General features: G+C 46.3%; 1 protein-coding gene across 1 annotated transcript; it reads right to left on the bottom strand.

The window, feature by feature from the left end:
- Positions 1-59,522: 59,522 nt before the first annotated feature.
- Positions 59,523-142,550, bottom strand: ROM1 (retinal outer segment membrane protein 1). The gene is made up of 3 exons (XM_085628001.1): positions 141,659-142,550; positions 75,057-75,303; positions 59,523-60,185 (listed from the first exon to the last, which is right to left on the bottom strand). Exons 1-3 carry the CDS (start codon positions 142,237-142,239, stop codon positions 59,967-59,969), a joined length of 1,047 nt encoding a protein of 348 aa, XP_085484127.1. The 5' UTR covers positions 142,240-142,550; the 3' UTR covers positions 59,523-59,966.
- Positions 142,551-144,179: the final 1,629 nt, after the last annotated feature.

The following is a 144,179-nucleotide window of genomic DNA, read 5'->3' as shown; positions in this document are numbered from 1 at the left end:
GTTTCTCCCCAATTCCTGTCCCCTTTTCTTTCCTGTAGTCGGTGGTCCAGTTGTACTGTAAGATCAATCATTTCTTCACAGGTCTGAGGTAACTGCACCACCTGCGAAAGGACATCCTTTAATTCTCCCCGTAACCCCTGGTAAAAAAGAGTGGTTCGTTTTTCCTGGGGCCAGTCTGTTTCCACTACAAGACGGTTGAACATTGTAATGTAAGTCAATAAGTCCTGGGAACCTTGTCTAAGGGTGATTAGTTCACGATCCAAGGTCATCATATGGGATTTTCGATCAAACAATTTTCTCATTTCCAAACAGAAGTCTGTGAATCTATGCAAAACGAGGTCATTTCGTTCCATCAACGGTATGGTCCAACTAGCTGCATTCCCTCCCATGTACGACATCATAAAAGCTGTCTTTGCCGCTTCATCCTGAAAAACTGCAGGTTTACACAAGAAATGCAGTCGGCATTGATTAAGGAAGGTTTCGAATTTCTTTGGATCTCCATAGAAACGTTCTGGAGGTGCTAAAGGTATTCCCGTGTTTTGTATGACATGGATGGTGGGAGCGGAGTCAGCTGAAGGTGGGGGTACAGGACTGGTTGCAAAGAAACCTCTCCCTTGTGTGGTGACTGGAGTGGGAGCATGTACGGTATGCACCGGAGGGGGTAATGTTCCTTCCCTAATATAAGAACCTGACCCTTTACCTTTTCTTGATAGGCCGGCTACCTCTCTACGTAATGTGCCCATCTCTTTCTTAAGTTCTTGATTTTCCAAACAAAAGGTTTGTACCTCCTGCTGCAGAGCCGATAGGCTCTCCAACAGTGCGGTCAACACCACATTGGTGTCCATCGTCCAGGCCGGGCGTCCAACTTGGGCTTGACAATCTGTCAGGTTGTCAGTAGCACAAGAAACGGAAAAACGCCACTAACCTCTTCGTAGCGGCCAGCAGGAACGATGGCTTGTAGAGTAGCCTCCCTCCTTCCCTGAGCACTATCCCCCACAATGTAAGAATACAACACTATGGAAGGGAGCACACCGGGGAAAAGGGAAGGGGATAAAATAATAAAGATTTGCTGTGGGGATAACTCTTGCCTCCTAGGTCTGGTCGAGGTCTTAGAACATCTTTCTCCCTTTTGCTAGCACTGTATAGATACAAAGAGAGAGACCGATATGAGAGGCAGCACAGAGAAATATACGCACAAAACAACATCAAGTTTTTTAGCACTGTGTCACACACTCACAATGAGCCCAGCAGCAATCCTCCAGAAACAGTCGAGATACACGACCTTCAGGACCCAACAATAAAGTTCCAGGTTCCTGTGTGCACCAATAGTGCACAGGCAACAAGCAATGTCACTTTCAAAACAAATGGGAGCCCTTCACCGCTGTTGAACTCACAGCCTGTGAACCAGGTATCAGAGTGCCCTGGTTACTGTAATAGTCTCAGCAAAAAGGAAACAAACACTAATGTCCAAATGCGGTTCCTTGAAAACGCGGTGTTTAAACCATAAATACGAGTACGCTGAGAACGGTTCCAGCATTCGTGAACCATGCGTCAAAAGTGAACAGTTCGTTTGAGAGGAGAGCGCTCCTCCGCGTCTCTCTCTACGTACTACCTGAATGCTCCCGCGCCAGGAGTTCAGCTTCGCAAATTGAAGTTTTAGAATGAGCACACAAGTGCTCCGACGGTCTCCAGGAATCCTCGGGGAAAGCAGCGTCTCAGATACGCCGCACACGATGGTCCTCCAGCGGGGAATACCTTCCGCTCATACGATCTCACCAAGATTGTCAAGCACCTACTTCCAGTAGAGGCGGTGCTTATATTGAGAGGGGCGATTACTGGAAACAACGGTTCCGTTTTCCTCTACTGTGCCCCATCGCCTTCTGGGACAGATAGTGCGGAAGGCTCTTGTAACAGGCAAACCGGTGTCCACGCATACAGGGAAAGAATGTGTGGCGCGTGTGTGCCCTATCTGCCCTCCCTTCATGTCTTTGAAGTGTAATCGCGACACAGGCCCACTTGGAGAAAGTGTTGACGTTTCGACCCTGGTGCATCAAGGGTAAGTTACATCCTCTGCAGACGGGTCTTCCTCAGGACAAGGGGAGGGGAACAACCTACAAATCGGTGTAGTCAGGATACAGCCCCCGTGTGGGGGTCCGCACCATAATTGCGGCGTAGCGTAAACTTAATCTTGTTAAGGATGTGGCTGCCAAAAAAGAATCAATCCAGGGTGAGTTAATCTCCCAAACGATCTTGTAATGCAGAATTATATACAGCCTAGGGGATCCATGCCGTACTCCTCGAGTCCCTGACTACACCGATTTGTATGTTGTACCCCTCCCCTTGTCCCGAGGAAGACCCCTTCCCCCCACTTTTTCACTCTCCCGTGGAGCAACCGTCTCATCTCAATATTGAATATGGTGATCTGTTTACTTAAATGTGTTTGGAAATAAAACAGTCACTGTTGCAGCGATAATGGATGCCATTGTTTGTCTTTTGAGGATGCGCTTATTATGAACCTGACTTGCATTTATGACTTTACGCTAATAATATGCATATCAAATGTGTTTCTCAAACTAATAATGCTTTCACAACTAGACTGTAATAGAAATAAGTCTAGGACCAACTGTTTTCTGTATCGAACAATACCCAGGTCCGTGGATGTTTTGGGTCACCCCATTATATTGTAATGGGTATACCCCAATAAGGGACATACTCTGCACTACTTAATGTCTTGGGTCATCTATGAATTTAACAGGTGATGCCTCCTTACCTCTATTCTAAACTTGTCAACAACTTTTAACACTTGGATCATGGATACAATTGGACAGCTGGAGACGGGTCCAGATTCACAGACAAAAATCAGAAATTTACTCCCGTAGGTTCCTGACTAGGTTTAGAGTAAATACCTGACTTCTATGGAATTCACAAAGGAATCCTGCAGTATGCCTGGAAGGCTGTGACATTCACAGGTTGCTAGGAATATTCCTGGATTTCTTTTATGTATTTCTAGATAAGTCCATGGAAAATCGTTTTTGCCTGGGTGGATGGGCCTTGTGTAACACAGTAGTTAGTTCAATTGCATTTAAAACCGTGTTTGTTTTTTCTTCACTTGGAAATAATTTTTTCCTATGGAGAAACCCCTTTTGAGACACCATTTTCGGGTGTTCACTCCCCATTGCCACCCTGGAAATCAGTCTGCTACTTACCTTGACAGGAGTAAATATCTGATCATGTTCGAATGAAGATCTGTCATGGAATTTTTTTTAAATACCCACAAACACAAAACGTGTTGGCTATGCTCACACTTTCCCTGGAGTTCCAGCCCTGGATTTCCCCTGTCATCTCTGGGGACTTTGCACTTGTAAATCAATACAATACATTTGTGCCCCTAAATTGACCTCAGGTGCCGTATGCAGATGGATTTAAGAATTGGGGCTGATGCTGATACAATGGCAGACAACCCAGGGAAGTGTATTTTATTTATTTATACAGGATTTATTAAATCTCTGACACCAAGGTTACCTCAGAGTTCAAGGATGTCCACTGGAAAGGCACCGTCTTAATGTCTGACTATGTACAAATGTATGAAGACAGAGAGAATATGTAACTGTTGTGACATTCTAAGAGTGGACAAATACTGGACCGTTCTGAACTCCAAGTAGGCGGTTGATGTACGAGGGCTTGGTGTATAGCAGTAGGCAACAAAGACATCAGTCCCAAAAGGGACAAATAAGACATCGGGAATAACATGCATACAAGGACCCAGCAAGCCCAATCCACCATGGAAAGTTTTAATACAACATGGGTCACGAGAATGAGATGATAGAATTCATGTTCTACCGCTGTTGATAGAACTGATAATGTTGGGAGTGACATTCTTGGACTTCAAGACTTTCAGAAGGACTCTGATATTCTAAACGCAGGGGGGAAAAGACCAAATATTAATCAATTGCTATAACGCTAGAAGATACATTTGTACTAATGAGTTAAAGGGGACCAAGGATGCGGAAGAGGAAAGGACCTCTGTGGAAAGGTGAAGGCGTCAGCTACTTTGTAGATACAGGATGGAGCCCTAGAAAAGCCCACAGGATCATGGAGAACTATGTTAAAAATCTGTTCCACTAGGTTCATATGTCCAAATTAAAAAGGACTGGTTTAGTGTATCATTCCTCAGTGTAAGAAAACAACGCATGCCCATCTGTTAGTTTCTAGTCCTTGCTGACAATACATTCTATAATTGGCACACTGTCCCTTTAGTGGAAATATCAAGTGTTTAAGAAAGCTGAAAAAACTACTAAACTTTTTGCATGATTTGGGATTTAACACAACTCCGACACCTTTCAGTTAAAGAAAAGCGGCTTGGTTCATAAGCCTTTTTTGCCGCCAATGCTATTGATTCAAGTGCCTTTTCTGCCGGTTGCTATGGACAACAACGACCCCCTTGTTTTGACCGAGCCATTGGTATTATTTAATACTCGTAGTCTATGATGTTCATTAGCCAGAGAATTTCCATTTACAACTCACAAGCAAAAATGAATCTTATTTACTAGCTCCTTATTGATTAAGGTTGGCCTTCTGAAAACAATAAAAATCAGGACAGACCAAGGAACTCACTTCACTTCTCATTTATAGTAACAGGTTTGTTCTGTCTTTGGGGTCAAACATCTCACAACATCTGATCGAGATGTACAATTAAACTAATAAATATTCTTAGGTAATCCGTTGGGCCCCAAGGAAAGGATTGGGTACAAGCACTAACATTGATCATATTTGTAGTGCAGGGCACACCAGTCTTTGACTGGATTCACTCATTCTCATCTCTGATTTGATAGACAGCAAAAACCTTTTTCGATATGCTTCATGAGCAATAGGAGGAACACTATATGTTATTGTTACAGAATTGCTTACTGGGCCTCGGAAAAATAAGCCCTGATGATGTTGAAAATGTCCAATAGCAGAAAGAATGAAAGTAAGAAAAATACCATACTCCAGGCAAGGAACTAGATCTGAACTACTAGCATTGATGATGGAATGCAGATTCTTTGCATAATGGCATAGGGTGGTTGGGCTATACCTGGTGGAGATTTATTTTCCAGAAGAGAGCTGTTTGCATCAGGGTTACTCCCAAACTCTGCCATAGTAATCCTTTATCTGTATAACATCTTTGTGTGGTAAGCATAATAGCACTACCAGGAACCACTGGCATGTCATAATCCAGTACCCCTTTAATATGATTCAGAATTTCTTTTGTAACGGTGTCGTGTGCAAACCATTCTCAAAAAATCAGTAGTATTAAGACTTTGTTTTGTGTGCATCTACAGCACTTATCTGGAACAGTTGGACACATCCAGTGCAATTTCTCTGGTGTCCTATACCAGTGATACTGGATTCTGTAAGTTGATTTTCTGTATGGTGGTACTTTTGTGAACTCTAGGTATAACCCTCTATCTTTCCCTTTGTTTATTCGTAATATCTCTGCTCAGCATTTGAGCCCAAGGATTTTGGTAAACCTCCCCCATCCCCCCCCCATGTATTTGCCTCGGTCTTGTCTGTTAGAATCTTATATATGCCTGGTTTCAAACCTCTTCTTCCCAGTTGAGAGCTTGCCAATCTTTCCCTTTGGATCACGCTTCTTATTCTTCCAGGTTTGATTTGTGGATGCAAGAGCCAATGCCCTAATTGAGGACGTTGGAGTCTACCTTTCTCGGATATACCAAATTATTTTTTACATTGCTGAATTGACTTTCCTTCACCTCTCTTAAACCTATCCAATAGTGTGCAACACTCCCCCTTCTTCCATCGCTTACTAGTTTTTGAGCCATTTGCAGATGTAAACGAGGGATTGTCATGTATCAGTGTATTAGAGGATGGGAATGATGTTATTTGCCTCCCCTAAGCCTCCAATTACGTTTTCACTGGAGTGGCCATGTTGGAAACCGGGCAACCGGGTTAGCGGTCACCAGGTTCCCAGCACGGTGGTAGCTTGGCTCGAGCGGTTGGGGGTCAGGCACCGTGTTAAGCGTACGTCACACCCTCACAATAACCATGCGTTCATCCGTTCCAAAAACGACACTACACCGTAAAAATTATGGAAGAAAAGAAGAAAATATATATGTCTTTATCTTATTTTCTCTTAGTTGCAGGCTTCACATCATAAATACAATACAATAGGATTTTCCTTTAAAAGAGCAGGTCAAATAAACAATACTACTTCGAAGTTTCAACAAATAGGTTCAGATCATAATTAAGCAAGGAATAAATAGAGGTGCAATAAATACAGATGGCAAATAAATACAGTCAGACAATAAATACAGTGCAGGAATAAATTAGTGAAAGACAATAAGTAAAGCACCTTCAATAATTAAGGTAAAGCAATCAATGACAATTACAGATCAGATCACTTTCATGAGGTAACTTGGTCTTACTTTGCCCATACACAGCTTGTGGTCATTTGGGTGGCATGGGGGTGTCCCACCTAGATTGGTCAAGGCTGGGGCTTAAGCTGAGGCAGAACGAGGGTAACCTAAAGATCTGGCCCTCCAAACTACACAGCCCCTCACGGAGGTCACTGCACCAGTCTCAGTTCACCCCTGGCACTCCCAGGCTGGTCCTAACACCCCTCTAGCCCCTAGGATGGTCTTTAGGGCTCCACGGGGCCTTAGACGCCCCCTCTACCACTTACTGTCCCTTCCACGACTATCGGCTCCGCTTGGCGCCGTGTCGACGCCGTGAGGCGGCTCCGGATCGATGTCGCTGGGCGGCCTCGGCTCGATGTCGCCTTCCGGCGTCGCAGGGACACGGTCTCCCCGCTTCTGGGTGTCTCCGGAGTGCGATCTCCACTCCCGACCTCCGGCGCGCTTCACCTCAGTTTCCGGCGACTCCGGAGGGCGGACTTCACTCCCCCGTCGACGCCTCACCTTGACCTTAGGTGACTTCCTACTCGACCTCCGGTGCCTCTCCACGACCTCCGTCGGCGCCCTCTCTCGACCTCTGACGGCTCCGGGTACAACGCCTGCTTTCTGTCAGCGCCGCTTCTCTACCTCAGGCTCCAGGTCTCCAGGCTTCTCGACGTCAGGACTCCAGGAGGACACCGCCGAACAGGTCAGGAGCTTGCTGTTCTTCCTCTTTAAGGCCTGTTTCAAATGTTCAGATCCTTAAGATGGTTCTTCTGGTCTTGGTCCCACACAGGGCTTTAGGCTGGGCTTGGTCAGTAGGGACTAGCATCAAGGGTGGGTTTCTGGACCCCACTCCAAGCACTGGTTTCCACCCCTGCTGCCTTACTCCGACCTCCTTCTATCTCTGGTCCTCTCTCCTCTCCAGTCAGATGCCAACTGCCCCTCTGAGATGGCCTCCCAACATTCTAAAACTGCCTCCCACTATCACAGGATTCTAGAATGTTCCAGAAGGTTCTAGAAACCTCCAGTGAGTTCTGGTTATGTCACAGGTGACAATGGGTGGCCACCATTTTGTGTCTCAGGCCCTCAGACAGAAGTTCCAGGGGTAGGGAAAATGGCTCCCTGACCCTGCATCAACACTAACAAGTCTGGTGGTTCCCAAAAAAGGAAAAATTATAACAGGGTTTGAGGCAGAAGTGGGACAAAATAAATAATGATGAGGAGGGACCACCCAAAGGGCTGACAGGTCTAACACGCGTCCCCCCCAGCTGAAAGTGGGGAGAGCTACCCAACCCCTTGGGAGTTCTCATCACTAAGGCGGAAATACCTTGAGAGACCGTCTGCATTGGCGTGGTCCACTCCAGGCCGATGTTCCACCTGAAAGTCCATTCCCTGTAGGGAGATAGACCACCTTAGCAACTTGGGATTCTCCCCCTTCATCTGCATCAGCCACCGAGGGGGTCTGTGATCGGTCTGAACTAGGAAGTGCGAGCCAAACAGGTATGGCCGCAACTTCTTCAGAGCTCATACCACTGCAAAGGCTTCACGCTCTATTGCACTCCACTTCTGTTCCCTGGGAAGTAGTCTCCGGGATAGGAAGACCACGGGTTGATCCAGACCCTCTTCATTGAGTTGCGATAACACTGCCCCAATGCCATGTTCCGATGCATCCGTCTGGACAATGAACTCCTTGGAAAAGTCTGGGGCCCTTAAGACCGGGGTCTCGCACATGGCTTGCTTCAGTTTCACAAAGGCCTGCTGACAAGCCTCCGTCCAGACTACCCGTCGAGGTTGCTTCTTGGACGTAAGCTCCGTGAGGGGGGCCACAATGGTATCATACCCCTTCACGAAGCGGCGGTAATATCCAGTGAGGCCCAGAAAAGCTCGGACCTCAGTCTGAGTCTTGGGGGGTTCCCAGGCCATGATGGCCTCGATTTTCGCCTGGAGGGGTTGCACCGCTCCCCTACCCACCAAGTGTCCAAGGTACACTACCGACCCCTGCCCGATCTGGCATTTACTGGCCTTAATTGTTAAACCAGCTTGCTTCAGGGCCTGGAGAACAGCTTGCAGGTGACGCAAGTGATCCTCCCAGCTGTTACTGAAGACGGCAATGTCGTCCAGATAAGCAGCAGAGAAACTCTCCATTCCAGCGAGGATCTGGTTCACCAGACGCTGAAACATGGCAGGTGCGTTCTTGAGCCCAAAGGGCATCACGCAGAACTGGTAGTGGCCCTTGGGCGTGGAGAAGGCTGACCTTTCCTTTGCTCCATCAGTCAGAGAGATCTGCCAGTACCCGGAAGTAAGGTCAAAGGTACTCAGATATTGGGCAGCTCCCAGCCGGTCAATCAGTTCATCCGCCCTCGGAATCGGATGAGCATCAGTCTTAGTTACTAAGTTCAGTCCCCGGTAGTCCACACAGAACCTCAGTTCCGGTTGGGCACCCGGTGGTGCAGCTTTTGGTACTAATACCACCGGACTGGACCAGGGGCTGCTGGAAGGTTCAATCACTCCTAGCTCCAGCATCTTAGTGACTTCACTGTGAATGCTGGCCTTCACCTTGTCTGTCATCCGGTAGATCTTTGACTTCACAGGTGGGCTGTCTCCTGTGTCCACGTCATGGACGCACAGGTGAGTCCTACCCGGAACAAGGGAGAACAACGAAGAGTACTGCCCCAGGACCTGGCGGCAGTCCTCCTGCTGTTCAGGAGTTAGGGATGGGGAGAGAATCACTCCTTCCACCAACCCATCCTTCTCTTGAGACGCAAATAAATCGGGGAGAGGCTCGCTTTCAACGTCCTCTGCTCCGTCAGTCACCATCATCAATATGACTTCGGGCCTCTCATGGTGGGGTTTGAGGCGGTTGGCATGCAGCACCCGTAGGGGCTGGCGAGGGGTCTTAAGATCCACCAAATAGGTAGCCTTACCCTTCTTCTCCAACACCTCAAAGGGTCCTGACCAGCGATCCTGGAGGGCGCTAAGCTCTCCTGGTTCGATCACCCACACCTTCTGGCCAGGCTCCGATTCAACCGGATGAGCATTGTGGTCGTACCACGCCTTCATCACTGCTTGGCTGGCTTCCAAGTTGTCAGAAGCTTGCTTCCACAACTTAGCCATTTGGCTCCGGAAGGCCAGCATGTAGCTCACCACGTCCTGGGGAAGCTTTCTGGGAGTTCTTTCCCATCCGTCTCTCACCAGGCCGAGAGGTCCACGCACAGGGTGCCCATACAAAAGCTCGAAGGGGCTGAAGCCCACTCCCTTCTGTGGCACTTCCCTGTAAGAAAACAATAGACAGGGTAGGAGGACGTACCATTTCCTCCGCAGGCTTTCAGGCAGACTTTTGATCATGCCTTTCAAGGTTTTATTGAACCTCTCCACCAGACCATTGGTCTGGGGGTGGTAAGGAGTGGTGAACCGGTAGGTCACTCCACACTCCTTCCACATGGCCCGCATGTATGCTGACATGAAGTTGGTCCCCCTGTCAGACACAACTTCCTTGGGAAAACCCACTCGGGTAAAGATTCCCATCAGGGCCCTAGCCACAACAGGTGCAGTAATGGTCCTCAGAGGTATAGCCTCTGGGTACCGTGTGGCATGATCCACCAGGACCAGGATAAACCTGTGACCAGCTGTAGTAGGCGGATCTAACGGACCCACAATGTCAATGCCCATCCTTTCAAAGGGGGTGCTAACGACAGGAAGTGGTTCCAGGGGAGCTTTCAGCTTCACCCCTGTTTTCCCACTGGCTTGACAAGACACACACGTCCGGCAGTAGGTGTCGGACGACACTTTCATTTGAGGCCAATAAAAGTGTGGGACAAGCCGGGCAAAGGTCTTGTCTTACCCCAGGTGTCCTGCCAAGGGGATCTCATGAGCCAATTCCAGGAGAAAGGCTCGGTAACGTTGAGGGACAACCAAGGCCCGTGACGATCCGTGCATGGGTGCCTTGGGTTCACTGTAGAGGAGGCCATCCTCCCAGTAAATGTTGTAGTTCCCCTCAACGTTCCCTGCTGCCTGGGCTTCGGCCTGTTGCCTCAGTCCCTCAAGGGTAGGACACTCCCTCTGGCCCTTGCAGAATTCCTCCCTGGTCGGCCCTCCCTCCACGTGCCACTCGGCCGGGATGGGTAGGTTCTCCAGTTCGGTAACATCCCCCTCCGCGGACTCCTGGTCCACCACCTCCTGTGGCCTATCCGTCACACGGGGCGCGGATGCCGAGGCAGGCTCCTCCTGTCCTCGTTTCTTCCCTTGGTCGGCAGCCGGCTGTGCCTTTGTTCCAGGCTCCAGCCTAAACGAACTCCCCCTCCGGGTAGTCGCAGACCCTGTGCTGACACAGGCCCAGTCAGGTGTACCCAGCATCTCAGCATGAGTCCGGTATTCCACCTCCTTCCAAGCATTATGCTCCATGTCATTCCCCAGCAGACAATCGACTGGCACGGCAGGGCTTACGGCAACTCGAAGCAAACCTGCAACCCCTTCCCATTCAAATAGAACCTCGGCCACCGGATAGTGGCCCATTCTGCCGTCAGCCATCGCGGCAGGGTGGAGTACATTGAGAATCACCTGCTCTGGAGACACCAGTTGGCTACGTACCATAGTCATACTGGCTCCTGTGTCTCTCAGAGCCTCCCCTCTTTGGCCGTTGATGGTGACCCACTGCCCATACTTTGTGGTATTTGCGGGCACCTGGATCTTAGGAACCATCTCCTGTTCTCCCAGGGACACTAAAGTGACACCCGCCCACTCCCTTCCCTTATCTAAAGGCATCTCCTCCCCGAGCACTACACTAGCTACTCCAGGGGCCTTTCCTCCGATGGGAGGGGATGGTCTTTTCGGGCACTTCACATCTCCCTTATAGTGTCCGACACCACCGCACTCGAAGCAATGGACAACCCTTGGCTGCTGACTCTGGCCAGGATTAGGGTTTCTAGGTGGGTTAGCCCTAGGGGTGAATCCCGTTCCCTTCCCTTGGAAACTATTTTGGGGGCCTTTAGAGAACTCCGTTTTCTTTTCCCCTCCCTCTTTCTTCTGGGGGGCACCCTGTCCGGTCTTTTGAGAGTCCCCTCCAGTCCCCCTTGTGGACACCCGGGTACTAGCCCAAATGTCCGCCTCCTCAGCAAGCTTCCGGGGATTGGTCAGCTTGCTATCCACCAGGTGTTGACGCAGTTCGGGGAAACATTTTTCGAGCAGGTGTTCCTTCAACATCAAATCAAACAACCCCTCGTAGTCCCTCACCTCGCTGCCCTGTATCCAACCCTCTAATGCCTTCTTTGCATAGTCCAGGAAATCCACCCAATTCTGTGTGCCCAGTTTGTGGCTACCCCGGAACTTCTGTCTGTACTTCTCGGGTGTTAGTCCAAACTTCCTCACGAGCGCCACTTTCATGGTGGGGTAGTGGGTCTGCTCATCCTGCTCCAGGGCCAATAATGTATCCCTGCCAGCTGGAGGCATGTATTTATACAATCCCCCTCTCCAATATTTCTCTGGAACCTCATGGGCTCTTAAAGAGACCTCATAGGCCGCTAGCCACTTGGCGATGTCATCTCCCGCACTATAGCTGGCTACTATGTCTTTTGGCAGATAGGGTTTGGGTTCCCTGGTGATTTCTCTGTCTTCGCTGCCACCATTAGGAACAGTGTGTGCCCCGACCCGTAGGATCTGGAGATCTATCTCCCTGAGCCTCAACTCGTGAGCCATCCTCTGTTCCTCCTTTTCTTTCTCCAGCTTCGCCAACTCCCATGTGAGCTGTCTTTTCTCCCTCCGGTCAGTTAATTCTGCTTCTGATAAGCCGCTGCTAGAGACACTGCTGCCCTTCCTTGAAAGTGTTCTGGGCCCCGCTAATAGGTTCCCCACCTCAGGTTGGTACAAACCAGCCCCCTCGCTGTCAGTCTCTCCATCCCTGTCCTCCTTCTCAACCTTACTTTCTCGTCGTGCCTCCCCCCAGGCCCTCAAGCTGGTCTGGAGCTCACCCTTCTTTGCACCTTGGGGACAATACACCCCCTCTCGCTGACAAAACTCTCTGAGTTGGGCCACAGAGTAAGTTTCCACATCCTCCAACACAAACTCCATTTTGCCCACTCAGGATAGAAGACAGTTGCTTACAGAAGCTATGCAGGGGGGGTACCTTTTGTAATACCTCCTCCCACCACCAGAAGTAAATTTGGAAAATACAAAACTCAAAATTAGGAAGTCCGCTTGGAGAAAACTCCCGGTGTAGGCCTATGGACTACCCAAAGTTATTGTCGAGTAGACGCAAGCACAGCTCTATCCCACCGCTGAACACCAATTTTATGTTGGAAACCGGGCAACCGGGTTAGCGGTCACCAGGTTCCCAGCACGGTGGTAGCTTGGCTCGAGCGGTTGGGGGTCAGGCACCGTGTTAAGCATACGTCACACCCTCACAATAACCATGCGTTCATCCGTTCCAAAAACGACACTACACCGTAAAAATTATGGAAGAAAAGAAGAAAATATATATGTCTTTATCTTATTTTCTCTTAGTTGCAGGCTTCACATCATAAATACAATACAATAGGATTTTCCTTTAAAAGAGCAGGTCAAATAAACAATACTACTTCGAAGTTTCAACAAATAGGTTCAGATCATAATTAAGCAAGGAATAAATAGAGGTGCAATAAATACAGATGGCAAATAAATACAGTCAGACAATAAATACAGTGCAGGAATAAATTAGTGAAAGACAATAAGTAAAGCACCTTCAATAATTAAGGTAAAGCAATCAATGACAATTACAGATCCGATCACTTTCATGAGGTAACTTGGTCTTACTTTGCCCATACACAGCTTGTGGTCATTTGGGTGGCATGGGGGTGTCCCACCTAGATTGGTCAAGGCTGGGGCTTAAGCTGATGCAGAACGAGGGTAACCTAAAGATCTGGCCCTCCAAACTACACAGCCCCTCACGGAGGTCACTGCACCAGTCTCAGTTCACCCCTGGCACTCCCAGGCTGGTCCTAACACCCCTCTAGCCCCTAGGATGGTCTTTAGGGCTCCACGGGGCCTTAGACGCCCCCTCTACCACTTACTGTCCCTTCCACGACTATCGGCTCCGCTTGGCGCCGTGTCGACGCCGTGAGGCGGCTCCGGATCGATGTCGCTGGGCGGCCTCGGCTCGATGTCGCCTTTCGGCGTCGCAGGGACACGGTCTCCCCGCTTCCGGGTGTCTCCGGAGTGCGATCTCCACTCCCGACCTCCGGCGCGCTTCACCTCAGTTTCCGGCGACTCCGGAGGGCTGACTTCACTCCCCCGTCGACGCCTCACCTCGACCTCAGGTGACTTCCTACTCGACCTCCGGTGCCTCTCCACGACCTCCGTCGGCGCCCTCTCTCGACCTCTGACGGCTCCGGGTACAACGTCTGCTTTCTGTCAGCGCCGCTTCTCTACCTCAGGCCCCAGGTCTCCAGGCTTCTCGACGTCAGGACTCCAGGAGGACACCGCCGAACAGGTCAGGAGCTTGCTGTTCTTCCTCTTTAAGGCCTGTTCCAAATGTTCAGATCCTTAAGATGGTTCTTCTGGTCTTGGTCCCACACAGGGCTTTAGGCTGGGCTTGGTCAGTAGGGACTAGCATCAAGGGTGGGTTTCTGGACCCCACTCCAAGCACTGGTTTCCAACCCTGCTGCCTTACTCCGACCTCCTTCTATCTCTGGTCCTCTCTCCTCTCCAGTCAGATGCCAACTGCCCCTCTGAGATGGCCTCCCAACATTCTAAAACTGCCTCCCACTATCACAGGATTCTAGAATGTTCCAGAAGGTTCTAGAAACCTCCAGTGAGTTCTGGTTATGTCACAGGTGACAATGGGTGGCCACCATTTTGTGTCTCAGGCCCTCAGACAGAAGTTCCAGGGGTAGGGAAAATGGCTCCCTGACCCTGCATCAACACTAACAAGTCTGGTGGTTCCCAAAAAAGGAAAAATTATAACAGGGTTTGAGGCAGAAGTGGGACAAAATAAATAATGATGAGGAGGGACCACCCAAAGGGCTGACAGGTCTAACAGGCCAAATATGCATTGTTGGGGTCTTTGGGATCTGTGTAGCCAAGGAAGGTCCCAAACTGATATCCCAACTATTGCTCTCTTTATTTTTTCTTGGTTTTCTTGCGGAGGGCAACTCTGTGATTATCCTGAGATGTGCTTCTTTATAGTAGGCTAGTACATCAGGGCATGTGTCATCCTTTTTCCTGTTGGGGCTTCAGTATTTTCACATTTGTCAAAGGTTTCTTTCTCACTGATATAAAAAATATTAAATCTTTTTGGGAGGCCTCTATTTCATCTTCTAAGATCGTTACCAGAAGAATCAGGAAATGGTGCAAGGGCGAGGCAGTACACTAATTTTTATAGAGTGAAGTCTGACTAGCCAAGAGATATATAATGAATTCCATCTAGCCAGGTCCCTCTTAATGTATCTCTCAAGTTGTGTCCAACTAGCTTTGCACTTTGCTCCCTAAGCTGTAGGTTAAATATATAGCCCTAGATATTTAATTGAGGTTGATGCCCATCTAAATGGGCACCTGGGTTTGATTTGTTCCACTACGATTTCTATAAAGCACACGTTATTTACCTTTGGTAACAATCTTTCCGGTGCATACTCTTATCTAACAACAGATGTATCTTCTTGAAAATATTCCCTAGGTGTCTGATTGGCTCTGTAAACTGAAAAGCAGTACTCCTGCATCCCAGTAGGTGGCGTTGTGTGGCTCCGGAAGTGACGAGTGGAGCCACATATAAGCACCACTCATGCATGCTGATGATGTCTCTTGCTTTCCTAGGCTTGTCCGGGCTCTCAGACGTAGAGCCGATTATCAAATTGGCATGACCAGCATGCAAATCTCTAGATTAGGACCTTTTTATATTGAAGAGTCCAGTTCACAATATCACGAGGTGGGAGGGTCAGTGATGATTCTGTGGTTGGACTGTATACCCATCAGAAAGAGCATTCCAGAAGGTACCAAACTTGTTATTCTGATGGATACTTGAAACCACAGATTTCTCACCTTGTGAACATATATATTAGCAGTACTTCCCAAGGTGGTAGTTCTGTGGACTGGCACAAACTAAAAAATCCTGCAGGACTGAGCGGGCAGAATGCCCATCTCTATGGACCTGACTGTCGAGGCAGTTATGCTTTGTGAGCATATGAACTGATGCCAACAGAGCTGCCTGAGCAATATCTAGGACAGGCAATCCACACGCCAACGCAGTAGTAGAAGCTTTGGCAAAATGCCCTTTAGGCCTTCTGGAGGCTGCTTTTTCACCAGTGAGTAGCAGATCTTAATGCAGAGAACAATCCATCAAGAGACAGTCTCTTTCTGCACCACTTTACCATAGAGAACCCCACAAAGAGCTGTTCGTCCACCCGAGGCTGCGTGAAGCAATCAATGTAAAAGTTCTGTGCTGTCTTGGAATTCAAGAGATGGAGTCGCTCTTCCTGTTCACAGGGCTTAGCTGGAGTAAAGAATGCTGGTAGGGTGATAGCCTGCCCAACATGAAAAGGTATTACTACATTCTGCAGAAAGGCAGCCTGGGTCCTCAACACCAGCTTGTTTGGAGAAATCGTCCTGTAGGACTGAGAGAGCCTGTAGCTCTCTTAACATGCGAGTTGATGTCATTGCAATAAAAAAAACACTTGCAGGGTCAAAAGACATAACAGACAACTGTGCATTGGCTCCAAAGAAACACATATTAAAAAAGTAAGAACCAGATTCAAACCCCACTGTGGCATCACAAAGAGATTCAGTGGAAAGAAGTGTTGCAAACCTTTTATGAATCTCATCACAACAAGTGATTTAAACAAGGAAGGCTGGCCCGCCAACCTAATAAAAGCCATGAAATCAGTCACCCGGTGCTGGTCTGTGGCCACAAGCGACCTGCCTATTAACTGGGAGTCCCGTACATGGGTTTGCGCCAAAGGCTTTGTTAAAGGTCAGGTGGGGCTTGGTAGTTGCCTGTCCAGGCTGGAGAACCTTCTGCAGTACATTGGTCGTTCCTTTCAAGATAGGGAGTTCATGATAGAGAGGTGCAGCCCTTCGCATGACAACAGTGAAGGAAAACCTTTCCTCTGTAGCAGGACCTGGGGGAGAGACAAGTCCAGTCTGTTGGGGTGTGTCCAGGCCACTGGTGTCCTGAAGTTCCTCATACCAATTGTCCTCATCATAGTGTAAGACATATACTGTATGTATTGAATACTGTATATATACAGAAATGTATTGTCCCCATCTCTTATTCAAGATATGAATTGCAAGTATGTTATTTTTAATTTTCATAAATCTATGTGTATAGTGTAATTGATAAGCAAAGTAAATAAATTTGATTTCTAGAAAAATTCTTAAAACACAGAACAACCCCAAACTGCTCAGTGGTATGGACCAATCAATTGCTCTCAAGGATAATTTTCAGTGATCCATTGGTTGCCATTTTGTGCTTGCTTGCAAGCTTGCACGTCTTGTATTTTAAAACATCAACTCCCAGAAGATATGGATATGTTCATTTCGCCACCATTGTACTTGAAGTGAAATCAAGTGAAAGCTGGTACTTTGCTGCATGTAATTAAGTTCATATCATTGCTAAAGTAGCAATAGTTCATGCATGTTTCTGGGTCAGTACTGAAAACCATTCTCATTCATCATTTCTTTTAGGTGAAAATGTAGCATTCCTTTTGTCTATTGGGTACTCAACAAGCTGAGTGGGTATTAATATAATTACACCCATAATTAATATTAGAGGCAATCCAGAGAAAGACGTGGAGATAAAAAAAATCCAAAAGCTCTTGCCACTCATCCTAAAGTATAACAAAATGCATTCAGTAACCGTCTACTAGCTAACTTTTAATGCTCAACTATTCCTGTTGGTGTTAGACAGGTGTAAAACAGTGCCTAACGTTTTATTAAATTAAGTGGGTAGGTTGTTTGCAACAATTGTGCCACTCACGTTGCACTCTTTTTTCCCAAGATGGCCGACCGGTGAGGAGCTCCGGCCGGGAACTCCCGGCCAGACATCGCCTTTTTTGCTTGAATCCCCAGATTTCTACCGTCCTCCTGGGAACTTTCTTGCTCATCTGGGGTCTTGTATGTCTGTGGTCCTTGGTGTTCTGGTCTCCCGCTTCTGGTCTCGAGATTCGTGGATAAAGGCGGGATTGATGCTTTCTCCCGTTGAGACCGAGCAAGCATGGCCGATGCCCGGTGAAGCCGCCCAGTTAGCTATAGGGGAGATTGGTTACTGTTTCTCACCGTGGCCGTCACCTACCCAGCTCGGGCACAGCTCTCCTCGTATCTCCGCTGCTTGTCTTCTTTCTCCCCAGCCTTTCTTTGGAGTCTCGGATGACCTGCGTCCAGCGGAGCCTATCTCAGCGTTGCTGATGCCTCGTTGATTTCTCCTGATCACTGTCGATGAGCTGGGCTGAGGTTCTCCCCTCCTGGCTGTCCCCCTGCCTCCGGGTTCGACTGCTGCTGCTTTTCCCTACTGCCAGCCCTCCAGCTTCGCCTCCCGTGAGAAGACTGGGACACGTGATGTCTTGTTTATTTCCAATGTTTGGGGGTGTAGCGGCGGTGAGAATTGTGGCACTGCGATGCTTTGAGCTCTGTCATCTTCCGTCCGAGCCTAGGAGGCGTGCCCTCCAGGTCCACGCTGCTGCCTCCCTTTCGCTGGATTGCTGCCCTGGTGCCCTAGCAGTCTTCTCTTGACCTGCGGCAAATGGATCAGTCACTGCTGCCCCCCCTGCCCAGAACTTGTGCACGCGTTCGGCCCTTTTTGTGTTTGGGATACCGCCAGCCCTCCTCCCTCCTTTGATGCTCTGGCTGCCTCCCCCTCTATTCAGCTCTCTTGGTGTTTGCACTCAGCTCCCTTGGTTTTTGGACTTGGATTCATGTGTGCTCCGCCATTTTAGGATTGTCTTTTATTGGGATACATGACCTGGATCCGTCATCTTGGCGACCTTTGTCCATTCCTCCTCCCGGCTGGCCTCCATCTGGGAAACCTTCCAACGTCTTTCGAAGGTTGCCCAGTGCTGTCCCTCTTTGGAGGATGAAAACCTTTGACGCTAGACCATTCACCCTTATCCTAGGTTCTGGGGCTTTTAACTGACGATCATACATCCCTTAATCTTTGCCTACTTAGCAGTCCTATTCAGGACTTCCTCTATGTACCTTCAGAAAACCCTGTCCAAAACCTTCTTCGTAACACAGCTTAACAGAATCGCTGGAGTTTGCTTACATATCACTTTTTAAATCAGTTGGACTATCCCTCTCACGTTATCACCCCCTTCCTATCTCTGACAAATCCCATCCTGTCTACCTTAGTCAGGCATCTTCATTTAGTATACCTATCGGCCTGTAGGCCAAGCACTCTTCTGGGTCATTCCCTAATTTATGGATTAAAGAGTGTGAGAGAAAACACAAAAACTTGAGATGGAAAATAGAAGTCTAATATTTGCTTAATGCTAAAATAGTCAGTAAGCATTCAAAATAAGCAAGTCAATAGGCATTTTAACGGACCGGAACTTCGCCCTTGATCAGTTGGAGCATGTAGTTTTAAAATCCATATATTTTGGTGCTACATTTATGCACTTTTTTCAATGCAAGTAAATGGAAGCGAGAACACATGATTAAGTCGAAACCTACAAATAAGTACTACTGAGCTGGCACCAAGCAATTCTCCTTAGGAGCATGTGAGAAGACCTGGATGGAAAAGAAAAAGTATAACTACCAGGAGATGACTCCACGGCTTTCTGAAATTCTTGCATTGATGTGCCAACATCAGAACGAAGCTACCCTTTACAAGACTGGTTTTGCTGAATTGTGCAGTTCACAACATGAAATAGCATCATATAGAAGCATTTAAAATGCATGTAAGTGTGCAACTGTACTAAGGTTTTAGTGGTCTTCTAGCAGATACAAAAACAACAATTGATTAATAAAGTACAGCGGCACACATTGAGGCACAAATGGGTATTTTCATAGTATAATGTAAGCATTGAGGCCCACATGTGATTGAATTTAAATTTGAAATTTTTGAATTTTACATTTATTACTCGATTAATAAAAATCTTTGCAATCCAACATACATAAGATAATAAAATGTGCTCAAAACGACCAATCAGACAAAAGATAAAATCAACGCACATATATAAAAATGTAAAGAAATATTTCAGCTATGACTCAGGCTTATTCAAATGCGCTAATCTCTTAAAGTGCCAGTGCTCATGTGCAGATAATTAGAAAAGCAAATGTAACCAGGGAAGAGCAAAAACTATAAAACGTATAGTAAGCGCTGAGAAAGAGCAATACCAATATGGCAGGCTGTTATTCGGCTTTAACGTTAAAACATTGGATAAAATTCACGAAGGAGGAGTGGCCCGCGTATAAAATGGTGCATTTCGACCTTTGTTCTCGTGTTTGAAAATATTAACAAAAACATAAGCAGCCTGATGTTCCGGACCATATTTTGCGGTGTTCAAGCTGCTATATGGCCTGTCTACAGGACCGTACGTTCAGACGGTTGAACTGCTGGCGAAGCAGCTGTCTGCGGGGTTCAAGCAATACAGCACACACACATTCAACATGTAATATGGATTTCCGCTCCTTGCTACAGAGTCTGCATTTCGTCTCAGGAGGATGGATTTGCCACTTTGGTAGATGGTCCAGTGTTGGGAGGACCCCAAATCGATAAGCCGGTAGTCTAATTTGATATGCCTTTGATATTTTCCATCCAGTTGCGGCTGCTTCCCCGGGGAATTGTAGGATGATAAAACCATCCAGGCATGGGACCACTGATACAGAGCTTCTTTATCAGGAAGTCTGTCCAGAGCTCGGGCGTTGGCATTCACCACTTTCTTAAACTCATTTTAACTTACCCCTAGACTTCACGCCTCACAGATTTGTCCATATATCGAGCATGAGTAACTTTGCCTCCGGCGATCTTTAACTCATTCCATATTATGCTGTTGAGCGTGTCCTGAGGTACTGATCTAATCTTATTGCATAACTTGATGAATGCACTTTGCCTGGACTCAAGTTGCAGAGGAGGTCCAAAGTCCAGGTGAACTTGGGCAGACAAAGCTGAGTTTGGAAGGCGGAAGATTCCTTTATAGATTTTTTACCAAAAGTGCATTTAACAGTTTGGCATAATTTCCCAACAACATTTGTGAATGAATTTAATTTTATCAAGCTTACCTTTCTCGAACGGAAGCAAAATCCCTACAACAACTCAATAGCATATACACAAATCACTTCAGTTTTAAATTATTCATTATCATATTCATCATCCTTAACTGCATTAAACAAATAAGCAGGGGCAATGCCTTTATTACTGCAAGCATGTAGGATGATGCACAAAATGAATGTAACCAGCACATATAAAGTTATTATGACAAGAATATCTTAACTACTATTTCAAAGATCTTCATTCCCCAATTCCAGAATATCCCCAACACCCAAGACCAGATGGCAATCAAATTAACATCAAACCATTTGAATCTTGTGTAATTTCTTTACCCTTTCTTCAATGTGGTCTATCTGCTTGTGTATGCTAAGGGAGCTGCGTACACCACTCAAATCCTAAAATCGCACTGGTCCTCACTTTGGCTGCTAAGAGTGAACCTAGGGTCGTTCTATTCTACAAGAGCATGGTCTTCTGAACATCTAACTGCTCTGCTATTAACACTAGGGAAATGGCAGTGGTGTTGACTACTTCTAGCAATATCTGAACATTGCGTCTAGTCTTTTGGATGGCCTGATGTACACTATAGCTGGGAAAAAGAATGGAAACGAGTCTGGTTATTTCGGAAATCTCACTCCCGACGTTGTTGGAGAGGGTGAATTGCAGATTGTCTGATAGTTGGGTTAGCGTGGTAGCCAGAGTAATAGACCCCAGCCACTCTTCAAGCAATCAGGGATAAGCTTTCGGTCCACATATGAAATGAGCATATATCCCTATTGATGTTGACGCTTGTGAAACACCATACCAGTCGGAACACAGTGTTTGTAAGAGGTGAGTCAAAAAGTATAGTCTCTACAACATTGTCAAACTCACTTTGGTCCACAAAGGTACCCTGGCTGTTTGATTTGTGGTGCTCACAAACCAACCCCCTTTCTTACAAGGCAAGATGAGTAACATCAGGTCTGTAATGACCAAGGGGATTGTTATTTGTTTCGAGACCTTGGAAAGAACGAGGGAGGTGCCAGGATATTCAGGCAGTCTATGTCCATGATAGACAGATCAAAACAGGCTTTTGTTTGCTGAAGCACTCCTAATGCATACTTTGAGTCTGTGTACATGGTTACAGTCTTTTTCCTGGCCTTGATAAAGGCACCAGTGAGTTTGATTGATTTTTCTTCCTATTACTCATGTACTGTCTAATCCCGAGTTATGTGGTTTTCAGCAATCAAGGAGACACCCATGGATGATCTGTGTCGGATATCTGTGGTTTGAGGGACCTTTGAGCAGAGAAGGGCAGGTCCGTGCTGCAAACCCATCATTTTCAACATCTTTGAATACATGGACTGATTGGAAGGCTTCCTTCTGCTCCCCAATGGTAGAGCCTGCCGCTCGGTATTGTTGGTTAGGATATAGAAACAATGAGGTCATCCAGCATTGAAGAAATGTTCAATCCTCTGCTTCTTTCAAAGGAAAATACGCACACTTCTTCTGTCCCTTTGCCCTCATTCACAAGGTGAGCAACAATTTTCCCAAGTGGTCCCTGTGTTATGTTGCACAGTTTTTGTATAGTACAGCATTCACCAATTACCCTAGCAAAACTTTAGGTTCTTGGACAGATAGCTGCTTACAATTGTGAGTTGGCCATAGGAGGGTCTTTGTGTAGAGGATCTGGGTCAAACAACCTTTCTTGGCCCTTGTAAATGTGGTGGAAGTGGTCTGTAGGGTAAGTGTTTTCCATACTGTGTTGTGTCGTTGGGAGGAGAAGGAAAAACAGATTTTGTTCTCCTAGTTGGCCACCATCCTTGCAGAAGGAACTGGCTAGGACTGCTCCATGCCTCTCAAAAATAATTGTTGATGCTGGTGCCCGCAAATCTACCTTACTATCACTAGGCTCCCTGGCATGTGTAGACTCTGTTGTGTCTCACAGAGCTTGTATGAGAAGTTGATAGTCATACAAGCATCTGGGGGAAGTATCAACCAAATAAACAATATTAAAGCAAGTATGTTGCTTATGTTACCCTCTGTAAGGGACCAATCTTGCAGTCCAGGCTGAACTGTTTGCAGCGAAGCAGAACCAAGACTGATTTGCATATAGCTGGCCTCTGTTAGAGAGGCACAGTGGGTTAGAAACAATTGGCTGGAACGTGGCTGGAGCTATCACCAGTGGGTGAGATAAATGCAACCATTCCTTCCATCACTTTCTTGGTTGTTGCAGAAGACACTGGTTGTGTGACAAGTATACCCGAAAGTGGGTCCTGTGCTCACTGTGAAACAGGCCTCAAGCCATACCACATTGAAAAAGTTTAGGTAGGATGAAATCGATTTGGGGTAATTTGTGTTCCCATCTGGAGGGGCCGTAGGCTGTCAGTTCAGACTGGTTTGTTCCTGTTGATGCAGGACCAAGACAGATTTGAATATGGCTGATCTCTAAGTGGTGGTAGAGTGAGTGAAAAACAACAGGCTGACATGTGGGCCGAGCAATCACGATTGGCTGAGATTAATTAAAGCATACCTTCAATCATGTTGTTGTTTATCATGGTATTTCCAAGCATCCATCTCTACCAAAAGGGACATTCTCTTGTTCACACTTGAAACTTTTTGCCTCTTCTCCTACTTCAGTCGAGGCGTCTTTTCACTGAGGCTTTCCCAGTTAAGGGCAGAACTGGGGAAAGGCATCATCTGTTAGGATCTGATAGAACCAGGAAGGGCCTTAAGCCAGAAATATTCATGTGTCCAGCTCTACCTCACTACCAATCCCAACAATCGCACTGACACCGAGACCACACAAACCATTTCATCACGTCCTCCCATCACGCAGATCCAGTCTTTTATGCATCCCACTATCCCCTCACATGTACCCTCAAACCATCAAACACACACTTTCACACATGTTAATAAACACAACCTCTCCAGTACACCATGCTCCCGACACTGCAGACCTGATCATCTATCATAACCTTTATGCACATTCATCCTAGAAACATGGGTGACCACCACTTTCCTTTACATCTAAGACACCCCTATTACCACAGGCTACATCATCCAGCACACATATCGTGCACATAAGAAGTCTACAACATCCAACAGGCAGACCATTAACATAAGGGATGCCTTGCCATCATTGGTACGTCCTCTTGGTCCTGCCACGTAGGAAAGCTACATTCAACTCCATGGAGCTTCTCGCATGTCGCTACCTGCTCTCAACAACTCAGTTCAGATCTATAAGTCTCCCCAACAAACCTTTCTAGATGAATTCTCTAACCTCCTTACGGTCATCCAAACATGCTCCCACCAGCCTCCCAGACAACTCAAGCATGAAAAAACACAAGACACCAATCTCAACCACATTGACATACTACTGTGGGACCAGCTGTGGCCACACCCAACATATGCCTCTGCTCCCAGACAGCATAGGTAAGGTACCATTTCGAGAGGGAAAGAAACAGGTGGTGATCCATGAACACCTCCAGACATTACCTGCCAGAGACGCAGGTCATTTCTTTGGTTCCCCTCACACTTTCCCCACAGGGAGCATGCACCAAAAATCTGTATCAGTGTTACACAGGCTTTATAGAAGACAAGCTGGTGAAGAATATATGCAAAAGCAAAATAGCAAATATAAAAAGAATAGTGGTAACTAAAAACAAAAAAAAGTAGATAGTGTGAGAATAGGCACCATGTTATTTGTATGATAACCTTCCTACTTTGCTAATTAGAATTAGCACTGAAAAGTCTCCCATCGAGAGGAGCACTAGCCATCGTTATCGCGTACCATTTCTCGTGGCCTCAAGACCAGGCTTAGTCTTTGACAAAGAGTTTGTTCTCCACCAGTGTTCTTGGTGGTGGAGTAACAAGTTCCCTGGAATTTGGCACGCGCCTCTCAACTGTAGAGAGAGGAAGATGCGGCATTTGTAATATTTTCCAGGGCTATCGCGAGAAAGTGTTCTTGCTATCTGGATACAGTGTGAGAAAAATCTCATGAGAATTCTTACCTATAATTGGTCGTATATAATTCCACTAGACCCAAGCTAAAACTCTACATGACACATGAACATAGAAAGTAAAATCGTCCTTCACTGGTTCTCCTACCTAACCAACCAACACCACTTCATTCAGAGGCACTTCCGGTCTCTGTGGAGTTTTCCCCATCATCTTCAAACTCAACTTCTACATGAAGGACTCCACAAATCAAGAGTCAAAGGTTAGCAATACACTGACATACAACTATGTTTGATTCAATAATCAAACACATTCTGACTCTCATCCAGACATGGATGTTCAGTACCTAACTAAAGCTCAACCACAACAATACAGAATTCCTGCTAAATAGCAAAAATTAAAGGCAATAACTAGTCAAAATCTAGTAAAATCTAGTCAAAATCGGATTTAACGACATGAACCTGAATAGATTCAAACCTGAATTTTCACCAAAAATCAAGTCCTCTGGATTCACCCTGGACTCTGACCTCACCATCAAAGAACACATCACCAAGAAAACCACGACTCTATTAAAAACATTTAAACAGTTCCACCAAGAAAGTACCTTCAGAACTGCTGTTCAAGTCTTCTTAATTTCGATTCTGAGTAATTGCAATGCACTTCTCCATGGCCTTCAAAACTCAACACTAGCACCTGCTTTATGGACATCCAACATTCTGCAGCATGCCACATTAAATGCCTGAAGGAATAGGAATACATCACCTACGCGCACCATCTTTAAAACCAGTGGCATCCATAGACTCTGGAGGCAGGAGTGTGGGGGCTGCTGCAGCACCCTCAAAATAACCATGCTGGGGTTCAAACTTAAATGCCTGTAAAGTGACTGTGCAAATATTTCAAAATGTACCAGCAGTTAGGAAAGCACAAATGAAGCAGCACCTTATAAAATACTAAAGTGTGATGCAACCAAAGATTTGAATAGGATCAAGGAAAATCAAGACACAACTTGTTGAGACACAAATAATAAATATTAATTGAAATCCTATTGCCACACAGTATTGTTTGAGCACTGTATATTGTTTATCAGTAAAACTGCATGTCTGTGCAGATTTAGTGGACATTTCAATGGACTGTGTGCTCCAAAATGCACCACTGGCTACATAATACACCCCTGCCACTCTGCTGAATTGGTGTGGCTCATTTGCAACACCACTTCTTTGTGTAATGCCTGGATTTTTCACAATCCCTAGGACTTCAAGGACATGGCATTGAAGGCAGCACCTCAAAACAAATTGTTCAAGCACCACTGACGGCATATCTACAAAGCTATCACAACTGGTACCCCAGTGTGTCTGGTTGACAAGCTCACCACCCCAGCTGGCTTTAGGCACAGCCACAGTAAGGGCACCATTAGAATGGAGGCTAAGAAGTGCAAAAAAAGCAACAGGCCTTCTCCATCTTAGCACTCAGGATCAGGACTAACATCCTTACATCCATCAGGATTGGTGGAAACTTCTTCCAACTAAGGAAAATGTTGAAAACACACCTTTTTGTTATGGTTCTGTATGTCACAATGTCATATCTGTGTATTACAGCTCTCGGAACCTAGCTAGCTACCGTTCCAATCATTCGCTGTACAAGCAGGGGATTAGCATTCATCCTTAGTTGTGTCATTTGGCTGGTCCACTTCCTGTACCAGGAGAAGACAACAGATGTTCAAGAGACCTACCATGTTAAGGCAGTTACCATCCCTGGATCTACAATTCATCGGTCCCAAGTATTAGATAGACGTAGGAGATTCCTTGTCTTTAGACCATGTGGAATGCATTCTATTACACCTGAGCACTCTCCGTACCAAGCAGCCACCATCAACAAAGAGCTGGATGCAGATGCAGGGAGATCTGGTGAGCTCGTGGATTATTGGGGGCTCACTCGGTTCTCCTCTTCTGAGGGAATTCTTACAAGTTTTCTTTTCTGTCTTCTTCTGTGCGGCTCCACGGTGTGTGACCATAGGCTTGACTCAGCCTGGGTTTGATTTCTAAGCATATGTTTCTGTGTTGGGATCTGGTGTTCCACCAGTACAAAATCTGGATTCCTGTGTCATGGTAAATTTCACTGGAGTTGCCGTGTTCGTTGGTGCCAGGACATACAGAAGGGAGGTTTCTGCTGCAGGCACAGGAGTTGATGGTGTTGACGATCGAAGCTGCAAGATAGGGCTGAAAAGTTGGGATTGCTGACTGTCTAGGGTCTTTGGAGGGGGAGGAAGCTCTGCAGTCACCTATTGGGAAGAACTGTTGACAATCTGGTTGACCCTCAAGTGTTTTGTGTGGGGCAATGGTCCTGCAGATAAATACCACTAAGAATTTTGTGAACCGCAAAGGGGGTAAGAGGTGCTTAGGGTTAGCAGAGGTTGCTTTCAGGGCTCTGCTGTGTGTGAGCGAGCATTGCTATCTATTGTGACCATCCATATCAAGGATAACTTCAGATAAGTGTTCCCCTCTCTCCACGAGTTCTGCCATTCAGGTCAAATTTTGGAGAGATTTGGTACACATTTGACACTGATGTGATAGATCCGTTTGTGAGCATACTCAATACATTGCTTCCAGTGTTCTGCTCAAAATACGAAAGTGCATGGGATTGGGGCCGGATGCTGTGACATATCGTGGCTTGCTGTTTGCTTTTCTCCCATTGCTAGTTATTCCCAGGGGGATGGTGTGTCTTCTGCAGGAGAGGTTGGTGCTCTAATGTACACTCCTTATTGGCCCACGAAGTCCTGGTCCACAGTTCTCTGGCAACTGGTGACTGCTCAGGAGAGGGTCCTTCTTGTGCTTCTGTCTGCTCTCCTGGCACCCCATTGTCTCTGCCCTGTCTCTCCAGAGAATATGCCTCTCAGGGTTGTAGATGAATGTGCTGTGATTGAGGTACCATTTATTCTCCCCCCACACCCTCCCCTTTTCTGTGGTGCTTCTTCTCACTATCTCCCACTTCTTCCCCCCACTTCTTCTCCGTGTCGCTTCTTCCCCTCTCACCCCTGTACAGCATCTCAGAGAGTCGTCATAGATCTCCTCAATTTTCAACTCTGGAATAACCTCCAACAGTCTGTTCTGTAATGTAGCTTGAATGAAAGCGAGTTCTGGGAAAACCTCCCAAAAACGATGTCTTAAACGTATCCAAGTAAACGGAGAACAAAGAGGGTTAAATGCCTCCTACGATTCTGTCCTAAATTAGGAAATGGTGCTTGTACGTGATGATCCGTGTACGGAAAGCAGTGCCGGTTCTCCCTCCGCCGCTCCACTGCACTCCACGCGATGTCACTTCAATCCACAGTGCCACTCCACTCCAATCTGCGCCACACAATGCCACTCCATGCTATACAATGTCACTCCAATCCACACCACAAAATGCGACTCCATTCCATGCCACACAATGCCACTCCACTCAGTACCACTTCACTCTTCACTCCATGCCACTCCAATCTGTGCCACACAATGCCACCCCAGTTTGTGCCACACAATGCCATTCTACTCCCCTCCACACAATTCCACACCATGCCACACAATACCACTCCACGTCGCACAATGCCTCTTCATGCCACTTCAATCCACGTCAAGCAATGCCACTCCACTCCATTTCACACAACGCCACTCCACTCAGTACAATGCCACTTCACTTCATGCCACTCCACTTCACTTCACACAGTGCCACTCTACTCTACACAATGGCATTCCACTCGAATCCGTGCCATACAGTGCCACTCCACTCAGCACAGTTCCACTCTACTCGACACCACATGATGCCACTCCATACTACACAATGTCACGCCACTCCACAACACACAGTGTCACAAGGCACACAATGCCACTCCCCTCCACCCAGACAATGCCACCCCACTCCATGCCACACAATTTCACTCCACTACAAACCATGCCATACAATTCCCTTCCACTCCATGTCACACTACCCCCTATTCTACAATTCCACACCACACAATTCGACTCCATCACACAATTCCACTCTACTCCACTCAACAGAATTCCATTCCACACAATTCGACTCCACGCCACACAATTCCATTCCACGTCATACAATTCCATGCCACACAATTACACCCCACTCCACTCCACAGTTTCACCACACATCACTCCACTCAACTCAATTCTACACCACTCCACACATTTCCACACAAAACAATTCAATTTCACGCCACACAATCCTACTCCACTAAACACAATTCCATGCCACTCCACGCAGTTCCACTCCACTGCAATCCACACCACACAATTCCACTCCACACCACACATATCCACTCCACTCCACATAATTCTACTTCACTCCATGCCAAACATGTCACACAGTTCCACTCCACACCACACAATTTCATGCCACACATTTCCACTCTATTCCACGCCATACACTTCAACTCCATTCCATGTTGCACAATTCCACATCATGCCACACAATTCCACCCCACTTCACGCCACTCCACTCTACATAATTCCATTGCAAACATTTCCACTCCATTCAACACAATTCCACTCCATACTCCTCCACAAAATTCTACACCACACCATACCACTCAGCTCCAAGCCACACAATTCTACTCCATGCCACACAATTCCACTCCACGCTTCTCCATACAGTTCCATTATATGCCACACAATTCCACTCAAATCCATATAATTCCACTACACTGTACTCCATGCCACACAATTCCGCTCCATGACACACAATTTTACTTCACTTAACTCCAAGCCAAACAATTGCACTTTACACCGCACAACTGCACATCACACAATTCAACGCTACACACTACCCAATTCAATTTCACTCCATGGCACACAATTCCACTCCACTCCACACAATTCCACTCCACAACAAAAAATTCCATTCCACTCCATACAATTCCACCTAAGGCCATGCTACACAATTCCACTCTACTTCATGCCACACAATGTCACTCTACTCCACTCCACTATATTCCACACCACACAGTACCATGCAATTCCAAGCCATACAATGCCACTACATGCCACTCCAATCCACTCTACTCAGTGACACAAAATTCCAGTCCATACCACAAAATTCCACATAGCACAATTCCACTCCACTCTACTCAAATCCACTCAACACCACTCCAAATAATTATACTCTATGCAATGCCACACAATTTTACTCCACTTCACACAGTTCCACTCCACTGCACACAATTCCACTACACGCCATACAATTCCTCTTGATTCCATGCCACACAAGTCTACTCCACTCCACACAAAGCCACACAATTCTACGCCACACAATTCCATACCACTCTACACAATTGTAATCCACTTTATACCATACAATTCCATGTCGCTCCAGTTCACAACACATAATCCACTCCACCCCACACAACTCCACTCTACTCCACACAATTCTCCTCTACTCCACACAGTTCTACTCCACTATACACCACACAATACCACTCCACTTCACACAATGCTTCTCCACTCCAGGACACACAAAGTCACTCTACTCTGTGCCACTGTAAGACCTGGGGTCTCCAGGCCCTAAGGGGGTAACGTGACACGAGCGGCTGGGCACCCAAAGGCTTGTGTGTAAAGCGACCATACAACACGCACATCCACTGAAGCAAGGAACGCACACAATAAGGGACGCCCCACTGTAGAGATTTAAGCAAATAACTCAAGTTTATCCAAGCAGTTCAAGATAAATGCAGTTCATGAGATAACAATGCAATTCATAAGATATAAATGCACTTCATGAGATATAAATGCAGTTCATGAGATATAAATGCAGTTACTGAGATGACAATGGCAAGCTTCACTTATATTAGCATTGGGTTCGCTAGCACCATATTCACCAGCCTGATATTCACCAGTAGGATATTCACCAGTAGGTTTCCTGCAGGCTCTAGGCCACCCTTGTATATCTTACTCCCCGTGGTAGGGTTTGGGGATTGGAGCGCCACTCCTGGGGGTGTGCAGGGACCCAGGGTAGACCTCGCGGGCCTACCGCTACCTTGGTTACCTGTAGCGCCTCAGTGGCGATCACCGCGCTCTACGCGCTAAGCGGGCTTTGTACACCTCGGGACCAATCTGACGAACACCTTCAGAGCAGAGCATTAGAACATAGCGCCACTCGTAACCAGCACGCAGTCCATACTTCAGCACTGAGCATTAGAACATAACGCTACTCGTAATCAGTACGCAGTGAATACTTCAGCACTGAGCATTAGAACATAACGCTACTCGTAATCAGTAAGCAGTGAATACTTCAGCACTGAGCATTAGAACATAACGCTACTCGTAATCAATAGCAACGAACACTTCAGAATGGAGCATTTAGAACAGAGCGCTCCTCGTAATCAATAGCAACGAACACTTCAGAACGGAGCATTTAGAACAGAGCGCTACTCGTAATCAGTAGCAATGAACACTTCAGACCGGAGCAGTTCACGGAGCACAACGAGTTGTACGGAGCGAGCCTCTCGCACTCCGGTGCAGTTCGTGAGACACAAAGGTTCCGAATAGTCAGTGGGGAACAAGGGGCGAATCCCTCGGAGGGGTCTCTCTGTCGGGGTGACCAGGGGACTCCCACGGAGAGGGAACCTGGGCTCAGGGTGCGGTGTGGCTCCCAGCCTGTAGGGGGCGCACCGGGGTCAGTCCCAAGCCTCCGGGCTTACCTTGCTCGACGTCGGGAGGCGTCCACACCGGCTCCGAAGTCCGCAGGCGATCCTGTTGCGACGGGGGCCGGCCACGGCCTCACGCACCTTCACCACAGCTGCGACGGCAGCGACGGGGCCCCGGGCTTCTCCTCGGGCCTCGCGACGATGAGGGGCACTCTTCCGGCCTCCGGGCCGCAGCGGTGAGCGCGCTTCAGCCTCCACGCCACGGGGGGGCTCAAATTAAGCTGGGGAGCTCCGCACTCAACGGAGCACGCTGCCGGGGATCCCAGGCCAGGTCAGGGAGCGCAGGGGTCACAGCGCTAAGACCTGGTTGATCCTCAGCGATATCACAATTGGTTAGGCATATAGTCTCAAGGTTCAGTCTGGACACGCAGTCTCAGCATTCAGTTCTTGCAATCAGTTGCTCTAGAAAGTCTTGATGGCGCAGATGTATCTGGCGCCCTTAAAGGGGTTCTGTTACAGGGGGGTAGGGAGTGAGTTGGCGACTAGGTCCTTCCTAGTCAGGCTGGGCAGAGGTTCCCTGGGTCCTCCTACTGCTGGGCAAGATCAGTGGGCTTTACAGGATCCCTCACTCACTTAAGAGACAGCACCTAAATCCTGTCACTCTCAGAGGCATAAGTTCCTGGCTAGGCCCTACCGCCTACACTCCTGCGTGGATTCTCCAGCTCTGCTTTACCCCACTGGCCAACTGACTAGAAAAAGTTCCCTCCCTCACTTATGTATCCCTAGGACAGGTGACCTCTAGCCAAGGCGGCAAAAGTAAACCCACCCCTCCCTTCTAGAAGGTTCCAGCACATTCCAGGAGCTTCCCCATTCTACCTATGGGACAAAAAAGGCGGGCTGGTGTCGCAACATTGTTGTGGGGTTCCAGCCAGCTCCTGGCAGCTAGGGTGCTACTATGAAAGACCACTCTGCAGTAGCAGGGGTCTGTGGCAGCCATCTTGGGAGAAGGGAGCACCTGCACCTTAACACTGGTTGGCAATGAAAAGGCGCCCGGAGACCTAAGTCCAACATCAAAATTAGGGTGGAAAAAATGAGGCACGATCAAAAATAGATGGGGAGACCACCCTAGGGCTGACAGGTCCAACAGCCACACAATGCCAATCCACTACACACAGTGCCACTTCACTGTACACCACACAATGCCACTCCACTCTACACAATGTCATTCCACTACAATCAGTACCACTCTATGCCATTTCATGCCATACAAAGCCACTCAAGTCTATGCCACACAGTGCCACTCCACACTACTTTCCTTCACTTCACTCAATTATGATTGTATTTATATAGTGCTTATTAAGCCTGACGAAGTGCCACTCCACTCAAAGCCACTCCACTTGACACCACACAATGCTATTCCACACAATGCAATTCCACAACACACTTTCTGTGGTATCAGGCCACATTCAAATTAGAGGGGTCTCACAATTTCCCCCTTCTGCAGTGGCCCTAAAATTTCTTAGTTTAACCATGGCCCTTATTATTCATTATCCATTCCATGCTTTACAAATGCAATAAGAAAATAGCAGTGCATTCCGTTGTGAGTAACAAGGTGGGATGGATACCATTTCCTTGCAACTTGCATTGTGTGCATTTGCTTTTTCAAAGTCAGCTGCACTGCCTTTACGAATGCATAGTACCTATTTCAATCTGAATCACGGTGTTGTCTCTCTCTACTAAATCTTTCTCCTTCTTCACCCAACCAACTTGGAGTACCACAAGGCTCAACCCTATCCCCTACGCTATTCAACCTATATGTCGAACCACTAACCGAGCTACTACAGCAAGCAAATATCTCCTACCACATGTACGTGGACGACACTCAACTTTACATCAAGATCTCTTCCATCGAAGAGATAAAGATGATGAATCAAGCTCTCGAAAAGACGGTCCACTGGCTAATGACTAACTTCCTCAAGCTAAACTCGCAAAAAAAATTAATTTCTGTTAATCTCCCCCTCTAAAAACTCTCTGGAGATACAGGAATGGACCAAGATGATCACTGCTCTGAAATGCACGCCGACTCTGGTGGACTACACAAAATTGCTTGGAATTACACTGGATAAGAACCTTAAAATGCAAGCGCACATCAACCTGTTAGCTAAAAATGCCAGCTTTCATCTCAGCTATCGAAGAAAAATGAAACCATTCATCGAGATCCTTGACCTCAAAACTGCAGTTCAGGCTTTAGTTATTTCAAGGTTGGAGTACGGATGTACTACCCTCTCGGGGCTTCCCAAAATCTCAACAGCCCCTTTGAAAGCCTGTTTCAATGCAGCAGCAAGACTCCTAACAGCATCTAGGAAATTTGACCACATATCGCCACACCTGAAGGCGCTCAACTGGCTACCCTATGAAGCTAGAATCCAACTAAAGATGGCTTGCATCACTCATAAAGCTCTACACCACAATATCCCCCAGTACCTATTCCAAAAAAGTACCTTATCGGGAGGAAACAGACATTCTAGGAATGCCGACAATCTACTCAAGAAAAAAACGTCTGACAGAGCATTTACCGGAGCGGCACCAAAAATATAGAACTCGCTACCTCCGCACATCAGAAAATCTCCTCTACACCACTATTCAAAAAGGAAGCAAAATCATTCCTGATGAGCAAATTCCTCCCTTAATTTCGCAAGGCACTGATCCAATCTACGACTTTGAACTTGTTTCCTCAAACCCCTTAATTACACCTTCGCCTCTATGACTGACGCGCACTCGAACTTGTTCCTAATGCTACGTGCTCTTTGCCGCTACCTACCTAACCTTGTTAAGAAATATTTTGATACTTTGTTTTGATCTTTTGTTTTGCAAAATGTTCTTTACTTACTTCTGCTTTCCTTGTAAAGCGCTCTGATATCCTACCTTGGGTCTTGTTCGCGCTATAGAGAACTCTAAAAAATAAATTTAAATAAATAAATAAATAAACAATGTAACTCTACCCCCATACAATACCACCCCACTCCACACAATGTGCCTCACTCTACTCCTCAGTGCCACTCCACTCCAGGCCACACAATGCCACTTTGCACCACACAATGCCACTCCGCACCACACAATGTCACTCCATTTCATGCCACACAATGCCACTCCACGCCACACAGTGCCTCTCCACTCCAACAAAGCCAATACATTTCACATAGACAAGACCTATTGGGGTTACCAATGTTTGCTAAAGCATGGGGAGATCAAGTCATTTGCCGAAAATTATAGTATATTGAGCCAATGCCAGGACTCGAACCCGGCACCCCAGTTCCAAAATCGGTAGCTTTGGTTGCCACACCCTCTCCTCACATTTGGTGATTCTAGGGTGAAAGGTACTCTAGCCTAGGTCTATGAGGGTACTGGCAGGACTTTGCAGTATCAGATTTAGGGCAGCTCCACAAACGGCATAGCTACATCTTGGACAGAAGCTAAAGATATATTCATGTGTGGACATTAGTCAGGCATCAACAGGGCCCTCTCCTACTACTGTTGTGTTCCACTTCAGGTTGGATATAGGAGCATATGATCATTTGCACCCTGCCAAGGGTTTCAGCGGTATGGTCTGTTGTTTTCATTATAGTTGCAGGGTTGAAGCAGTGTCTTCAATGTCTGTGCCACTTTGCAGAAAGCTGCCTTTACCACTTGGGTATGTCCTCACATGAAAGGGAGGGGATCAAGAAGGAGTAATGCCTAGAGTACTTACTGGTAATCCCATTACTCACAATCCCTATTTCTCTTCCCAGGCCTTAGTTACTCTCTCCTTTCTTGGTCAGCATCTTTAGCTGTGGGCTATAGTAGGTGTGACCAGGGGAACTGTTGAGCAGTGTGCCTATTCTAGAGCCTACTGAGAGTGTGAAAGTAAAAAAAAAAAAAAACAGAGACCGAGCCTCCTCACAGAAAAGGCCTGGAACACTAAAGGGGAATCAGAGTAAGGGGAGCCCAGTAAATAATGTAGACAGTACCCCTCCCAAAGGTTTTCATTGCAGTGACTGTATACTGACAAATATAGGAATACTCCTGAGGCATGCTCCCCTTCATTCTCATAGTGCTCATATTTCCTGGGTCCTAAGTCCATCATGTACATGTATGTTGCGAGATTTCCATGTCCCTCAAGATTTCAAACTGGGCTCAGCGCCACAATGAATGTCAGGCTCTGGTATGGAGCAAAGAAATATTCAGCGCCATCATAGACAAGTGTTATCTACGCACACCTCATATAACTGAGAGTTCAAGTCCATTTCTTGCAGTAGAGGCAGATACCAATATGGGGGGGAAAGTAAACCAACAGTTCATCCCTCTGAGATCCATGTCCATGCCCTTAGGACTCTGAAAGGCCCTTATGACGACTAGGGGAAGATTGGGGCGGGATTGATTGTAAATGGTGTGTGAACAAATAATAGATCACCTCTCAAACTGCCAATAGTATGAGCAGATTTCCTGCCAAGACCATTGTTCAAAACCCAGGTAGCATTCAGATGGGAGGAGGCGGGGTTACCACTTGCTGTTCTGACTGCTGCCTCCTCTTTGTTCTAGACAAGTTCTTCTAATAAGGGTATGGTGGGGGGAGGGGCAATACCCACACTGAAATAGGGAAGAAAGAGGAGGGAGAAGAACCAGTGGTATCACTGGCTGTCCTGACTGCTGCCTTCTCTCTTATCCAAATCAGAGACCAATAACAGGATGATGAATAAGACCAGTGGAACATGTGAAAGGAAAAGATGGTACCTACGAGAAAGGACCTCTGTGATATACAGGCTGTAGGGTATTAGGTAATACCCACACATACCATCGTTTGCACTTTAACAAAGAAGCTGTCTTGAATGATCTAAGGTTTTGAAGCATCCTCCTCTCAAAGCTCCTCAGAAATGTTACTGTTTTTTTCAAAGGTGTGCCGGGACACGTTATTATCTTTCTTCTTGACCGCTTAGGAAAGTTTCCCTGTCTGGACTTTGAATACAGGGCAAGATGAAAGAATAGACAGGCCAGAAAAAAGTTGTAATAAGTTGCGTCACAAAATCTCTAGTTGCAGAATGGCCCGCTCAATAAATATTAAATCGACTGGTTGCTATTTGTCACCCCTTTGATTGGCTATAAAATCAAGGATGGTGGCTGGCAGAGACCTTCACACCACCGTCTCTATGGTTGCATTCCCAAACATGAAACCTTTTTTTTTAAAGCAGCCCATGTGCCTCAAAGGAACCAGTGCTGCTTTAAAGAGCAGTCTCCATTTGTCAACACATCAAGGAGGAGCAATCAGTGGTCCCCTGAGGCTTCCTGGTGAGAAATCTTCCCCTCATCATATCTGCCACACCCTTTTCTGAGGAGTTGGTAATATTTCAGTGGTTTGCAATACATCTCATTGTGAATTGCAAATAGAAGGAAACCCTCCTTTCACATGCTCTCCTGTATGTTATTCACAATCAGTTGCTAAACCCATATTGTAATTCTGGAAGGCTTGAACGAAATGGAAAATGGGTTAAATACATGGCAAAACACTAATTTGAATTTCTAAATAACAATGTTTGTGACATCTGGCCTCCAGTGGTGTTAAACTGGTGATATGAACACTGCTTACATAATCGTTGTAGCATGCGGCTACATCATTTCCAAGGCAGCAGCTCACTGAGCCGGACAAGAAATACTTTAAATATTGAAAGCTAGTGGGAGGGCAAGAGGGCGGGCTGAATCTAACATCTAGTGCAAGTTTACCATTTATAGCTGCCTCTGGCACCTTGTTCTCTAGGTTTCTGTTATGGACGCAGAGCAATGAACTGGGGGCTTCTGGAAATAGAAGTGCTGTTGTAAAACTTTCTGGTAGGGTTACTCAAGTACCAAGGATGGGAGAAGGGGGTGAAAGAGGGAAGGAAAGATAGAGTGTTGCAAAGTCTTCCTGTGCCCTGGGCACCCCAATTATTTGCTTACTGGTACTGGTGGTAACTGACTCGGACTGTCCCTGGGCTCTGCCTAACCAGGCCCAGGGCCAGTGATATGGAGAAAATACACACATACATTAGGGTACACTATGTGTTAGGGTACCCTATGATTGGCATGACTTACCCTATAAGGAGTAGTTTCTTACCTGTAAATCCAGTTCTGTAGTAGGGGTATCTCTGTTATAGTCATAATCTATGAATAGTCCCGCCCATGTGCGGGGACCCCGGAGCAATCAAAATATCTCTTAAGCTGTCCTGCATTTGCAAACCTGCAAAGACACTTAAGAGACAGACAAAATAATACAGCCTAATAACAATATGGCTGCACTGGCCAGCACTTCATCTGAAGTGAACACAAAAGCCAAAATAAAGTTTAAATGTCATTTTTATTCACATCTGACATGTTCCTTTATTGTATCACACTCCCTTCACCAAAATCCCTTTAAACAATAGAGAGGAAGGGGTGGACAGACAAGCTCTATAGGCTGTCATTATGTGTCTGCTAAAAGGATACCGTGCCTTTAAGGAACTCCCCAGAGACCCCCGGTATCCCAGGATGCACAGCCAAAGCAAGTTACTTTCAGTTCTTTTTGAAGGTGTATAACAACAGGCCTGATACTGTCAGTTTACTCCACCGGGGAGGAGGGTCACTATAACAGAGATACCCCTACTACAGAACTGGAGTTACAGGTAAGAAACTACTCCTTCTGTAGTAGGGGATCTCTGTGTATAGTCATAATCTATGAATAGAATGGCAAGCCCATCCCAACCAATAAACAGAGCTGAATACAGGACACAATCCATCTGGAGATGGACTGTTTCGAGGTAGCTAGACCACTTCTTACCGAACCATAATTTACAAACAGTTGATCCGACCTGCGGATGTCTTTTGTCTTATCTAGATAGAATTTCAACACTCTGCGCACATCTAGTGAATGCAGAGACCTCTCCGCCGGAGAGGAGGGATGCTGAAAAAATGTAGGCAAAGTTATCATTTGATTTACATGGAAATCAGATATCACTTTAGGTAAAAACTTAGGATGAGTACGCATTACCACTTTAGAAGCATGGAATACAGTATACGGCTCTTGACAACACAGAGCCTGAATCTCACTTACTCTCCTGGCCGATGTAATGGCCACAAGGAAGGCAGCCTTCCAGGACAAATGCTGCAAAGAAGCCTTATGAATAGGCTCAAAAGGCTCCCTCATTAATCTGGACAACACCACGTTCAATTCCCATTGTGGAGAAGGTCATCTAACAGGGGGAAACACCTTACGCAAACCCTCCAAAAAATCTTTAATCACAGGGATTTGAAAAAATGAGGTTTGGGAAGGGCCCTTTCTATACGCAGTCAAAGCTGCGAGATGAACTTTAATAGACTGAAAGTTAAGCCCAGATTGAGCTAACTGCAGCAGATAAGGCAGAATAACATCTTCTTTACAGGATGTAGGGTCAATGTCCTTTGCCGTGCACCATAAGCAGAATCTCTTCCACTTATAGGCGTAAGAAGTCCTCGTAGACGGTCTCTTCGCCTCTTTCAAGATCTCCATACAGTCCTGAGGTAGGTTCAAGTGTCCATACTGTACTAGCTCAGGAGCCATGCTGCCAAACTCAAGGACGAGAGATTGGGGTGAACCATCTGTCCTCCGAATTTCGTGAGAAGGTCCGGCCGACACGGCATGCGCCGGTGTGGTAGAACAGACTGGTGAAGAAGGTCGGTGAACCACCATTGCCTCGGCCACTCCGGAGCAATCAGGATCATCCTGGCTCTGGATTGCGACAGCTTGATCAGCACCGCCGGAATCAGGGGAATGGGCGGAAAGGCGTAGAGAAAGCTGTTCGACCAGCTGATCCATAGTGCATTCCCCAGCGTCCCTGGTTGGTAGTACCTGGACGCGAAGTCGCGGCATTTGCTGTTTTCTGCCGTAGCGAACAGATCGATATCCGGAGTGCCCCACTCTGCGAAGACGTCTCTTAGCACGTCGTCGTTTAGCACCCACTCGTGATTTTCTTGAACGAGCCTGCTGAGCGCATCGGCTTGGGCATTCTGCACTCCCGGCAGATGGGTTGCCGTGATCGTTAGGTTCCTGGCCACCAGCCAATTCCAGATTGTCAGTGTCTCCCGAGACAGCGTGCGTGAACGGGACCCCCCCTGCTTGTTGAGGTAATACATGGTAGTAGTATTGTCCGTCTGAACTAGCAGGGAGTTCGTCTTGAAGGAGGGATGGAACGCCTTCAGGGCCAAGTGTACTGCTCTGAGTTCCAAAAAGTTGATGTGGTAAGTCATCTCCGTCTGTGACCATATCCCCTGAATCTGAAGAGGGCCCGAATGCGCTCCCCAGCCCTGGAGAGACGCATCGGTCACTATGGTCTGGACCGGAATATCCTTGTGAAAGGGAGTCCCCTTGCAGACATTCTCTGAGGAGCACCACCATTTCAGAGACTGTAGAGCGTGTTGGGACAGATGAATCTTGTCCTCCCAACGCCCCCGCCTCTGGTCCCATTGATCCTCCAGACATTCCTGCAGAGGCCTCATATGCAGACGTGCATTGGGGGTGAGAAAGATGCATGAAGCCATCGACCCCAGTAAAGAGGACACCGTCCTCACTGCAGGAGAGTGGGCTGAGAGGAGGTGCAGGGCCTTCCAACGGATAGATAAGCGTCTCTCCTCCGAAGGACACACGCGTGCGTTCAAAGTATTGACTGAGGCCCCCAAGTACTGGAGACACTGCACAGGGATCGGCACTGACTTCGTCATGTTGATGTGCAGTCCCAGGCGATGAAGCAAGGCAGCTGTCCTGTTGAAATGACACTGGGCTTCCTGGTACGTGGAAGCTTTGATCAGCCAATCGTCCATGTATGGATACACAAACACTTTGTTCTTCCGCAAGTGTGATGCCACCAATGCCATGCACTTGGAGAACGTCCTTGGTGCAGACTTCAGACCAAACGGGAGTACTGTATACTGGTAATGGTTGTTGCCTACCAGAAACCTCAGGAACTTGCGATGCTTTTGTGCGATCGGCACATGAAAGTAAGCGTCCTGCAGATCTATGGCGCACAGCCAGTCTCCTCGATGCAACTGAGGGTAAATCTGATGCAGGGACAACATACGGAACTTTTCTCTGCGGATCCACTTGTTTGCTTGACGCAGATCTAGAATAGGCCTGAACTCGTTCTTGTCCTTTTTTCTGACGAGAAAGAACCTTGAGTAAAGACCTCTTCCTTTTTGCCTCAAAGGAACAGTCTCTATCGCCTTCTTTTTTAACAGAATGTCCGCCTCCCACTGGAGCTCTCGCACCATGTAGGGAGAGCGCACTGGTGGGATCTGTGGAGGCGGGCTGGTGAAACGAAGACTGTACCCATTGCAAACAATATTCAGCACCCACTTGTCCTGAGTTATTGTTCTCCACTCTGCCAGGTAGTATTGAATACTTCCCCCCACCGGAGCGGGTAACGGATGAGGGGGAAGTGACCTTTCAGGGCTTCGACCCGGCCGGGCCTTTGTTCCCCGACGAGGATTGATGCTGTCCTCTGCCCCTCTGGCGCTTTTGAAAGGACTGCCTCTGGAACTGTTGTTGTTGCTGGTGTTGTTGTTGACCAGACTGACGCCCTTGGCCGCGTTGTTTAGAATAACGCCTGCCATAGGAACGGAATGATCTCTTCTGTTCCTTGGGTTTTTCCAACCCTACGGCCTTCAGGGTTTCTGCTTCGGCCTTCATGCGGGCCATTTCGTCATCCGCATGAGACCCGAACAACGTCGTGCCAGAGAAAGGTAAGTTAGCAATCTTTTGCTGCGCTTCAGGCTTTAGAGAGGTAAGTCTCAGCCAGGAATGTCTCCTCATGTGTACTCCATGACAGTACCCATGGGCCGCCAGCAATGACACATCCCCCGCTGCACTGATGATCTGGTTGGAGACCATCATGCCCTCATTCAACACCTCCTGGAAGTCTTCCCGTTTATCCCTAGGCAGGGAGTCAGCAAACTGTTACAGGGAGTCCCATAATGATCGGTCATAGCGACCCAGCAGAGCGGAGGCGCTAGCAGCCTTCATAGTCGTGGCCGACGTAGAGCACATCCTCCTCCCCAAGGAGTCCATCTTGCGACTCTCCTTATCCGGAGGAGCTGTTGAAGAGGGCGTCGTGGAATGTTGTTTCCTAGCCGCAACCACAATGACAGAGTCCGGGGTAGGGTCCACCCTGAGGAACGCCGGGTCCGAATCAGGGGCCCTGTACTTCTTCTGCAACCTTGAGGGAGCAGACTTCACCATGGCCGGTGTCAAGAAGACCTCCATGGCTGGTTCCTCCAGACCAGGAACCAAAGGGAGGAGGGGGCGTGATAGATGCGCCTTGTGTAATGTCTCGAATATCACAGAGGTAGGGGGAACTGGTACTGTCACTGAGATTCCCAATTTTGCCGCCCCTCTCATCAGTACATCTTGGAAAGTGGCAATATCATCCACTGGCGAGATTCTAGTAGGCGGTGTTTCCGATAACGTGGGAGAAAGCCGTCCAGTGCCAGAAGAGTCCGTATACCTCGTGCCTCTGGATCGAGATCTATACCTCCGTCGTCCATGCCTTGTGTGAGTGGACGATCTGTGTCTGCTCCGTGACCTCCGGCGAGATCTAGAGCGTGATCTCAGTCTGCGTGGGGTCTTAGGAGCCACTGGTAGCCGAGGAGAAGGCGAGAGCTGTGGCACCGGAGGCGGTGGTAGCGGAGGTGGCGTAGGTTGCTTAGGAGGCGCCACTGGGGGCCGGGGGTCAGGTGGAGGAGGAGGAGGAGGAGGAGGAGGCGTAGGAGGCTTCTGAAGCCGCGGCTGAGGGAGAGGTTGCGGTTCAGGCTGAGGTTGCGGCCGTGGTAGAGGCAGTGGCAGGAGGTCCATTGGAGACTCTCTCCGTCCATCACCCCTTGCAGGAGAACCCGGACTAGCTCTGTCCGGACTTCCGTCCACCTTTCTCTTCTTTGCGGGTCTACCCCGTGAAGAGGCTGAAGTGAAAGAGGGAGAGCGTCCTCCTCTCCAAGATCCACGACTGGATATCGTAATCACTGAAGAAGCGTTACCAGGTGTTCTCGTCCTCGATGTCGAACTATGCGTCGACCTCGTACGGCTTCTCCTCGTCGTTGAACGCAAACGGCGTCCCCTCGACGTCGAACGGCGTCCCCTGTCTTTCCTCGACGTCGAGCGCCTTCGTCTCGACGGCGAGCCTCTCGACGTCGACGGTGAGCGATGTCGCCTCGACGGCGATCTCCTTCACGGCGACGGCGATCTCCTTCGCCTCGACGGCGATCTCCTTCGTCTCGACGGCCTTCGCCAGTGTCTCGGCGTCGATGTCGTCGACGTCGATCTAGGAGTCGACGGCGAAGGAGACGAGCGGGGTCGCCTCGACGGCGAGCGGTGTGTCGACGTCGACTGTGAAGTCTTCGACGGCGACCTAGTCCTAGGTCTCGCCGGCCCCTCTCTCGACGTCGAACGTTGAGGACGCCAGATCCAGAGCCCTGGATCGACGGCGAACACACCGGTGCTGTACCTCTCGCCATCGACGTCGTCGTCCTCGACGTCGAACGGGATCTTACAGCCGGTAGGCGTCGTTTCTGCTCCTGTTTCTGCCCGGAGGTCCCTCCAGTGGCTGAAGCATGGGCAGAGGATGGGGAAGGAGATCCTCCATGCCCAGAAGTCCCACCTGTTCTCTGCTTCTCCTGTCCCTGAAGGCGAATCTTCTCTCTGTCCCTCAGGGTCCTCTTGGAGAAGGTCTTGCAGATGTCACATGTAGCAGGGACATGTGAAGATGATAAGCAGAGAATACAGACATCATGTGGGTCCGTCTTGGCCATTTTCCTCCCACACTCAGGGCATTTATCAAATAAAGCCATGTTATTAAAATAGAGTGGGTCAAACTGCACCAAACTACAGGATGCAGCAGAGAAAGGCTCTAGACGTCAAATGAACAAACTTTTATCTTCAAAAAACCAATTTTAGTCCAAAAAATCCACCCAAAAGGGTAGAGCTCAATGCTTCCGGGTCCTGCTAGCAGGAGCCGGAAAAAAGAACTGAAAATAACTTGCTTTGGCTGTGCATCCTGGGATACCGGGGGTCTCTGGAGAGTTCCTTAAAGGCACGGTATCCTTTTAGCAGACACATAATGACAGCCTATAGGGCTTGTCTGTCCACCCCTTCCTCTCTATTGTTTAAAGGGATTTTGGTGAAGGGAGTGTGATACAATAAAGGAACATGTCAGATGTGAATAAAAATGACATTTAAACTTTATTTTGGCTTTTGTGTTCACTTCAGATGAAGTGCTGGCCAGTGCAGCCATATTGTTATTAGGCTGTATTATTTTGTCTGTCTCTTAAGTGTCTTTGCAGGTTTGCAAATGCAGGACAGCTTAAGAGATATTTTGATTGCTCCGGGGTCCCCGCACATGGGCGAGACTATTCATAGATTATGACTATACACAGAGATCCCCTACTACAGAAGTACCTAGTACTTAATAGGCCAGGGGGGATTAAAACTACCTTTGAGTCCCTAGTATATAATAGGGCATCACAGTTTAGAGGCCAGCAGCCCTTTATGCACGTTCATGTGTGCACTGCTGAGAGACTAAGGTAATCTAAAATTAGCCCTGTTGTGATAAAGAGGCCTTGGGGGCTTGTGGCAGGAGCCCCGGGAGCACCGAGAAAATCTGCTTTATGGCCGCGTCATCTGTTGTGGGACCAGTACTTCTGGTGCAAAGGGGAGGATCGGCGTTATGATCTCTGGAGGCAGCAGCACCTGGGAACACACCGGCGCAAGGAGGAGAACGCACGGAATCAGAGGAGAACGAGGCAGCGGATGTCGCTGCGCAGGACGAGGCAGCGGATGTCGCTGCGCAGGACGAGGCAGCGGATGCCGCAGAGGAGAACGGGAGTGGAGAGTGAGCAGCCAGATGAAAGGACCTCGGCCCCAGAAGGGACGCGCCGATCGAAGCAGGGAAAGAACGAGTGGAGGATGGGAGCCAGGACAGCCAATGGGAAGGCGTGCCGGATGAGGCAGCCGTGGCTGAAAGAGCCACGGCTTCAGGCAAGTGCTGCTGACTTCTGTGGGGTGGGTGAGCAGCTGGGTTTGGGATCATGGGTACAGTACGGGCTTAATAGGGTGTAATATGGTGTAAGGTAGACGTCCTGGGAGTAGGACGCGTTATTGCTCGGACACCTTGTCTCCACGCCTTTTTCCTCAACACCAAAGAGCACACCTCTGCAAATGGAGACATAGAGGATAATATAATACCTGTTGAATCCACCACTTCCTATTCCTTCATGAGTGTGCATGATAATCACGGTGATGGTGAAGGGTACATGCATCAGTCGAAGGGCGTAGATATGAACGCCTGTGGCTTTGTTTCCCTGAGGACCTCCTGGATTCAGAGGAACCACTCCGGGAGTGAAGGAACTACGGAGAGAAGGTAGGGAGGACGTACAGAAAGCAAAGAAGCAGAGAACTGGTTTACACTTAGTCAGGACTTATTGGAAGGTGTCGCTTCATGCTTACACAATAAATAGCATATCAAACAGAAAACCTCCTGGTCTGCGGTCTCCTCCTGTGTTGCAGGACTGCTTTTAAATGTAAATTCTACCCAAACTCGATGCTGGTGGTGGGGCCACTTAAAAATGGATAAACTCCATTACTTGGGCAGATTAGGTACTGCCAGGGTCTTCCATAGGTGTCCCAGGGGTGGGGTGGGGGGGCCAAGTACTTATAAGGAGGACCCTTCTAAAGGAATATGCTACTTACCAGTATGCATCTGTTCTTGGCATGTAGAGCTGCAGAGTTGTACACTTAGCATAGATCGCCATCTGGTGTTGGGCCCGGATGTTTGCAGTTTGTTTTTCTTCTTGGACAGTCTTTGGAAGTCACGAGTTTGGTGACTCCTCCTTCGGTCCGTACTGCGCATGGGCTTCGGCTCCATCCTCAGATTGTTTTTCGCCAACAGGGAAATGATGGAGCTTAGTAATAACAGTGAGAAACCCATGTGTGTTGTATCTAAATAAGATGTACTGGAACGGATACAGGTAGCCGGGGAGGCGGGTGGGCGTGTACAACTCTGCAGCTCTACATGCCAAGAACAGATGCATACTGGTAAGTAGCATATTCCGTTCGAGGCATATGAGCTGCAGATTGTACACTTAGCATAGATTATATAGCAGTACCCAACCTTAGCGGCGACCACCGGTATCCGTTGCAGTGGTTTGAAAAAGTGTCTTTAGTACAGCCTGGCCCACTCTAGCTTGCTGCTTGGAATGCACATCTACACAGTAATGTTTTGTGAAGGTGTGCGGTGTAGACCATGTGGCTGCCTTGCAGATGTCATCTAAGGGTATATTCCCTAGAAAAGCCATAGAAGCCCCTAACTTTCTTGTAGAATGGGCTTTAGGAGGAACAGATAATGTTCTTTTTGCCTTTTGATAGCAAATCTGTATGCATTTTACAATCCACCTAGCTATCCCTGATTTAGAAATGGGGTTGCCTTTATGTGGTGGAGAGAAGGAAACGAACAATTGTTTAGTCTTCCTGAAGGGTTGCGTTCTTTGTATGTAGTATAGCAAGGCCCTTTTTACATCGAGTGTGTGTAAGGCCCTTTCTGCAACAGATTGAGGTTGCGAGAAGAAGACAGGTAATTCCACCGATTGATTGAGATGGAAGGGGGAAATGACCTTGGGTTGGAACTTCGGATTTGTGCGAAGTATGACCTTGCTGTGATGTATTTGTATGAAGGGTTCCTGTATAGTGAACGCTTGAATTTCACCAACCCTTCTAAGGGAAGTGATAGCTACGAGAAAAGCTGTTTTCCAGGTGAGAAACTGTAGCTCGCATTTATGCATTGGTTCGAAGGGCGGACCCATTAGTCGTGTAAGAACTAAATTTAGATTCCATACAGGGGAAGGTGGTGCCCTGGGAGGAATTACTCGTTTAAGGCCTTCCATGAAGGCTTTAATAGCGGGCACTCTGAAGAGTGATAAATGCTGTCTGTTTTGTAGATAAGCAGCGATCGCTGCTAGGTGTAGGCGTATGGATGAATATGCCAGGTTACACCTGTGAAGATGGAGCAGATAGCATATGATGTGCTGTATGGATGCATCTAAAGGGTTGATTGTATTGTTACGGCAGTAAATTACAAATCTTTTCCACTTTGCGGCATAGCATGCTCTAGTGGTAGGACGTCTGGCTTCCATGATGATGTTCATGCAATCAGGGGGAAGGTTAAGGTATCCAAATTCTAAGATTTCAGGAGCCAGATCGCCAGGTTGAGCTGAGCTGGGTCCGGGTGCCTGATTTCTCCATGGTTCTGGGTTAGGAGGCATGGGGATAGGTGCAGTTTTTGATGTGGTACCACTGACAGTTGTAGTAGCGTGGTGTACCACGGCTGCCTGGCCCATGTCGGAGCTACTAGAATGAGTGTGAGGGAGTGTTGTTGTAGCTTCCTTACCACTAATGGAATTAGTGGGAGAGGTGGAAAGGCGTATGCAAATCTGCCTGACCAGTTCATCCATATCGCTTTGCCCTTGGACAATGGGTGTGGGTATCTGGCGGCGAAGTTTGGGCATTTTTTGTTTTCGTGGGTGGCGAAGAGGTCTATCTGAGGATGCCCCCACTGTTGGAAGAATGGCTGAAGAACTTGTGGATGCAGTTCCCATTCGTGTAGTTGTTGCGTTTGTCTGCTGAGCAGATCTGCCATGGTGTTTTGTACGCCTGGAACGTGCTGTGCCAGGAGAAAGATGTTTTGGGGAATTGCCCATCTCCATATGCTCTGGGCTAAGCGGGAGAGCTGGGGAGAGTGTGTCCCCCCCTGTTTTTGGATATAATACATTGCAGTCATGTTGTCTGTGCGAATGAGGACTGCTTTGCCCGAAATCTGTTTTTGGAAGGATTTTAGGGCTAGAAAGATCGCCAAGAGCTCCAGATGGTTGATGTGGAGCGATTTTTGCTGTGGCGTCCATAGACCTTGCATTGTGAGGTGTAGGAGGTGCGCTCCCCAGCCGGAGAGCGATGCGTCCGCTGTTAGAGTCACCTGAGGAACTGGGTCCAGGAACGGCCGCCCTTTGGAAAGGTTTGTGGTGTTCCACCACTGCAGAGAGTGATGTGTGCGGCTGTCCACCAACACCAGATCCGTCAGCTGACCCTGGGCCTGGTTCCACTGTTGTGCTAGGCACTCTTGAAGTGGACGCATGTGGAGTCTTGCATGGGGCACTATAAAGATGCAAGACGCCATCATTCCTATGAGCTTCATGAACACTCTTGCTGGAAGAGAGTGTTGGGGAAGGAATGTTTTGCGTAAGGCTTGAATGCTTGTGATTCTGGCTGAGTTTGGATAGGCAATACCTTTGGAGGTGTCTATAGTGGCCCCGAGATATTGCTTTGTGTGAGATGGTATGAGGTGGGACTTTTGGTAGTTCACCGTGAAGCCTAGCTGGTGGAGCAGTTGGATGGTGCTGTTTGTATGCTGCACGCATTGGTGGTAGGACGCGGCTTTTATCAGCCAGTCGTCTAAGTAAGGGAAGACGTGAATGTGTTGACGTCTGAGGTGTGCTGCTACTACCGCTAGGCATTTGGTAAACACCCGTGGTGCGGTGGTGACCCCGAAGGGGAGAACCGTGAATTGGTAATGTTGCCCGTCCACCACGAACCTGAGGTATTTCCTGTGAGAGGGGTGTATTGGAATGTGAAAGTATGCGTCTTTCAGATCCAAGGTTGTGAGAAAGTCTCCCTGACAGAGGAGCGGGAGGACTTGTTGTAGGGTGACCATGTGGAAATGGTCTGAATGTATGTAGGCATTTAGAGGCCGGAGGTCCAGAATGGGCCTGAGGGTCCCGTCTTTCTTTGGTATTAAGAAATATAGGGAGTAAATCCCTAGATTTTGCTGATTGATGGGGACCTGCTCTATAGCGTGTTTTTGGAGGAGGGAGAGTACCTCCTGTTTGAGCAGTGTGGAATGTTCTTGAGACATTGGACGGTGCCTTGGTGGGATATTGGGTGGGGTAGATGTTAGCTCGAGACAGTACCCTGACCGAATGATTTGGGTCACCCATTTGTCCGATGTTATGGACTCCCATGCGTGGATAAAGTTTTGTAGTCTGCCCCCGACCGGAGTGGAATGGTCTGGGGGGAGCGGAGGGAAGTCATTGTGTGGGCGGGGTGGCAGAACGGGTGGTGTTAGTTTTGCCCCTGCCCTTATTGTTGTTGCCTCTGTAACCACCCCTTTGGTTGCCCTTTGAAAAGGTATTTTGAGGAGGGGACTTGTAGGAGGTAGAGGTGCTATCGGTGGAGAAGCCTCTGCCTGTGCCACGAAAGGAGGATCGTCGAAAGGAACGTTTAGAGGCTTGTGTTTGGAGTGCCCCCATAGACTTTGCTGTGTCTGTGTCCTTTTTCATCTTTTCCAACGCTTCGTCTACCTTGGGCCCAAAGAGAGTTTGTTGGTCAAAGGGGTGATTGAGTATGGACGCCTGGACTTCAGGCTTAAACCCTGAGATCCTGAGCCAGGCATGGCGACGACGCAGGACACTGGTATTTATGGCTCTAGAAGCAGTGTCGGCTGCATCGAGGGCACACTTAATGGAGGTGTTTGTAATTAGTTTACCCTCCTGTATTAGCTCATGAGCCCTACGCTTGTGTTTCTCGGGAAGGTGCTGCATAAGAGCCTCAAGTTCGTCGTAGTGTGCTCTGTCATATCGCGCAAGTAGCGCTTGTGTGTTTGCAATGCGCCACATGTTTGCAGCTTGAGAGGCGGTGCGTTTGCCAGACGCGTCTAGGAGTTTGGATTCCTTGTCTGGCGGTGGGGCTTCTCCTGAGGACTGGGAGTTAGCCCGCTTTCTAGCTGTAGAGACAACTAGGGAATCTAAGGGAGCAGGGCCCTTAATGTATGCAGGGTCTGTGGGTGCCGCCTTGTACTTTTTCTCTATTCTAGGGTTTAGTACCCTGGCTCTGACAAGGTCTTTGAACACCTCTGCGGCATGCTTGGTGACACCCTTAAGCATGGGTAAAATAGATGTGGATTTGTCCTGTATGTCAAATGTATCCAGTAAGAAGTCGTCTTCCACTGGTTCAGTGTGCATGTCCACCCCATGGTAGTGTGCTGCTCTCTGCACTAAATGATGAAACCCTAAGGAGTCCTCTGGAGGAGACGGCCTGGATGGGTATAGGTCGTCCTGAGGTATATCGGGTACATCAGGGTTATTGTAATCCTCCCATGGGTCTGGGGTCCCCGGTGGAGTGGGATCCATTGGAGCGTCCGCCGGGTAATTGTCCGGGTCCCCGTCATCCGGATCTGGGGACGGGGTCGGAGAGTAATGAGGTAAAGGTGGCGGAGACCTGGGAGGGGGAGGGGGTGGAGGAGGTGGAGGAGGTAGGGGAGGCGGTAGTGGGGAGGGCACTCTGAGGGGAGAAGTAGCAGAGTCCTTCCGTTTGGGCGGTGGAGGAGGAGCCGGAGTATCAAGGCGTCTTTTCTTGATAATTAAAGTCAATAGCCCAGTCTTTGGATCTTTGGACAGAGTCTTTTGTAAAGGGTCTGGTGTAAACAGAGCCAATGGTGCCAAATCGTCCGTCGGCACTGGTGATTTCGGAACCGAGGGCTTCGATGGTTTCTGTGCGCCATGCTTTTTTGGGGCCTCCGGTTTTTTCGGCGTCGAAAGAGTTTTCGGCGCCGGAGCGTCGGTGCCGACAGATTTGTGTTTGTGTTTGGTCGGCACCGAGAGTCCAGGCTTCGGCACCGGTGGCTTCGGAGTCGAGCTGGATATTAATTTCTTCGGTGCCGGATGCTGTTTTTCGGCACCGGGCGTCGGCTGGCTCGATGCCGAGCTGCCGTGAGACTTTGGAGGCTTCGACACCGGGCCCGAAGGTGGGGTGATAGAAGCTTTGGTCTTGGTTTTGCCCAGGCCGGCAGGCGAGGGAGTAACCTGAGTCTCTTTGGTTTTGGGCGCGGGGGTGGGAGGGGGCACAGTACTCACGACCCGCTGCGCCGGTGTGATGTCCTCCACGTCGGAGTCGTCGGCCTCGGAAGCGCTGACGACGTCTTCCTCCTGTTGGGTGTGTATTTGCCCCGAAGCTTCGGCGCCGTCTCCGAAGATGTCCGGTGGAGCTGCAGACGATGAGTGCGCCATGGTGCGTCGAGCTTTTCGATCCCGGATGGTTTTCTTCGATCGAAAAGACTTACAGGCGGGGCAGTCTCTGGCCTCGTGTTCTGGAGAGAGGCAAAGATTACACACCTGATGGAGGTCGGTGTGGGGAAATTTAGACCCACATTTTGGGCACTTTTTGAACGGAGTCCTTTCCATCGGCCGGGACCGGAGTCGAGGAGGGCCCGAAGGCCGGTGCCGATGTACGGGATGGAGAAAGTGCCGCTTCGAGAAATGAAGATGATGATGAAGAAACTCGAAGAAACGAGGATTTTCCGTCGAGGCTGGAACCGTAGAAGTTCGAAGCCGGAGCACGAAGTATCACATCCGAGCCCGATGGCGGAAAAATACAATCTGAGGATGGAGCCGAAGCCCATGCGCAGTACGGACCGAAGGAGGAGTCACCAAACTCGTGACTTCCAAAGACTGTCCAAGAAGAAAAACAAACTGCAAACATCCGGGCCCAACACCAGATGGCGATCTATGCTAAGTGTACAATCTGCAGCTCATATGCCTCGAACATATGTTTTATATTCCCTGGGGATAGAGAAATTGCACATTTCACTTACCTTATTGTAGTAAAGTGCTTCCCAAAATCGACTTTTGCGCTAGGGGCACTGTGGGGTGAGGATCCACATTATGTTTGCATATTCAGAACCCCTAAAGTCTCCCCTAGGTGTCCCAGGGGTGGGGGTCATGTAGCTATATGCAGGGTCCTTATAAAATATGTTTTATATGCCCTGGCGGTGGAGGAATTGGACATTTCATTTTCCCAATTGTAGATCCCCAGTCACACAGGTTACCATTGCAATAATTTATGAACTCGTAACTAACGCTAGGGATTACCGAAAAATATCATTCAAGGACTTAGGAGAATGGTATTGGGAGATGGCACACTTTGGAGGAAGTGGTCATGCTCTGGAGTGTTGCCCTGCACCTTATTGGAGTGCCCTCCTGCTTGACCCCAGAGAACACTGAATAAGTATCTGAGAGGGGCAGAGCCTCTCAGCTCTGCTGCTTAAAACTAAGAGCAGAAGAAAGATTGGCAAGCTGGAAACTTGATTTGCACCATCAGGCCCTGCATTCTGACTGACTGCGCCTGCTGCATTATCTGGAACTACAGTCCTTTGGATGTACTTTGCTTCAAGAGGAATACAAGTGGGCTCCCTGCAAGCTACAGGTTAACAGAGCTCACCTGTGTCAACTCCATCAAGAGCCCCCCCGCCCCCGATTTGAGTGCTTCCAATGGACATTTAAGAGTTATGACCAGGTGCATTGTGGGAATTGTGGTCTCAAACTTTCAAGGACCATCTTGGAGCTTCCATGCACATGGACTGTGTTTTGGACCCTCAGGAGGAACTTTCAGGAAGAAGTTTCAGAAGTTTGGAAAAGTTTGGAGTAACTTTGGGGTAAAAACGACTTTGGTGACTTTGTGCTAGAAAAGGCTTATTCTTAAAAAATTCATATCTCCGGTTCCCTACATTGGATTTTTGTTGTTCTGGTGTCATTTTAAAGATAAAAATATTTCCTATGTTTATAAATTGGTGTTGGATTTATATTGTGTGTTATGTCTTCATTGTTTAATGAAATTGTGTTTTTAAATGCTTTACATATCTGCCTCCTAAGTTAAGCCTGCCTGCTCGCAGCCAAGCTACCCAGGGTTGAGCATGGGAATAATTTAGAGAGACCTGTGCTGAGCCCTAGACCGGGTTAGTGGCCTTTTGTCAGTGGTAGATGCATATTTACCACTACTAATAACCCTCTTTCCAACATTTGGTGTTCAGCGGCGTGGATGAGGACTTGTGTTTATAAGTGCACTTTTCAGTTAAGTGAATAAAGATTTAAAAAATCGTCTAAATTGTCTTAGAACAAAGTTTTTGATTTTTGAAATTTGGACTTAACTGATTTTTAATCCACAGTTTTGATTTTTCTAAAGTTGTTCTAAGTCTGACTGATTTTTGTGGCGACCCAAAACTAGGGATACCATTTAGCTGGATCTGGCTAAAATGACTAAACTCAGAGTGGCTGAGCTTAGGGTTTTGTGTAATGGCTAGGGGGTTACCTGCTGCACACAAGATTAGGAAGGCAGAGTTGGTTAGGTCCCTGAAGGCCTGGGCCAGGCCAGCCTCAGATAATAAAAGGCGGGGGGAAGCTGACCCCTCCAATGACACCCAGGAGGAGGGCGAGGATGATGCCTCCGCCATTGTTTCCAGTTTTAGCTATGTAATTCCAGATGGTGGAAGGAGGGCAGGGTCCCCTACTCAGGAACCACAGCTGTCCCTTGCAGAGAGGCAGCTTGAGGAGCTTTGGAGGAGAGTAAACTAGAACCAGCTGAGGAACAGTGGGAGGAGGAAAAGGCAAGAAGAAGTGGTGGCAGTGAAAATGATGAAGAGGTTCAGATGTCCAGGGGTGGTGGGTTTGACCACAAGCTTCCCAAGGGTATCGTACCCAGGTACACAGAGGGGGACGACATTAATAAATGGCTGACTACATTTGAAATAGCCCTTGAGATGTGGGGGTCTGCCCCAAGTGCTGGGCTTCATTCTTGTGGGAAATGATTCCAGTACCTAGAAGGGATAGGTTCCTGACCCTGCAGGGGAGGAGGCGAAGTCCTATACTCACATGAGGCAATGTTTAGTTGAGAAATTTGGTTTTAACCCCAGAGCAGTACAGTGGGAAGTTCAGAGGCACCCATAAGATAAACTCCGAGTCATGGGTAGACTTTTTAGTCACCTCACAGAAGGCACTAGAAGGCTGGGTTGTTAGTAGAAAAGTAGACACATATGAGGGATTGTATAATTTGTTTTTGGGAGAACACGTTTTGACTCATTGTGGTGAAGAGAAGTTATGCCCGTACCTAGTGGACTCAAAGCTGTCTAGTCCTAGGGACCTAGTCAGGGCAGCAGACGAGTTGGTGAGAACCCGGGTTTCCACTCAGCACCAGGGGGGTGACCAGAAGCAAGGAGGACAGGTCAGTCCCCAGGGGAAAGCTCAGGGAAAAGATGGTCAAAAACAGAAGGAGTCTTCCAAAGACCCACAAAAACCTGAACAAAGAGGGAGGGGGCCTGGGATAACCCAAATTCAGGGGAGGGGTATCAGGGAAAGAATGGTAGGTTATTTGATCCCTGAAAGGTGGGAAAGTGCTTTGACTGTATTAAGCCACGGCACAAGAAGGGAGCTGCAGTCTGCACAAAGAAGCCCACCACTAGTGGGCCGTCTACAGGGATTTCTAGTGTAAGTGTGGGGGTGGAGAGTGCCCCAGAGAGGGGTAGGGAAGTAGTATAGGCAACCTTAGTGTCCCTGGGTGGGGTGAATATTTCAACCCTGGATTCCTTACCTCCAAACATGGATAAGTAAGGCAGAGGCCTCAAGTTAATGGGACTGTGATTCAGGCTCTAAGAGACACATGGGCTAGTGTGACTATGGTCCTAGATGCCCTGGTGCCTCAAGAGAGATTGCTATCTAGCAAGATTCACCAGGTGACCTATGCAGACAGCAGTACCAAACTCCATCCTATCGTTATGGTAGATTTGGAATGGGGAGGTGTGACAGGCCCTATGGTAGTAGCTGTGTCTCCTCTACTCCCAGTCCAGTGTTTACTGGACAATGATTTTGAAGCATCTAAGTGGTTTGAAGAGGAGAGTGGGCTCCATATGAGAATACCGGAGCTCCCTGAGTGGGTATGGGCTGTGACCAGGTCACAGACTATCCAGAAGGGAAATGGGGGATGCTTGGACTCTGGAACAAGGGGCCAAGCATCCCAGTACAGGGGCACTGGGCCCGGTGAGCCAATCCAGGGAACTCCAGAGGTACAGGAGGAACTGACCTCGAAGGAAGGGATTCCATATCAGTCAGATCTGTCAGACTTGGCAGAACTGACAGGCGCAGGTGAACCCTTCATAGAGGAGTTCTGTCAGGGACAGAGATACTGTCCCACTTTTGAGAGCTTGAGGCAGATTGCCTCTAACCAAGAGGAAGGGGATGGAAGTTGATTTCACAGAATCTACTGGGAAGGTGGACTGCTTTATACTGAGGCCAGAAACCTCAAGGAAGGGGCCCCCAGGAGGTTAATGGCGCCCCAAAAGTACAGACAGTTCATCCTGACCTTATGATATAATATCTCATTGGCAGGACATTTGGGACAGACTAAGACTTGGAACCGGTTGGTGAACCATTTCTATGGCCCCATATGTCTGAAAAGGTTTTGCAGCTCTTGCGTCACCTGTTAGGCCAGTGACAAGGCAGGGGGCAAGTCAAAGGCTCCCTTGATACCACTGCCAATGGTTGGGACTCCCTTTGAAAGAGTGGACATGGACATTGTAGGTCCCCTGGACCCACCTATTGCATCAGAGAGTAGGTAGAAGAGGTACCCTGAGGCAATACCTCTCAGACAATAGCTGCTCCTGCGGTGGCTAGAGCACTGCTTGGTGTGTTCACCAGTGTGGGATTTCCAAAAGAGGTTGTTTCAGAATGGGGGACAAACTTCCTGTCCAGCTATCTGAGAGTGATGTGAGATGAATGTGGTGTTAACTACAAGTTTGTCCCCCCCATATCACCCCCAGACTAATGATCTGGTGGAGAGGTTCAACAAGACCCTCAAGGGCATGATCAATGGGTTGTCTAACAAACTCAGGAGGAGACTGGATGTTCTCCTTCCATGCCAACTGTTTGCCTACAGGTAGGTTCCCCAAAAAGGGGTTGTTTCCAGTCCCCTTGAGTTGTTGTTTGGACACCCTGTGAGAGGGCCATTGTGCCTGCTTAGAGAGTCTTTGGAAAAACCTCTAAAAGAAGCAAAGGACAATGTACTTGAATATGTGCTAGGCCTAAGATCAAGAATGGCAGAGTACATGTACAAGGCAGGAAGCAAACTGGAGCCTAGCCAGGACTTCATGAAGCACTGGTATGATCAGAAGGTTACTACGCCTGAGTATACTCCAGGACAGTTGGTGTGGGTGTTGCAGCCTGTGGCAACCAGGGCCCTCCATGACAAGTGGAGTGGGCTCTATCCAATCATTGAAAAGAACGGTGAGGTTACCTATATACCATACCAGTCCTGTATGCGAATAGATTGAAACCCCACCATGACATGGTCAACATGAACATGTTACTGGTCACAGATGAGGGAGTGGAGGAAGAGACTGAACCAGTGCCCGACCTCCTCTCTAACAATGTGCAAAATGGGTCAGTGGAGGGAGTGGTATTTTCTCCCACATTGACAGACCAGCAGCACAGAGACTGCAAGCAGGTGCTGGAGCAGTTTGCTGGCCTGTTCTCTTTGACCCCAGGTATCACTGAGCGGTAAGTGCACCACACTGGTGATAGTCCACCAGTCAAAAATAAACTGTACAGGTTGTCTGACCACGTCAGAGCCAACATTAAGGCTGAGGTAATCAGGCTCACCTTCGGACTCTTGTGCTGCTAGACTATTGGCATCAGCTGCTGACATTATCAATCCTGAAGTTAATCAGATTATTAATCTCTTTGCGTGACGCCCTTGTGCCGGAAGCCTGGAAGCAGGCGAAAATCCTTCCCCTTTTAAAGAAGCCTTCACTGGAACCTTCGACTCCTGGTAACTACCGTCCTATCTCGCTTTTGCCTAGTCTGGCAAAGGTGTGTGAAGGGGGTTATTAGACAGCTTACTGAGCATGTTGAGGGTGCGGGTCTACTGCACCCTGCTCAGTCAGGATTTCGTGCTTCGTATAGCAAGGAGTCTGCTTTGGTGGAGGTCTCTGAGGCTATCAGGGAGTGTTTGGATGCCGGCGGGAGGGCAGCTTTGGTTATGCTGGACCTCTCGGCGGCATTCGATACGGTACCCCACTCCTTGCTTCTTGCTCGTCTCTCGGAGATTGGCATGGCATGAGGACCTGAGCCTGGGGCTGGCTCAGGTCCTTCCTGGATGGCCGGACGCAGCAGGTCTGGCTACCACCGTGCGCTTCCGCACCTCAGCCAGTGGCCACTGGTGTCCCGCAGGGGTCGTCCCTTAGCCCCCTTTTGTTTAACATCTATGTTACTCTGCTGGTATATTTAGCGGTGGGGCTAGGGGCTAAGGTGATCGCCTACACGGATGACACCCAGCTTCTGTTTTCTTGGCGAAGGGATGATGCTTTGGTCTCCTCTGCTCAACAGTGTCTAGCCTCCGTCTTCCACTGGCTGGCTCATGCACAGCTTAAGTGTAATGAGGAGAAATCCGAGATCCTGTTGTATGGCAAATTCCCCGCCAACTTCAGAGAGACGTTGTGGCCTCCAGGGTTCCCCTTGCCATATTTGAAGGGGAATTCGGCTAAGAATCTGGGGGTGTGGTTCGAGGAGAATTTAACTTTCTCGACCCAAGTCAAGAAGCTGGCGGGGACTTGCTTCGGCATCTTAAAAACTTTGAGGAAGTTTCTCCCCTTTCTCCCAAAATCTGCGAAGGAAACTGTCATCCGCGGTTTGATCCTCTCTCGCCTAGACTACACAAATGCACTGTATGCTGGCTTGCCGGGTTATCTCTTGAATAAGCTCCAGGTAGTACAGAATTCGGCTGCCAGGCACTTGTTGGACCTCTACGGCAGAAGCAGTGTGCGTCTTCATCTGCGATCCTTGCACTGGCTTCCTGTTGAGGTTCGGGTAAAATTCAAGATTTTGACTATTGCCCTCAGTGCCCTCCATGGCCTGGGGCTCGTCTATTTACAGAAGAGGTTTTCGTTCTATGCCCCTGCGAGACTACTGCGGTCCTCTTCACAACTGTTGGCTCAGATTCCCTGGTTCACTCGCCAAAGGCTGGAGGGGTGCTCACTTGCCCGGAAAGCTGCAATGGCGTGGAACGCCCTGCTGTTGGCCTTACGCAGCATTTATGATTCTTTGACTTTTAAGAAAAAGTTAAAAACCTTCCTTTTTTAGCTTTGTCCCTTGACCTCTCAATGCTCGCGCCGGGACACTCTTCGGAATACATAACAGGTAGCTAAAATACTGGAGTTGGGCGTAATTGAGCCTTCTGAGAGTCCACGGGCAAGCCAAGTGGTGCTGGTGCTCAAACCTAATCCCCAAGGGGGACCGAAGGAGTTAAGCTTCTGTGTGGACTACAGAGGACTTCATGCAGTCACAAAGACTGATGCTGACCCAATACCTAGATACGAAGAGCTAACTGACCCGTTAGGAGCTGCTAAGTACCTGAGTACATTTGATTTGACTTCAGGTTACTGGCAGAGTTCTGTGGTGTACCTGGACCACCTGGTAGATGGAGGCCATGTACAGCCTCGCCAGGCCAAAATTCAAGTTATTTTGGATTGGACAGCTCCTGTTACCAAGACCCAGGTCAGGGCATTCCTTGGACTGACTGGGTACTAGAGAAGGTTTGTTCAGAATCATGGGACTATTGTGGGTCGCATGACAGAACTGACTTCTAAGAAGAGGCCCAAGAAAGTGGATTGGAGCCCAGAGTGCCAGAAGGCTTCGGACACAGTGAAAGATGCTATGTGTTCAGCACCAGAGTTACTGGCCCCTGACTAAACATAGGAATGTGTGGTTCAGACAGATGCTTAACAACAAGGGATTGGGGAAGTGTTGTCACAGGTGAATGAGGAGTGCCTTGATCAGCCAGCTACCTTAATTAGCAGGCAACTTCTTCTAAGAGAGCAGAGGTGGAGTGCCATTGAGAGAGAGGCGTTTGCTGTGGTTTGGTCCCTGAAAAAGCTGAGACCATATTTGTTTGGGACTCACTTTTGTGTTCAAACTGACCACAGGCCTCTCAGGTGGATCATGCAGATGAGAGGGGAGAATCCCAAGCTGTTGAGGTGGTCCATTTCTCTACAGGGAATTGACTTTACAGCGGAACCCAGACCTGAGGTTGCTCATGCCAATGCAGATGGACTTTCCAGGTTTTTCCACTTAACTGATGAGGACTGCCAGGGTGTAGGTTAGTAACCCATCACCTTCTGTTTGGGCGGGGGGTCTATGTTGCAAAGTCATCCTGTCCCTCATTTTGTGCTGACTTGTACAGGTGGTAACTGACTCTGACTGTCCCTGGGATCTACCTTACCAGGCCTAGGGCCAGCGCTTTGGTGAAAACACACACACACATATCAAGGTACATTATGTCATAGGTTACTCCTATGATTGGCATTACCTACCCTATAAGTCCCTAGTACATAATAGGGCAGGGGGATTAAAACTACATTTAACTACCTAGTATATAATGTGTGCACTGCTGAGAGCCTGCGGTAATTTTAAAGGCAGCCCTGTGTTGCAGGACTGCTTTTAAATGTAAATTGTGCCCAAACCCGACTTTGGTGGTAGGGAACTTAAAAATTGATAATCTACAATATTGTGGCGTATGTCACAGGGGTGGGGGTCTTATAAAGGACTCTTATAAAAGAGTTTTTATATGACCTGGAGATAGAGAAATGGCACATTTCACTTCTCTCGTTGTAGTAAAGTGCTACCTAAAATCGGCTTTTGTGCTAGGAGCACTCTGCAGTGAGGATCCACATTATATTTGCATATTCAGAACCTACTATCTGGAACTACAGCCCTTTGGACTAACCTTGCTTCAAGAGGAATAAAGAGTGGGCTCCCTGCAAGCTACAGTTTAACAGAGCTCACCTGCGTCAACTCCACCAAGAGTCCCCTGCCTATAGTGCATCCAGTGGACTTTTAAAGGTTTTGCCCAGGTGCATTGTGGGAGTTGTGGTCCCAAACTTTCAAGGGCCATCTTGGAGCTTCCAGACCCTTGGATGGTGTTTTAGACCCTTTGGACACTCAAGAGGAACTTCAGAAAGAAGTTCCAGAAGTTTGGAAAAATTTGGAGCAACTTTGGGAAAAACTCCATAACGTGACTAAGTGCTAGAAAGTGTTTATTCGTTAAAATTCATATCTAAGGTTCCCTACATTGGATTGTTGTCGTTTTGTGTGGCATTTTAAAGATAGAAATAGTTCCTAGTTTTATAAATTGGTGTCGGATTTTTATTGTGTGTTGTGTCTAAAATGTTTACTAAATTGATGTTTTTAAATTCTTTACATATCTATCTCCTAAGTTAAGCCTGCCTGCTCACAGCCAAGCTACCCAGGGTTGAGCATGGGAATAATTTATTGCGACTTGTACTGAGCCCTAGATTGGGTTATTGGCCATTTTTGCCAGTGGAAAATGCATATTTACCACTACTAATGAGAGAGAGAGAGAGAGAGAGAGAGAGAGAGAGAGAGAGAGCTTTTCTGCTCTAATAGTGACATCTGGTGGCATGAGCTAGGAGTGCTGCTGAAGCAGCACAAGTAGAGAAAGAAACAAAGCTGATTGATCGGCGATTGCCAGGTATAATCTGTTTATTGGGCTCTTAATCAATCATAAATAACACCCTCTGAATTCTACCATCTGACAACTATATAAATTACAAAGCTGAAGCCCACCTCCCGCACACCTTAGCCCCACTCCAAAAGTGCGAGTGCTTGCTGTCCTGCCCTGCCGGGCTCCACCATGTGCAGTGTCTGGAGGAGGTAGATATAAGTATATGAGCGCATTTAGATCTTTAGCAGGGGCTGCGTGCAGGTAATTGAGACATCTGTAATTTGAGGGAAGAAAAGTCCATCTGAGTGCTTGGTCTGCCTCTCCTGCCATAGTGGGTGCCTCTCTCATGGCACTCCTACTACACACAGCAAAGGAAGTGACCCCTAAAGCCACACGCTGAGCGTTCAGCAAAGCTGGAAGTGATGTGTCTAGGGTGAATTCTGCTGTTGTCTGACAGGGTTAGCTGGCCGGGGATGGGGTGCCTCCTTCGCCGCCGTCCGCTTCCGTCTCCACCTGGTTGGTTTTGAAGAAGTTCTTGGTCTTCTCCATAGTGCACCTGAAGGTCTCCTTCAGCCCCTTCTCCAGGAGGTATCCCTCGGTGTCGCTCTCCATAGTCTCAGGGCTCGTAACGCCTTCCATGGCTGTGTAAAGGTACCGCAGACCCACCAGCACCGAGGCCTGTAAAGGGCGAACACAGGGGAGGAAGGTCACTTCATTGGTCTTTATGATTTTTGGAAATGATTTAAACAAATATAAAAAGAAACAAAAGGAATTAAGAATACATAATGGAAATTAAAATACAAATATTTACTTAAAGACAATAAAAATGCATTTTGTGAACGTTTTTAAAGATATAGCCAAATCAAATGCACAACTAGATTCTATATCGTTGACAAAAACATCATCTGAACTTAATGTTGTGCCCTAAATTTCATTCTCTAAAATATCACTCACTGGGTGTAGATTTTCTATTACCGAATCCAATTACATTATTTAGGACTCCATAGTTCTGTAAGCAGTCTATATGCCCTGAGATAATCTGGAGCCATTACGCACCATGGACCACAGTAAAGACAATTATGGCTATATATAAAACCATTTCGTTTTCTATCATAAAACAGCCAGGGACTAACAAACTTGGATGTTTAAAAGATCAAAAACAAATTAGGGGGGGCTTGGCTTGGAAGCCAAACATGGTAGACGTGCCTTAGAGTAGCTCCGTCCGCCTAAGCCATATTTCTCCAGAATCCGCAAGTTATCCTGAACCCCAACGTGGAATCCGGCTCCGCAGCATCGGGAGCCACCGGGGTCGAAATCCTGTGCCGCAACCGTACCCCGGGGCAGATACACGGCGGAGTGAACTAGGCCTGGAGGTGTGGCCTTCGATCGGCTGATGCTGCTGGGTGTTGAACAGGACCCTGGGGTGACACGCCAAGGGCGGCGCCGGCCTGGGACTTCGCAGTGAGAAAGGCACTGTTAAGATAACAAGTTGCTCTTGCTCCTTTAAGAGCAACTTGTTATTCACGAGCGCATACTTGTTTACCTCGAGCGTCTCCCCGCGCTCTGTTATTGTTTGATGTGCCCTTTCATTCTGCTGTTCTCGTCGTGGCTGCCTGTAACTGCTTACTCAGGCAGTTACGACGAGAGCATTGGAGTGACCGGTTGTGGGCTTCTTTTATCCACACTTAAAGCTCAAAATAAACACTTATAACATAAGTGCAACGTTTCTGGATCTGGACGATGGATTTTTGTGCAGCCCACCGTTCGGAATCAACATTTCAAGAAGTTCTAAAGCAGAAAAGTTACCTTTTTCTGTTCTGCGACGCAGGCTTCCTTCCTCGGTCTGATGAGGACGCGCCTTCAAGCATTTGAGGATTTGTCACTTCCCCTTTGACGTCGTGACGCTCTACGTGTTGATGACTAGAGGGGTTTTGTTAACCCTTTCATCAAATTTGAGCTTAGGCGCACTCCGTATCTCTGACATCAACGGACTTGGTTGCCTAGCAACATTGTTTGGAAACGTCGTTTCTCCGTTTCTGGCCTCATTTGAAGAGGGTTTTCATCGCGCTTTCAACGCGAGGACAGTTTTAAAAGCGGTAAGACTTGCCTGTACTTCGGTGACAGGCACACCATTTATTTATTTATTTTATTTACATTATTTCATGAACAATATATCAAACAAGCAAGAAATGTATGTTTAATTCCATTTGACTCTACATTTCACCATTTGCCTGTATTTTCAGTGACAGGCACACTTAAAAAAGACTTATTTTACACATTTTTAAATTAATTTTATCAACATGGCAACAAGTAATCATCTTTTGACTATATCTGACTTCCTGCCTTCACCAGGTAAACCAGCTATTCCTTGGAAGTATTGGCTTAATTTATTTCAAAACTATTTGGTAGCAAACAATGCAAATGAATTTGATGCAAAAAGGAAGTTTGCACTGTTGTATGGTCATCTGGGGTTTGAAGGACAAAATGTCTTTAATAATCTACCACAGATTCAACCCCCAGCAGGAGGTCAAGAAGGATGGAACATTTATTCTGAAGGTTTAGCGAGACTCACAAGGAAATTCGCAGATGAACCTAGTATACTTTTGAAACGTTTTAATTTCATGAAAAGGAAACAACACATAGATGAATCTGTGGAAGATTACATTTCAGTTTTGAGACATTTGGCATCTACATGCAAATTTGGGGCTGTATTAGACACATGTTTAAGGGATCAATTTGTTTATCATTGTTCATCTAAAAAAAATCAGGAAAGATTGTTAGGGTGTACTTTCCTACGCAATTCATTATCCACATAGGAAACATGCCTAAAGTATTGTAAAGCTACGATCAGGTCAAGGGAGTGTACCCGGGGTGGCATTTGGGTGTTCCACTGCAATCACCTATAGGTTCTGATGCACATCCCTACCTACTAAGATTTGTAGAAGGGGACTTGAATCAAAACATTACACCTCCTCGAAGCAGGCATAACAGTGGGACAAGGTTTACAACTCTCCACACTTTTCCAAATTAGGGGGATATATACAAGAAAATGTCAGAGCGCGGTGTAACGCCAAATTTAGCTACACTGTTCCCACATTTGCAAAATGCAGCTATGTGCCATATTTACTGAAATACAGTGCACACCTGGGTTTACCCTAGCGCTAAAAAAGCTGCCTAGCGCAGGCAGGCTTGCGCCATGTTGCAAGGGTGCCTGTGCTGCATGGCCGATTGTTTATGTGCAGGAAGGGACATCTTCCTGCACATAAACAATCTTTAAAGGCAATTTTCTGTTTCTATGTGTGCTGCAGAATGCAGCACAGATCGAAAGAGCAAAATACGAGGAGAAAATATTAATTTCTCCTTGTATCACCATCCTAAGACCAGGTTTTAAATGACCTTGGTTTTTGCCACTGTCTAGTAAATATGGGATTTGGAGCCATGCCACCGGAGCTCCGGTGGCGTTAGGGGCTTGTAAATATACCCCTCGGCAATGTGCTTCACTGTACAGCACACATATAAAGTGGGGAAAATATTAAAGCATAGATTTTGCACTAGAAGCATACTCTTCAACTACAAAACATTTTCTTGATAATGCACACACCCTGGCACTGTGGTGCAAGGATGTGTGCATTAGTGTATAGCAGCCTAAAGTGTGCCAGTGCTGGGAGAGAAAACACAGTGCCATATCTTACTAGATATCGCACTGTTTCTCTCTTCCTGTGACGCTGTGCAGTAATGCCCCATGTTCTCTTCATGGCCCTTTATTCAAAAAGCTGTCCAAGAACCTCAGATTCCTCTCCATTCAGCCGCTCTTTCAGGCACATTAAGTTATGTGATTGAGGAAGCAACAAGAGTGGTGGACCACATTAAAGAAAACCTACAAAAATCCTTGGAGTACTGCACTGATATTTTTTTCTAAAGCAAGAACTAACAAGAACAGTTTGTTGAAGGTTTAGACATGATGAGTCAGGGGTTGTTTGCCATTATTTCCTCTACCATGATTTCAGAAGCCATTATTTTGGAGTTTTAATTTGAAAATACCATAGTTTCGGACTAATTTGTTATGTACCATAATTTCACATGCCATTACTATTTTATTATTGAACAATTTTTTATGTTAATCCCTTCCCCTTAAAATCTCTTAATCCTAAACGTACATTTACACCACAATCCTAAAAAACCCTCTTCGCCCAATAGAGACACACCAACCCGCATTTTCTTCTGCATTTCGAATGTATTTTTTTTGTGGGTACCACTGTACTTCTGTGGAGTCCACCGTGCAAGCTTCCTCTCCATGGTACTGCGGTACTGTGCAGACTTCCTTGCGTGACCTTGCACCGTACAGCAGTACCAATGAATGGAAACTTGTACAGCGGCTTCCACAGAAATACAGTGGTATCTCACAGAAGAGCCGAGATGGGTCTTGCAGGCTTATCAAGTTAGAACAAAACCAAGGGGTGCAGTTCCTCTGGGAGGGAGGGGGGGAGAGCGATTAGTCTCTATATAATGCCCTCACACACCTAGCAAGGTGTCATGCTTCATCATAGGGCTGTGCTCCTCGTCGGGCCGGCGCTGCAATGCCCGACGGGCTCCCGCGAAGGGGCTCTTTATCGGAGATCTTTTTAAGAGACAGCCGTATGGGTGCGTGGGGGTCAGTGCAACAAGTGTAGTGAGTGGTGGTGTAGTGAGTTAAAATAGGTATGGTATTACCAGGCAATGTGTCAATTTATTCTGATGGTATACCAGCCTAAGTAAAAAATATATATAAGTGATCCCAAAGGGATTATGATGATCCCTAGGGAACTCAAACGGTCAACATGTTTCTTGCTCTATGCCCAAAAGGGTCGGTGGCAATTCATCAGGACCATTGTGAGAAAGTGCTCAAAGAAAAATGTGGAAACTCTACTACATAATTCGTGATGCAGAAATTGTCAATACATCACCATGCAATCCAATGGGGTCCCTAAAGGAAGTGGACCCGTTGTTGCAGTACCCCTAATTGGGAAATAACTTTCCGTACGGGTTCGCCTGGCGGCCAGGGAGCGCCTGTCAAAGTGTCGGCGCGTTCGCTGCCGGATACCTACTGCGGCTCAGGCTTCCGTGGAGTCCACCGTGCAAGCTTCCTCTCCATGGTACTGCGGTACTGTGCAGACTTCCTTGCGTGACCTTGCACCGTACAGCAGTACCAATGAATGGAAACTTGTACAGCGGCTTCCACAGAAATACAGTGGTATCTCACAGAAGAGCCGAGATGGGTCTTGCAGGCTTATCAAGTTACCCATGGATTGAAAAACAATTTTTAGCCTGTGAGTCAGGGTGTCTCTGGGACAGGACCTGTGGACCAAGTACCAGAATCCTGTAATGGTAGCTGCAACCTTTTTTATCAGAATTGTGTCCAGCCAATTAGATTGCTTGTTACTGCGGTACCTGCAGGCAAAAAGATGTTCTTTGCATCTCCACCCAGTCCCATGGATGACAAACCCGCATTTTCTTATCCTTTTCTTAATTTTTTTCCCCAGGTATCTTCAAAAATGAGCATCCAAGATTCCACTCCATGGTACTGTGCAGGCTTCCTCAGGGAACCTTGCACAGTAAACCGTCACCACTGGGTGGAAGCTTACACAGCAGATCCTGCAGAAGTAACATGGTATCTCACAGGAGGGTTGGGCTGGGTCCTACGGTAGTATCAAGGACCAAGTTCCCGGAGTCCTGTAATGATGGCTACAACAGTTTCTCCAGAGTTGCAGCCAGCCAATCGGATTGCTCAGTACTGTGATACCTACACCGGTATTGTGGTTCCAAAACGGTCGACGGGGGAACAAATCTCCCTTGGCCAATCAGAAGGCCCTACTGTAGGAAAGTAGGATCTGCTTTCATGGTCACCCCCACTTTTTGCTGGTGTCATTATGTTTTACTGACTAGTCTGACTGGGATACTGCTAATCAGGACCACAGTCTCTGTGCTTCTTCCCTAAATTGGACATGGTGAGTACTTGGGTACATTCCAGATTGGCTACTGGTGTACCCTGATAAGTCCCTAGTATATGGTACTAAGGTACCCAGGGCACAGATACACCAGAGGTCTCCAGCATATATTATGCCATCCATGAGAGACCACTCAAATTGTGAGTACAGGTCTGCCATTACAGCCTGTGTAAGCTGGTGCTAGCACCACTTATGACAGATAAAGTTTCCTTATACCTGAGGTCACTACACCTAAAACCTATGGGACCCCTAAGGCAGGCCTTTCAATCCTGAAGGCAGGGTGCTCGGTTCTAGATGTGAGGGTGCCCCTGCATGAGCAGGACACCCCTACAACCTTCAGAGTCCATTCATCAGCGATTAAGATACATACAGTGGCCATGCGTCATTACGCGATGACCATCTCTAAACAGGCTGTAACGAACCCTGTCGTGTTTGGTATCAAACATGTTGGAATCATACCGCCACAACGTAAATGGTATGGGAGGTAGGATTCCATGCACTGTAAAGCTCCTGCGGGAGGCCCTCAGTGCACCCGGTACCAGTCTTCTAGACCCGGGCAGCAAATTATGGATGCTGCCGACCAGAGACACGATTCTGCCCTCCTGCTGCTGAGCCAAGCTCACGCAGAGGAAGGCAGGACAATAGGTATCCTGTCACAGGGAGGTGTGACCACCTCCCAGCCTGGACTTAGTGCATTTGGACAGGGTGGGGGCGCTTGCCAGCGCCACTCAGACTGCTTGAAGGGCACATTTGGTGCCCTCCTTGCATACTCCAGTCCAAACCACTTCAGGGAGCCGTTGGCTCCCACTTTGGGGTGAAACTGGACCAAGGACATTGGAGTATCCTCCCCACTGTCCAGCCCCTCCTCTGAAGGGACCCCTGAATTGTTCCAACCCTTTCCTTAGGGCACTTGATGGGCTTACATGTGGGTGGGTTACTAGCTTCATCGTGGGACAAGATTCAGATCACATACCACTTCAACTGTCTGGGCACTCTGGACCTCGCTGGACTTCATATTAGGAACTGAGACTGCAACTGGGAAGACTCCTGCTGCGTCTGGTCCTGTCGTCCTGCAAGTCTGCAGCAACATCTGTACCTGTGCTTCATACAGGTTCTTCACAGGGCATGCGGATATCCAAGACACCCGAAGGAATCTCCCTTGAAGTGAAGGAGTCACTCCCCTGAATCTGCAGGCATCGCAGCGCAGCTGAAAGGTCTCCTGATCCTGAGCTCCCAAGGACTGCAACAGGCTCAGCAATACAGGTGGTAGCTCTGCAACTCCCTCGAGGCCTGCACTATCTTCCTACTGAGTTTGAGGCCAGTATCCCTCGTCGGAACAGTTGGAACAGAACCCCTGTGCATCGGGTTGACTTGCCGTTCCCAAGGCATGTTGACTCTATCCTCCAGAGACCTTCGGGCTCCAAGAAGCTCCAACGTCAAGCATCTCCTGCAGCCCAGACCTTCACCTGCATCGCATCCTTTGCACCTGCATCCTTTGGTGAGTTGCTCAAGGTCCTCTTGCGACTCCTGTGGATTTATACCAAACTACAAAAACCATGCTTTCCAAGCAATGTTCAGACTTTCTGCCAAATTTGGTGTCATTCTGTTCAGCTGTTTTTTTTCTATATCTGAGAGCAAAGTTTCCTGTGATAATTAACATGGAAATTCAACATTTTGGAACCGCTCCTTTTTCTTGGTCCTCGTTTGATAGACCAGTGCAAAACTTTCCAGGAAGGAATAAGGTGGGCAAACATTTTTTTTTTTAAAGTTTCCTGTAGATTCGTCAAACTGCTTCAAATTTATTATCAAAATAAAAAAAATGCTTTTCTCATGGAAGCTGACCTCACTGGAGAGGTGTGGCTCACTGGTTAGAGGCGGCAGATCTGCAAGCAGAGAATCGGCCAGGGACCAGGGTTCAATTCCCGACGCGGCAGGGTCGTGGACCAGGGTCAAAAACGGACTCGATAATTCTCGCCTCGGTACCTACTCTAACCAGGAACACACTCGGCAACTCTGGGCATTAGCTTTCCTCATCTCCACAACGGCCCCCCACATTCGCCGGGGATGCCTGGTTTCACCTTGGAGATACCCAGGAGGGACCATCTCACAGGGATAGCCAGGACGGGTTCCCCAGCGGTCTACAGCGCCACGACGCCTCAGGGCAGCAGTGCGCTTTACAAGACACATACATTTACATACATTTACTATAACTACACACTGGCAACTGCTACTTTGAAATACAAAAATATATTTGTCTCTTCAAAAAAAACAACAGTTAAAAACAGAGTTAATGTTCTGGCTCAAACGCCGGTATGGTTAGCAATGCACACTACATATGCCATAACTCATGGCCCTCACCATGTTGTTCTCTTGATAGCTCTTTTACTAAATTGGTGTTTTGAGCATGACTGGCAATGCAAGTTACCTTGACACAGAGTTAGAAATTGTGGGGAGGGGGGGGCGGCTGTTGGGGGAAAGGAGATAGACCCACTGAAGTGGGGTCATGTGTGTCTTAGAAAGGGATTAGGACTTGTTAGAGGGGTTAGAAAATCACGGTAGGCAATCGAAGGTTGCAGAAAAAATGGAAGGTTACAAGGATACTGGGACAGGCCTGGGAGTGCCAACGCGACCACAGGATTGTCTTCTCCCCGCCACAACATTTACGTTCACAGCTATCAAGATGCCTCTCTCGAATTGATACATTTACCTGCAGGCCCGCAAGCAGAAGAGGGAGTTGGAGAGTGAGAAAGGGGTACAGTCATTGCTCAACTTCTCAGAATTCTGTCTAGATAAAAAATGTCTGAGCTACATGTAGAACATACCCTGCAGTATTCCTTTCTCCAAAGACCCTCTCTTGACATTGGCCCCACAGGTAATAACAGCTTGAAGGCAGTCCACTAAACGCTGATTGTTCACCACTGTATGAAACAGGCAATTATCAGAAAGATGCATTGGTTTCTGAGGCACCAGCCATCTAAAGGCCACTTTCAGTCGTCGAACCCTAAGAAAATACTAGAGCAGGTAGTCAGTCCACAGCCTTATTACTATGTGAAATGACACTCATTACTCAGAGGCCTGAAGTCTGGCTTCAGGTCCAGGAGAGGACAGAAAATTGCGATTGCAAACAGGTATTTCTCGTTGTCTGCCCGAAGGAGACCAGACAGCTCTGATTTTACTTGACCTCTCAGCAGCTTTTATGAGACAGGAGTTTGTTGAATCCTAATATAATAGAGTAGAAGGAATTCTCAGGGAATCACCTTGAACAGAGTATAATTTTTGTTCCTTCAAAAGATGCAACTGATCACAACTGGGTCTCTCAAATCCTCAAACCAAACAATCTTCTGTTGCAAGCCCTAGCGGCTGCTTCTAATACCCCTACTATATACATTTCCATGCTCTGTTCTCACTAAAATTTCAGATGTGCTAACATTTCAGAAATGTCAAAGTTTAAATATTGACTTGCACTTATATCAGCTCCAAAATATCGACTTCCAACATACCATCAAGGTAAATAGTGTAAATCTAAACTTCCCTATGCATGCTTACCTTTACAATATGTTGGTAGTTGCTATGGTAGGCTCAATATATATGCAAATCAATATATTTGACCTTGATAATGGGGCATACACCTGTATGCAGATTATACTCTTGTCTCTCAGAAAGTACACAGCATAGCAGGGAACCAGGTAAAATTGACTTAAATCAAGGCAGGTGTTTACCACTGGCTGTGGACACTGAAGACATTAGAGATCCCACTAAATGGCAACTGCCCTGGAGATCCCTCCCTAGTTCCACTCAGAAAGTAAGAAACATTGGTGTCATCTTAAGACGCTGTGTTCTCTTCGCTACTCATGTCAATACAAAGGTTAAATAAACCAACCTTCAGCTAGCTATACTCTCCAAAGCAAACCACCCAGCAAGGCTAACCAGATCCCTTGTCAAGGCAAAGTTAAGACTATTGCGATGTAATCAGCACAGGCTCTCCAAAACGCTTGTTGACAGATTGCAACAGGGTCCAATACCAGACAGCCAGGTTGGAATGCAACGTAGAAAGCAGAACCCACTCTAGAAACATTAACACCACTCCACAGGTTCCCAGTGGATAATTTAGATTTATTTCAATCATACAAAAGACTTTAAAAAAGAATGGACCAGCCTATGTGCAGAAGTTGGCCTCAAGATTAAACATCAACCTGGACTCTTTGGTAATCTGGATCATGCACCATCCGCACACTGTAGGACAATCAGGTTAGGTATGGGGAAGGTCCTTTGGAGGCCCAGAAGAAGACTACAGAGCACAATTAGCCAGTAAAAGCACAGCATATCTGCAATCTTTAAAGAAAGCAGTTGATGAGGGAATATGATAAGTGAAAGAGTAATGACAAACCGGAATGGCTCTATTAAGTATTTACCACTCTTTTTTCATAACTAATAACCATCCATCTAATCAATAGCCAGACTACAAACACCCTCTAGGACTCAAAACAGTACCGTACAAGTTACTTTATGCCTCCGCGTATGTATTAAACAGCAATTGGTGTCTAACGGTTTGAAGAATTCACCAGAGCTGAGCAAGACACAAAAAAACATTACAACATGCTTCCTTGCCACTGGCAACAATTTTTGAGCTACTATTGGATTAATGCTTTTAATGCAAAGCAATGTACTGCACTGACCTATGCCTGGCTAGCAATGCATGGCTTTATCCTGACCCCACCACCCCATTTGTCCCTCCCACCAAAGGCAGCTTGCTTGTGAACTGTGCTTCTCTCTGTATCACTTTATGGCAATAGAACCCCAATGCTTGTATCCAACATGCATACCTCCTAAGACTCCATCAACCCATGTGTGTTAGGGACATGTGCACAGTTAAAGTGTGTGGAGAGTTTGGGGACAGCCCGGATAGAGCTAGGCATCGAAGAACTCTAGTGACACTGGAAACTCGCAAGACATGCCAAGCCACCACTTTCTATCTAGTAATACAAACCAGTGATGTGAGCCCTGGTTGTTCTTTGTGTCCACTGATGTCATGTGACCAGGACCAGTGACGTAACTGTGAACCGACGCCCCTCACCACCACTGAGGTCTTGAAAGTCTAATTAACCTACACTAATTCCTCTGGCGTTGGTCTCCAGGAGTTAGGATCTCCCCCGACTTCTGGTAGGGACAGTCCATTCATACAACATCCTGAGTGACATCAGTCACTTCAATGGAAAAAGTGCTATTCACTTTTCATTGCGTGTTGCCAGCAATAGCAAAGGTGTCATGTTCAGAAGTACTTTAAATTTCACGGTCTCTGCTGTGGAACTCCTGAGGCATCAGGAGTGCGTAATACTATGCTGGTGTCGGAGTACATCGGAGGGGTGCAAGTAAGCAATATTGTGATGGAGTTACAGACTACAGAAGATTTACAAGAGAGTTAGTGATTAGAGGGACCTAAGTTGGGGGTTCACAACTTTCACGGGTAGCACTAGAGAAGGGAAGTCAGGAATGGAGGTGAGAAGACTGCAGGGAGGTAAATAAGGAAACCTCTTAATATTGGGAGATAACAAGGGCAATCAGGTTCCAGTTCTCACAGGCCACTCATTTTAGGTTATGAAATTTCACTTTATGCCATCTTGGCACACGGGGTCCCATTGTAATTTCTTCTAATCTCGGTCACATGACATATGATGTAATTTCTTGTGATGTCATCATAGCATCAAACATCCATGCAATTTAGGTTTGTGTTGTGTAATCATTATGCTGGCTTTATACCCTGAAAAATAGTATCTATTTTCAGTAATGGATTATTGGCAACGTTTCTACCGTTCCACCTACACCATTCTAAACACACAATCATTATCACACTATGTTGCAACACCATTACACACAATCATACACCTCCTATATAATGATTTAGGAAGCAAATGCACCTGTCTGGATTGGACCAACCTCTTGAAAGAAGGAGAAAGAAAATCTTTTCGTTGTTTACTGGGCCTAGGCAAAACCAGTTGCAGTAAGTCGGTCTGTTATCTGGCCAGGACAACACCTTCACAAAGTAATAGGAAAAGGCAAGGAGATGATTGAACACCTCTCATAAAGAAGAGGAGTTTCCTACCTCTCCCTCAAATACAGTGCTTTGTGGATCTGTGTGCCATTGCTCAACTGCAACACTAAAACTGGTTGCCATGGAGCTATGACACACAGAAAATAAAATGCACTGAATGTTAATGGGTTCCCCCCAAATGTCAGAGACTAACTAAGTCAGACACTGGATTTGGGCCAACTGCACCATGAATGGGTATACCTAGACCCTTAGAGACCCATACAGCATTCCCCTATGACTTCAAGTAGCTTTGCAAACCACTGTGGAGGAAGGAAAAGGCCACAGATAGAATTCTTCAACATCTCAGGCTTAAAAAAACACAAGAAACAAACTCTTCAACCTCATTGACACATTAAAATGGTACAGAACATCAGCCAACCAACACATTCCAAAGGCCACCTCATTGGCCTCACCTTTTAAACAACACCAACCATTCCACATAAACCTCCAATAGCACATGTTTAGACCGATCCTTTTGCCTTTCCCATCACCCTTCTCAGCATCTAATCAAACCACCATGGTCAACCAAAAGAGAGCAAAAAAACGTAAGTTGCTTCAAACACTTCTCCGTTAACAACCAAAAGCACAAACTTATGTCTTGCCTCGCCACCATCATGTCCGACGCCAACACACCTTCTATATGACTTCAATGCATTTCTGGAAAGCCACGTGAACACCCATGCTTCAACTAAAGCATTTAAGTGAAAGCTGTTCCTTTTACACTTTGGCCCTCAAATATCTCACCAACAACAAACTTAATGATTTGCAAACAGGAAAGAAAATGATAGGTAAGCAGAACTCTTAATTACCTCACGCTACTTAAGTCCATCTGTATAACATGCAGACAACTCACCTCATCAGCCAAAGCTACGTAATATATACCTATATCATTAATGAAACTCCCAACAGAAACAGAATTTTCTTTATGGCAGGCAAGCTCTTCATCAACACCTGCCAGATCCTTCAATCTCACACTCCTCAGACAAGTGCAATGACATCAACCTCTGCTTCAGTTAAAAAATAAAGAAGGCACCAAACCACGTAGACACACCAAGCCACCTTCCCCTTTATATCCTCCCTTACATGTAGAATCCTACAATGGTCATACCCCTGCCTCTAGTGAATTTCACCGATTCCTACAATAATGATGTCTTACTCTCATCCATCACCAAAGCGCACTCTAAGCTCCTTCCCCTTTCCCTATCATTGTCAACTTCTCATTCACTCAAGGCATCTTCCCAGAAAAGTTAGGCCATTTGAATATTTGAGGGTGGAATAATCTTGCTTGCTATGCAAAATATGAGTTCTGCAAGTTGGAGTGATGTGTGTCCCAAGGTAGAATTTGTATCTCAGCATGATATGGCCAGGCACTATTGGGTGGAATGATGTGTGTCTGAGCACAGTGTATTTGTGTGTCCAGTGGTGGAATGACATGAGTCTAGGGGTGAAGTAACATGTTCTTGTGGTAGGATGTTCTTATCTGAAGATGTAAATAAAGTGTGTCTGAAGGGGAAATGGGTTGTGTCAGACATGGTGGTGGAATTACTCAAGCATTTGGGTTGAATTTTCTCTGCTTGAAGGATAAGTGGTGAGCTTCAGGCTTGAGGTTGGAATAATATTTCTGTTAGTGGAATGTATGTTTGTAGCAGGATTACGTCTGTCTGTGGTTTGATTGGTCTATGTATGGGGATTGAACAACCTGTACCCGGGGTGGACTTATGTGCTTCTTGCTTGCTCCGGTGATGGAATAGTGTTTGTCTGGAGTAGAACTACTTGCATCTGAGGTAAAATTACTTGGGTCTGGGAGTGAAATGTCCTGCTTTCTAGGCATGAAATGACATTTTGGGAGATTTAGCTATGGATATCTTGGTGTGAGACTCATGTATATGTTGGCAGAATGATGTGTGTCTGGGGCATGTATGATTTTTGCCTGGGGGTTTAATGATGTGTTTAAGATTGTACATTTAACGCTTACGTCCAGCTACTTTCTGTACTTATCCAGTCCCAAAGATTAGTATTTACATCTGCAGATGACACCTAAAATCTGCTTAAAATGGTTGATAATCTGGGTGTTGTGGTTTTAAACATCAACCACAGTATGATATCCAGGACTGGCTGGGCAGCAAGATGAAACTAAATTCTTATTGGATGTCTTGGTGAGTAGCAGCAACAATATCGTAATCTCCTTATGTCTCTCGAAAGATTAGAGCTTGCCCCAGGCCGGTAAGGTTGCTCAAAAAGTTAGTTTTGGGCCATATCTCAAAGATAACAGTGGTCAGGGACACCTGTTTTTGTCAGCTCAAGGCACTGAGAAGATGATGTCCCTTGAGTTTGAAGGAAGGCCATCTTCCTGTGTTTACAGACACCCCTAAGACAAACATCACAATCGGAATGCCTTAGGTTAGTGGGTCCTGAAATATCTGACAACCCACTTGCAGCTGGTCGAAAATGCTGCTGCCTGGTTATCATTTGATGCCCGCAAATTCAAGCCTGTCTTATGTCATTGTGAGTAATATTAATTATAGTATTAATTACTTATTTTTATATATCATTTCATGCCACAATTCTTGATGTCTCCATAAGCTGTGAAAAAATAGGTGTTACTAATTAACCATTTAAATGGTGCTCAATTTACGAACCTCAGAAGAATGGAAGACTGAGTTGGCCTTGGCCGGATTTACCTTCACTAGCGTCCTTTAGACCGCCAAGTTCATTTTCAGTCTTCTACACTGATTGTCAGTGGACCTACCCGCTTTTCTTGAAACACATGCTGTTTAGATAAATCTTTAATCAAACACTTCTACACTATTCTGCTTTATAATTGTCCTTCAGTTTTGCCCTCCTGTAGAAAGGTGGCTGGCAATTTTCAGTCCTGCCCCAATCTTTTAGAAATTCTTGACAACTGCCAATGATTTCAAGTTTAGGTAACGCTTTGAAAATTCACTTGTTCATGTAAGAGTTTTAGATCAGCACAGTGGACTGTAGAGCCAAGAACCCTTCTGTTGCGTGTGCACTGTATAAATATGTCCTACACAGAGTGTACAATGAGTGTAAAATACCATGTGTCCATGAGTGTAATAAAATACCTTAGGGTATGGAGCGTAGTATTGCGGTGAATTGTCATGTGTCTGGGGGTGGAGGGAGAATAGCATATGATATGTGTCTGTGCCCATGACATTAATTGATAATGTATAGCATGTGTCCCATATTATAATAGCATGTGTTTAAGGAGGAAACAGCTATCTCCAGGTGCAATAACAGGCCTGAAGGTGGATTAACATTGGTATTTGCACAGGAATAACACCCATCTAGGTATTTTAATTATATACATTCAAGGATGGAGTGACGTGAGTTTGGTAATAGCATGGCTTGTATCTGGTTTAGGACTGATGTGTTCTGGGTGTGATACCATATACCAGTGAGTGAGAGTGTGCAAGTGTGTAGGACACAAGCTGTATTGAGGATTTTAGAATATACCTGCAGCAGGAAGGTGAGGGCAACGCCGACGCCATTGGAAGCCATGATGCCGGTGTAGTAGGTGAGCAGAGCTTCCCGGCAGCCATGGTTCCAGATGTTAAGTTCATCTGTCTGGTAGTTGTAGCTGTAGTGTGCCGAGTTGTTAGTGATTTGATGCTGGATGCAGGGCCTCGGAGAGGTGGGGTTACAGCAGCTAAAAGGCACGCTGTCCATGAGGTATCGGCCATCCACATTACTTTTAATGCGACTGAAACGAGAAATGAAGAGGGTCATTCGATTCAGTAATTATAGAGCCCGAAACAGGTCACAGAATTATGCAGTAAAGCTAAGACAATTAAATTGTGTAAGAAAAAAATATTCCCGATTCTTGAAGCCATTTAGGAATACTACCCAATACTATGAATCAGTTTTAAAATTCTCGAGTCATTTATTTCTTCAACTTTAACACTTCGTATTTCATAATTTTCTGTGCTCCGTCCACCCACTTTAACCATACTGTCTTCATTCCAGCTAGTACCATTCTCCAGTCTTGCATACCAGTTTCCAATCTGCATGAACTTCTTGCCTTCCAAATATATAGACTTTTCCCACTTGAGATTTTTCACGTTCCTCCAATGCAGCACCTTCACATTCTGAGCTAACACATTCTTTTCATCATACTTTGCCGCATACCCTTACTGATATTTTTTAATTGCATTGCTCAATTTGCACACATCCACAAAAACCTTTTTATACTTTCTTCTTATCTCTGCTAGATTCAATTTCCTCTCTGGTCTCAGTTCTCTCATTAAGTTAAATGGACTGATCACTGTAACAACCTTTTAGTCTTTCAGGGTTTCTGTAGCTGCCCAGCATCACATGAACATACTATAGGCCTGAGTTAGATCTCGGTAGATGGGTTACTCCATCACAACAGTGAAGGATATCCCGTCCGCCGAAATATAAATCCCATAATATACAATGGAATTCATCTTTTGGAGAACGGTATATCCGTCACAGTTGTGACGGAGTAACCCATCTGCTGAGATCTAAATCAGGCCCTTTATTAAAGAAATCACCTTTTTGGTGGAAAAATTATTTCCCAACTTCACCTACGACTTGCTAAAGACATCTTACACTGCAATTCATTTCCACAAGCCATGCAATTTATATTTCTCTCTCCATGCTATGCACTCCTTTACTGTTCTCTATCTGTGTATCTCTATCTGCGTATGCATACGGAGTCCCCAATAACGCTTATATAATTATCTCCTACGAAGCCCTAGAGGGTCACACCAATTAATTACTGCTCTAAATAGAGCGCTGACGGTTAAACCCCTCTCCTTTCACCAGAGGAGAGCAAAGTTTACAAAGGTGGACTTCACACATTTCATGATTTTTTCAAAACTTCATCATGTTCACAAAGTTGGCACCTCATTAAAATGTAGGTTTTTAAGGGGAAAAAAGTATGCATTTCCTACTATTGCATAAGGCTCCTTACGTAACAAAGAATTTGAAAGAATAATCTTGTGTAAAAATGTTTTATGCGTGAAATTATACCGCAGACAAAGTTTGGTAAAGTTAACAACCTACACCAAATCATTTCACATAGCACAGCTCACTCCCAAATCACATACATACAGGTCAAATTTGTCACACTAATTCACCTCTAACTCCGAATTCTTCTGAAAATTCTCTTAACCTTGCTTAAGACCACATTTCTCATATGCCTTATTCTGTTCCTCGCATATTAGGCAGCCATCTTTCACTAAATGCCCTATTATTCCCAGTTAAGCCTTCCTATCTAGCTAGTACTTGACACACAATCTTTCACCATATTTCCTTTACTAGGTATGCACTCCAAAATTAAAATCCTGCATGTTCATTACACTCCAGGCATAAAGTCTAGCATGTTCATTAACCACTTCGAAATTCTAGTCATGACTTTATCTAAACCTTTTACTAACATCAAATGAACTAATGGTTCATGATCAGAGTGACTCATTAAGGCATTGCTGAAAGGTACCTCTCCTAAATGTGATATGCTTGGTAATTGTTTTGGACAAATTTAATCTAGATTATTATCTCTTGCTTCCTCTGAACCTCCAATGCTAGTCTCAAAATCCCATCATGCTCTACTGATATATCTGCAGTATCACATGTAAAATATCGCCTTAAAATATCTCTCCTATGAAATTTATTAGATAATATGTTCATTCTCTTTATGAGGTTCATAACTTGGATGCCAAGCTAAAAGGCTTTTGAAGCAAATATATCCTGTGTTTTCAAGACAAGGGTAAGGCGATCTGGTATACCTAGAGGGGTATATTCACAAGAACATGTTATTATAACTACCACAAGAGTAGCTTAACGCAACTCTCAACATCGCAGCCTATCGCGGGAAAATTACGCCGTGCCAACCAAGTATTCACAACGTGGCGGTAGCATGCGATAGTCACCAAATAACGCGTCAAATGTCAGCGTGAAAATCAATGCCACGCCGCAAAAAATCATGCAATGAGGCCAATCGCGGTACAAAAATTTGCGAAAACCAGCCACAGGCCTGCAAATCCCATGCGTCTGGCGGGAAAATGCACTATAAAAGAAAGAAAAAAAAACACCAAAACCAATTCAAACTGCGTAGCACCATGGATGCACCCGGACCAAGTGCAGAGGACAAGCAGAACTCCACAAGCCCCATGGAGGGCCAGCCAGGAACCCGGTGTTCGGGGAAGGGCAAGGAGAAGAGGAAGACGGGGTTCACTCCGCAGGAAGACCGGATCATCGTCACAGAGGTGATAGAACACCATCAACAACTGTTTGGCACCTCCACTGCGGCACTGGCAACCCAAACAGAAATATGGCAGGCCATCGTCACCAACGTCAATGCAGTCGGAGTGTCGAGGAGGTCACTGGAGGAGGTCAAGAGGCACTGGCATGAAGTGCACACCCAAACCAAACAGAAACTCGCCGGCAACAGGAAGGCAGCAATGGCGACTGGAGGTGGGAGTCCTGCGACACAGGAGGAGCTGGATGAGCTGGAGTTAAATGGTGGCCACAGTCAGCAGTGTGGAGACGGTGGCAGGATTTGGGGGCCTGGACACAGCTCGATACGACCTGACCCAACAGCAACAGGGTGAGTAACGACCAGGGACCTCAGGGGACGGGGGTAGATGGGCACAATGGCACACATGCACAATTATGTGTAGCACACTGCACACCCACAATGATCGTGGAACATGTCCCTGAGAGCCTTGGCACACTGCAGCACACATAGAAACACCAAGTAGGCCCCCGTCCACAATGTGCACAAAGGGGCCCCACTCCCTATCACCAATATCACAACCGACCCATATACATGTGCTGAATCCAGCACAGCAGCGGCTCTGTGGCCCACACTGACTATGAAAGTAACACTGCATGCCCGATAGCATGGCAGCAGCCAAAAAACATGACATGGCCCACGAATCGACATGGAGGTGGCCCAGTGATGATCACATCCGTAAAGGAGCAGGACACACTCTGACATATCCACGTGCACCCACAACCCATGCTGTAGAATACACGCAGCAGACAAACAATGCACCAGGCCACAAAATCTGTCCGAGAGCACATATAACCCAAGTCAAAAACAATTCAGCCCACGAAAAGCACATAATTCAAAGGCACCCAGCCTCAAAGGGAGAAGGCTACACGAAATCAGAGCTGCAGGGGCAACTCCATCACAATGCAGCACACACACATAGCAATCACAGAACATCGGCAATGACGGCAATGTGGTACAAAGTGCAACACCAACACCACAGGACAAGGCTCACAACAGGTTCCGCATGTGCATAGTAACTGTCCACTCACATCTGGCATTGCCTGACACTGTGTGATCATAATGTACGGGTACTACCACACATCCGTCATGTAGTTGAAAAACACACTGACTCCCATCAAATAGCTAGCTCCACCAAAACAGTCACAATGTACATTGGCATGCAGTCTGAATGTGAACATCTGCAAATCTTCAACATACATTTGTAACTCTGTTAACCTGCATCTCCCCTTTACATTGCAGAGGGACAAATAACACCTTCTGCAGAGCACACCACACTTCCCATCATTGATGATGAAGAGGACAACCTGCACATATATCAAGACACCCTCCAACGGATAATGGACAGCCTCCGCACCCCATCCCCAGGAGCAGGGCAGGCCAGCTGCCCCGAGGAGACCCCACCACCTGCACAGACTACACAGCAGGAAACACACACCACCACAGCTGTCTCCCAGGACCCCCCCGACCAATACATGGAGTTCCAACAACGTGTGTGGGGTTGCCAGGTGAAGTTGGCCGAACAGCTGTGGGTGGGGTTCGAGCTCGTGGCAGCCAAACTCTATGCCATACGTGGGTGTCTGAGTCCCATTAGGGACCATGTACAGTCCCTATCAGACACCCCCTGTACGCACCATGCTCCACCAAAGACCTTGGCTGACCTCGCTGGGGCCATTAATCAAATACAAGAACTGTCTTGTCAGACAGGCACTAGCATTGACAGCACAGAGTTGGCACAGATGCGGAGGTCAATGGAGACCATGGAGCAGATGCAGGTTGGAAGTATGGCTGCCACGGCTGGACACCAGCGAGTAGTAGCTGGGAACTTCAATGCCCTGCAGATCATCATCTTGCCATTGCTGCCACTGAGCCATTCCCAGATGACTGCAGCGGGAACATCGAGACACACAGCTCCGACCCCTGATGTGTCCGTGGCACACAGTGATGCTGCCCCATCACCTTCGCAGTCTGATGTGTCAGTGGCACACAGTGATGCAGCCATTACCCCGCCAAACACACCGGACACAGAACCCGTATCAGGGGAGTAAGATGGGGATGGTAATTACTGTGTGAGGAAGGAGTCAGTAGCAGACATCACCGCCAAATGGCCTGTTCCTGCATGGTTTTGCCCTATGCATCATGCCCTGGGACAATACCTCCCACTGACCCCCGGAACACTCTGCGACATTCACCCGGACCCCGACACGGACTGCCATATCTTCATTGCTGAACAAATCCACAGCAATCCTGCTGCAGACTGCACTCCCCCTCTTCCTAATCCCTTTTCAATCCCCAAAGGACTCTGGTTGACCCACCACTGGGCTTCCATGTAATGTGGGCTTGGATGGCCATGTACAGCTCCAGCTCCGTCAATCACCTGAATGTGAATAAAACATTCTAAATCACACAGATGTGTCATGACTCCGTTCACTCATGTATGGAAGTATGGCTGGATGTAGGGACAATGTTTGCACATGAAGGTGCGCCCTGTTGCACATGAAGGTACGCACTGGTAACTGACATCTATGCGCATGTGTATCCCTGAGACACATGGCCAATTGGATGACTGTGAAGGTGAGTACTAGCTGTGTCCCCATTGCATATCAACAACAATCTCATTCACGCCCAACGTAGGCACACGTCCATGTATTGAATAGGGCTGTGTGTAGGAATGACCAAATCAGTGGAAGGCCAGGAGTGGTTTCCTACATCACATGTGATGACAGAACTTCACGTTGCATACCTACTCACACACATCTGTGTGGACACATTCTGTTATGATATATGACATTGCTCCACATGGTCAGAGGTTGGACACCATACTCACATTGCTGAAGTCACGTAAGTGCACAGGTCGGCCAGTACCTATCCCAAAACAATGTCTGGCTCACAGAGGTGGAGGTTGCAAAAGGGAGCCACCCCCATTGCACATGCGTCAGTCAGTTCCTCCTTGTGTAAGGACAATGTTCATTGTGGCACACGAGTCGACAATCTAATCAACAAACATCACAGTTAGACACCAGTGGAGTGGCATAGACTTTATTGGCATGTGCGTGTCAGTATGGACGAGGCAACGGCCACAACAGGCAGAGACATACATAAGACACATACGCAGTATGGGTACATGTCGAGGTTCAGAAAATGGTGAAGCAAAAATGGACAACAATCATCACGGATGGCAACTGTCTCAGGCCACCTTGCCTTGCTGGATGAGTCATGTGTTTGGCATCTGCCCATTGCCCCATGTGAGGGGACACGACTCACTGCCCATGGGATCTGCATAGTGCTCTGCCACTGGAGTGCGCCGATTGTCTGCTCTGCTGACAGTGATCAGGTGAAAGGGTCCGACAGGTTCACATATCGTGCTACATTGCCATGTGTGTACTCCCCCCAGCAGTGTGTCCTAATTGGGAACTTTGCCAAACGATGCTGTGTTGCTCTGACCATGCGGGATGTCTCAGGAGCTAAAAGTTCACCAAAGTGTCTGAACATGCTCAACGCTTGACGTCAGGAGCCGCAGGGTGTTTTGGAATTTTCCGCAGTCTCAGAGCGTTTGAGGTCAGGGCGCTCACGTTGAACATGCCGCTGTATTGTAAGTAATTTTGCCGGAGTGTGGTACGTGCCACCAGATTGGAAGTAAAAGTTAATTTGCCCGTCAGCTGTGATAGATACACAATTGCGTAATGATCCTTTTCTTGTCAGCATACACACATACCGCAATTGTGGAAAACGTGCTGGAATTGTCTGCACGCTGCGCAAATATTGAAACCTATCTCCCAACTTTCTGAGAAGCCAGGTAAATGTGGGAGATGAGCTTCTGCAGCGATATGCACGCTATTGTGCTTATCACGGGAGGTGAGCTCCTGCAGCCATAGGAACGCTGTTCTGCTTATTCAATTCTCCCCATTTTTGAATTTGGTGATGGTTGGTGTATTATTCAACAATCTGTACTGAACTACAACTGTTAAAGGCATGATATTGTTATAATTCATTATAATTATTTGTGTGCCTATTAATATTGATATTTTTTCTGGTGCTAGGCACTTATCTTTTGTAAGAATATCCTGTCATCTGTTTGAACTTGGTTTTAGTATTGATAGCACATTTTTTTGGTTTTGTGAGATTTCAATTGCACACCTTGTATTGTATGCTTCAAATTGCAACACATTGCTCTGGCTCCTTTTTAGTTCTCGCCTAGCGTTGCAGCGGGCATGCGCTGCTCGCTCGGCGAGAAATATTGTGGATAAGGAGATTTTAGAAGGGGACTTGAAGCCCCGCCCATCATTTTCATTGGGTCGCATCAGCGTTTCTGCTAAACGCTGGCTTCCCATTGAAAAGGATGCTTTTGGGCCACTGCCCTTTCTCCTTTTTCGTCCGGCCCATCCGGACTGGGCTGTCTGCTTCACGGCTGTCGTGAAGCAATTTCTTATCTCTTGGAGGCGTGTAGTGACGGACCATGTTTACAAAGTCATGATCCGTCATTACACGCTTCCTAAAGATAACAAATACCCTCACGACAGCCGTGAAGCAAACTATCCAGTCCGGATCATGGGCCGTCCAAAAGGAGACAGGGTTGCCCCGCGAATTGCTTTCACCACGTGCCTACTTCTTTGTCCGGGCTGTGGTCTGTATTATCTGTGGTATCCTCCTGGGCGGCATTAGAAGATTTTACCCCCACCTACAAAGGAAAGGAAGAGTGGATACGATTCCTGTAGAACAAGACGGGGAAAAATATTTTTAAGTGGGTGGGTATCTGTCGACTTACGAATCATGCAGCATTAGCTCTTTTAAAGACTACTGGGAAAACCATAGGACTGATCTGCATTAAATATGGCCAACGCAAATATATACTTTTTGTACATTTTGTATCCCCAAGGTTGGTGCAGATTGGTTGGGGGGGTTGTTAGGTCGCGTCAGCTGAAAGCAAGACAATGCCTGGCAGCCAATCACGTCACAGGAGCTCCCAACCGTAGCCCGAAGGGTCGTGCCTACAAGCGGTCGAGATGACTGGCTGAAAATGGAAATGTACTCGCTCACCTCCAAACAGTCCCAATGATTGGTCGTGCCTCGGTCAGAAATCCAATAGCGTGAAACGAAATGAGGAAAAATCCACTCCGCTTTGTGTCGGCAACCCGTGACGAGCCTCTACTTCTTGGCTAACTTCTACGACACTCCCATACGTGTCAGCGATACTTGGGCAGCAGCAAACCCTGGCGAGCCGCTAAGCTTTGGCCAACTGATGAAACAGTTGACTTTGTGTTGGATCCTTGACAGTAGCCACACTGTTGTCAGTTACTGCGAATGGGCTCTCAAAATGGGCAACCAACCATCTCGTCACCAATACGTTGTGGGTAAGAACTTGTAGTAATGAGGGACAAGTCCCAAAAATTATGCAATGCCGGGGAGCGGAGGATGCAGCCGACTTGTGTGTCCTAATGAGGTGAAAATGCGTGTTTTTCCAGCACGGTGAAAGGTCAGCAGACAGCAGGTCAAAGCTTGGCCAGTTTTGCATGTGACCCAGAACGTCAGTTTTGCGTTAATTGGCGCTAAAGTGGCGTTAATGACCCCCTAATGGGCCTCGGCTGAATTGAGGCCTTCGGGCCCTAAAAGCCTCGGCCTCGCAGTGGTATCCGCCCATTCTCTCAGTGGAGCTGCTGAGACGAGATTAGTGCAAGCCTCGGGCCTGTGGATTAAACAAAAAGGGGAAATTGTAATAAGGATGACATCAAACACACACTTCTCTCGAGCAAGCTGGGACACTAGTGCCTGCCCCAGCAATTTTCCACTTCGCACATATTCAGCCTTCACCAGACTAGGCCTTCAAACGAGCCTGGGGCCTCACACCTTTTCTGGCAACAGATTTAAACATTTGAAGTCACAGCTCACATCTTTATATAGAGCTCTAAAGTTTCCTAAATCCACGCGTGCGTAGATTATCACGTCCAAATTCTTTACTTTGCATGCTGGGAGTTGCTCACGCATGGACCAGGAAACCTGGGAGCTCTGCTGTAAGAGCTGCTACAACGCCTCTTTGGGTTACACTAATGTCAAAACGAACCCGTTTGCACTTTAAGTGTTTCAGAAGTGGAGAGGCATATTTATTAGAAATCTTGAGTGGCCATTAGAAAACTTTTACTAACTTGGCTAATAACAAACAGTTGCGCATGCGCAAGGATCTTATGTCCGTTCGTGACGGTTTAGTCCAGCCAAGTTTTTTTCCCTTTGCACTCAGCTAACTGTAGTCCAGATTTTATACCAAAATAAACCAGATTACGAGTCCCACAATGCCAGAGGCATCTGGAAAATTTGAGAAGACTGAAACAGTGGGGCTTTAACGGACGCATTCTATATCCTGACAGGCAGCGCTAGACGTACACACTACTGCCTTGGTCCTTCTCTCCGTGACATGTCCCATGGCTCCAACCGGGAATGGAAGTACTGGCACTAAGACCAGGATGGGCAGGCAATGGTCAAGGTTACTTAGACAATCCAGCCTGCCGTCCCTGCTTGCCGGGGAAACCCCCCCTTTAGGAGTTTCTGTGGATGCAAGCTACGAGAGCCTTAGTCAGAAAATTGTTAACTCCTTAGAGGTGCTGGCTCCTCTGCGCAAAATTAGGAATAGATCCAACATTGCTATGCCGTGGTTCACTGCGGAGTTATCGCATTTGAAGCTCTGCTGTAAACGCGCGGAGCGAGCTTGGAGGAAACACTACTTAGAACCCGATAAAGCCCTTTTTAAGCAGGCCTTGCTGACCTATAAAATGCAGATTAAAGGCGCCAAAGCACGTTTCTTAGAGGAATCGCTCTTGAATGCACCAAACAAAACGCAGGCCTTGTTCAAAATTGTTGGGGATCTTTCTCGCCCTGCTTCTGTGGCTAACGACATTCCTGCCTCCCAAGCTTTATGCTCCTCCTTAGCGCAGGCGTTCGAAGATAAGATCGCTTTGATCCTAAGTAAGCTTGCTCCTACAACTACAATTGTTACTCAGCCCGTACTTGGCTCCACTTTAGCGGCCGAAAGGGAGGCAGTAAGGGTAGTTGGTAGTCAGGCACAGCTGGATAGTTTTCCCCTTCCGTCTTTTGAGGAGTTTTGCCTGCTGGCTAACAGTATATCCTCTGGTTCTCCTTTAGATCCATTGCCTCACAAATATTGGAAAGTATTCCAGACGGAGCTTTTTCCTCCGCTGTATGCTATCTGTTGCCAGTCTCTCTCTTTGGCACGTGTTCCAAAGTGTTGGAAATTAGCAGTGGTCTCACCTTTGTTGAAGAAGGAAACTTTGGATCCCACCTGTCCAGCGAATTATAGACCTATATCGCTGCTTCCTTTTCCCATTAAGATCCTAGAGAAACTGGTTACTAAACATCTGTCCAGTTTCCTGGAGACCAACTGCTGCTTGGACGCGTCTCAATTTGGCTTCAGACCAGCACATGGCACGGAATCGGCCCTGGTGACCGTGTTGGACGATCTTCGTTCGCGGGCCGACACTGGGCGAGCGGCCTTTTTAGTGCTGCTCGACATGTCGGCCGCTTTTGACACGGTCACCAATGACATCTTGGTCAGAAGACTTGAGGATGCAGGGGTGAAGGGTTCGGCTCGCGATTGGCTGTTTTCCTATTTGGGAGACAGACGCCAGGTAGTGGCCTTGCCACCATTCCAGTCAGAGATTAAAACAGTTGAGCAGGGCGTACCGCAAGGGTCTGCCATCAGCCCTATACTGTTTAATCTTTATCTTCGCCCTCTGGTGAGCTTGGTTAAATCATTTGGCATCTCGGTTATTAACTATGCCGATGATACGCAGCTCATCTTTTCCATCGAGGGCAAAGATGCAGTGTCGCTGGAGACTTTCCATCAATGTATGGCGTCAACTGCGGACTGGTTGAGGCAGAATTCTCTGCAGTTTAACAGCTCTAAAACAGAGGTTCTACACTGCTCGCTGGACCACATCCCTCGGCCACTGCCTCCTGATTTTTGGCCTGCCTCCTTTCAGGAAGTTCCTTCTGCAGCAGTATCTGCCAGGAACCTGGGCGTTGTGTTTGGGCCTGATCTCCAACTGGATCTTTTTGTAAATAAAACCGTGTCCACCTGCATGATGTTGTTACGCATGCTGTGGAAGATTCTTCCGCTGCTGCCGGCCCATGTTCGCCCAGAAGTGGTTCGCGGTACCATTTTGAGTAGGTTAGACTACTGCAACGCACTACTTCTGGGAGCTCCAAATAAATTGCTGGCCAAGCTACAACGCGTGCAGAATATGGCAGCCAAGCTAGCCCTGTCCCGTCGTCGATCTGATTCTTCATCTATGGCGCTAGCCGATCTTCACTGGCTACCAGTTTCACAGCGAGTCATCTTTAAGGCGCTTTGTTTGGTGTTTAAGGGACTTCATGGGCAAGGACCTGCTCCATTGCAGGAGCTGTTCCAGTGGTATGTGCCCACTCGCTCCCTTAGGTCACTGTCAGCACATCTTGTGGTAGTCCCAAAGGTATTGAGGGCTCGGATGGGCGGCCGAGCCTTTGGTCTCGTGGCGGCCAAACATTGGAATTCTCTCCCTTTGCTGTTGAGAAGCTCTGGGGAGTTTCCCTCTTTTAAGAAAGAACTAAAAACGTTTCTCTTTCCTAGGTCTGCTTAAATTTCACCTGATTGCTATGTGTGGTGTTGGTATAATTGTCTAAAGCGCCAGGATACCCTTCGGGTGACAGTATGCGCTATACAAATATGCCTTACATACTACTATCAGTGACTTCAGAGCTCCCAAATCTCATAATCCCATGTGTGAGAAGTTCACCCAAGGAGATCTGTTTATTTGCATTCTGGGACTTTTAGTCCTGTATTCATTACAGTTAAATAGGACTCCACGAATCACAATGCAAAATAAATAAATAAATAAATCTGGACACCATAAACTACTCACACTTGGAATCAGGAAACACACAGCCCTGGGACATTAGAAACCAGCTAGTTACTGCTACTGGGATAAAAACAAGAGAGACACCATGTGTCCTGCACAATTAGGATTACCCATAGCTTCGTCTGATTGGAACATGCAGGCCTGATTCTGAATTTGTCTGATTCCATTATGGCAAAGGGTTCCTACCAGCATGCCATGACCTTTCAGGGGTACAGTATTTACTATACAGGTATCTGAGTTGTATGAGTTGCAGTCTAGCAAGGATTATGATCACCCGAGAGGGTCATTCGGGCATCTCTCCAGTAACTTTCATTTAGAAAGCCCACCCTATCTTCCAATTTTTCTGTGAGAACTATAAACAAGCCTGGTACCTTCATTACAAGGATAATGCTGCTTTTAAACAGGTAAGAGCAATACTGATCATAGCGGCATTTTTTACTGTTAAGTCCTGTTATCTGAAAGCAAACCAAGCACTTTCTGGAAGAGTGGCAGCTTATTTCACATAGGTCTGACATGGAAAAGTTTGTAACTGGTAAACACATTAATAAAATAAAATAACATGGTGATGATATGGCATTCGGTTAATATCTTACCAAGTCATTATTGTATTTATGTTTATGTCATCGGTCACACGGAAGAACCACGGTTACTGGTGTGTAATGTAAATGGTTATTGGTTATTAGTTCCACTTAAGAGTTTCTCTGCTTAGAGATTAAAAAAACTTTCATCAAGCTCTTAGGACAGTTCTACCCGGCTCCTTTTGAGCATGTGCCTAAATTTAACAGTATCTTTTGTATCATTCATAATGTGGTTCCAGGGGCCATCTCCACTCTATGGGGCCTCCTGATGCAAGGAATACAAGGATGCGAGAATCAGGCCTGCTTTACTTTTGATCCCTCTCAAAACCCTTACGTCCAGGAGGGGCACAGACAGGGCAACTGTCTCTTACACTAGGTTGGCAATTAAACTTGGTACTGGATCTACCAATCTGAGCTCACTACCTTTGTCAGGTTGCGTTCAAGTTTCTTTGTGGTAATGGCATGGTGAATTCTGTTGGCAGTCAGGGTTTTGGAATTGTTAAAACAATTCGCATAAAACAGCCCCTACAACTAAGGTTTAGAATAGTATTCCTTTAATCAATGCTCACTATACAGTCTCAACTTTTCTTTAGAGCTATTGAACTCCATAAAGGAGTGGTCTATAATAATTGCTGTTTTTTGGAGAGCAAGTTAACCAACTCAACGGAAATGCAAAGGTGTCCCCTAAACCCATCCCCTTGATATGCCTTTCTTCTCCCATTCCATTCGAACCTACTCATAAAGCGCAAACACCTCAGGAATCCCACTTTATTCCAAATTAAAATAGACAAAGAATTTCAACCAAATGTTTTCAAACTCAAAATCACTACTTTTGGAGAACAAACGTAATGGATGTGATTTACTTGTGCCACCTTCATGTGAGAAGTCCAGAAGGGAAATCAACTAAGTTTTATGAACATCTTGAACTCCTTCAGATGCAAAACTAGGATGTATTCTACTAAGAAGAAGCTTACTTTTATGAAAAACTACAAAGCAATAACCAATCTATTCTTGTCAACTTGCAAGTTGCTTGACTGGGCATTAGGGTTACACAAGGAGGTGATATTCCATATCTGTCTCCACTGTAGATGGAATGCTGTAGTAGGTTTACCAATTCTCGTTAATCCTCAGTCCTAGTATCGAAAATTGAACAAACTGGGAAAATGCTTATTGGGAAACTCTCCACCTAGACATTTTAATACAGTAAAACAACAATTTGATAGCTGCATATCAAATTAACACTGCCTGCCCTGCAGAAGGAAACACTTTTGGTGCCAGGCCTTGGCAAACTCTAATCCTGAACTTTCATAGAAAGCTGTCGGCAGACTCTCCACGGCCTCTAACTAATCTAATGAGAGTGTCCAGGATGGAAAAAAAGGGAGGACTAAGCAACAGGTTATTTCTATACATCTACATAGTCCCCTGCCTCCATCCTTACAGACTTAAGAACCTGTTGCCACACCAAAGTGTCAGTAATGGTACCAAAAGACGATGCTACTTTGGCCGGCTACCTCTAACCTCCACCTTGACAGCATGATTGCAGTGGAAATTCAAGATGTATTCCACTGACTAACTGTCACAGAGTGCACACCTTTGACTGGCACATATTCCTATCTACTCATACCACAGGTATGTGCTATCCAGGCACACAGGATTTTGCTTGAGAACTGGTCCCCTAAAACTTAGGCAGATTTTGAGAGAGCAGTGGCTGGCAGGCCACTAGCCCAGTGCTGGAAACAGAGGAAAAGGCTCATTATGCAACTACGATTAAAACATACACATTGCCACAATGTAAAGGGCATGTCAGGCAGCAAGGGGACAGGATGCCCTTCTGATAAAGGAAGGCATGCATGGCAGACACCTTCAAACAACAGGGCCCCTCTCGGAGACTCCTCTACCAATTGTGGGAAGTGAACATCAGCATGCATCGAATGATTGTCACCTGGGCTAAGGCCAGAAAAAACAAAACACATAGTAAAAACCTGCTATAGGGTACCTCAGGGCAGGGGTCCACACATGCAAAAACATACAGGGGGACATACCCATCAACAAAGGGACACAACACTCCAGATCATAGTGTAGTATCCACAAATGATACAGTATCTGTTTAGGAGTATTATAGAGCACTCAAAGTAACTTCAGAGTGGTAGAATAAATATACACGTTATTGGGCATTGTAAGACTGTAGGAAAGAGTCCCTTTTTGCATGGTTTCCCCCCACTTTTTGCATGACACATGATGCACTTTGACTTGGTGTGCCCTAGGTCCCTGCCAATCAGGTTCCCAGGGCATGTGTTCTTTATCAAAGCTGTACCTTTGTACCCGGAATGGCACATCTCTGGCCACAGGTAAGCCCCTAGTAAAAGCTACCATGGGTACTAAGGGCACTGAGGCCAGGGAAGGCCTCTTAGGGCTGCAGCACCTATTGTCTCACCCTTAGAGGCCCTGTACCTTAACACCTACACACTGCCATTGCAGGCTGCGTGTTTTGGTGCAGAGAAAAGAGAAGAGTAGACATGGCACACATCCCTGTGTGCCATGCCTGCAATCCATTGCCTGTGGTCTAGGTAAGACACCCCTCTAGCAGCGTGCACTAGACCGCAGGTGTGGGTACAGTTTCATGATCACTGTACACCTACAGTGTCTAAGTCCACTCTTAGCCATTGTAAGTGTAGTAAAGCGATGAAGAGTATATGGTCTGGGAGCTGGTCATTACGAACTCCCCTGCTCCATAATGGCTTTACTGAACACTGGGAGGTTTGGTAGCAAATATCTCAGCACATTAAACCCAGACTGATGCCAGTGTGGGATTTAATGTAAAATGCACACAGAGGGCATCTTAGAGATGCTCCCTGAAAAACGACCAGCCCTGGTGTGGTTCCTGAATGGCTGTCTGTTATTTGCCACCACCAGACAGGTTCCTGGACCTCTGGGTAGAGAGCCTCTGCTCTCTGGGTACAGAGGCAAAGCCCATCCTGGGCAGAGGTGTCATGCTTCCCCCACGAGGATGGGCTGGGTCCATGAAGGGGACGCTTCAAAGGCCTGCCCCCTTTGTAAGCTATCCCTGCCTTTTGCAACCCCCAGCCATTGGCACCCACTGGTTCTGAAACCCACTCTGGGCGGGGGAATTTTCTGAAAAACCAAGTTAGGAGGAGACGTGTGTCCACCTTTGCCAGCCCCACCGCTCAGGTGGGGGAGGCGAGGTGAAGCACACATCTCAGTCCCCTCAATCCTGAAGATGAGGGGACCCAGCCAATTAGGAAGAGGCTCATGCCCCCCTCCCACTATAGGGTGGCATAATAGGGGGTGTACCCATGCCAAGGAAGAGACCCATTGGTTCTGACCTGCACATCCCAGTAAACGCATCTACTTTTAGTATTTAGGGTTGACCATGAACCTTGCTTCGTCAGATTCGAAGAAGAAAGAAGAAGGACCGAAGAGCTGTGCTGACCCAGAAAGAAGAAGACACCAACTGCTTTGGCCTTAGCCCTACCGGCCTGCCCAACTCTGACCTGCCTACAGCGGAAACCCACACACATTTTGAGTCTTAATATTCTCAATTGGGTTTTAAATGCTAAACCTGATTTTGGCTTTTTTACAGTTAAACTTCGTTTGAAGAGCCAACATCACCCACACTAAGGGATTAGAAACGCTTGGATTTTTGACATCACTGCGCATCAATATAGGTGAGCGCCAACTCTGTAATAATCGTTCCGGTGAGCGGTCGACTTACAGTAGCCTTTACTCAAACACACTAATTTTTGTTCTCTAGATGCGATTTTTACTGCTGTGGAGCCCTGAATACCACGGGACCATTGTATCAACATAGGTGAGCAAGTTAGTCTCTCCCCTGTAACGTTGATCATCGATCACCTCTTTGTCTGGGTTGAATCATATTTACCCTGAACTAATTATCTACAGGCCCCTCGCCTACAAGGTGGACCCCATCCGGTGATCGTCCACACACTGAATAGAATTGATTTTCTCTCCAACTAAGGTGAGTCTTCGGCCACCCTTAGTATCTTTTGTCCCTTTACTCATGTCAACACACCTGACCGAGTCCCTTTTGTCACTAACAGGCCGTCACCCTCTTTCCAAGTCCTGATGAAGACCCGCACTGACCTTTCAAGAGTGCAGTATTAGGGTTGAAACGTCGACTATTTTGTGGACCTTTACATAGGATCTGCGCCAAAAAGGAACTCTTCCATTACGCAGCGTTACTATAGAACCTTCTGGCCACTTTCGAATATTTTCGATTTTAAACAACTGTATATATCACGCACACTGCCACCGAGCACTTTTTCACTGTGTCACTTGTATCATCACACTATTGCTTGACGGCCTGCCATGAAATATCATTGCATACATATATGAATGACGAAATTTATATATAAAGAATTTGCATAATGAACTGTCTTGTGTGTTGCTTACAGTACAATACTGTACATTTCTTGAATAACGCTTGACTATGCCTAACATGTAAAGTAATTCTTTCACCCAACGGAACCATTGTTTACCTTATAAACGTACTGCCCAGGTTCTGAGGGATACTGGGTTACCCCATTATTTGTTAAATTACAGCGGAAACCTAGGCATGTCCAGCAGCTCCCCACAGCCCGGAGGACCTGCCCTGCACTCACTTTACAGACTCTGTCTCACTTGAACACCGGATTTGCTCAAACAAAGACTCACTCAGAATCCAGATCCAGGTGGCTCCGTGATTTTGCACCACTCTGCACCTGACGCTCACGACCCGAGTTCGAGAGGCCCAACGCCATGAGATGGTCTCCCCAGCAATCCTGACCTGGGATCTGGTGATTCCCAACCTCCCTCAAGCTTTAAGTCGTTGCCTGCAGCCTCAACCTGAAGGGACCCCCTGACCGCGACCAAGCCCTAACACCAAAAGACACCCCTGCAACCGACACCCCATGGCCTTGGGTGGCCCAACCGATAGTGTCCAGGCATCTCCCAAGAACCCAACTTTCCTATGCAGCCAGTGGTTGCCTTCAGGAAGCCTCCCTGCCCGAGCCTGCAGCATTTTTTCCGAACCGAAGATCTCCACTAGAATCCTCAGGGTCCCCTACATCACCTTGGCACTCTGCATACGGCTGCCTCTGTGCCGCTGGTGGTGCAGCTCCTGTGCTGATTGTTGGCCCTGTAGTGCTGATCTCAAACCCAGGAGCTTTGCTCCCATCCCCGTGGCCTGCTCGTAAGCAGCCCCTGACCGAAGGCCCCCTTGCCTGATTGGCTAACATTGGGCCCCTGCACTCTGCACTCGGGCACCCCAGTGCCGCTGGTGGTGCAATTTGAGTGCCTAACTGAACCTTGGGGAACCTTGGTTCTAGCCCCCCCAAAAATATTCTTGCAGGCCGTTACTTACCTGCAAACCGATGACCTTCTTTTTCCCACAGGAACGAATGGTATGATGTTTTGTTCCTAAAAATGTTGTCGAGCTGAACGTTTGTATGAAAGAAAAGTAACTATATTGCAAACCTAAAAAAGTCTTACTTACCTTGTATTGTAGGATCTATGGTGTGGTATCTAGGCATACCACCCAGAGTAGTCGATGTAATCCAAAAGTAGTCAAAAGTAATTTCTATGTAATTTAAACTGTTTTTAAAGCATATACAAGCCTGCAATGATTGCAAATCCATTCCCAATTGCATTTCCTTGAATAGTTTTACAATTGAAAGTACATTTTACCTACCTGTACCAAGTCCTGCTTAAGTCTAGAAATAAAAAATAAGAATATTTTTTTTAACTTACCTAATTGGTCTGGATTCAGCCTCTCAGTGTGTGCCATCAGCCTTCAGTAAGTGAATACAATAAATGCTTACCACGCCCTCTGGATAAGCCTAACAGCTCACCCAGACTACCACAAAGACAGCTGTTAGTACATGTCTAATTTAGCCTCTGCTATACCTCTGGGGACTCCCTGGACTCTGTGCACACTATAAGCATCTGGGACCGAGAAGGATGATGGATTCAACCCAGATCTGTGACTAGGCCTGAGTTTCTGAAATGTTTCAACGCTCCGCCCATCATCTCCTTGTGTATGCTTTCTTCGCCAGAAGGTGGGGGGTATGCCCAGACATGGGTCCCTTGCTCACTTTAGCACTGGTTTCAAGCTAGCCTGGCTGATGAGGGGGTGTTACCTGGAAACCAGTCCCAGGATAAAACACAAGATCCTCCAAAGGCCCCCAATACTGTGTTAAGGGGGTGGGCCCAAGAAATCTTACCAGCCCACTGGTGGGTGTAAGGGGAAAAAGTTTGATTCTGGTGTTTCCACTGTAACAAGAAGGGACACGAACTGGAGATCCTGCCTGTTCCTACAAACCAGCCCCTAATCCCCCTCCAGTTTCTACTGGTGTGGCAAATCTCTAGATGGGATCAATAGAGTGCCCAGAGCAAATCAGGGTCCGCACTGAGGCTGTTTTAGTCTCTGGCCTGAACCAGGTAGTGGTCTCTCCAAAACTCACAGCCGCCTGTCTGCTTGAAAATGATCTGGAAACCTCAGCATTCTGAGGTAGAAAGAAAGACACATGCAGCCATGCTGCAAATTCCTGAGATAAGAGCACAATACCTAGCACAGAATGAAACTGGAGAGTTGGAGCCTGAAATGATGGCCCAAACTCCCAAGAGCAAAGGTACGAAGACTGGTGAAACAGCTTCCACATAGCTCAAGGATCAGGAGCCCTCTCCTCAGGGAGAGGACTTGTCAGCCCCAGAAGGAACTGAGCCCATGGAGCTTGAACCTTACAAGGTAGAGCCCTTGGGCCCAGGGGGACCCTCTAGGTAAAAGCTGTGCCTTGAGCAGCAGGTCTGCCCCACTCTTGAAGGTCTGAGGCAGTAACTTGCTGCACAGGAGTAGGGAGATGCCAGTGGCTTCCACAAGGTCTATTGGGAGGAAGGGCTTCTGTACACTGAGACCGGAGACCCCAACCCTGGTGCTACTAGTAGAGTGGTAGGGCCTCAGATGTATAGAGAGTTTCTACTCACATTAGCCCATGCCACCCCCCTAGCTGGACACTTGGATCAGACAAAAACTTGGGAAAGACTTGTCACCCACTTCTATTGGCCCCAGATATCACAAAAAGTGAAGGAGTTTGTAAGCTCCTGTGTCACCTGTCAAGCCAGTGGCAAGACAGGAGGACACCCAATGTCCCCCTTAATTCCACTACCAGTGGTTGGGGTTCCCTTTGAGAGGGTAGGTGTGGACATAGTGGGTCCACTTGAGCCTCCCACCGCCTTAGAAAACAAATTCATACTGGTGGTAGTGGATCATGCTACCAGGTATCCTGAAGCCATTCCCCTTAAGACTACTACAGCCCCTGTAGTAGCCAAGGCCCTTAATGGTGTCTTCACCAGGGTAGGTTTCCTAAGGAGGTAGTATCAGACCGAGGTTTCATCTTCATGTCCGCATAATTAAAACACATGTGGGATGAGTGTGAAATGATCTATAAGTTCACAACACCTTACCACCTACAAAACAATGGCCTTGTTGAGAGATTCAACAAGACACTGAAAGGTATATTAATGGGACTCCCTGAAAAACTCAAAAGGAAATGTGATGTACTGTTCCCTGCCTGCTTTTTTGCCTACAGGGAGGTGCCTCCGAAGGGAGTAAGGTTCTCACCCTTTGAACTTCTGTTTGGCCACCCTGTAAGGGGACCACTTTCTCTTGTGAAGGAAGGATGGGAGGAACCCCATCATGTACCAAAGCAAGATGTGGTGGACCATGTACTAGGCCTTCGTTGCAGGATGGCAGAGTACATGCAGAAAGCATCCAAACACTGTGAGGCCAGCCAGGAGCTTCCGAAGCTCTGGTATGACCAAAAGCTGCACTGGTGGAGTTTCAACCAGGACAGCAGGTGTGGGGTTAAAGCCTGTAGCACCAAGGGCTCTCCAGGACAAGTGGAGTGGGCCCTACCCGATCCTTGAAAAAAAGAATGAGGTCACCTACTTGGTAAACCTGGTCACTAGCAGGTCCCCCAAAAGGGTGATACATGTGAACCGCCTAAAACTCTACTGTGACAGGGCTGATGTAACCATGATGATGGTTACTGATAAGGATCAGGTGACAGAGAGTGAACTTCTCTCTGACCTCCTCTCTTACAGTCCCCAAGAAGGATCAGTAGAATGAGTTGTCTGTTCAGACACCCTCTCTGCCCAACAGCAGGCTGATTGCAGACAAGTCCTGCAATACTATGCACAGCTCTTTTCCTTGACCCCTGGTCAGACTCCCTGGTGTACCCAGGATGTGGACACTGGAGACAGCTTGCCTGTCAAAACCAAAATCCAATCGGCAGTCTGACCATGTTAAGGAAAGCATCAAATCTGACGTCAGCAAGATGCTGGAGTTGGGGGGTCATTAAGCCTTCTGTGAGTACTTTGTCCAGCCCAGTGGTCCTAGTCCTCAAACCGCATCCACAGGGTGAAAAGAGAGAAATGAGGTTTTGTGTGTGGACTACATAGGCCCCAATGCTGTCACCAGGACAAATTCACACCCCATCCCCAGAGCTGATGAATTGATAGACAAATTAGGGGCTGTCAAATACCTAAGTACCTTTGACTTAACTGCAGGGTACTGGCAGATTGGTATGGCCCCTGGAGCAAAAGAGAAGTCAGCATTATCCACATCTGATGGACACTTCCAGTTCACTGTGATGCCCTTTGGTCTGAAGAATGGCCCTGCCACCTTCCAAAGGTTGGTGAATCAAGTCCTTGCTGGGTTGGCAATCTTCAGTGCAGCTTATCTTGATGATATTACTGTGTTTAGCTCTTCCTGGCAGGATCACCTGGTCCACCTTGGGAAGGTATTACAGGCCCTGCAAACTGCAGGCCTAACTATCAAGGCATCCAAGTGCCAGCTAGGGCAGGGGACTGTTGTATATTTGGGACACCTTGTAGATGGAGGCCAAGTTCAACCACTCCAGACCAAAATCCAGACAATTTAGGATTGGGAATCTCCAATCACCCAAACTAAGTCAGGCCATTCTTTCACTTGACTGGGAATTATAGGAGGTTTGTGAAGGGGTATGGGTCTATTGTGACCCCCCCCCACACACTCAACAGAACTCACCTCCAACAAGATACCCAAGAAAGGTAACTGGACAGTTGACTGCCACAGGCATTTGACACCCTAAAAGAGGCAATGTGCTCTGCACCTATTCTAAAGGCTCTAGATTATTCCAAGCAGCTCATTGTGCAGACTGATACTTTTGAGCTAGGGATATGAGCGGTCCTATCCCAAACCAATGACAATGGACAAGACCAACCTGTTGCTTTTATAAGCAGAAGGCTACTCCCCGGGCAGCAGCGTTGGAGTGCCATTGAGAGGGAGGTCTTTGCTGTGGTTTGGTCCCTGAAGAAGCTGTGACCATACCTGTTTGGGACTCACTACCTAGTTCAAAATGACCACAGACCTCTTAAATGGCTAATGCAGATGAAAGGGGAAAATCCACAACCTTTCAGGTGGTCCATGTCCCTACAGGAAAATGGATTTCACAGTGAAACAGAGACCTGGGACTGCACATGCCAATGCAGATGGCCTTTACAGATTTTTCCACTTAGACAATGAACACTCTCTTGGGTAAGGTTACTCTCAACCCCTTTCGTTTGGGGCGAGAGGGTTTGTAGGAAAGTGCCCCTTTTTTTGCATGGTTACCCCCCACTTTTTGCTTGCACTTTGACTTGCTGTGCCCTGGGTCCCTGCCAATCAGGTTCCGAGGGCTTGTGGTCTCTTCCAAAGCTGTACCTTTGTACCCACAATTGGCGCATCTCTGGACACAAGTAAGCCCCTTGTAAAAGGTACCATGGGTACCAAGGGCACTGTGACCAGGGAAGGTCTCTAAGGGTTTATTAGCAACCTTCTCAACACAGTGAACCCACATTGATGCCAGTGTGGGATTTAAATGCACACAGAGGGCATCTTAGAGATGCCTGCTGAAAAACGACCAGTCCTGGCATGGTTCCTGAATGGCTGCCAGCCATTTGCCGCCACCAGACAGGATTCTGGATCCCTGGGTAGAGAGCCTCCACTTGTTGGGTCTAGAAACAAAGCTCATATTGGGCAGAGGTGTCATGCCTCCTCCCCCCACTAGAGGGTGGCATAATAGGGGGTGTACCCATCCCATGGAAGGGACCCGTTGATCCCGACCTGCACATCCCTGTAAAATGCCCTTAAATTTAGTATTTTGGGGCGACCCTGAACCTTGCATCCTTAGATTTGAAGAAGCAGGAAAATGGACCGAAGAGCCGTGCTGACCCATGAAGAAGAAGACACCAACTGCTTTGGCCCCAGCCCTACCGGCCTGCCCCAACTCCGACTTATCTACAGCGGAAACCCCGGCATGTCCAGCAACCCCCAGAGCCCGGAGGACCTGCCCTGCACTCACCTTACAGACTCTGTCTCCCATGAGCACCGGATTTGCTCAAAAAAAGACTTACCCACAGAATCTGAATCCAGGCGGCTCTGCGATTTTGCACCACTCTGCGCCCAACACCCACAGCCCGAGTTCGAGTGGCCCAACACCACCACTAGGTCTCTCCAGCGGACCTGACCTGGAAGCTGGTGATCCCCGACCTCCCTCAAGCTTCAAGTCGACGCCTACAGCCTCAACTTGAAGGGTCCCTTGACCAAGACGGTAGCTGGTAAGAAGACCCAATGCCAAAAGACACCCCTGCACCCAACACGCCACAGCCTTGGGTGGCCCTACCAACGGTGTCCAGGCATCCCCCCTAGAACCCAACTTACCTCTCCAACTGGTGGTTGCCTTCAGGAAGCCTCCTTGCCCGAGCCTGCAGCATCTTTTCCGAACCGAAGATCTCCATTGGAATCTACAGGGTCCCCGACGTCACCTTGGCACTCTGCCGCCCCTGTGGCACCTTATGGTGCAGCTCCTGAACTGATTGGTGGCCCCTGCAGTGCTGATCCTAAGCCCAGGATCTTTGCTCCCATACCCTAGTGGCCTGCTCGTAAGCAGCCCCTGACAGAAGGCCCCCTTAGCCCCACTGGCTAACATTGGGCCCCTGCACTCTGCACCCGGCCGTCTCAGTGCCACTGGTGGTGCAATTTGAGTGCCTAACTGAACCTTGGTTTTAACCCCCAAAAACTATTCTTGACTGTCCTTTACTTACCAGCAAACCGATAACCTTCTTTTTCTCATAGGAACTAATATTGTGATGTTTTGTCCCTAAAAATGTTTTAAGTCTTAATTTCCTTGTATTGTAGGATCCACGGTGCAGTATCGACCCTGAGTAATCGATGTAAACCAAAAGTACCGCAAAAGCAATCAAAAGTAATTTCTATGTATTTTAAACTGTATTTAAAGCATATACAAACCTGTAACTATTGCACATTCACTCCCAATTGCATTTCCTTGTAAAGTTTTACAATTGAAAGTACATTTTACCTACCTGTACCAAGTCCTGCTTGGTTCCAGAAATAAAACCTAAGTATACCTTTTTTTTTGTGTCACAACGTTTTTTTATTGAAACAAAAGTATACAAAATGGGTACAGTGTATTAAAGTATACCTATTTATACGTATCTAATTGGTCTGGATTCAGTCTCTGAGTGTGTGCCATCAGCATTGAGTGAGTAAATACAATAAATGCTTAACACACCTTCTGGATAAGCCCAACTGCTCGCCGACACTACCACAAAGAGAGCAGTTAGTACTTGTCTAATTTGGCCTCTGCTTCACCTCTGAGGACTCCCTGGACTCTGTGCACACTATACCTTACTTTGGTATAGTATATACAGAGCCAGCTTCCTACAAAGACAGTGACTAGCACCATATCAGTGATTGAGCAAACTACAAGACAGATGAAGGTGTAATTAAAAAAGTGTGTATCCTCTACAGGACATATACTACAGCTTACTGGATAATACGTAAAGGAAAGGGGAAAGGAAGGCATGGAAACAGGAATAAATGACTATTCAGAGTACATATAATTCCAAGAAAGCAATCTAAATACTTTAAAATGTATATATCTATGTGTATTTGTGTGTTCGTATATATACTCTCTTCAGTGTTGTGGCCAGACAATCAGATCATTCGGTACCAGAGCCGGTACTGAAATGACAGACGGAAGCAAAAGCTCCCTTCGCCAATCAGAACGCCCTATATTTGTTATCCATTAGGACCAACCGTTCAGATATACTCATCTTTTTTTGTGGGTTGACCCCTTCAAGCCCAACCCAAACTAAACTAATTTCTCAAAAATAGCTGAACGATTTACAGCAAATCACAAAAAGCACGCTTTCTGAGTGAAGTTCTAGCTTAGTGCCACATTAAGCACAATTCCGTTCAGCCTTTTTTTCTGTATCAGAAAGCAACGTTTACTATGGGATGTAACATAGGAAATCACATTATTGGGACCCACCCTTTTTCCTGACCTCCGCTTATCAAATCGGTGCAAAACATGAAGGAGCCAAAGTGGATGAATGCTTTTTAAAATGCTTTATGCATATTAATCCAACAGCATCAAAGTTGTTTGCAAAACAAAAAACACCTTTTATTTGGAAACTATGACCTAGCTATAACTACACAGTGGCAACCGCCACTGTGTAATATATATGTACTGATTTAAATAGTAATAAATATTTTACCATATATGCCTGCCTGCGTCCACAAGTCTTGTGAACAGATTTTTAAAAAAATACTATGATTGGGAGACCGAAGTAAGACATGAATCTTAGGTAGAACTATAGCCTTGTTGTAAGGAGTACTGAAAAAATGGAGACCACAGGTACCGATGCCATGGTCAAATAGAGGTCCCTGGGAGGAAGAAGTGTTTGCGCTGGAAAGATGACTAGGTTGAGGAAGGCACAGCATGAAAAGGTTGTGCCCAGTGGAGAAGTGTTCAGTTCTGGGGAGAAAAAGATTGAGGAAGTTGCGGCGTGGGGGAGGCTGTGACCAATGTAGAATGTTTAATAGTCAGGCTAAAGAAGTTACAAATAAAGAAACATAACATTGTGTATGCTGTGTGTGGGCCTGAGATTGCAACCTGAATGTACTGGGCTGCATCAGTCGAGTAATAGAATGCAGACTCTGGAGAAATGTTGTGTGAAAAGAATTTCTACATGATATGTTCACCTCAGTCACCGGGCACAGATCAGCAACCAGGCTGGAATCAGTTGGATGAAGGGGACAGATTTGAGTATTTATATGTTCAGGCAAGCATGTGATACCATAATGTGAGGATGAGTGAGTCTCTGATCCTTCTGCATGGGATTTGAGTTTAAGAATAATATCCTTCCCAGATAGAACAGGGAGAATAAGGAATGTTCTTGAGACGCTGAATCTCACCCTTCAAACAGCAGATTACCTTCAGGATCTTGGAACAAGAATAAATGGTTGCAAATAAATAAAGGGATACATAAGGTAAAAAGGGCTCTGAATGAGAAACGTATTATGACAGAAGTTACCAAATACAAACGTATAATGTGGAGCATGAAGGGCATGATTACTGCTCAAAAGCGATATAAAATCAAAGCACCGCTAAGACGAGGTGCGCAGATAGTGTTCTTACAAGAAAAGCACTTATCTCGGCTCGAAGGGAACAAACTGAAGAACCGACAGATGGGACAATTGGTTCACACTAGCCATTCTTCATATGTAAGGGCAGCCCTGGTATGGGTAAAGTAGAGTGTTCCAATCTGACCTGACACAACAGCTATAGACAGAGGGCTGATATGTGTTTATTGCCTGGAAGCTGGATGGGAAAGAGGTAGTGCAGGGCAGTGTCTATGTGCCTGCCCAATGTTGACCAACGTAAATCTTTAGACACGTTGTCAAACCAAATGGCAAAATATGCCCACTTGCCTATGCTGACCTGTGGGAATTATAACTGTGCAGAATACTTCAATAGATATATCCCACCTGCCGCTCCCACTGTGAATAAGGCAGAAAGCATTGGGAGATAGGTAGGCTGCCCGGTTTTAGGTTTAAACCTATAATAACTGATAAAACCCCACTGAAAGAGAAATAGCCATCACCAGTGAAAACATATAAACACTGTAAAAACACCTGCACAACCATAAACTAAATGCCATTCAAAGAAGTAAAAAATAGAGAGTGAAAGAGTCATTTTTTCTTCCTGAAGGGGCCCATACAATGTTACTTTGTTATACAAGCTAGCAGCAAGAAAGACTGGGCTAACATTATTCTACTTGGGTTTTGTTGTTTAGAGATACCACTAAAATATTGTGTCTTCTTTCTTTTGTTTTTTTCAGTTTTTGGGTCTTTGGTCTAAAGATGCAGGGTTTAGAAGCATGTTTTAGGTCTTGTTTATTTTATAAACTGTAGAGAATCAGGAAATATCAAAATCATATTTGATATTTTGGCTGTGTTTTGTTCTTTCCCTGATAGGTAAAAAGGCTGGGAATCATTACCAATATATGTCATCACATTTACCCACAGAGAATGCTTAAAAATCCTTGATACATCAGCCCCCAGTTTCTAGTGAGTCAGTATTGATAGTAGGTAAATTGCCAACACCTCAGGCTTTAAACATTCAATGCAAGGTATAGTGACAATTGTATGTGAAAAGAGTGCTATCACCAAGCATCTGGGATAGTAGTGAAAACATGGCACCAGACCTTTGGAAAACATGGAACGCAGTGTCACCTAGAATGCTCTGCAAAAAGGTTCTTTCCACGTTCTACAAAGATTGGAGTGATATTGTTTGTATTTGCAGGGATTCAGCTACGTATATGAAAAAGTTGTGTGATGACCTATCAAAATCGATACCTGAGCTGAAGTTCTTCCCGGTAAGAGGTCCTTTCCACTGGTTAGATGGTATGCTGAAAGTATCTTTACAATCTTCAGAGTTAATGAAGAATGCTATTGACTTTTTAGTCCATTCTGGTGCACTGCTTTGTTATGCACAGGAACTAAAACGCAAATATTTCTCATTTTGGCTTTGCGTGGTATAAAGAAAAAGAGTCATCCCAACCGAGTCACTTAGATGATGGTTCTCAGTCTAAGGGGCTATGAATGCTATATAATCCATGTGGCAACCGTTTGCAGAATTTTTGCTGAGTGATGATGCCAAGGCAAGAAATATGAGGATCTTTGGTCACATATTGATAGTGATGTGAAAAAAGTACACTGTACTGCATTCTTAGGTTTTTACACAAAAACATAACTGCTGTAGCAGGCATAATAAAAAAAACTAGAGTGTGAAAACACCCTTGTCTGCAAAGTGTTCAGCATAATTGGTGTAGATGTGAAACATCTCCTTGAGAGTAGGCTGGGTGACACCTTTAGTGACTTTGGCACTGCAACATATTCCATGTTAGAGTGCTTGCCACTTGGTAAGAAAAGCAATGTTGGAGAGCAATTCAGGAACTTTTATTAAACAATGTATGAGAAATGGCTTGCAATGATGCAAAGAAACGTCCCTTCACCAACTGTGGCATTTGAAGTCAATGAAACCTCACTGTGGTACTCTGTACAAGTTCTAGATCCCTTCCATAAAGGGGAATTTCCTCCGTAGTTTCAAAAGTGCTGCTTTATTTTTGACTGCTTCAATAACTCTGAGGGCATAAGCGCCCAGTTCAACGCAAATGTTCCAGAACCTGCCCTGAGAATCACAATCTTCAAGTGCACCAGTATTGGCATGGAAAGCTATGTCAATGGACAGAGTTAATAAATTGTGTACTGGCTGTTTTGGTGTTGCCCATCTCAAGTGCCAATGTTCACAGAAAAATGTTTACATGGGAAGGAAAGAGCGAGCGCACATGACCAAAGACTCATTGAAGGAGGATTGTATGGTGTACCATAATAATTAATTTGCAAAAATGTATTTAGACCTCATATAGACTATACGTACACTGGCTATATACCATGCGCTATCAGTGCAGAAAGCAAGCAATAATAAAAGCAAAACGTTCCATAAACACCGGAAAAACACTGTTTATGTTGTTTTAATGTTATGTTATGTTATGTTATGTTATAGGGTATTTGTTAAGCGCGCGACTACTCCACAGAGTGTCCTGGCGCTAGCCTGACCCCAGGACAGAAAAGCTGACATAAGATAAAGCCACACTATTTCTGGAAAAGCCAGGTCTTTAAGCCTCGTCCAAAGTTGAGGAGATCGCATTCTTGTCGAAGGAAAAGAGGAAGGCTATTCCATAATCTGGCAGCGACCACTTGAAAAGAGTGGCCGCCTTTATGAGAGCGCGCAACATTTTGTCACAATTGTCAGTTGTTGAAATGATGAACGCAGTGTTCTAGAGGGTTTGTAGGGCTGAATTTTATTTCTAATATATGGGGCTTCAATATTATTCAAGGCCTTAAAAGTTAAAACCAGGGATTTGAAAAAAATCCTTTGTCTTACTGGTAGCCAATGCAAGGTGTTCAGATGGGAAGACATATGGGCTCTAGGTCCGACAGAGAGAACAGCCCTAACTGCTGCATTTTGAACCATCTGTAAACGATTTAATAGATAGTTCGGGAGGCCCAGATACAACACATTTACGTAGTCCAGCCTGGATATGATCAAGGCCTGGACCACAGTTTTCCTAAGCGAGATAGGGAGAAGTGGGAGAAAATTCCTCATCATTTTTAATAGTCCAAAACAGGTGCCTGCAGTTGATTGTACCTGGGACTTCATGGCCATATCAGAATCAATTTTTACTCCTAAATTTTTTACAGTGAGGATAGATGTCTCCGGGGGGGGGAAAGATTTTTAGGCCACCATTGGCGCCACTCATCATCCGTAGTATGCCAGAAAAAGATAATTTCTGATTTATCGGAATTGCAGAGCAACTGGTTTTGCTTAAACCAGTTGAACACCTCGGTTAGGCAGACATTAACTTCATTGCCATTAAACACCTCGTCCTTCCCACAGGTGAATAGCAATTGAGTATCATCTGCGTATGATATAATTTTTGCCCCATATTTTTCGGCGAGAGGGGCTATATATATATTGAAAGGGGTTGGACTTAGCACCGAACCCTGCGGGACCCCTACATTCAAAGATTGAATGGGGCTAGAAAAAGGAGGGGCCCAGACTGTTTGTTGTCGATTTTCTAGAAAGGAAGTAAACCATCTGAGCACCGTGCCCCCTATGCCACTCTCCTTCAATCTGTGAAAGAGGCGGTCATGGGGCACGGTGTCAAAAGCCGCCGACAGATCCAGTAATGTCAGCACCGCCTTTCCTCCAGTGTCTAGGGTACTTTTAATCATCTCTACAATTTCTAGTAGAGCGGTTTCCGTACTGTAGTTCGCTCTAAGAGTATCTGATTTCCTTCAATAAAATCTGTAACGATAGTGTTCACATATTTCTCCATCACCTTGGAGAAGAAAGGTAGGAGAGATATAGGTCGATAATTGCTGACTACCAGTGGATCTGCTAATGGTTTTTTTTTAAAACGGAAGAATTTTTCCGTGCTTCCAAATTATGGGCATTCTTCCTTCGGACAAAGAAAGGTTGAGTGTTCTATTTACTGCTGGATTTATTACTTCAGCAATTGATGCCAGTGTTTTTGCCGGACAAGGATAAGACGGAGATCTGGATTTTAGGGCTCTCATAATCTTAAGTGAGGTCGCCATAGGCATAGGCACAAACTCCACTAAAGTATTCTCACTAGAGGGACTATGCAAGCTGCTAATCACATCCTGACAGGGACTGCCAAAAGAGTCCTGAATTATTTGAATTTTTAAATAAAACTATTGTGTGATTTAATTTGTCCAAGTGTCCGTGGGAGTAAATGAACTTTTAGAGGCAATGGGAACGGTAAAATCCTTAACAATCTTAAACAATTCCTTAGCACAGTTATCTGCTTGTTCAATTTTTCTGGCCAAAAATTGTTTCCTCTCAGCGCGGACCTTTACATAATGAGCTTTCAAAGCCGTTTTGTATGTTAATTTATCTGCAAGGTCAAAATTCCTTCTCCAGCGGCGTTCTAAAGTTTTACAAGCACTTTTACTTTTCCTTAGGGACTCATTGAAACATGGCACGAAAATGTGTAACCACTGATAACCACTGTTTTTTAAGGTATTGAAAACAGTGAAAAAAAACACCAGAATTTACCAAAAATAGAAACTGAAAACAGGAAAGCCTAGACATAGGTTAAATAATTGGAAATGAGTGGATGCTTGGAGAATAAAGTACCCTGATGTCAGTACTCACATGAAACACATCAGTAACTTACATGCTAGTTCAGATTATACCTTTAGTGACCAGCAACTGAATACTAAGGTAATGCAAGCAGAGTATTGCTCTGCAAGAGGAGGCTTTTAATGGCAAAACCAAACATATGATCTTGGAATATTTTTCAAAACAATTAGAGGATAGCTCCAAACTCCCTAATAGAATGGAAAACTATTTAACTATTTATAACAGGGCACTGTATAAGAATCTCACATGGGGTTAACAAAGCATTATAAGACGAAATAAAGACAACAGAAGAACAATTAAGAGACTTGATGAAGAGCAATATTAGACAAGGCTTCTTAGAAGCAATGTTGGCTGTGAAAATGAAATGTGCTTAATTGGCTGAAAGCGTGGGATGTTTACATTATGAAAAATATGTGACTAGAATACACCTTGAAGAAGAATACACCTGCCCATGCTGATTAAGCCAGAGTGTGGAGGTTACATTATACCAGAAAAACAGGACTTTCAGATTAACTTATGAAGCAGCCAACAAGAGATGAACCATAAATTCTAAGGATACCGTACTAAAGTATATGACCAAATAAATGTGACAATGGGGACGCTTTTGGAGAACTACCTGACAACAGGGCAGCCCTATAGAAATTATCAGCATATCAAAGATAAGAGCTGAAAGCTCTGGCTTCGGATTAGCAAGTAAAAAAAAGCTATTGAGGAGTTACATGCATGGAAGATACCTGAAGCAAACAGATTTCCAGCAGATTCCTATAAGACCTAGAGAGAATGTTTTACACCAAGGCTGGCCAAACGTCTGAGACCGCTAAACAAAAACAAGCATCAATAGTATCCCTACCCTAACTGCGATGTGGAAAAAGGGAAATATCATATCGTCCGATATCAATGCTAAATGATACTTATAAAATACAAAGCAAGGTTCTTGTAAACTGAATCTTTCACTACTTGCCATTAATCAACCATTCTTATCAAAATGGCGTTGTGCTGCGTTGAAGCACCTTCCCCAACATTAGAAGGTTGTAGCACATTTTGAAGACTACTCCTTCCTCAAAACCCCTGCTTGTGACAGTGTTGCTAAACCGAGAGAAGATGTTTTATACCATCAATTGGGCAAATTTGTTTAGGCTCTAGGAACACATGGGAATAGGTAATGAGGCCTTGAATTGGATTAAATTGCTGTTTACAGACCCCACAGCAAGAGTTTGTACGGGTTGCATAATATCAGAGGAATACAAAGTTAAAAGAAGGGGCACATCAAGGATGCCCACTGTCTCCACTGCTATTTGTAATGGCACCATTTGCAAACACCATTCGGGTCAAGAGTAGGAACAGGGGTAACACATGTCCATGCTGTGAATATTCTCAATGAACTCTTAGAGTATGACAACGAGATCACCACAACAGTTATTTAAGCATTGCTATGAAGACCACAACAGTTATTGAAGCGTTGCTATGGGAATCTGACACATTTTGCTATCTGTTGATGCAAATATACAGAATACTGTAGAGAGCAACATAGGGAGGATTAAAACTTCTATTCCTGGTAGTATTGCCTTCTTGAAGGCCCAACCACTTATGGCTATTGATAGAATAGTACTATCCAAGATGGTGAAACAGCCAAGATTCCTGTATTTCTTTGCAGGATTACTTGTGTGGCTGCCAGTACACGTTTTAAAGGAAATAACTTTTGGCTAGATTTGATATGGAACTTCAAAAGGCACAGGGTTGCACTACATTAGTTTTGACTCCCTGTAATGGAGGGATGACTGACTAACCCTGATTATGAGATGTCTTTTCTAGAAGCACAACTTTATTGGGTAGCAAAATGGCTAGTTAACAGTTTCTGAGTTGTTTCTGCAAAACAAAAAACTAATGGCCCTGGCACCGTGGGTGTTTTCTACGAGCGTGTTGGGGTCCATTGTTTTTTTTAGTCCCTCACAGCCAGGTTTTACATGGAGGGTGATGGACAGAAAAAAAAGGACATCACACCATCTACCCTCCACAGTGGGGGCGGTGTGATGCCTTTCCTCCTACCACCCCTACCCCGACAAGCCGTCAGAGGAAGTGTTCCGTTGACGTGGCCAACAGGGCTCAGTCAACAGAAAGTTTATGGTCCGCCCACCTCCAAATGAGATGGACAGCCAAAGAGTTAGGCGGACAGGATATTTCATTGCAGGTGGCAGCTGCATTCCCTGTGGTGGATCAGGTTACTAATTGAACAGTACGCGCCGCATGCTTTTTTTTCAAATACTTGATTAATTTGCCTTGGTTGTGTTCTCAGATTGTTGTGTTCTTCGGCTGTTTGAAGCAAACACGCTTATCCGATGGTATTTTTAACTTTTAAACACAGTTTGCCACAATATTTTTATTAAGTTATGATGTAAATATAGCGCGAACTGGACCCGAAAGCTATTGGAGCGCTGAGTTGCGTCCCACACAAACTCGTTCATACTCTTATCTGCCTTGGAAGGATGACAGGTGTGGTCAGGGTGACTGGTTTACAATCGCACAGATTTCTTGGATGGGCGGAGTTGCCAGAGAGATGATTCCTCTTTCAGACCAGCGCAGACACAAATCTGTTTTAACCTTAACATGGGTTACAGAAGGGGCCCGTTTTTGCAGCTGAACCCGCACCTGATGAACGCAGCAGTGCATTTCTTCTGGAGCCCTTCACACGCTCTTCGGGGTATGTGTGTGTGCGCTAAAGTGAACTTTTACTTGGGTTCCTCTAACAGTTTCCGACCAGGGTGTGCTTGCTGCTGCAGGAGAAAGTACAAGCCATAGCTAAAACAGCGAATAATATAATGGTATAGTGTGTATTTGTAAAGCACACCTTTGCCCTCATCCCAAGGTGTCTTGGTGCTGATATGACAAACATTTATTGCTACCCAACTAAGGGGTACTCATTTTATCGACCTAGTAAGGATGAAAGGCTCAGTGGATATGGCTTCATTGGAACCTGTGACAATGCAGCACGCAGGGTGGCAGCTGCATTCCTCGTCGTGGATCAGGTTACTAATTGAACAGAACACGCCGCCATGCTTTTTTTCAAATGCTTGTTTCATTTTCCTTGGTTGTATTCTCGGATGTTGTGTTCTTCGGCTGTTTGCCAAGATATTTTTAAGATAACGTGTAAATATAGCGCAAACTCAACCCGAAGGCTATCGGAGCGCTGAGTTGCGTTCCACACGGATTCGTTCATTTTGTTAGGCAGGGGAGAGTAAGTGATTTGCTCAGAATCACAGGATTTTGAAGATGTATTTATATTTATGCATTTGTGCGGTTCTGCAGGAACCTGAGAAGTGCATCTAACTCCAGTCATCCAGCTACTTATGTGAAAGCAGTGTGTGCTACTGTTGGTATTTCTTCTTCACTCTCCACTCTCAAACTTTCTGCTGTCTGGACTCGCGACCGTGTCTGTTATTTAAGTAAATATATAAGAACACATTGCTCTACAACATACCTTAAAAAAATTGCCAATACCTTTCCCTAAACACGTATAATGTCCCAAAGGCGAGACCTATTGGCTATGCCAATGCTTGTTTCTGTTTGGCATCTTCAGGTGGTTGTTGTCGTGTGTGTCTATGTTCTGCACTACTTGGGTGCAGTTTGCATCACTTGATGCACTGCCTGTTCCTGCAGGGCCGGTGATTGGCTAGCCACTCAACAGCAACGCCTTATTCCACCATGTTAAATGTGTAATGCAGGGTGCGGCTCTCCAACATTGAGTCAGACTGCTGTTGCTTGAAAAGGGGTTAGGTGTGGAAAGATAAGATAAATACATCTTACCTTGTTGTGGCAATTTGTAGTTAGTAACTGGACTATGTTAGGTTGGTTGGTTGTCTGAGTCGTGCAATGTTTTGTTTAGGAAAGTGTGGTGCATTGTCCTTTTGATTGGGACTAAAGGAAGGAGATGTGTTGTATGTTGTGACTGTTGTTTGGTTCCATCCTTGCCTGAAGCCATAACTTGTCATGCCATGTATGTGATTGCATGTGGTTCCTCAGGATTCTGTGTAGAAATTGGACCCAGGAGAAGCTACCAATGATCTGAGATGATAACGTCATGCTCTTGATAAGGCACTGACTGAATACCTAAATTCTGTACTGAGCAACATAGTTATGAATATTTCAACATTTGTAGCTGCCTGCCTCATGTGACATGTACTTTGTCCACCAGTCTTTAATTGCAACACTGAGGTCATTATAACAGCACTTGATTCTTTTTCTATGGATCAGCTTATTTAGTTACTGCAGATTTCAGGGTTTTATTCCAAGTTTGTATAAGACTTTGCAAAGAGAACAGAGCCCTTGGTTACCTTGCTGAAAAAGAATGCAAAGCTCATTGGAGGGCCAGCACAGAAAGAGGCTGTCCAATCTACCAATAGCAACACGGCTGTTGCTCCAGGTTTGCAATCTCTCATTATAGGAAAACATATATTAGCAGTTGAAGCCAGAAATTATACTTTAGCAACTGTAAGATTACAGCAATATGGTACTGAAGAGACAGAAGCTGTGTATGGTTTCAGAATGGGAAAGCAATTGAATGAAATTACTTGGCAATTGAAAACAAAATATCAGCTTACTCTTGAGCTGCAGGGAATTTTCATGCATTTTTGTGGGCGACTAAATTTCCCATCCACACAGACCACAAACCATTGGTAAGCATGCTTGTTCTTGATGGCGGCCTCTTACAGCGAGACTTGGTAGTTTTACAGGTAAAATGCAGTGGCTTTAGGTTGAGCATATGCCCATTGGTTAAAGTTGCCTTGGTAAAAGTGCATAAACTAATTGTATGACTTGTTGCCTCTTCTCTATTGTATGGGTGAAAACAAAAGAAGCAGTTCCACTAGTTGGGATTTGCTACTGAGCGATATTGAGTTGAGAGAAGAATTTAAGATGAACCAGTTTCTGGGGATGGCCAGGAAGTTTATTAAGGAAGGACTGCATGATGAGAAATATTTAAGAGAATATATTTAATCTTCTTATTGCGTTTGAGGATATTAAGCAGTGGAAAATCAGTTGAAAATTAAGGCACTGGTACAAGGGGATAAGGCAATTTCTTATTTAATTCTAAAGAGATTTGTGATTGGCAAATGACATCGGGTATGCCTGGGTCTAAGAGCAAAGCAAGGCAACATTTTTGGTGGCCCGGCCTTGATGCAGATTAGACCGGGTGGTATGAGAATGTAGTGCTTGTGCCATAATTGATTAGATGACTGAATCATGTGTTGTCCTAACCTCACTCAGGAATTCGTTCAGGGATCCTGGTGCAAATTAGTGATAGATATAATGAAACGTTTAAGGGTTTTGGTGCAAAAAGAGTAGTTGGCTTTGGTTGATAACTCAATGTCCTCGATTAGGAGTGCCTCGTGAAATTCCAATAATTGCGCAAACCACTATTTGCACAGATGAATGAATTATAAATATATGAAGTAATGTTACAGTTGGCTCTTTCTGTCTCATAATTGTTAGTAAGCCAAAACTGCTGAAATTTAGCAAGTGAAACACACTCAGTAAATAAGGGAACATGCAGATTTTAGTGCAGAAAGCACGAACACCTGAATGTTAAACCCCATTTTCATTGCAAAACTAGCAATCACCATTATTTGCTCTATCCAATAAATAACAAACCACAAATATTGTTTTCTTACCAATCCAATTAGGAGAAATCATAAATGAGTCCCGAAAATGACCCGAGTTTAAGATGGCTGGTAGTTTAACGACTGATGTTGTTACTGAACTTTCAGGATGTCTTTTCCTTAGAAATAAATTCCCCCATAATTAATAATGGGTGGCGTCCAGTTCACTCCAGAGAATATGGGAACTATTTTCCGTAGGACAGACACGGTGGCCTAGAAGCAGCAGCGGCGCCTCCGCTAAGGTGGAGGGGCAGTGCCGCACAAAAACAAAAAAATGATAATAACACCATGTTATTATCATTTTATTTTTCCAAACTGGCTCTGTTTAGGTGTTGACCAGGAGGAACCAGGGCTGCCCACAAAACAAGTGTGCATGACAGTTTGGCTGGCCGTCCTTAGCATGTTCTCTACCCGGCTGTGGAGAACATGCCAGGGACCGCTGAACTAGGCGCTCAGAACAATCACAACACTGCTGTCATGCTGGTGACAGCAGCGTCATGATTGGCTAGGAGAGTCTGGGAGCCTGTGTGCTTCCTGCATCGAACGGAGGAGGCGGTGGCTGGCAGGTAAGTGGATTATTATTTTTTTTTAAACCCTCCACTCCGCCCCTCCCTGCCGCACCACCACAGCCCCATAGCAGCCGCTACTGTCTAGAAGTTGCTTTTTTCTATCAAAGGTCAAGTTGAGCGTATGAACCATACAGTAAAGTAGTTGATCGAGTTGGCGCAAGTCACATCAATTCTTATTGGTGTTATGTAAGACAACACTCCATTGACGAACCATGAAATACTCCAGATTTGGTCTTCAGTCTGAACAAGATACATAGAGAGTCAAGTTACAGCTAATAAATAGCAAGTGCTATACAAAATTATGCAATATAGTTAATATTAAATGTGACCTCCAAAATGCTTACACAACATGATATACATATATTGAGCAAAGGTTTAGGTTTTGTCCTTTGAATCATTGTGATATGACATGGATACACAAAGACCTCTTTAAATTCATGTGACAAATAAAACAAAAAAAATATTCTTGAAAAAACAGGACTTACGTTCAATCCCTGCAATGAAGTTGTCAGTAAGTGAGTAACCATCAAATATATACCAGATATCCCACTATTGTTATCCCTTATTGCAAAGGAGGGCGACAAACCCGATAATCAACAACTATTACAGGATCTAAATGTCATACAGGATGTTACCTTAGAAAGTGGAATTTAACCTAAGTTTACGTTTACGCCAATGTTACCAGCGGATAATGTAATTGACAGGTTTGGTAAATTGGTAACAAAAGATCTTCATGAACCTGGAAAAAGATGTAGAAAGTAAAATCTACAAAATATAACAGCAAAAGAAAGAGCAGCCCTGAGACACCTTGGCTCCGATAAGTCCTTCATCATAAAGGAAGCCGATAAGGGCGGTAATATAGTCATCATGAATAGATAGGATTATGTATATGAAATCAACAGACAATTGGCTGATATGGAGGCATATGCGAGACTGGATGGCAACCCCATAGAGGGGATTATAAAACACTGAGAGGGATTTGCTACATATATGGCAAGAACTGTGCCTAATTACTGAGCTAGAATGTAGATATATATGTAATCTCAATCCAACTGTACCATGCATTAGAACACTACCAGAAATGCATAAGTACATGGTACCTCCATCGGGAAGACCCATCATATTGGGTATAGGATCGCTCACAGAAAGACTATCCGAATATTCAGATACATTTCTAAAACCAGTTGTGAAAAACCTTCCATCGTTCTTACAGGATAACAAAGATGTACTAAACAAGTTGGAGGATGTACAGTAGTCATCCAAAATGACACGGGTCACATTAGATGTAAATTCACTGTATACATGCATGCCCAAGAGTAGGGGTTTGGAGGTGATACAACATTCATTTTCTATCAGATCAGCCACAAAACACGGATATGTTTATAGATATGATAGAATTTGTATTGAACAACGTCTTCACCCACGAGGGGCAATGGTTCCGATTAGCCATGGGCTCTTGTTTTTCACCCTCGTATGCAAATCTCTACATTGGTTTCTTTTAATTAAGACACATATGGCAAGATGTTCCCCAACACCTGACAGAACATATTTATTTCTGAGGAAGATACATTGATGATGTACTCTTAATTTGGACAGGGTCGGAATCATTGCTGTTGAGGTTTTGTACATATCTCAATATGAATAACTACAACATTCAGATGACTTTTGAGTTTGACAAACAATCTATCAGTTTTCTGGAAATTGAAATATACATTAGGGAGAACAAAGTCCATACAAATATTTACCGCAAGCCACCAGCATGCTTTGCTACATGCCACTAGTGCCCATTTAGATGCCCAACTGTCAGCAATACCCTATGGAGAAATGTCACAGGTGAAGTGAAATGGCACTGAGTCAGAAGTCCAGAAGGAGTTGGACAGATTAACAGGCAGAGTTCTATAGCCGGGTCTGGTGGCTTAGTGGACTAATAAGGCAACTGTAGGGTCTGTGTTCGACCTCATGGTCATAGGTTAAAAACCCGGCGGGTCCACTCAGTGTTTCATCATTCTGTGGTTGATAAAATGAGTACTGTTGGGTAACAATAAACATCTGTTATTCAGCCCCAAGATACCCTTCTTGGTGAACGTGTGCTTTACAAATACACATGTTATGTTATGTTACAAAGGGGCTATTCAAAAACAGTCATGCCAGGAGCAGGATTCCAAAGGTATCTAGAGATAGTATGTTGAGGAAGCAACATAGACAAACCACTCAAGTGTGGGGTAATGTGATTCCTTTCTGCACACCCTACAGTTGTGACAGCAACATAATTTATGAGATTCTGTTGAAAAATGTGTACATCCTGAAAAAAAACAGGACACTGACACGGATCATCTCATTGAAACTCAAAATGGTTCACAAAAGAGGGACGACAATTAGAGACATCGTTTGTAACAGTTATTTGTACCTATAACTGTTGAAACTCACACATGGTTGCCTAGGACACACAAAGGTTTTTTCAAGGGCAGCACATGTACTGTAGCATGTGTAGTAATGCAATGCACAAAACATTGTTTCAGTTTTAATGAAAGTGAAACATTCAAGATTGAGACATTCACAAATTGTAATGCAAAATATGTTGTCCGTCTAATGATATGTAGAAAGTACAGTCCGTCCCCTTAAAGAATGTATACAGGAACATATGCGATCATTGAGAAATAATGATCCGACATCCCCAGTAGTGAGGCATACACGAGTCACACACAACCTTAGAAACCCCAGCAATTAGGTTCATGGGGATCACGCAGACCAAAGCAAACCCAAGGGGCGTGAAACCATATGGCCGAGCTAAGCAAAAATGAGGCACGGTGGATCATTAAATTAAGAGCAATAGAATTTGGTATGAATCAAGATAATGAGATGTATCATTTTCTGGAACAGGTGACCAATTTAAATGTTTCATCGCCTTTTATGTAGGTGTTTCGAAATATGGACATGGTTTGGAAGTGTAACATAAGAAACCAAGTGTATTATGCAAATCATGATTCTTGTTGGGGATTATCTCTAATTTTTTGTTTAAATCTGTTTTTATTAACTCTTAGGTAACATGTACATGAAAGGCAATGTACTCTTATAACTATCCATGCATTAGATCACCTATCAATAATGGAAACATATATCTGGTACATGAAGAATGAACGTTGCAAGTGTCCATTGGGTGCCCGTTGCACCAGAATGCATGCGAGTCCCGTAATCAGCTCATTTAGTGAAAATTACAGGTTGCAGTTCAGTGATTTCATAGTTTCATTAGTCCAACGCATAAAGTTTTTCAAGTGAATCAGTGCGGACTTCTGAACAGATGTCGAGCAATTAAAACAGTCAAAACCCAACAACCTCAACATAGACCGGTGCTGCTGCAGGTATCCCCCCCACCCCTCTGTTCCCCTTCCACACTCCACCTTACAGCAGTTTGGCTGTTACTCCCCAACAGTGGCACCAGCTGCGTTCACCCTTGGTTCAAATATTCACATACATGGAACACTACAGCCACACACGGGCACAGCCCACGCTACCTACCTTGGGTCTGGATCCCTCCCCTCGGGTTGTTGGGGATTACCTCTCATGTAATATTTATATCTATGTTGAAACTTGTTAAAAGGATTGACAGTAATTGTCGTACTTATTATAAGCCAATACACTGGATGAGCCTTTACTTACATGCTGCCGTGTTAGACCTGTCAGCCCTTTGGGTGGTCCCTCCTCATCATTATTTATTTTGTCCCACTTTTGCCTCAAACCCTGTTTGAATTTTTCCTTTTTGGGAACCACCAGACTTTTTCGTGTTGCTGCAGATTCAGGGAGCCATTTTAGCTACCCCTGAAACTTCTGTCTGAGGGCCTGGAGCACAAAATGGTGGCCACCTGTGACATCACCAGCATCCACTGGAACCTACTAGCACCTTCCAGAACATTCCAGAACCCTGTGACCGTTGGAGGCGATTTAGAATGTTAGGAAGCTAAGACAGAGAGTTGGCAGTTGGAGCTGGCAGTTGGCACCTGACTGGTGAAGAGTGAGCAGCAGAAACCTGAAGGAGGAAGGAGTGAGGCAGCAGGGGTGGAAACTTGTGCCTGGAGTGGGGTCCATAAACCCACCCTTGATACTAGTCCCTACTGACTGAGCCCAGCCTGGAGCCCTGTGTGGGAAGAAGTAAGAAAAACCATCCTAAGGACCTGGACAGCAGGAACAGGCCTTAGAAGTCAAGAAAGCAAGTACCTGACCTGGATACTGGTTTCCCTGGAGCCGGACGTCGAGTAGCCTGGAGACCTGGAGCCTGAGGTGGAGAAGCGGCGCTGACTGGAAAAGCAGACGTCGTACCCAGAGCCGCCAGAGATCGTGAGAGGGCACCGACGGAGGACGTGAGGAGTACCAGAGGTCGAGGAGGAAGTCACCCAAGGTCGAGTGAGCGGTGTCAACGGGGGAGTGAAGTCCGCCCTCCGGAGTCGCCGGAGACCGAGGTGAAGTGTACCGGAAGTCGGGAGTGGAGATCGCACTCCGGAGTCGCCGGAACCTGAGAGAATCGTGCCGGAGGTCGGGAGTGGAGGTCGCACTCCGGAGTCGCCGGAAACCCGAGGAGAGGAGCACCGGAGGTCGGGAGTGAGGATCGCACTCCGGAGTCGCCGGAAGTCGACATCGAGCCAAGGCCGGCCGACGTCATCGAAGCTGAGGTCGCCATCGGACCGGAGCCGCCCGAGGTCGACATCGAGTAAAGACTGCCCGACGCCATCGAATCGGAGGTCGAGATCGAGCCGAGGCCGCCGACATCGAACCGGAGCCGCCTACCGGCGTCGTCAGGAACTGACATTGTGCCGAGGCCGCCGACGTCGAACCGGATCCGCCTCACGGCGTCGACACGACTCCAGCGGCGTCGGAACATCAGAAAAAGGGCAGTAAGTGGAATAGAGGGTGCCAAAGGCCCTGTGGAATCCTAAGAGACTACTCTAGGGGTTAGAGAGGTGCTGGAACCAGCTGGACTGTGCCAGGGGTGAGCTGAGACTAATTTAGAGGGGTTGTGTAGAGTGAGAGAGCCAGGTCTCTGGTATTCCCCCCTTGATCTACCTCAGTTTAGGCCTCAGCCTTGTCCAAGCCAGGGAGTAGAGACCCTCAAGCCTTCCACATCCCCACAAGCTGTGCCTGGGCCAAATCAGCCCTTAGGAATTCAAATGTGATCTGATTCTATGAGTGTCACTGTCAGCTTTTAATTATTTATTAGGGGCACTGTATTTATTGTATTTAACCTATTTATTGCTTCACTGTATTTATTGGTCCACAGTATTTATTGATGCACAATATTTATTGGTTTACAGTATTTATTGCCTCAGAATATTTAATTGCCTGTATGTATTGCACTTATATTTATGCCTTCATTATTTATGATCACCCCTATTTATTGAATCATTAAGCCAGTATTTATTTGACCTGCACTATTTAAAAAGCTTGTATATTGTGATTGTGTATTATTTATCTAATCAGCAACTAAGAGAAAAAGAAGATAAAGAAAGATATTTTCATAATTTTTACGGTGTAGAGTCGTTTTTGGAACGGATGCACGCATGGTTATTGTATGGGTATGATGTATGCTTAGCACGGTGCCTGAGTCCTGACCACTCGAGCCAAGCTACCACAGTGTATGTCTGGGAGAACACCACCACCCTTCCAGTGTGGGAGTGTTTTTCTAACATAATTGGTGTTCAGTGGTGGGATAGAGCTGTGCCTACGTATACTCAACAATAACTGTGGTTAGTCCATAGGCCTACACCGGGAGTTTTCTCAAAGCGGCCTTCCTAATTGTGGGTTTTTGTTTTTTCCAAATTTACTCTGGTGGTGGGAGGAGGTATTATTAAAGGTACCCCCCTGCATTGTTACTGCAAATAACTGTCCTCTGACCTGAGTGGGCAAGATGGAGTTTGTACTGGAGAATTTAGAAACGTACACTGTGGCCCAACTCAGGGAGTTTTGCCAGCGGGAGGGGGTGTATTGTCCCCCAGGAGCAAAGAAGGGTGCACTCCAAACCAGCTTAAGGGCTTGGGGGGAGGCACGCCGAGAAAGCAAGGCTGAGGAGGAGGACAGGGAGAGAGAGCCCGATAGCGAGGGAGCTGGTTAGTACCAACCGGAGGTGGGGAACCTGTCAGCGGGGCCCAGGACACTTTCCAGGAAGGGCAGCAGTGCCTCTAGCGGTGGCTTGTCTGAAGTGGAGTTAACAGACCGGAGGGAGAAAAGACAGCTCACATGGGACTTAGCAAGGCTGGAGAAGGAGGAGGAACAGAGGATGGCTCATGAGATAAGGCTGAAAGAAATAGATCTTCAGATCCTGAGAATCGGGGCACACCCTGTACCTAACGGTGGCAGCGAAGAACGAGAGTACACCAGGGAACCCAAACCCTACCTGCCAAAGGACATAGTAGCTAGCTATGGGGTGGGTGATGATATCGCCAAGTGGCTAGCGGCCTATGAGGTCTCGTTAAGGGCCCATGGGGTTCCAGAGAAGTACTGGGGAGGGGGATTGTACAAGTACATGCCTCCAGCTGGTAGGGATGCTTTATTGGCCCTCGAAGAGGATGAGCAGACCCACTACCCCACCGTGAAACTGGCGCTCATAAGAAAGTTTGGACTAACACCCGAAAAGTACAGACAGAAGTTCAGGGGTAGTCACAAACTGGGCACACAGAATTGGGTGGACTTCCTGGACTATGCAAAGAAGGCACTAGAGGGTTGGATTCAGGGCAGTGAAGTGAGGAACTACGAGGGGTTGTTTGACCTTGTACTGAAGGAACACCTGCTTGAGAAATGTTTCCCTGAACTGCGGCAACACCTGGTGGATAGCAAGCTGACCAATCCCCGGAAGCTTGCTGAGGAGGCGGACATTTGGGCTAGTACCCGGGTGTCCACAAGGGGGACTGGAGGGGATACTCAAAAGGCCGGACAGGGCGCCCCCCAGAAGAAAGAGGGAGGGGAAAAGAAAAAGGAGTTCTCCAAAGGCCCCCAAAATAACTTCCAAGGAAAGGGAACAGGATTCACCCCTAGGGCTAACCCACCCAGAAACCCTAATCCTGGCCAGAGTCAGCAGCCAAGGGTTGTCCATTGCTACGAGTGCGGTGGCGTTGGACACTATAAAGGAGATCCGAAGTGCCTGAAACGACCACCCCCTCCCATTGGAGGAAAGACCCCCGGAGTAGCTAGTGTAGTGCTCGGGGAGGAGATGCCCTTAACTAAGGGAAGGGAGTGGGCGGGTGTCACTTTAGTGTCCCTGGGAGAACGGGAGATGGTTCCTAAGATCCAGGTGCCCGCAAATACCGCAAAGTATGGGCAGTGGGTCACCATCAACGGCCAAAGAGGGGAGGCTCTGAGAGACACAGGAGCCAGTATGACTATGGTGCGTAGCCAACTGGTGTCTCCAGAGCAGGTAATTCCCGATGTACTCCACCCAGCCGCGATGGCTGACGGCAGAACAGGCCACTATCCAGTGGCCGAGGTTCCCTTTGAATGGGGGGGGGTTGCAGGTTCACTTCGAGTTGCCGTAAGCCCTGCCGTGCCAGTCGATTGTCTGCTGGGGAATGACATGGAGCACAACGCTTGGAAGGAGGTGGAATACCGGACTCACACTGAGATGCTGGGTACACCTGACTGGGCCTGTGTTAGCACAAGGTCCGCGACTACCCGAAGAGGGAGTTCATTTCGGCTGGAGCCTGGAACAAAGGCCCAGCCAGCTGCCAGTCAAGGGAAGAACCGAGGACAGGAGGAGCCTGCCTCGGCGTCCCCACCCCGTAGGACGGATAGGCCACCGGAGGTGGTGGACCAGGAGTCTGCGGTGGGGGACGTTACCAAACTGGAGGACCTACCCATCCCGGCCGAGTGGCACGTGGAGGGAGGCCCGTCCAGGGAGGAATTCTGCCAGGGCCAGAGGGAGTGCCCTACCCTTGAGGGGCTGAGGCGACAGGCCGAAGCCCAGGCAGCAGGGAACGTTAAAGGGAACTACAGTGTTTACTGGGAGGATGGCCTCCTCTACAGTGAACCCAAGGCACCCCTACACGGATCGTCACGAGCCTTGGTAGTCCCTCAACGTTATCGAGCCTTCCTTCTGGAGTTGGCTCACGAGATACCATTGGCAGGACACCTGGGGCAAGACAAGACCTTCGCCCGTCTTGTCCCACACTTTTATTGGCCTCAGATGAAAGTGTCGTCCGATACCTACTGCCGGACATGTGTGTCTTGCCAAGCCAGTGGGAAAACAGGGGTGAAGCTGAAAGCTCCCCTGGAACCACTTCCTGTCGTTAGCACCCCCTTTGAAAGGGTGGGCATCGACATTGTGGGTCCGTTAGATCCACCGACTACAGCTGGTCACAGGTTTATCCTGGTTCTGGTGGATCATGCCACACGGTACCCAGAGGCAATACCTCTGAGGACCATAACAGCACCTGTTGTGGCTAGGGCCCTGATGGGAATCTTTACCCGAGTGGGTTTTCCCAAGGAAGTTGTGTCCGACAGTGGGACCAACTTCATGTCAGCGTACATGCGGGCCATGTGGAAGGAGTGTGGAGTGACCTACCGGTTCACCACTCCTTACCACCCCCAGACCAATGGTCTGGTGGAGAGGTTTAACAAAACCTTGAAAGGCATGATCAGAAGTCTGCCTGAAAGCCTGCGGAGGAAATGGGACGTCCTCCTACCCTGTTTACTTTTTTCCTACAGGGAAGTGCCACAGAAGGGAGTGGGCTTCAGCCCCTTCGAGCTTCTGTATGGGCACCCTGTACGTGGACCTCTCAACCTGGTGAGAGACGGATGGGAAAGAACTCCCAGAAAGCTTCCCCAGGATGTGGTGAGCTACATGCTGGCCTTCCGGAGCCAAATGGCTAAGTTGTGGAAGCAAGCTTCTGACAACTTGGAAGCCAGCCAAGCAGTGATGAAGGCGTGGTATGACCACAATGCTCACCCGGTGGAGTTGGAGCCTGGCCAGAAGGTGTGGGTGATCGAACCAGGAGAGCTTAGTGCCCTCCAGGATCGCTGGTCAGGACCCTTTGAGGTGTTGGAGAAGAAGGGTAAGGCTACCTACTTGGTGGACCTGAAGACCCCTCGTCAGCCCCTGCGGGTGCTGCATGCCAACCGCCTCAAACCCCACCACGAGAGGCCTGAAGTCATCTTGATGATGGTGACTGACGGAGGAGAGGATGTGGAAAGCGAGCCTCTCCCTGATTTGTTTGCGTCTCAAGAGAAGGATGGGTCGGTGGAGGGAGTGAATCTCTCCCCATCTCTAACTCCTGAACAGCAGGAGGACTGTCGCCAGGTCCTGGGGCAGTACTCTTCGTTGTTCTCCCTTGTCCCGGGTAGGACTCACCTGTGCGTCCATGACGTGGACACAGGAGACAGCCCACCTGTGAAGTCCAAGATCTACCGGATGTCAGACAAGGTGAAGGCCAGCATTCATAGTGAAGTCACTAAGATGCTGGAGCTAGGAGTGATCGAACCTTCTAGCAGCCCCTGGTCCAGTCCGGTGGTGTTAGTACCAAAAGCTGCACCACCGGGTGCCCAACCAGAACTGAGGTTCTGTGTGGACTATCGGGGACTGAATTCAGTGACCAAAACTGATGCTCATCCGATCCCCAGGGCGGATGAATTGATTGACCAGCTGGGAGCTGCCCAATATCTAAGTACCTTTGACCTTACTTCAGGGTACTGGCAGATCTCTTTGACTGATGGAGCAAGGGAAAGGTCAGCCTTCTCCACGCCCAATGGCCACTACCAGTTCTGTGTGATGCCCTTTGGGCTCAAGAACGCACCTGCCACGTTTCAGCGCCTGGTAAACCAGATCCTCACCGGAATGGAGAGTTTCTCTGCTGCTTATCTGGATGACATAGCCGTCTTCAGTAACAGCTGGGAGGATCACTTGCGTCACCTGCAAGCTGTTCTCCAGGCCCTGAGACAAGCTGGATTGACGATCAAGGCCAGCAAGTGCCAGATCGGGCAGGGGTCGGTAGTGTACCTTGGACACTTGGTGGGTAGGGGAGCGGTGCAACCCCTCCAGGCGAAGATCGAGGCCATCATGGCCTGGGAACCCCCCAAGACACAGACTGAGGTCCGAGCATTTTTGGGCCTCACGGGATACTACCGCCGCTTCGTGAAGGGGTACGGTACCATCGTAGCCCCCCTCACGGAGCTCACGTCCAAGAAACAACCTCGACGGGTAGTCTGGACGGAGGCTTGCCAGCAAGCCTTTGTGAGATTGAAGAAAGCCATGTGCGAGGCCCCGGTCTTAAGGGCCCCAGACTTTTCCAAGGAGTTCATTATCCAGACAGATGCATCAGAACATGGCATTGGGGCAGTGTTATCGCAACTCAACGAAGAGGGTCTGGATCAACCCGTGGTCTTCCTATCCCGGAGACTACTTCCCAGGGAACAGAAGTGGAGTGCAATAGAGCGTGAAGCCTTTGCAGTGGTATGGGCTCTGAAGAAGTTGCGGCCATACCTGTTTGGCTCGCACTTCCTGGTTCAGACCGACCACAGACCCCTTCGTTGGCTGATGCAAATGAAGGGGGAGAATACCAAGTTGTTGAGGTGGTCTATTTCCCTACAGGGAATGGACTTTCAGGTGGAACATCGGCCTGGAGTGGACCACGCCAATGCAGACGGTCTCTCAAGGTATTTCCGCCTTAGTGATGAGAACTCCCAAGGGGTTGGGTAGCTCTCCCCACTTTCAGCTGGGGGGGACGCGTGTTAGACCTGTCAGCCCTTTGGGTGGTCCCTCCTCATCATTATTTATTTTGTCCCACTTTTGCCTCAAACCCTGTTTGAATTTTTCCTTTTTGGGAACCACCAGACTTTTTCGTGTTGCTGCAGATTCAGGGAGCCATTTTAGCTACCCCTGAAACTTCTGTCTGAGGGCCTGGAGCACAAAATGGTGGCCACCTGTGACATCACCAGCATCCACTGGAACCTACTAGCACCTTCCAGAACATTCCAGAACCCTGTGACCGTTGGAGGCGGTTTAGAATGTTGGGAAGCTAAGACAGAGAGTTGGCAGTTGGAGCTGGCAGTTGGCACCTGACTGGTGAAGAGTGAGCAGCAGAAACCTGAAGGAGGAAGGAGTGAGGCAGCAGGGGTGGAAACTTGTGCCTGGAGTGGGGTCCATAAACCCACCCTTGATACTAGTCCCTACTGACTGAGCCCAGCCTGGAGCCCTGTGTGGGAAGAAGTAAGAAAAACCATCCTAAGGACCTGGACAGCAGGAACAGGCCTTAGAAGTCAAGAAAGCAAGTACCTGACCTGGATACTGGTTTCCCTGGAGCCGGACGTCGAGTAGCCTGGAGACCTGGAGCCTGAGGTGGAGAAGCGGCGCTGACTGGAAAAGCAGACGTCATACCCAGAGCCGCCAGAGATCGTGAGAGGGCGCCGACGGAGGACGTGAGGAGTACCAGAGGTCGAGGAGGAAGTCACCCAAGGTCGAGTGAGCGGTGTCAACGGGGGAGTGAAGTCCGCCCTCCGGAGTCGCCGGAGACCGAGGTGAAGTGTACCGGAGGTCGGGAGTGGAGATCGCACTCCGGAGTCGCCGGAACCTGAGAGAATCGTGCCGGAGGTCGGGAGTGGAGGTCGCTCTCCGGAGTCGCCGGAAACCCGAGGAGAGGAGCACCGGAGGTCGGGAGTGAGGATCGCACTCCGGAGTCGCCGGAAGTCGACATCGAGCCAAGGCCGGCCGACGTCATCGAAGCTGAGGTCGCCATCGGACCGGAGCCGCCCGAGGTCGACATCGAGTAAAGACTGCCCGACGCCATCGAATCGGAGGTCGAGATCGAGCCGAGGCCGCCGACATCGAACCGGAGCCGCCTACCGGCGTCGTCAGGAACTGACATTGTGCCGAGGCCGCCGACGTCGAACCGGATCCGCCTCACGGCGTCGACACGACTCCAGCGGCGTCGGAACATCAGAAAAAGGGCAGTAAGTGGAATAGAGGGCGCCAAAGGCCCTGTGGAATCCTAAGAGACTACTCTAGGGGTTAGAGAGGTGCTGGAACCAGCTGGACTGTGCCAGGGGTGAGCTGAGACTAATTTAGAGGGGTTGTGTAGAGTGAGAGAGCCAGGTCTCTGGTATTCCCCCCTTGATCTACCTCAGTTTAGGCCTCAGCCTTGTCCAAGCCAGGGAGTAGACACCCTCAAGCCTTCCACATCCCCACAAGCTGTGCCTGGGCCAAATCAGCCCTTAGGAATTCAAATGTGATCTGATTCTATGAGTGTCACTGTCAGCTTTTAATTATTTATTAGGGGCACTGTATTTATTGTATTTAACCTATTTATTGCTTCACTGTATTTATTGGTCCACAGTATTTATTGATGCACAATATTTATTGGTTTACAGTATTTATTGCCTCAGAATATTTAATTGCCTGTATGTATTGCACTTATATTTATGCCTTCATTATTTATGATCACCCCTATTTATTGAATCATTAAGCCAGTATTTATTTGACCTGCACTATTTAAAAAGCTTGTATATTGTGATTGTGTATTATTTATCTAATCAGCAACTAAAAGAAAAAGAAGATAAAGAAAGATATTTTCATAATTTTTACGGTGTAGAGTCGTTTTTGGAACGGATGCACGCATGGTTATTGTATGGGTATGACGTATGCTTAGCACGGTGCCTGATTCCTGACCACTCGAGCCAAGCTACCACAGTGTATGTCTGGGAGAACACCACCACCCTTCCAGTGTGGGAGTGTTTTTCTAACACTGCCGGTTTACTTTATGATGGTTATTGAGGCATGGACACACATCTGGAAATGTTACATGTGGAACAAAACATGTATGTGAAATAGGATAATTGTTAAATCTTTTCTCATGCAGTATATTTTGTTAATTTGTACCTTTAGTAACATCTGGACAATAGAGGTTATGTGTATGTGAATGTGGATATGCATTATGCATTAATATACTGGTTAAGCTTTCATTTAATATGCTGATGTTTGGTCTATGAAGACCACTGGGGTATAGCTACACATTTTAAATAACTAACCCCAATATTTTTGGCCATCTGGTTGATCTATCTTGGCTTATGCTAACAGACATCAGTACTCATCGCTATGCGTACAACTTCTTTTTACTAAATGAGCAATTGTTTTGTATTCTTCCTTTTCCTCTGGGGTATCTTTATTTCTTTCCTACACATGTTTCTACGAAGTTGTTTTTAAACTTCAATTAACTGGTTTTTGGTTGCCAGGAACATTTTGGTTAGAGATGTATGGTCTATTGACAGTCAATGGGATTCTTACATTACGTGGGCTGCCCACATAAAGCTTGAAAAACGAATGTATATGTTGATGATCTGGAATAAGTTCTCTTCGAATTGTGTTATTCTTGTGCTTACGCATGTACAAGCCCTGGTCTAGGGCGATTATGATTCACAGGTCTACATGTAGGCAACTTGTAATATAACTTGGTGGACATATTTCTAGCGAGTTATTTCTTTCAACCATTTTGGCAGCCATTTTGAATTAAGTCAGATAGCCTGCGTCACAAAAGCAACAAATATATCACTTCTACAATTGGGCGTAATTACTTTTATACTTAATTTGAATCATACAAAGATGAGAATGGTGCATGTAACCCTTGGTTCTTCTAATTGGATTAATTAGACTTATTAATAGTGGGTTTTTTGGTAACTTTTTAATTTTCTCAAATCCAGCCCGTTTTGTTTGTCTTCTTCTGAGGATAGGCCACAAACCATCAAGGACTGAAAAAATTGGATCTACTAGGAAACGATCTAGTATTGAGACTTTCAGATATAAGTAACCACTTTTCAGGCCTAGTATCTTATACACTTACGGCTATTGGGATCTCTACAACTATAACATTTTCTAACTAGGTCCTCCTATGCATTTTAATTTTCCTATGTGTGTTTACGCTCTAATATGACTCACAAGTGAGGAGCCGACATTTAGTAATGGTTGTAAATCGCGGTATTTGTATACAAGATAGATTTAATAAGTGCCCCCTTTTGATTTCTATGATCAAATGCAGGTCTTGAGAGTGCTGGAAGGATTCCTACTAACAGGTTGTCTTTCCTTTATTTTCATTACGAAGGAATATGCGGCGCCTGCTTTGAACTGATGAAAGCGACAACCACCATTTTTACAAACACTTGCAGTTGAGTATTCTCTGGCATGGCACGCCGTGGCTACAACTCAGTGAGTAACTCGGGATGTTTGCCAATTTACTATGATACGGTATTAGATAGTTGGAGACTGTATGTAATGGAGACTGATAATAAAGGGAGGATGAATACTTTTACATAACGTGCTCATGATAGGTCACAAAACCTTTGGATTGTTTACCTTAAATGTGTGAAGTTGTTTAGTCAACATACCTTTGGGAAGCTGTAATGTACGTTGCGGCAAAAACTTATGAGTGCTCTTAATCCCTGAGGTTCAATATAATTTTATTCTTAAATTTAGGTGCTCTGTTACATATACTACAATGCCCGGAATTATTTTTTGTATATATGGGAGCAAAAGGGTATTGCACACATGGTGGGCCATATCTGGGGTCAACAATATGGTTTGTTGTATAGTGTTTTTAAGGGATTAGGCAGAGGTTACAGTATATGGATAATTTTCAGCAAATGGGGTTTTTATGACAGACTTTACGATTTGGCATTTGTTGACAGGTCTTCTCCGGGACATATCACGGTCCAAGGTATATTTTGTTGCACTATTTAATTATGTGTTTAATAAATAGGGTTTTCATGAGGAATCTGTTGTGGGGACCGGCATTTTTTTCTTTTTGTATATGTTGATGATCCTGAATAAGTTCTCTTCGAATTGTGTTATTCTTGTGCTTACGCATGTACAAGAACTGGTCTAGGGCGATTATGATTCACAGGTCTACATGTAGGAAACTTGTAATATAACTTGGTGGACATATTTCTAGCGAGTGATTTCTTTCAACCATTTTGGCAGCCATTTTGAATTAAGTCAGATAGCCTGCATCAAAAAAGCAACAAATATATCACTTCTACAATCGGGCGTAATTACTTTTATACTTCATTTGAATCATACAAAGATGAGAATGGTGCATGTAACCCTTGGTTCTTCTAATTGGATTAATTAGACTTATTAATAGTGGGTTTGTTGGTAACTTTTTAATTTTCTCAAATCCAGCCCGTTTTGTTTGTCTTCTTCTGAGGGTAGGCCACAAACCATCAAGGACTGAAAAAATTGGATCTACTAGGAAACGATCTAGTATTGAGACTTTCAGATATAAGTAACCACTTTTGAGGCCTAGTATCTTATACACTTACGGCTATTGGGATCTCTATAACTATAACATTTTCTAACTAGGGCCTCCTATGCATTTTAATTTTCCTCTTCGAGCTAATGTTTTTTAGGACTATCATAGGATATTTGCTATTGTGGTGGAAATAGGTGTTCTAATATTTGATTTTTGGCACAATATATGGTATTTTTTGTGGTGTTGAGAATATGGTTTCATATAAGATTTGCCATATTATCTGTGTAGGGGGCTTGCAGTAAGTATTGTGCAATGAATTCATATTTAGGGTGGTCCGCTATTTAATTTTTTACAACACTCCAGGCATTGCCTCCCGAGCTAGGCCCAAAACTTCAGATGTTGCTTCTGAAATTAAACATTACCACATATGAGGCCTGCAGAACTCGCCATAATACTCCACATTGACCGCCGGGACTTGGCACAATACCAAGGATGTGGGCTTAGAACTGTGCATATTTCAAAGGAAGACTCCAGCTGAGGGCATAAGATTTGAAATGCAACAGTCAGAAAGGGACTTCGCCCAGTCAAACTGGTGTAAAACGTGGGCAAAATTGCAACAGAAGCTTTGTAAGTGGGTTTCTACTCAGGAATAGGTACTGTTTGACATATCCAAAATCCGAAAACATCGGGTTATGGGAAAGCCCATTTCAAAATGGTGGCATGTAAATTTATAATAAGGCATATTAGGATGTTTTAACTAGAGTGTTAATAACACAAATGTGTTTTTTTAAATATACTGGTATACTTAATTAGTCGCTGTACCTTTCATTAGTAACTTATTTTTCTTTTCCTCACAGGATATGGCTACCTGTGAACAGTAGTGTCCTATTTGTAAACAGAGATTGGATGATGGATAGAAGATTGCGATGTTGGCTGAAAAAGGAGCTGAGGGCATTTAACACTGCCAGTCAAAACCGTGAAAGTGATGTTGTCGTAATTACTGGAACCAGAGTTCAAGTTTCATGTCGGAAGAGGTTTACTGATAAGAAAGATATTGAAGTTAAGAATAGAGAGGCAAGTACAGCATCTATTGCAAAGAGAACTGCTCGAATAGCTGTTGGGGCATTCTGCAGTGTGACTGGCTGTTTTGCAGAACTCATGTGAACTTTTTGCGCAGGCACAATCCGAGAACAGAACATGTGTATGTACAGACATTAAAATTCTCAGAAGCTATAAAAAGGTGCTGTGAAATTCGTGGTGATGAATGGTCGTTTGTAGTAAAAGGCTGTATTGAATATTTTATTTTGGATCTTCATTCCGCAGATTGCGTTTACCACCAATCTTTCGGTGTAAGATTTCGAAGCAGAAGAAACATCCCCAAAGAATATTCAACTGTTGAACAGCAATCAAAGAAGTTGAAAGTAGGGCATCCAAGTAAAGAAGAACAACATGAAGTTTTTCTGAAGACGTGTTAGTTACCTAGACTCGAATGATAAAGAACAAATGCACATCGATGACCTAATATCCAAAATGTAAAAATAGCTACAAGGAACTGAAATCCAAGCATACGATTGTAGGCACATGAAAAGTAAGCTTGTAGATTATTATGGAGATGGTATTATTATTATATCGGGGGAAAGAGGAAAAGCTGATGTGGTAACTCTTTGGGGAACAGCTAATAACATTTCTTCAAATTTATCATTCCAAGCCAAAGGAATAGTTGCCAAAATGAGGAGAATCCAGTTTTCACATTCAAAGCAAACATATCAAACAGACCCAAAACGCTAGGATCTGCTTCTGCTGTTACTAGTACTGTAGATGCTGATGTTGAGATAGACCCAGCATTGTTGTTTCAAAGAATGATGACTGTCACTGCTTCCAGTGACATGAATCATGCAGATAACAAGCATTACGAGCTTTGTGCTTTTCTTCCTGTATTATTTGAAGCTTGCAGTACGTTAAGCACATGCAATACTAAAGAAGTCTGATGAGTTACGCACTGAGGTTGTTGAAGTATGTCATAGATAGCGGCTCACTATTGCAACGCACAAACATGATACAAACGAGAATATTATGAACTCCCACACTACTTTTAGACTTCAACACTATGGGACAGCTAACATTGTGTTCGATGGTTACGATGATTCTCCATCCATCAAGGCTATGACCCACAGAAGGCGACGAAATTCTCAGATGAGCACAGCTGTCAAATTGACAAAACGTTTGATGGCCAGAAAGATAGCTTCTTGTCAAATGACAAAAAGAAACAGCTAATCATTTTACTCATAGCCGAGACATTAAGGGAACATGGGGGCATCGTGCAACATGCTGTTGGAGATGCTGATGTGGATATTGTTCATGCTGCGATTTTGTCTTCCGAACATTCATCCACTACCATTGAAGGGGAAGATACAGATTTGCTCATTGTTCTCTTATATCATGCCAAGAACTATCATTTCAAATTGTATAATTGTAGCGACATAAAACGAGGATCATCTATGAATCCTTTATATGATATTATCGGTATTCAGACCTTTCTCGGCACTGACATTTGCGAACGCCTGCTATTTCTACACGCTTATACAGGTTGCAACAAAACTTCCAGAATTCTTTCTAATGGAAAGGCCAAAGCATTTGGTCATCTACTAAAGGAAAAAAAGCTCTAAGTAGTTGCGAAACATTTTCTGTTTGGAATATTCCCAACATGTCAACTTTGAAAACGCTGGGAAGAAGCCTTGTTGGTGTTGTATGGGTGCAGGAAAATGGGTTCCACTTACACACTTTGTCATCGAATGTTGTTAGAAAAGGTAGTAGCTGCCAAATCATTTGTTAAACTAGAACGATTGCCGCCTTCCGAATCTGGCACAAAGTACCACAGCTTTCGCACCTACTATCAAATCAGAGCATGGCAATGAACTGAAGAGAATCTCAATTCGAAAGAATGGGGTTGGTATAAAAAAGATAATTCATTTTGGCCCACAGTATGTGACTTGCCACCAGCTCCAGACTTGTTATTGAAAATCATACATTGTTCCTGCACGACACACTGTGCAACCAAGAGATGTGTTTGCAAAAACAATGTGATGCCCTGTTCTGCCTCTTGTGGAGAATGCCAAGTCAGTGGCTGCGATAATTGTGTTATTAACAAATATGTATACAGCAGCAGTGATTCGGGTGATTGATTTTTGTTTTGGGTTATCATTTTCTTGCATTTTGGGTTATCGTGTTTTTGGGTTATCTGATGCAATTGGTTCTTCATATGTCATTGTTTATGTTTTCTTAAAGAACCTATTACATGTATTATTACTATTCTGAAATATATTGCATATAAAGTCATTTTTTAAATCTTTTTTTATAGAAGTAAAAAAAATTACATTGAAACATCCATTTTCTCGGACAAAACAAAATACATTCCACTATGGCATGCCATTTCGAAATTTTATTTTCTGGGGTTTCCCATAACAGCAAAATCAACAATTGATGGACAGAATGCAGAACAATGTCATACATTCACCCCAGTACAGAGATCTGGGCCTAAATCCATCGTTTTTTTGCTCACCATGCCATTCCAGTTTGAACCTAGCCATATGCAAATCAGTCTTGACCCTGTGCCCCATGGGAACAGTCCAGCCCGAACTGCCAAGCCAGGTCCTCCCTGGACTGGAAACAAGCATCCTAGGACCGGTTTCGGGCTTTCAGCCCTCGTCAGCCAGGATAGCCTGATTCCAGTGGCATGGAGAGCAAGGGACTCACGTCTGAGCATACCCTTCCCACTCGGGGTGACAAATGCAAAATCAACAATTGATGGACAGAATGCAGAACAATGTCATACATTCACCCCAGTACAGAGATCTGGGCCTAAATCCATCGTTTTTTTGCTCACCATGCCATTCCAGTTTGAACCTAGCCATATGCAAATCAGTCTTGACCCTGTGCCCCATGGGAACAGTCCAGCCCGAACTGCCAAGCCAGGTCCTCCCTGGACTGGAAACAAGCATCCTAGGACTGGTTTCGGGCTTTCAGCCCTCGTCAGCCAGGATAGCTTGATTCCAGTGGCATGGAGAGCAAGGGACTCACGTCTGAGCATACCCTTCCCACTCGGGGTGACAAATGCAAAATCAACAATTGATGGACAGAATGCAGAACAATGTCATACATTCACCCCAGTACAGAGATCTGGGCCTAAATCCATCGTTTTTTTGCTCACCATGCCATTCCAGTTTGAACCTAGCCATATGCAAATCAGTCTTGACCCTGTGTCCTTTGGTTTTGCTTTGTTGGCCATAAGTTGGCAGGGTATGCTCAGACGTGAGTCCCTTGCTTACTTTGCCACTGGATTCAAGCAAGCCTGGCTGAAGACGGCTGAAATGCCAGAAACAGGTCCTAGGAAGCTTGTTTCCGGTCCAGGGAAGACATGGCTTGGCAGTTCGGGCTGGACTGTTCCCATGAGGCACAGGGTCAGACTGATTTGCATATGGCCATGTCTGAACTGGGGTGGCAGAGTGGGCTAAAGAACGGTGATGGATTAAACCCAGATCAGTTGACTGGGGGTGAGTGCTTGCAATGTTCAACACTCCGTCCATCATTTCCTTTGGTTTTGCTTTGTTGGCCATAAGTTGGCAGGGTATGCTCAGACGTGAGTCCCTTGCTTACTTTGCCACTGGATTCAAGCAAGCCTGGCTGAAGACGGCTGAAATGCCAGAAACCGGTCCTAGGAAGCTTGTTTCCGGTCCAGGGAAGACATGGCTTGGCAGTTCGGGCTGGACTGTTCCCATGAGGCACAGGGTCAGACTGATTTGCATATGGCCATGTCTGAACTGGGGTGGCAGAGTGGGCTAAAGAACGGTGATGGATTAAACCCAGATCAGTTGACTGGGGGTGAGTGCTTGCAATGTTCAACACTCCGTCCATCATTTCCTTTGGTTTTGCTTTGTTGGCCATAAGTTGGCAGGGTATGCTCAGACGTGAGTCCCTTGCTTACTTTGCCACTGGATTCAAGCAAGCCTGGCTGAAGACGGCTGAAATGCCAGAAACCGGTCCTAGGAAGCTTGTTTCCGGTCCAGGGAAGACATGGCTTGGCAGTTCGGGCTGGACTGTTCCCATGAGGCACAGGGTCAGACTGATTTGCATATGGCCATGTCTGAACTGGGGTGGCAGAGTGGGCTAAAGAACGGTGATGGATTAAACCCAGATCAGTTGACTGGGGGTGAGTGCTTGCAATGTTCAACACTCCGTCCATCATTTCCCTTGGTTTTGCTTTGTTGGCCATAAGTTGGCAGGGTATGCTCAGACGTGAGTCCCTTGCTTACTTTGCCACTGGATTCAAGCAAGCCTGGCTGAAGACGGCTGAAATGCCAGAAACTGGTCCTAGGAAGCTTGTTTCCGGTCCAGGGAAGACATGGCTTGGCAGTTCGGGCTGGACTGTTCCCATGAGGCACAGGGTCAGACTGATTTGCATATGGCCATGTCTGAGCTGGGGTGGCAGAGTGGGCTAAAGAACCGTGATGGATTAAACCCAGATCAGTTGACTGGGGGTGAGTGCTTGCAATGTTCAACACTCCGTCCATCATTTCCTTTGGTTTTGCTTTGTTGGCCATAAGTTGGCAGGGTATGCTCAGACGTGAGTCCCTTGCTTACTTTGCCACTGGATTCAAGCAAGCCTGGCTGAAGACGGCTGAAATGCCAGAAACCGGTCCTAGGAAGCTTGTTTCCGGTCCAGGGAAGACATGGCTTGGCAGTTCGGGCTGGACTGTTCCCATGAGGCACAGGGTCAGACTGATTTGCATATGGCCATGTCTGAACTGGGGTGGCAGAGTGGGCTAAAGAACGGTGATGGATTAAACCCAGATCAGTTGACTGGGGGTGAGTGCTTGCAATGTTCAACACTCCGTCCATCATTTCCTTTGGTTTTGCTTTGTTGGCCATAAGTTGGCAGGGTATGCTCAGACGTGAGTCCCTTGCTTACTTTGCCACTGGATTCAAGCAAGCCTGGCTGAAGACGGCTGAAATGCCAGAAACCGGTCCTAGGAAGCTTGTTTCCGGTCCAGGGAAGACATGGCTTGGCAGTTCGGGCTGGACTGTTCCCATGAGGCACAGGGTCAGACTGATTTGCATATGGCCATGTCTGAACTGGGGTGGCAGAGTGGGCTAAAGAATGGTGATGGATTAAACCCAGATCAGTTGACTGGGGGTGAGTGCTTGCAATGTTCAACACTCCGTCCATCATTTCCTTTGGTTTTGTTTCCCATAACAGTACCTATTACCGAGTAGAAAACCAATTAAAACACTTCTGTTGCAATTTTGCACCAGTTTGAAGTTTATTTTTCGTAGTTTGACTGGACTAACACACTCCTCTACATATAACCTCCAATCCAAGACACAATAGGTAAGGTGTTCCTTGCAGAACTGCAGAAAAATAATCATGCTGAGGCCTCACCAACACACTTTATGCAGATGAAACACAATTCACATTTTATTGCTCAGTATATGTAGCCCTGTGCATCCTCAACAACTTATCCCCTTCTCTTTCACCAGGCTTCTAAGACAAGTAATAACAAGAATGATAATGATTTACTGTTTTGCGCATAGTGTTTCCAATGCTTGGTAGAATAATGGGGGATCCAGACAAATTCCAATTTCAAGAGCTACTACTGAGCCACATCCTGGATCCAGCAGTACGGACTGTATCTCAATGTAGTTTGCTGACACCGGGGCACAATCAGCAGGACATTACCTTTCAGCCTGCAGGTTGGGAGGGAATGCCTCACTTAAATGGCAGTCCACAGCTCTTTTTGCCTGATACCCATCAAAGCAAAGACACTCAGTATGTCACTTCACAAATTGAAATGAGATAAACTGAGATTTGGAAACTTTCTCAAAATCTTTAGGTGAAAGTCTATACATCACCCATAAGAATGTGGAGGCATAATTGTATATATGTACTATTACACTAATAATCATTTACGTAGCACTTACTAATAAGAGTCAATTACCAAAGAAACCCAATTTACAGCCTTTCAAAAATGGAACTTTGAGAAAAACCCTGCAAGGATGTAAACGTATGCCATGCGAGGTACATGCAGCTAGCTCTTTTACGCAGGAGCATACTGAACTATGTTATCAGGATTGTATTCTCTGATATGCCATAACACAAAATTCTCTCAAACAAAGGCCATAATATACTGCACTCTCTACATAATATTAAAGTATGTAACTTTCATGTTATAGGTTATGCTTTTCAGAAGTCACCTTACCCTCTCATATTATATGATGAGTCAAACTGGTTACCAGATTGCAGACCTATCACTCCACTGAACACATTAGCCACCAGACTTATTTTACCTCTATTATACACTAAAACTTGCTGGGTACAGAAAGATCGCTGCACCAGGTGCTTCAAACCCTACGATATCTCTAAATGAAACCTGTTTGTGACCAATTAAGTTAGCAAGAACTACTTAACTTTCACATTTGTCCTTGAAACTATTTTCTTTAGAGCAGAGTTAAAAAAATAATAATAACGTATATGATGACTGTCATCAAGGGCTGGGCCTAATGCAACAGTTGAACAGTCCCATCCTGAGGATCTCTCTTGTCTTCCACTTCCCAAGAGGTCATTTACACCAATCAAAGGTAAGGTTTCCACCTTTTACTAATCCCCAGTGTTGTTGATTCCTGCCTAATGCTCTTACCTGCATTAAAATGGGCTGAAAGGTTAGGGTTTGGTGTGACATTAACAGAGATGAAACAGCTGCTGTTATCACATTGCAACCCCATACATATAAAACACCGGAAAACCTAAACCAAATCACCTTCAGGTCTCAAAATTAGATGACTCCCTCAGAGCATCAACCAGGAGATGATAGTCCTATAAAACTCAGTTCCTCAAAAACAGAAATCCTTACATGGAGGGAATGGAAAAACTACAACTCGCTAACTAAGTGGCCTGAAGAGCTAGGAACCCTGCCAACAACCTCCTCTGGGGGGAGGAATTTAGGAAATATGGATTCTGCTCTCTCCGTGATCCCACAAGTCGACCAATTGACCAAATCCACATTCCATACCATGTGGACACACCGGCGCATTTTCCCTCAGCTTTGATTCTCACAGAAGGTCCAGGCAACTACCTCACCCATGTAATCACCTCTGGATTATCCCAATAGGCAATCAAGATCTACCATGGGATGACTATAAAGAATTCAAAATGCAGCCACAAGACAACTTCTGCACCTTAAGATTTACAACAATATCTCAAAAGCTGTGAAGGCTCTGCACTGGCTAACTGTTGTGAGACGGTCTATTTCATACTGTGCATAACACTGAAGGCATTAAATGGAGAAGGTCCAATATTTTACAGATGAAACTCAAGAAATACTCACAGAAATTGATGCTGCAATCCCCACTGTCCCCACAATTAACTATTCCACAATATACAAAGAAAAATGTGGGTGTTACATTCTTTTCGGTCCAAACTGCCAAATTCTGGAATTCACTCCCATTAAGGATACCAAAAGACCGTAAATCAAATGGAGTTTAGAAGGATGATGAAAACCTGGCTATTCCCCACTCAAACCTTAAAAACTAAAGATCTCATAATTTTCAGGAGCAGAGGACTTATTGCAACACCAAAATACTAATAGGATCACATACCATAGTCATAACCTAAACACCTTACAACAATACATCTAACACATCATCAACCAAGATGAAGAATCAAGTTACATCTGGACACCAGGATGAAGTCTTGCTTCTATGACGCACATGTAAACAAACCGGAAAAGTACCACTGAAATTTCAATAACTTTCAATACTCACAATCTGAAGGATATAAAACATATAAATACAAATAATAAAAAAAATAATAAAAATGTCTTCTTGTACTTATTCTCCTTGGCTTGACGCATCATATTGGTTGTCTGCTAAAAGTGCATGATTTGCATAACAGTCTTATTTCAAGCCCCTACTAATGGAATCCATATCAGTCCTATAATGTTTGCCCATCCAAACAAAATTCTGTTATACATTTTGTGGGTCATGTTTATACAGACTGGGTTAGTGAGTCTGGTGGCAAGAACCCAGTCTGTATAAACATGACCCACAAAACGTATAACTGTATTCTCTAACAACACTAAGCCCATCCAATTCACAGTGTCTTAGGACAACCAAACAATAAATGAATACACTTTTCCTAATTTTCCTTTTATCACAGAGGCTCAATTAGGAATACAAATTAATACATAACTAAGGCATCTGTATCATTAACAATTAACAACTACTATAGAATAGTATTTGTGCGCAACTAATTGGTATAACAACTGTAATGTTGAGGGGAGGGGGGAGAGAGAGAGAGAAAGAGAGAGAGAAAAACCCAAAGGTTATAGAGACGTTATGGTTAGGTTCACGTTTTACCCACACAAAACCATAGCAATTTGGCAGTTATATTTATACTTATGTTAAGAAACTATAACTCATGAGCTAAAGTTAGTTAGCGGCAAAAATTCTAGTTTCTTCAGATAAGTATAAATAAAACTGACCAATTTCTATAGTTATGTGTTTGTAAACCGTGAACCTAACTATAATGTCCATGTAACCTTTGGTTTTTTCAGTGAATTTCTATGTTGTTTTTTTTTACGTAAAGTAATATATATTCCCATACGTTAATACAACCACTGCGTGGGGGTTGGCTGCAGGGCCTGGCACAGCGGCCAACTTCCCCGCATTCACCCAACCCCACACAGGGGGTATGGTGTGTGAGTAGGTTAGAGGTTTTTTTCCCAATTGAACTTTGGATCCGCAGATATATGTCTGTCTTCGCTGTTGACAATTATCCTGCGACTAAGGTACTGAGTCGCCGAAACGCGTTGGGTTTTGATGCTGCCTAATTAAATATTATGTTCACATTATCTTCATCAAAGTGTGCGTGCCCTTTTCTCCTTTATGGTGAGAAAAGTGGCTGGATGTTTACGGGCCTCACACCGATGCACGTGCCATCGCTTTTGGGGATGGAGGAGTTTGTGAAACAGAGTCTGGATATTTTAAATTTAATCTCACTTTACTTTACATTTTGGTACTTGTAGCTTTGTATTCACAATAGCAAAAACAGTACTACAAGAACCAGAAAGCTAAGTGTGATCTCATATGGGTCAACTGTGCAGTCAGTGTGCGCTCGGTTTGGGTGGTGTCCATCCTACACTTGATGGATTCAGTAGTCAGTTCCACAACCCATTAAAAGGGGTGGTTGTTGGCTACGCTGGGTCTCATTACTACTCCGGCTACCTGCACTGTGCAAATAATTATTTTCATCAGACGAGGAATCTCCCCCACCAGACCATCCTTCCCCAGGGGGGGTACAGTTTTTCCTTTTCAAATTTCTTAATATCTTTTTGGAGCTTAGTGATTTTCGGCTTCATCAGGTATTCTTTGTTTTCATTGATCTCATTATTGACCTCTGCTAACTTGGTTTTGTAAGCAGAGATTTGGATCCATGTCTTCAGTGCATTTTCTGCTGTATTAATTCTGACAGTGAGGGAATCCGCCAGGCGTTTTGCAGTGTTAATTATCAGAATGAGCCAGACCCTGGTGCACTTCCATGCTACCAGGGACCATTCTTTTTTTAAGATAGGGTCTTCCAAAAATACCGGAGGCATATTGGTAACAATCAGGCCATTGGGCGTGATGTTGGCCCATAGATATTCCATCATCAGTATCCCATGTAGGGTAATCTTAACTAGTAGTTTCTTCAGTGACATTAATGAGGACCAGTCCTCATGAAGCTGCCTAAAGGGGTGGTGCCATCCTCTCCTAAGAGAGACGGGGCCTTCAGAATCTCTGAGATCATGTCATCATCAAAGGATAGGCCTTGGTGTTCTTCTATTGTAAAAGGGGGCTTGCTCACTAAACTCCAAAAAGATATTAAGAAATTTGAAAAGGAGAAAGTCTACCCCTAAATAAGGGAGGATTACGTGAGTGGGAGAGATTCCTCATCTGATGAAAATAGTTCATCAGGCAGACGGAACTCCTTATCGAGCAGCAACTCCAGTGCAGGCAGCCGGGGTAGTGATGAAACCCGGTTTAGCCAACAACCACCCCCTTAATGGGCTATGGTATGCCTCCATAACAAGGCCTCCCAATGGGCTGGTTCCCCCACCAGATGCATCGACAAGGATCGCCTCATACGATTCCCGAGCCCTATTACCCTTCTTTTTTAGGCAGAGGTTGGAGCAGAGGGAGAGGAAAAAGAAGAGGCACCCAACACAAACATCTACAGTAGCAAGAACCACCAGTTGAAAAGTAGTAAGAACCACTGGTGGAAACTTCTCGGCAGACGAGGAGTCAAACACACAAGAAAAACTGATAGTCAACTTGTCCGACAGATTTTTGTCGAAATAGAGACAACTGTCCTGCGAAAAGGTTTAGGATTTGTCCCAACCGCCAAAGAAAACAAATTCCGTACCACTCACTAACTCCGTCAATTATTTTTGGAAGATCCACTTACAAGCCTTTTTTCAAGACAAACCACATATTGATAACCTGGACTCAGGTCTACACAATCGATCTACCTTTACTCCCTCAGCAGGGATGATTCCCCATGAGGTTCTAACTTTTGAGCAGGCTGTTCTGAGAGATGTGGAAAGGTGCCCACCTAAGTCCACCTTTCACAATATCTCTAAACTGGAAAAAAACGCCATGCGGACCCTGGGCAACGACACCATGATCACAATTACACCAGCCGACAAGGGGGGTGCAATAGTGATCATGAAGACCGGTGACAATGTCACGGAATTCCAACAATTGGCCAACCGCGACTACTACACCCGCATTGCACAGGACCCTACCAAATGAGTAAGCACGCAGATAACCTCATTGGTTACCTCGGCGGAGGCACATGGCTGGATAAGCAAAAAGAAATCTGAGTTCTTGATCAATGAGAATCTCAGGATACCCTATTTCTACACCCTTCCAAAAATCCATAAAGGTACCCTTCCTCCGCCGGGCAGACCAATTGTGTCTGGGATAGGGTCCCTCCTGGAGCCACTGTCACAATTGTGTGACCACTTTCTACAGCCTCTTGTGACTAAGACCCCTTCCTTTCTAAAAAAGAATACTACAGATATTCTGAACTTGCTGGGAGCCATCGATGACAATACCTCCATTGATCTGCTTATGACTTTAGATGTCGAGACATTGTACACCAATATACCCCAAGAAGCCACCTTGAAGGTGATAGAGAATATCCTCCTAGTGGAGGGGTGGACTTCCTCGACTCCAGTGAGTTTCATTATTGAGTGCGCCACCCTTGCACTAAAAGAGAATCTCCTTCAATTTCAGGACCAGCTATACCATCAAACACAAGGGACTTCAATGGTCAATTCCTTTGCCCCGATTCTGGTTAGATTGTACATGGCCGACTTTGAAAAATGCCACATCTTACTGGACAATAACCTCGTCCTACGCAACATCATAATCTGGCGTCACTTTATCGACTACACCCTTGTCCTGTGGCATGGCACTGTAGACACATGCCAAAGCTTTTACGACTGGATTAACACTCTGAACCCATATTTGAGGTTCACGAAGAACATCTCAGCAATGAATTTACCATTCCTAGATCTGCTGATATCCCTCAGAGAGAGTCAATTACATACAACATACAAGAAGCCTATTGACTGCAATAGCTTGCTGAACTATGATAGTCACCATCCTAAACACCTCAGAAGACAACCTACCTTTTGGACAATTCCTGTGACTACATCACAACTGTAGCTACACATATGAATACAAACGGCTAGCAGATGCCCTGACTACCAATCTGGTAGCACAAAGATACCCCCGCACGTGGTACAAACAATTTGCAATAGAGCAAAAAAAAAAAACAGAGCAGGACTATTGAAAACACACAGACGGCCAGTAAATGACATCTTAAATTATGTCACATCAGTTACCTCTCATTCTAGTCCAACGAAATACAGAAATCATTAATAAACATTGGCCGATACTGCATGCAGGGTCTCTGACACTCGCTACACTGTGTTTTGCTTTCAAATGTACCAACAACATAAAGGACATGTTTGTACACACCAGGCCCAAAACCAACAGATTGACACCCCAACAATTACTCTGGGGCCTCCCTCCGGTGACAGGCCACTAATCTGTGTGGATCCTGTAGTGTCTGCACACTAACACAACCTTCCAAAGAAATTCATCTCAGTCCTATACAGGCGCGGATCGTCTTAAAACTTTTTGTGTATTCTGTAGCAGCCTATTTTATACTGTGTGCAATGCAAGTTCGAAGCCTGTTATGAAGCTCTGTGGTTATACTGAATAAGCAGTTACCCACGTTATCATATGAACTCTCTTTATTGATGTCATAACTACACACAATTGCGTTAGTAACCTTCTTGCTTTCTCACATTTGCTTGAAAATGAAACATTTGCCCCCTCTTTTTTTCAAAATGTTCTCAGTAGTTTGCCACATTGCACTCAGCCGCAACTTTTCGCCCTACCACGTTTAAATGTCACCAGCCGCCACTGGTCCTATATCCACCTAGACCCAAAAATCCCGTACCAACTGCAAAACTAAAAAACGAATTTATACGATCTCCAGCCAATCTCAATAACATTACATAGGCATGACGACCAGGGCGGTGAAAATTAGGATCATAGAACACCGGAGCAAAGTTAGGTGTAGAAGAATAACAATCAAGATGAGTACTCACTACATGGCCCACTTAAAGCCCTGGATAGACCATAGAACTGAAGGTGGATGGGTGAGTCTGGGGTGGATGTATTTTTCCGCAGCACAGAAGGTGGAAGGCATGAACTTTGTGTGGCTACACCCTCTCCTACGACAGAAGGTGGCAGATGTAACTAAGCTAGGCGTGAATATATCTCCCTCTGGATAAGGTGGCCGCTGTGAGATTATGGTAGATTTACGCTCTCCTCTGACTAAATTGGCTGGGGTGAACTTGGGATGGATATATGTTCTCCTAGAAAGAGAAATTAGGACGGACGAGCTTTGGGATGATATACCCTCTCCCAGGACAGAAGATGGAACATGGGAGTTGGGTTGTTTTGCAGGACAGAAGATGGCATGTGTAGGATTGGGGTGGATATATCCTCTGCCAGGTGAAAATCTTGTAGGTGTGAATGAACTCAGGGTCAAAATACCCTCCCTCTGGTCAAGGTGGCAGGTGTGAGCTTGGTAATGGATATACCCTCACCAAGGACAAAATGTGCTAGGTGAAAGCATATGAATGAATAAACCATCTTCTAGGACGGAAGATGGAAAGTGTGAGTTGATCTGAACTATTGTCTCCTAAGAAAGAAGGTGGTAGGTGACCTGGTGTAAGCCTGGTGTGGAAATACTCTTTCCTGGCACAGAACATGGCAGGCGTGAACTAGGAGTCCATATATCCTCTCCTGAGGGAGAGTTGGTAGGGCACCGTCTCCCAGCACAGGAGGTGGCAGGGGTAAGCTTGGGTGAATTTAACTTCTCCTAGGTAAGGAGATTTCAGGTGTGATTTGCTGGTGGTTCTATTGCCTCTAGCACAGATGGTGGCAGGTGTAAATTTCGAGTGAATATATCCTCCCCTAAGTTAGAAGATGTTAAGTACAACCTGGGAGTGGATCCACTGGCTCGTAGCACGGAGGGTGGCAGGTGCGAGTTTGGGGTGGATGCATGCACGCTCTTATAGCACAGAAGGTGGCAAACGACCAATGCCCTCACCCACCCCCACCCTGGACTCGTACTACTTACTCCTTCACCTCCTTGGAGCTGAAGTCCAGGTAGCGGTTGCTGACCCACTGCACCTCGAACCAGTCCTTGTAGTGGTTGTTGCCGCAGCACTGGAAGTCCATCTGCAGCTTGTCCACGGTCCGCTTCTGGTAGCAGCGGCCGGGCGTGTCGGTGTCCTTGTAGAAGCGGATGCCGTTCTTCAGGCCCACCTTGAGCGACTCCTCCAGGCTGCCCTTCAGCACGCAGATCAGGAAGACGGCCACTAGCATGAGGAAGGCGGAACAGAAGGAGACGACGAAGAGCGGCGCGATCAGCTGCTTCCGGCGGGCGTAGCGCGCCGCGTCCAGGGAGTCCTGACTCACCTTCCCCGCGAGGAGGTTGATGAGCACGGTGGCCAGGCCGACCGCCATGATGGTGTTGGGCACGGCGTGGATGGTGGTGTTGTCCATCACCTCGTGGTGGATCCAGAGCTGCACCTTCAGGAAGACGCCGAGGGCGAAGGTGAGGCAGCCGGCCAGCACCGTCACCCAGGAGAGCAGCCACAGCGACTGGGACAGCTTGACCCGGCGCTGGAAGTTGAACTTGGCCTTCAATAGCACCATCTTCGATGTTTGCGGGATACGGGGCGCGCGTCCGTCTATGGGAGGGGGGAGATCAAGACGGACCTGGGGGCGCGCGGGGGCTTCCCTGGGTGACCTGTCGCCTCTCCCCTGCTGATCCCCGGAGAGGTAGGTGAGCAGAGGACACGAAGGCGCTCACTCCCAGGGATGGGGCTGCCTTGCAGAAGTTGCTGTGGCTGCAGGATTCGGTCTCCTCCCTCTTGGGTGGGGGGCTCCTGATTTAGCACTAATCTCCCTTCTACCCCAGGCAGGCCCGATCCTATTAAAGCAAGAGCTCGGACAGTCCTCTAACTCAGCAACCAGATTCTCCGCTGCCCCGGGACACTGATGGGATGTGACAGGGCGACAAGCTCATTAGCGGATACAGGCCTCTAATACCGGACTGACACTGTTCCCGCCCATTCATCCCCGCCCGACCCTCCGTGCACAAGAAGAGGCTTCACCGGGGGTTATTGAGGTCACTGGGGTGTACAGTAGGCCTCAACTTAGTTGTGGACCCTAACATTTCCATTACTACAATTCGGTGGACGTGGTCGGCCCTCGATTGGTTAGGACGTTAGTTCCTGTCTGCCCAAGAATCGGAGTGTCTGTGGATGTGGGGGGCTCTCTTTCTCTCGCTCTTAAATCTACAGCCAGGGGGCGTGCTCGCTCCAGAGACTGGGGGAGTGGAGGCGGGATCAACTTTAAGAGACAAGGTTATTTACAGGTGGTAGGAGCGGATGAGACCTTCTTAACCCAGCCGCACTGATCACAATTCCCTTTCACCCTGCATTGTCCAAAACTTCTTTGCGCTTCTCAGTTTCCCTTGCTTGCACATCCAGTTCATACCTCTCAATTTCTTTCTCATTTTAACTCCCTTTATTCTTTCCTTTCACTCCCTACCCCCTTAATCTAATCGTGTGCCTTGTTTTCTCTCTCTGGCTATACTACTCTTAAATTTTCGTTTTTTTCTGCATTCTTCTGTGTACTTCAGTTGGTTTCCTCCTGCGTTAACATGTTTACATTCTTATCGACCTGTGGTTAAAATAGGCATCTTTTCTAGTCTCAGACCATTTCTTGGCCATAAAGCCCCAGATGTGGCCAGAATAGAAATACACTTTAAAGATGAAAACTGAAGAAGTAGACACAATACTACATGTGCGTTCTCCACATCTGGACACAGTAATTCAGAGGTGACCCCGAGTACAGAACTTACTACTCAAGATGTGACTTCCAGATATGGAGACAGTAGCCTAGATGATGTCACCAGGACATGATTTGATTCTCCAGTATACTATGTGTCTTCTAGATCTGGGCACAGTAATCCAGTTGTTGCTCCAAGAACTGCTCACAGTACCTCAGACATGGCCCCCAGGTATTAAGGTAGTACTGTACATGATGTCACCAGTACAAGACACACTCCAGACGAGGCCTTCTGTACTGGACTCGGTACCTCAAATGCGTCCAGTTTAACTGGACACAACACCCAGGATGTGACCTGCAGAATTGTTCTCATTACTCCAGATGCAATTTGCATGCCTGGACACAAAATATGAGACGTTGTCATGGACGCACCAGTAATCCTGTTTTGCCATACTGGGTCCGAGCCATTCAGTAGTATAATTTAAACTAGATCAATCCGCAAATGGATGCAATATATTTATATATATTTGCCTTGAATACATGCACAATTATATCAACAGTATTTTCTAACACTAAGCACGACAGTGAAACTACCATAGTGATTTGACCCTGCAGATCGTAACTTTTCTGTGGCTGAGAGGAGCCTCACTTCATAAACTCCGTCGCCCACTATTGAGACAAGTCCATTTGGAATATTCCTACTCACTGGAATAGAAACACTCATACCTGTCAGCTTAGTCACGTGCATTGAGCCATCAGGGTCTGGGGCCACATGGTTTAATGAGTCACGTCTGTGGAGA

The sequence above is a fragment of the Triturus cristatus genome, chromosome 9 (assembly GCF_964204655.1).
Source record: "Triturus cristatus chromosome 9, aTriCri1.1, whole genome shotgun sequence".
In the NCBI taxonomy this organism is placed as follows: Eukaryota; Metazoa; Chordata; class Amphibia; order Caudata; family Salamandridae; genus Triturus; species Triturus cristatus.
This window is presented reverse-complemented; position numbering and strand designations above follow the sequence as displayed.

Coding starts and splice junctions, on each gene's coding strand:
- ROM1 (XM_085628001.1), bottom strand. CDS start 142,239: ATGGTGCTATTGAAGGCCAAGTTCAACTTCCAGCGCCGGGTCAAGCTG. Junction 75,304..141,658: donor AGCTCCAAGGAGGTGAAGGA/GTAAGTAGTACG, acceptor TTCTCGTTTCAG/TCGCATTAAAAGTAATGTGG. Junction 60,186..75,056: donor CCCTCACCTTCCTGCTGCAG/GTATATTCTAAA, acceptor CGCCCTTTACAG/GCCTCGGTGCTGGTGGGTCT.